At 43.3% G+C, this 121,951-nt stretch overlaps 1 protein-coding gene and 1 long non-coding RNA gene across 10 annotated transcripts; both read left to right on the top strand.

Annotated features, from left to right (window-relative positions):
- Nucleotides 1-28,853: 28,853 nt before the first annotated feature.
- Nucleotides 28,854-38,830, top strand: LOC132658388 (uncharacterized). Its single transcript, XR_009597982.1, has 5 exons — nt 28,854-29,035; nt 29,291-29,350; nt 32,633-32,769; nt 37,046-37,218; nt 38,030-38,830. It is a non-coding gene; the product is annotated as an uncharacterized LOC132658388 (long non-coding RNA).
- Nucleotides 38,831-40,779: 1,949 nt separating this feature from the next.
- Nucleotides 40,780-109,433, top strand: GPAM (glycerol-3-phosphate acyltransferase, mitochondrial). 9 transcript variants are annotated; one of them, XM_012102928.5, is made up of 21 exons: nt 40,780-40,796; nt 71,433-71,563; nt 72,774-72,896; nt 76,081-76,154; nt 78,432-78,545; nt 80,253-80,399; nt 85,747-85,843; nt 86,493-86,629; nt 89,054-89,153; nt 89,457-89,669; nt 91,370-91,483; nt 92,597-92,682; nt 96,092-96,207; nt 97,621-97,691; nt 98,665-98,929; nt 99,482-99,618; nt 100,792-100,869; nt 101,572-101,712; nt 103,011-103,200; nt 104,796-104,854; nt 105,539-109,433. In XM_012102928.5, exons 2-21 carry the CDS (start codon nt 71,462-71,464, stop codon nt 105,653-105,655), a joined length of 2,481 nt encoding a protein of 826 aa, XP_011958318.2. In that variant the 5' UTR covers nt 40,780-40,796; nt 71,433-71,461; the 3' UTR covers nt 105,656-109,433. The 9 variants fall into 9 exon arrangements, with proteins under 9 accessions (XP_011958318.2, XP_042094909.1, XP_060260451.1 ...); XM_042238975.2 differs by lacking the exon at nt 40,780-40,796 and adding an exon at nt 40,910-41,022; XM_012102926.5 differs by lacking the exon at nt 40,780-40,796 and adding an exon at nt 51,956-52,056.
- The last annotated feature ends 12,518 nt before the right edge of the window (nt 109,434-121,951 follow it).

The following is a 121,951-nucleotide window of genomic DNA, read 5'->3' as shown; positions in this document are numbered from 1 at the left end:
TCTGGATTATCTGCAGCCAAATTTCCGTTATCTGGTGTCTAGCATTCAGCTAACTAAATATGTGTTAGATGATGACATAAAATACAGTGATTGCTGTCTGAGTCTCATCCTGACTGGGAGAAAGCAGCCCAGCCTGGGTACCTGAGCATGATGTAATTGATCCAGGAGTGATGGGAGGGGCATGTTGATAGGAAGGTATGTGTGGTGGTTAGAGACAGGGCACAAAAGTGAGAGAAACCAACTGTGTGTCTTTGGATACATTTTTTAACCTCTCTTTTCTCTGACCTCCTTCATTTGGAAAATGACAGTAATCCCAACACCTGCTTCCAAAGATTGTTGTAATGACAAAATGAGAGAAGGTAGATAAAGACTTTGGCACCCAGTAAGCACTCAGTAAATGGCAGTATTGCTGAAACATTATCACTGTTTCTCCAAGTCCTTGTAGGAGGGCAGTTTTACCTGGCACCTTCTTTTATGGAGTTCTGTTCCCTTCATTTAAAGGACATCTTTCACTGCAAATAATTTGGATGGACCTAGAGTCTGTTATACTGAGTGAAATAAGTCAGAAAGAGAAAAACAAATATTGTATATTAACGCATATGTATGGAATCGAGATAAATGGTACAGATGAACCTATTTGCAGGGAGGAATAGAGACACAGGTGTAGACAGTGGACACATGGATACATAGGGGAAAGAGGAGAGTTTGACGAATTGGGAGAGGAGCATTGACATATAGCTAGTGGGAACCCTGCTACATAGTACGGAGAGCTCAGCTCAGTGCTCTGTGATAACCTTGAGGAGTGGGATGGAGAGATTGGGAGGTTCAACAGGGAGGGGATATATGTATACATATAGGAGCTTCCCAGGCAGCACTAGTAGTAAAGAATCTGCCTACCATTCAGGAGACATAAGAGACACAGGTTTGATCCCTGGGTCAGGGAAGATCCCCTGGAGGAGGGCATGGCACCCCTCTCCAGTACTCTTGCCTGGAGAATCCCATGAACAGAGGAGCCTGGCAGTGTATGTAGTCCATAGGGTGGCAAAGAGTTGGACATGAGTAAAGTCAGTCTCTCCCTTTAGGAAGCTTCCATAAGCTTCTTATCCTTCTCCATCAGAGGGCAGACAGGATGAAAACCACAATCACAGAAAACTAATCAAACTGATCACATGGACCACAGCCTTGTCTAACCCAATGAAACTATGAGCCAGGCTGTGTAGGGCCACCCAAGACAGATGGGTCATGGTGGAGAGTTCTGACAAAACACGGTCCAATGGAGAAAGGAATGGCAAATCACTTCAATATGCTTGCCTTAAGAACCCCATGAACATTATGAAAAGGCAAAAAGATAGGATACTGAAAAATGAATTCCCCAGGTCGGTAGGTGCCCAATATGCTACTTGAGATCAGTGGAGAAATAACTCCAGAAAGAATGAAGAGACGGAGCCAATGCAAAAACAACACCCAGTTGGGGATAGGACTGGTGATGGAAGTAAAGTCTGATCCTGTAAAGAAGAATATTGCATAGGAAACTGGAATGTTAGGTCCATGAATTAAGGCAAATTGGAAGTGGTCAAATAGGAGATGGAAAGAGTTGAATGTCGACATTTTAGTAATCAGTGAACTAAAATGGACTGGAATGGGTGAATTTAACTCAGATGACCATTATATCTACTACTGTGGACAAGAATCCCTTAGAAGCAATGGAGTAGCCCTCATAGTCAACAAAAGAGTCTGAAGTGCAGTAATTGTATGCAATCTCAAAAACGACAGAATGATCTCTGTTCGTTTCCAAGGGAAGTCATTCAATATCATAGTATCCAAGTCTATGCCCTGACCAGTAATGCTGAAGAAGCTGAAGTTGAATGGTTCTATGAAGACCTACAAGACTTTTTAGAACTAACACCCAAAAAAAGAAGTCCTTTTCATTGTAGGGGACTGGAATGCAAAAGTAGGAAGTAAAGAGATACCTGGAGTAACAGGTAAATTTGGCCTTGGAGGACAGAATGAAGCAGGGCAAAGGCTAATAGAGTTTTGCCAAGAGAACACAGTGGTCATAGTAAACACTCTCTTCCAATAATACTAGAGAAGACTATACATGGACATCACCAGATGGGCAATACTGAAATCAGACTAATTACATCCTTGGCAACCAAAGAAGAAGCTCTATACAGTCAGCAAAAAAAAAAAAAAAAAAAAAGACCAGGAGCTGACTGTGGCTCAGATCATGAACTCCTTATTGCCAAATTCCGACTTAAATTGAAGAAAGCAGGGAAAACAACTAGACCATTCAGGTGTGACCCAAATCAAATCCCTTACGATGATACAGTGGAAGTGATAAACAGATTCAAGGGATTAGATCTGATAGACAGAGTGCCTGAAGAACTAAGGATGGAGGTTCATGACATTGCCTCACAGGAGGCAGTGATCAAGACCATCCCCAAGAAAAAGAAATACAGAAAGGCAAAATGGTTGTCTGACAAGGCCTTACAAATAGCTGAGAAAAGAAGAGAGGCTAAAGGCAAAGGAGAAAAGGAAAGATATATCCATTTGAATGCAGAGTTCCAAAGCATAGCAAGGAGAGATAAGAAAGCCTTCCTAAGTGATCAATGCAAAGAAATAGAAGAAAACAATAGAGGGGGAAAGACTAGAAATCTTTTAAAGAAAATTAGAGATACCAAGGGAACATTTCATGCAAAGATGGGCACAATAAAGAACAGAAATGGTATGGACCTAACAGAAGCAGAAGATATTAAGAAGAGGTGGCAAGAATACATAGAAGAACTATACAAAAAGATCTTCATGACCCAGATAACCATGATGATGTGATCACTCACCTAGAGCCAGACATCCTGGAATACAAAGTCAAGTGGGCCTTAGGAAGCATCACTATGAACAAAGTTAGTGGAGGTAATGGAATTTCAGCTGAGCTATTTCAAATCCTAAAAGATGATGCTGTGAAAGTGCTCCACTCAGTATGCCAGCAAAAGTGGAAAACAGCATTTTCCCCAGGACTGGAAAAGGTCAGTTTCCATTCTAATCCCAAAGAAAGGCAATGCCAAATAATGCTCAAACTACCGCACAGTTGCACTCATCTCACAGGCTGTAAAGTAATGCTCAAAATTCTGCAAGCCAGGCTTCAGTAATACATGAACCATGAACTTCCAGATGTTCAAGCTGGATTTAGAAATGGCAGAGGAACCAGAGATCAAATTGCCAACATCTATTGGATCAGCAAAAAAGCAAGAGAGTTCCAGAAAAACATCTACTTCTGCTTTGTTGACTATGCCAAAGCCTTTGACTGTGTGGATCACAATAAGCTGTGGAAAACTCTTAAAGACATGGGAATACAGACCACCTGACCTGCCTCTTGAGAAATCTGTATGCAGGTCAAGAAGCAACAGTTAGAACTGGACCTGGAAAAACAGACTGGTTCCAAATCAGGAAAGGAATACATCAAGGCTGTATATTGTCACCCTGCTTATTTAACTTATATGCAGAGTACATCATGAGAAATGCTGGGCTGGAAGAAGCACAAGCTGGAATCAAAATTGCTGGGAGAAATACCAATAACCTCAGGTATGCAGATGACACCACCATTATGGCAGAAAGTGAAGAAGAACTAAAGAGCCTCTTGATGAACGTGAAAGAGGAGAGTGAAAAACTTGGCTTAAAACTCAACATTCAGAAAACTAAGATCATGGCATCTGGCCATCACCTCATGGCAAATAGATGGGGAAGCAATGGAAACAGTGAGAAACTTTATTTGGGGGGCTCCAAAATCACCACAGATGGTGACTCAGTTCAGTTCAGTTCAGTCACTCAGTCGTGTCCGACTCTTTGCGACCCCATGAATCGCAGCACGCCAGGCCTCGCTGTCCATCACCATCGAGTCAGTGATGCCATCCAGCCATCTCATCCTTTGTTGTCCCCTTCTCCTCCTGCCCCCAGTCCCTCCCAGCATCAAAGTCTTTTCCAATGAGTCAACTCTTCACATGACGTGGCCAAAGTACTGGAGTCTCAGCTTTAGCATCATTCCTTCCAAAGAATATCCAGGGTTGATCTCCTTTAGGATGGACTGGTTGGATCTCCTTGCAGTCCAAGGGACTCTCAAGAGTCTTCTCCAACACCACACTTCAAAAGCATCAATTCTTCTGCACTCAGCTTTCTTTATGGTCCAACTCTCACATCCTTACATGACTGCTGGAAAAACCATAGCCTTGACTAGATGGACCTTAGTTGGCAAAGTAATGTCTCTGCTTTTGAATATGCTATCTAGGTTGGTCATAACTTTTCTTCCAAGGAGTAACCGTCTTTTAATTTCATGGCTGCAATCACCATCTGCAGTGATTTTGGAGCCCAAAAATATAAAGTCTGCCACTGTTTCCACTGTTTCCCCATCTATTTCCCATGAAGTGATGGGACCGGATGCCATGATCTTTGTTTTCTGAATGTTGAGATTTAACCCAACTTTTTCACTCTCCTCTTTCACTTTCATCAAGAGGCTTTTAGTTCCTCTTCACTTTCTGCCATAAGGGTGGTGTTATCTGCATATCTGAGGTTATTGATATTTCTCCCGGCAATCTTGATTCCAGCTTGTGTTTCTTCCAGCCCAGCGTTTCTCATGATGTACTCTGCATATAAGTTAAATAAGCAGGGTGACAATATATAGCCTTGACGTACTCCTTTTCCTATTTGGAACCAGTCTGTTGTTCCATATCCAGTTCTAACTGTTGCTTCCTGACCTGTATACAGATTTCTCAAGAGGCAGATCAGGTGGTCTGGTATTCCCATCTCTTGAAGAATTTTTCACAGTTTCTTCTGATCCACACAGTCAAAGGGTTTGGCATAGTCAATAAAGCAGAAATAGATATTTTTCTGGAACTCTCTTGCTTTTTCCATGATACAGCAGATGTTGGCAATTTGATCTCTGGTTCCTCTGCCTTTTCCAAATCAAGCTTCAACATCTGGAAGTTCAAAGTTCATGTACTGTTGAAGCCTGGCTTGGAGAATTTTGAGCATTACTTTGCTAGCATGTGAGATGAGTGCAGTTGTGTGGTAGTTTGAATGTTCTTTGGCATTGCCTTTCTTTGGGGTTTGGAATGAAAACTGACCTTTTCCAGTCCTGTGGCCACTGCTGAGTTTTCCAAATTTGCTGGCATATTGAGTGCAGCACTTTCACAGCATCATCTTCCAGGATTTGAAATAACTGAACTGGAATTCCATCACCTCCACTAGCTTTGTTCATAGTGATGCTTTCTAAGGCCCACTTGACTTCACATTCCAGGATGTCTGGCTCTAGATGAGTGATCACACCATTGTGATTATCCAGGTCATGAACTGCAATTAAATTAAAAAGACGTTTGCTCCCTGGAAGAAAATCTATGACCAACCTAGACAGTGTATTAAAATGCAGAGACATTACTTTGCCAACAAAGTTCCATCTAGTCAAAGCTTTGGATTTTCCAGTAGTCACATATGGATGTGAGAGTCGCACCATAAAGAAAGCTGAGCACCGAAAAACTGATGCTTTTGAACTGTGGTGTTGGAGAAGACTCTTGAGAGTTCCTTGGACTGCAAGGAGATCAAATAAGTCCATCCTAAAGGAGATCAGTCCTGAATATTCATTGGAAGGACTGATGCTGAAGATGAAACTCCAATCCTTTGCCCAGCTCGTGCGAAGAACTGACTCCTTGGAAAAGACCCTGATGCTGGGAACAATTGAAGGCAAGAGGAGAAGGGGATGATAGAAGATGAGATGGTTGGATGACATCTCTGACTCAATGGAGATGACTCTGAGCAACCACCAGGTGTTGGTGATGAATAGCGAAGTCTGGCATGCTGCAATCCCCGAGGTCGCAGGGTCTGACATGACTGAGCAACTGAACCAAAAGTGACTTGGCACACACAGTTTATTCAGGTTGGTTCCAGCAGAATCTAACATAACATTGCAAAGCAATTATACTCCAATAAAGAAATAATAAAGGACATCTTTCTTCTGAACCCTCCGAGCTTCCACTGGGGAGGCTCAGAAGTCCCCATGTATGTGGAACTGTGAGTCTCCTTTGCACAAACTCCACACCATTGTCTTCAACACTCTGGGAGCTTCAGACGTTAAGGTACTTCTGGCCTGCAGTCCAGTCTTTCTGACATTGAGTTCACTTTTAAATCCATCCTAAGGGGCCATTTATCCACCAACCCTGTCTTGTCAGCCCACATTTCCTCATCAGTTGGGAAACTGGGTCAAAGCAAAAGAATATGCATGGTTAGAACTTACAGGATGTATTTAGTCCAAATCTCTACCACCTCTCACCTGCAAGACTGGAACACCAATGAGCTGTCTTTCTGGTTTCATTCCCATATGTTTTTATTGTCATTAGCTGTCTTTATGGAGCCAGCTGATTAAGCGATTTTTGTGGTCACTGAAAATTTCTCCAGCTGTGAGATATTTTATGGGAGTATGTAGTACAATAATACGTATTTTTTCCTTTTGAAAACAAAAGAGTAGCTCAGTAAGTTGAATCTGAGCAATTTGGAGAGTTGCATGGTCAGGCCTGCACTTGCTTCAAATATTGCAAATGCTGAATGGTTCTGTGGTTTCCTGCCCTGACCTTTGCACCCTATGGCCTTCATTAGTTACCTCATGCTATTTACACAGCTTTAGTTTTGGGTTTGCAATCAACCCTATTCTCTTACATTGGACTAAAAAACTGTGGACATCTATCCTCCCCAGTGGACTTAAAAGATGGTTAAAATTGATAGGAAATCCATTTGCTGCTCTGGGCACACTCCAAGGTAACCACAGAACATCGTGGTCTGCCCTTGGTCTTGAGAAGCCTGAGTTTCCTCCAACCCAGCCCTCATCCTCGTTTTGGTTCTGCTCTTAACTCACTGTGCATCCTTGGGCAAATGGCTCCACTTTAAAAACTATAAGCTCACATACACTAGAGAGATCACCATTTCCAACACTAAAGCTGGCCTTGTGGCTGGTGGTGTTTTTATCTTGCGGGAAGGCTAGACTGTTGCATACATTACAATTTATTGAATGTGCAAATAGAGATAAGGCTTAAGCAGTGACTCTGAGCTGGAGCTTGCACACTTGGGTTAGGTTAAAGTTAAGTTTAGTTTAGGTTAAGACATGGCTCTTAGCATCCTCTATTGTCCTCTTCTTTCAAATTTCTTACCTTCATTCTCCCTCCCCTTTAGCTTCCTTTTTACTTGTTCTTTCTATAGAAGTAATATTTTCTCATTGCAGAATATCTAAAAAGTCTATAAAATATTAAGCTGAGAAAATGCATAATTCTGTCCCGTTGAGGCAACTCCTACACTATTCTCTATTTTCTTTCTTTTGTTGTTATTATTGTTTTTAAGCTATGCATTTAAAAAACATCATTAAGAGTCTATTATTTATGAAATTTTGGTATCCTGATCTTTCTTATTTCTACTGTAGTAGAACCTTGATAATCTTTAGGGATGGATCTCAGGAACTTCTTTTTTATAAAGATATTTACTTATTTATTTATTTGGCTATGCTGGGTCTTAGTTATGGTAGGCAAACTCTTAGTTAGCATGTGGGACCTCGTTCTCAGACCAGGGATTGAACCCGTCACCTGCATTGGGAGCAGACAGTCTTAGCCACTGGCCCACCAAAGAAGTCCTCCACGCCTTTTGAATCCCCGTTTTGATAATACTTGCATAGAGTATGATTTCCCCAATAATGATAAGAGTAGTATCTGACTGTTTGCAATCCCATGGACTGTAGCCCTCCAGGTTCCTCTGTCCATGGAATTCTCTGGGCAAGAATACTGAAGTGAGTAGCCATTCCCTTCTCCAGAGATCATCCCCACCCAGGGATTAAACCCAGGTCTCCCACATTGCAGGCAAATTCTTTACCATCTGAGTCCCCAGGGAAGCCCTATTCACTTTCACTTTTGAAATAAAACTTCTCTATTTCACCAGCAATTGACTCTCTGTTCAGGGTACTTTCCACAACTTGTTATTAACTAGTACCCACATGACAATAAACTGCATTGCCCTGTGACCTGTTGATGGGGCTCCACCACTAACTATGGAATCAGATCCCATAACCTAGTCCCCCACTACTTGAGACTCAATTCACTTGACTAGAAAGAGCAAATGACTCCATGTCGTGGACTTTCAGGATCACTTGTGAATAGTTTCAACCTCAAATATTCCTCTGGGTCAAGGATGCCCCCATCCCCACACTGCTGAGTAGGAGAAGGGCAGTGCCAGATTCTGTTTCTCATCTCCCAGGTGGAGTTTGGGGAATTGGAGCCTTGGAGAATCACCTCACTTAGCCTCATAGCCATCCAGGGAGTGGGGGAGCACACACCTTTATTTTCCAGCTGGTGAAAGGGGTTGAGGTGGGGATAACAGCACTGTGACCATAAACTACATGCCCGAATCTTTCATCAGGGTCCAGGAGAGGGTCCCTATCAAATGGCCACTGGAAAAAATGCAAATATCAGTCTCTCCCCTGTGCGCCTGAGCTTATCCTGAGTGGGGATCGGAATTCTTTCCTCCCCATCACTCAAGCCCATGACTTTGCGCCAGGGCCTCCTTTTCTGAATACACTGAAACCATTATCCTGCTGGGCAATCCCTGTTTTTCTACATTTAAGGTTTCAAGGGAGCTGATCTTGTCATCCCCATTGTCCCAGGCCTTTCAAAGCCCGTATTAAGTAACTCCTAGGTGGCCCTTAGAGGCAGCTTACACATTGCAAGTGAGAGAATGACCAGAGAGTGGCTTTTGGGAAAAAGAACAAAATCAAGTCGGCAAGTTTGCACTTGGGTTTCAGCTGTGCCTGTCCTGCCAAAGGGGCTGTAGCTTCCACTGCTTTCCTTTGATTGTAGTCTACTGGTTTAATTAAGGGGAGGGAGCCAGTTTCATCCTTCAGGAAAGGAGATTCTAGGGATGGCCAGATTTTCAAAGATCTTTCTGCAGGACAATGCCAATCATTTTCTTGCTCAAACATATTTAATGGCTCCTTGTGAATTTCCAGGATCAAATCAAATCCCTGGATATCAATGTTAAGGTCCCTCAACGGCCTCTCTTAACTTATGCTTCTGGTTTTATTTCCTTCTTCTCCATCCCTCTTAGTAAATTAATCACAGTTCTTCTGTCATGTGCCATGGACTAATAACCCCCCAACTCTTGCTCAAGTGTTTCTACTCTGTTGATGGTTGTTCCCTATTTTCTTTCCAGGATCACTTCCCACTACTTACCAAATCTGTAACTATTTACAGAAGAGCATTCCCTAGATCAGAGGTCATGAGCAGGCAGGCCATTGGCCGATTTAGCCAGCAGGTGACATGACTTGTTTGGCTCTCATAGGGCTGTATGAATTTGAGCTTACATTTTAAAATAAGAATTCACGTAACAACTTAACTTTTAATTTGCAATACAGTGCCCACAGTGGTAGCTGTGGTTGCAGAGATGCCCCTGGCCCCTGTTGACAGATCACTAACTCCAGTTATCACTGCCACTCACTGAGAGTCTCTACTATGCTTCCACTTGCTTTTGCCTCTCTGACTCCTATTTTCTGTCCGACTCTGAAGGCATTTGTGTTTGCAACTCTTGCTTTAAGTGAAACAATAAAAATTTGAAAATAACTTATAACTAAGACATACTCTGTCCATGGAGTTCTCCAGGCAAGAATACTGAAGTAGGTAGCCATTCCCTTCTTCAGGGGATCTTCCCGCCCCAGGGATTGGACTTGGTCTCTTGCACTGGAGGCAAATTCTTTACCATCTGAGCCACCAAGGAAGCCCAAGACACTCAGGATATCTTCTAAAGAATTACTAAACACCTAGAACATGACTTTGCAGACTTGCAGGAGATGTCTGGGTTGAGATCTGGGGAAAGCCTGAATCTCCCCATTCTGGCTGGGGCCCATCAGTACTTATGTGGGCAGATCATGAGGAATGAGATGTGGAGTATGGAAGGCAGAGAGGACCCCAACTCTAGGGGGTTGCCCAGCGTGGACAAGATTTGTCTAGCCCAGAAAGAGACCTAGTGAAAGGTCTCGGGGTCTATAGTCTGTTGCAACATGGGAAAAGGTTGCACTTCAATGAAGGAGGCACTGGAAATTCACTGAAAATGACTGTTAAATCATGTCCTTCCCCAAAAGAAATCTAGTTGATGACTGGAGGCTTTTCTTGGTCAAAGACAAATGGAACTAAAAGGGAAGGAACTGAACAAGGTGCTCTGTTGTTTTTTCAGCCCTTTTGGCAAGAGCAGAGATGGCAGATAAGCTTTATCGTTAGCACAAACGCCAGTATTGGCTGTATAGAAAGCTGTGTTGAGAAAGAGTATCAGATTAGTAGAGTCAGCATTTGGATGAAGTGCTGAGACTGATTAGTGATGTCTGCTATGAGCACTGAAATGGAAAAAATGAAATGCAGGACACACATTTGTATCGTTGGGTGAGTGAGCGTATTTCAATTTAGTTCAGTCATTCGGTCGTGTCCGACTCTTTGCAACCCCATGAACCACAGCACGCCAGGCCTCCCTGTCCATCACCAACTCCCTGAATCAATCCAAACCCATGTCCATCGAGTTGGTGATGCCATCCAGCCATCTCATCCTCTGTCGTCCCCTTCTCCTCCTGCCCCTAGTCCCTCCCAGCATCAGGGTCTTTTCAAGTGAGTCAGTTCTTTGCATCAGGTGGCCAAAGTATTGGAGTTTCAGCTTTAACATCAGTCCTTCCAATGAATATTCAGGACTGATCTCCTTTAGGATGGACTGGTTGGATCTCCTTGCAGTCCAAGGGACTCTCAAGAGTCTTCTCCAACATCACAGTTCAAAAGCATCAATTATTCGGCGCTCAGCCTTCTTTATAATCCAACTCTCACATCCATACATGACCATGGGATAAACCATAGTCTTGACTAGATGGACCTTTGTTAACAAAGTAATGTCTCTGCTTTTTAATATGCTATCTAGGTTGGTCATAACTTTCCTTCCAAGGAGCAAGCATCTTTTAATTTCATAGCTGCAACCACCATCTGCAGTGATTTTGGAGCCGCCAAAAATAGTCAGCCACTGTGTCCACTGTTTCCCCATCTATTTGCCATAAAGTGATGGGACTGGATGCCATGATCTTAGTTTTCTGAATGTTAAGCTTTAAGCCAAGTTTTTCACTCTCCTCTTTCACTTTCATCAAGAGGATCTTTAGTTCTTCTTCACTTTCTGCCATAAAGGTGGTGTCATCTGCATATCTGAGGTTATTGATATTTCTCCCGGCAATCTTGATTCCAGCTTGTGCTTCCTCCAGCCCAGTGTTTCTCATGATGTACTCTGCATAAAAGTTAAATAAGCACAGTGACAATATACAGCCTTGACAAACTCCTTTTCCTATTTGGAACCAGTCTGTTGTTCCATGTCCAGTTCTGTTACTTCCTGACCTTCATACAGGTTTCTCAGGAGGCAGGTCAGGTGGTCTGGGATTCCCATCTCTTTCAGAATTTTCCACAGTTTATTGTTATCTACAGAGTCAAAGGCTTTGGCATAGTCAATAAAGCAGAGGTAGATGTTTTTCTGGAACTCTCTTGCTTTTTTCCATGATCCAGCGGATGTTGGCAACTTGATCTCTGGTTCCTCTGCCTTTTCTAAAACCAGCTTGAACATCTGGAAGTTCACGGTTCACATATTGCTGAAGCTTGGCTTGGAGAATGTCGAGCATTGCTTTACTAGCATGTGAGATGAGTGCAGTTGTGTGGTAGTTTGAGCATTCTTTGGCATTGCCTTTCTTTGGGATTGGAATGAAAACTGACCTTTTCCAGTCCTGTGGCCACTGTTAAGTTTTCCAAATTTGCTGGCATATTGAGTGCAGCATTTTCACAGCATCATCTTTCAGGATTTGAAATAGCTCAACTGGAATTCCATCACCTCCACTAGCTTTGTTAGTAGTGATGCTTCCTAAGGCCCGCTTGACTTCACATTCCAGGATGTCTGGCTCTAGGTGAGTGATCACACCATCGTGTTTATCTGGGTCATGAAGAGCTTTTTTGTATAGTTCTTCTGTGTATTTTTGCCACTTCTTCTTAATATCTTCTGCTTCTGTTAGGTCCATACCATTTCTGTCCTTTATTGAGCCCATCTTTGCATGAAATGTTCCCTTGGTATCTCTAATTTTCTTGAAGACATCTCTAGTCTTTCCCACTCTGTTGTTTTCCTCTATTTCTTTGCATTGATCACTGAGGAAGGCTTTCTTATCTCTTCTTTCTTATCTCTCTTTGGAACTCTGCATTCAGATGGGTATATCTTTCCTTTTCTCCTTTGCTTTCACTTCCCTTCTTTTCACAGCTATTTGTAGGGCCTCCTCAGACAGCTATTTTGCTTTTTTGCATTTCTTTTTCTTGGGGATGGTCTTGACCCCTGTCTCCTGTACAGTGTCACAAACCTTCATCCATAGTTCATCAGGCACTCTGTCTATCAGATCTAGTCCCTTAAATCTATTTCTCACTTCCACTGTATAATCATAAGGGATTTGATTTAGGTCATACCTGAATGGTCTAGTGGTTTTCTCCACTTTCTTCAATTTCAGTCTGAATTTGGCAATAAGGAGTTCATGATCTGAGCCACAGTCAGCTCCTGGTCTTGTTTTTGCTGACTGTGTAGAGCTTCTCCATCTTTGGCTGCAAAGAATATAATCAATCTGATTTTGGTGTTGACCATCTGATGATGTCCATGTGTAGAGTCTTCTCTTGTGTTGTTGGAAGAGGGTTTTTGCTTTGACCAGTGCATTTTCTTGGCAGAACTCTATTAGCCTTTGCCCTGCTTCATTCTGTCCTCCAAGGCCAAATTTGCCTGTTACTCCAGGTGTTTCTTGACTTCCTACTTTTGCATTCCAGTCCCCTACAATGAAAAAGACATCTTTTTTTGGATGTTAGTTCTAAAAGGTCTTGTAGGTCTTCAATGAACCATTCAACTTCAGCTTCTTCAGCGTTACTGGTCAGGGCATAGACTTGGATTACCGTGATATTGAATGGTTTGCCTTGGAAATGAACAGAGATCATTCTGTCATTTTTGAGAGTGCATCCAGGTACTGAGTGTATTTGATTGTCAGCAAACTGTTTCATGACCTCAATGGAGATAGAAAACTTTACTGCAGAATGTGTTGACTGTCACTCTGCAGGTTTTTTGTATTCCTTTCTTTTATGTTTTTCTTTAGTATTCCAAAGGTTTTTATTTGTTTTCTTTTTAAGTGAAAATGCCACATGTTTTGGCTGTGTTGAAAGGAACTGAAGGGAACTAAGACTTTTCTGACCACTCTAGGCCTGAGTGTTAAAAGGGTTTTCCTGGTGCTCAGATGATAAAGAATCTGCCCACAATGCAAAAGACCTGAGTTCAATCCCTGGGTTGGGAAGATCCCCCAGAGGAGAAAATGGAAACCCACTCCAGTGTTCTTGCCTGGAGAATTCCATAGGCAGAGGAGCCTGGAGGGCTACAGTGCATGGGGTCACAAAGAATCAGACACGGCCAAGTAACTTATACACACACACCTGCTAGTTCTCAGGAGGAGTCGCCTCCTTCCTGGCCACCACGTCCATATCTGACCCTGAAACAAGGTACACCTCCCGGTGTCTCCATGAGCAAAACAAAGAATTTGGAATAAAGTTTCTCTAAAAACTTGTTAGAGTCGATGTTTTATTATTTTACAAATAAATCTGGTGCTTTGGCTTGGTTTTAAAAGTCTACCCAGGGAGGAGGAATCTGCCTTAAAACAAACATATGCAAAAAACCCCAAAATGCCTGGCAGTGTTTTGTGTGAGAAGCAATCTGGTTTTCTGCAAGCCCATCCTATTGGCCCACTTTGTGGGGAGCTGAGGACCAGGAAGTGTGGTGAACAATACTACAATACTACTCTTGGGTGATTTTTTCTCTCTTGCAAGTGGATACACTTTGTGGGGCAGGGTGGAGGGGAAATGTGTGAGAATATATGGAACATTCCAGTCTGGTTTCACCTGGCTCCTGTCCCAATATTATGAGAGGGATCTGGTAACAGTTAAAGCCTTGTTCCAAAAGGCTTTCTGTTTTCTTCTGCTTTTCAAAAAGCCCCCTTTTAACTCCCAAAGTGGTGGGAGAAAGAGAGGGTCCTGAGGGAGAAGCTGACAGGTTTGGCCTGTTCCCTTGTCCCAGTGACCACCCCCTCCTCCTCTGTCCCCAGGCCCAGATAGAGAAAGGTCTGCTTTGGCTTCCAAAAGAAAAACTCTTCTCAGCGTTGGGTGGGAGGGCAGGGGAGCTTCGGGGCAAAAATGGCCATCTTCCAACTTCTGAAACAGCCTGCTGTGTTAGAAGAAAACATGAGAAACTGGAAGGAAGGAAAATGCGATTTTTATCGGATTTGTAAAAGCGCTAGAGGGTGAGGGTGGTGTAGATGCGGGGGCGGGGGGAGCACGGTGAGCATTTCCTCTTGGCTGGTTTCAGGGCCTCCTCTACACTGGCTGCTTCCGCTTTTTCAGGAAGGTTGTGAGTGACTGAAAGATGCAGGGAAATGGTGAGTTGGTTCAGCAGCCGCGGTGCCGAGCGCCATTGGAAGCTGAGTGTTACGCCTTCTCATTTCTTACAGATGCCACTTTCCTAAGGCGCCATCTCGGTAAAGTCCTGGGGCCTTGAGGAAGGTGGTCACCTCCCTGGGATAGTCAATTTTGGGGTTCAAAAATATCTAAGGAGCAGCATCTCCGACTCTTACTCAGTTCAGTTCAGTCGCTCAGTCGTGTCCGACTCTTTGCGACCCCACGAATTGTAGTACGCCAGGCCTCCCTGTCCATCACCAACTCCCAGAGTTCACTCAGACTCACGTCCATCGAGTCGGTGATGCCATCCAGCCATCTCATCCTCTGTCGTCCCCTTCTCCTCCTGCCCCCAATCCCTCCCAGCATCAGAGTCTTTTCCAATGACTCAACTCTTCACATGAGGTGGCCAAAGTACTGGAGTTTCAGCTTTAGCATCATTCCTTCCAAAGAACACCCAGGGCTGATCTCCTTCAGAACAGACTAGTTGGATCTCCTTGCAGTCCAAGGGACTCTCAAGAGTCTTCTCCAACACCACACTTCAAAAGCATCAATTCTTCAGTGCTCACCTAGTTAGAAATAAAACCAAATCTTTGTGTGTGTTTTTTTTTCCCCTGAAAGCAGATTGGATATTTCTGGAGACCTTTGAGAAGGCAGAATATTTACATGGAAAAGTGCTCATAATTTAATGCTTAGTGAAAAAATAGGTTACATTATAAAACATTAGGTATAGTATGATCCCAATTTAGATTGTACATATACATTATATATATACACATATGTATATTGTATATGTATATACTATATAAAATGCTAACAGCTGTTATCTCTGGGAGAAGAGATTGTTATCCTAAAATTCCTATGTTGAAATCCTAACCCTCCAGTGTGATGGTATTAGGAAGTGGGCCCTTTGGGAGAAGACTGGGTCATGAGGGTTCAACCCTCATGAATGGAATCAGTGCCCAGAGAACTCTTTCCCTTTCCACCACGTGGGGACACAGCAGGAAGACAGCCTTCTATGAACCAGGAAGTCACCCGTCACCTGACATCAAATCTGCTAGTGCCTTGATCTTGGACTTCCCAGCCTCTCAAACTGTTAGAAATAAGTTTCTATTGTTGTAACCTACCCGTCTCTGGTAGGACCTCCCTGGAGGTTCAGTGGTTAAGAATCAGCCTGCCAGTGCAGGAGACATGAGTTTGATCTCCGGGTCAGGAAGATCCTCTGGAGAAGGAAACAGCAACCCTCTCCAGTTTTCTTGCCTGGAAAATCCCGTGGACAGAGAAGCCTGGTGGGCTACAGTCCATGGGGTCACAAAAGAGTCAGACGCTACTTAGCAACTAAACAACAGTCTTTGGTCTGATACAGCAGCTTAGACTGACTAAAACAGGGATTATGGGTGACTTTTACTTCTGGTTTATGCTTTCCTATACTTCCCAATTGTACATAAGAAAATGAATTGCATTCAAAATGTAAGCAGTGCCTAGAAATGGTAAGACTTCTGTCATCCTTGATGCTTAGTTGACTTGTGAGCTTTCTTTCCATGGCAACATTTATAGCTTCTGGGTTTCCTTTCACACACTATAAGAAGGATGGACCCATTCCCTACCTGCCTTCAACATCATAAAGGCAGGCTGTGGGATGTCCATGAAAGCCTTTCATCCAGGGCACAGAATGGAAATATCCCTCCAGGATCCTACAGCCTGGTGCCAGCTGTCCCTGCTTTGGTTGCCTTTAGAGCTAATTCTAAAGGCATCTCCCCTCACCCCCACTCCCCACCTCCACCACCAGCTTTATGTTTTAATGAATATGTTTGCTTTTAGGAAGCTCTGATGGTCTGAGGCAGGCCTGGACCTGACACAGATACGCGGCTACAGGAGATTTGAGGGAGACTGTTCTATCCTATGTTTCTCAAATTTTCTCCCTCACAGTGGAATACGTGCATGGATTATGCCTCCTCCCTGGTCTTAAACAGCCATAAAAACTTTTGACACTGCATTATTTCTCTGTGTTTTTTAAAAAAGCAAGACTTAGGTTTTATATAGCCACTTTAGAAACTTAGCATGAAAAATTAAAGTTGAAAAATAAATTAGAATAAAACTGGTGTCTCAGGAGGATGAGTTGCTTGCCCTGTGCTTTTGTGTGTCCTCAGCTCCTGCCATATTCCTGCAAGGATACTGGTCCCTTAATTTGAGAAATGAGGGTTTGTAGCTCCTTAATTCTATCTGTAGGGTGTGGAAAGCCTTGACAGTGTGTTCCCTTTGTGGGTGCTAGAGAGGTGAAGGCAGACCTTTCCTATCCTTCAGGGAGAAATAGCTGCAACGAAGATTCACTTAAAAATATTGGCCCATTTTCAAGTAGCAAATCTTTGTTGCATCATTTTGCTGATAGGGTTTCTGTCTCTTTCCTTCATTTTAGGAAAGACTCTTCCCAAAGTAACTGGGAGCCACGCTAGAGGCAGGAGGTAAGGAAGGCCAGCACATGTCTTTGGACCTGGATCTAATTTAACTTTCTCTGCTTGATGACCATGAAACTGATGTCCAGAGAGGGCAATAGGAGGAGACAGGCACCTAAATTCATTTCCATGGGCTGAGCACAGGACTGTGTGGTCCTTTCCACACCAGTCTTGGTTATTCCTCACAATCCTATGAGTAAGGGGCCATCATTGCCATTTTTCAGGTGAAAAAAACAGAGAAGTCACTTAAGTTGCTGAAGTCACACAGCCCAACATCAAAGCTGAGCTGTGCTCTCCTAGTGACCTGACTATAAAGCCACAGTCTCTCCACCTACAGACATTGTGGTTCTTTAGCTCTGTATGCTCACAGTCTGCTGGAGAGATATCACATGAGTTTGTAACATACACTCACCAGAGCACTTGCATCTGGAAACGATTAACTTTTAAATTAAATTGGAAAGGAGTTCTGTTGCTTGCCTGTTCATATGCTTTTTTGGATAGAAACAAAAGGAAGGACAGAAGTGGGTGAGAAGCAGAGAGTCCTGGAAGGATGCAGGTGTGTGGTGTCATAAAGACTGTTCTGGAACATGGTGTTAATGCATGCAGATTGAGTGGGAATTATTGTCATATTTTACTTTCCTGTACATTAAAAAACACACACACATGCCTGTTTTCCAATGGGAAAGTCATCTGTCATTTGGTTGTGGCAGAATACAGGTTAAGAACTGCCATTAATCACCTTGCTTTCAAGGATTTACCTTTGGCTACTCTGACTGATTAAGCAACGACTTTAATCAGAATTCAGGTTTCCCGGTTTCCAGTCCAAAACTGTGTAACATTATCACTTTTAAGATTTGGCCTGTGAGTGTTGATTTACATGATACTTGGACTGAGAAAAAGAATTTGGTCACCTAGGAGAACCCCAAAGGCTTTACCTAAGACCAGTGAAATAAATAGCCTGTACTTTGCACACTTCTCTTCATTTAGCTGTTAATCCAGGTTGTCGTTGTTTAGTTACTTAGTCATGTCCAACTCTTTGTGATCCCTCCATGGACTTATAGCCGCTCCAGGATCCTCTGTCCATGGGGTCTCCCAGGCAAGGATACTGGAGTGGGTTGCCATTTCCTCCTCTAGCAGATCTTCCCAACTCAGGGATAGAATCTGCATCTCCTGCACTGGCAGACAGGTTCTTTTATCTCTGAGCCGCCTGGGAAGCCCATTAATCCAGGTAGCAAAACGTTATTAAGGAAGCGTTCATTCAGCATTGGTTAGGAGGATGACTGAGCATGTACTGTGTACTTAGGGAGGGGGGTCTTCATCCACTCTGGGAATCTGAGTAAAGCTATAAATTCTTGCTTGTGGTGGACAAATGAACATCCTCAAAAATATTTACAGACATTTTTAAAGGGTCATTAAACCTGCCAAAGTTTGTGCATTGAGGTCATGGATAAGGGCTCAACCTTGAATCAGATGGTTTCAGCTCTCAAGTCACTCTTAACCTGAGTATTTACTGCTTAACTGAATTTCACAGCCCATTTCATCTCAGGATTGACAACAACAATCTGGTAATGAAGTAAAATGTGCTTCTCATTACAGTTCCCATGGTACTGAGAGGAAAGCCATTCATTCTCAAGCTTTAAGAAAGAGGCTTTAAGCCAGGTGTCATGGAGCGGGCAAAGATGAACCCCAGACAGTCTCTGCCCCGAGGTGTCGTTTGTCTCTGAGAAAGTATGGACAGTGATACAGAAACAGAGCAATTTCAAGGCCTGGTGAGTGGGAGGCTCAGGTGAGAGAAGGGGAAGTCGAGGTCAAATCCTCACTGTTGGTTCCTATGATGAGACTCAGAGCAGGGCTCACACAGGCTAAGTGCTCAAATAATGCAGCTGTTAGACCTCACCCCTAGGACCCAGCATCCAACATTCCTGGAAATAATTACAGAGTGATAGGGAGTGTCATGGAGCCAGGGGGCCTGGGTGGGGATCCTGACTCCACCAGTCACTGTCTGGGTGTCCTCAGGCCAGTTCCTTAATTTCTCTGAACCCCTATTTCCTATAAGATCATTTGAAAAATTAGAAATAAGATGTAATACCGTAGACATGTGGCTGCCTAGCAGGTTAAGGTATGTTAGTTTTCTCCCCTTAGTAAGTCAGGGGCCAGGGTGACCTTCGACTTGGCCCCTGTCTGCCCAGCTTCCCAGGCAGCCACTCATTCCTTCCAACCTATTTCACCAGACAGTGTTGGGAAGGAGGAAGGAACAGGGCAACTAGAAGTTCATTCCCAGTCTTCATGCACTAACTTGTGAATACCTACTTAACATCCATTCCTCAGTTTCCTCATCTTTAAAATGGGGATATGATATCTGTCTCACAGAGAGCTGTTGGGAAGATTAAATGACTGCCTGTTGCAAAAAAAACAAGCCACTGTGTTGCTATTGTTCAGTTGCTCAGTCGTGTCTGACTTTGCAACCCTGTGGACTGCACTATGCCAGGCGTCCCTGTGCATCACCAACTCCCGGGGCTTGCTCAAACTCATGCCCATTGAGTAGGTGATACCATCCAACCATCTCATCCTCTACTGTCCCTTTCTCCTTCTGCCTTCAATCTTTCCCAGAATCAGGGTCTTTTACAAGGAGTCAGTTCTTTGCATCAGGTGGCCAAAGGATTGGAGTTTCAGCTTCAGCATCAGTCCTTCCAATGAATATTCAGGACTGATTTCCTTTAGGATGGACTGGTTGGATCTCCTTGCAGTCCAAGGGACTCTCAAGAGTCTTCTCCAACCCCACAGTTCAAAAGAATCAATTCTTTGGCACTCAGCTTTCTTTATAGTCCAACTCTCACATCCATACATGACTACTGGAAAAACCATAGCTTTGACTATATGGACCTTTGTCAGCAAAGTGATGTCTCTGCTTTTTAATATGCTGTCTAGGTTTGTCCAAGGAGCAAGCATCTTTTAACTTCATGGCTGCAGTCACCATCTGCACTGATTTTGGAATAAAAAAAATAAATGCCTGTCACTGTTTCCATCATTTCCCCATTAATTTGCCATGAAGTGGTGCCATTATCTTAGTTTTTTGAATGTTGAGTTTTAAGCCAGCTTTTTCACTCTCTTCTTTCACCTTCATCAAGAGGCACTTGAGTTCCTCTTCACTTTCTGCCATAAAATCTGCATATTTGAGGTTATTGATATTTCTCACAACAATCTTGATTCCATCCTGTGCTTCAACCAGCCCAGCATTTTGCATGATATACTCTGCATGTAAGTTAAATAAATATTGTGAGTGATCCACAAAAATGCCTGTTGACGTCATAATGATTTCACTGAGCTCAGGAGGAAGTGTGCAGACCAAGGCAAACTGGCTTGGCCTGTCATCTCTAAAGAGAAGATGGAAAAGAGATCAGATGGAGGCCAGAGTTAATGATCTGGTGTACTCTCTCTTTCCCTGGACTCATCCAAACCAATCTTGAGGGGCCCTGAAAGGGAGAGAATGAATGTTTGCCAAGAGCTTGCTCTGTGTCATGCACTGAGGGGGATGCTTTGTGTATATGAGTTTGTTTCATCCCAAGAGATCAGTATGCTTATTGCATTTCAGAGATGACCTACCTGAAGCTCAGGAGACCCTTTCAAGAAACTTGTAATCAAAATTGCCCTTGAATGTGACTGAAGATGGTCTGTTCAGAGGGAAGAGACAGAGAGCAGAGACAGGTCAAGTGGAAGAGGAGAGAAGATGCAATCCTGGATCTGTCTGGCATCCTCATTACAGAGACTTATATTTCACAGGAGATTAATAGTTTCAGAGCATATGGAGATGATTAAGATTAGATGCTGTTTTGTAAGTTGAAGTTCAGAGACTACAGGGGACTTGTGCAAACTCATGGCTACAAAGTATAAGAGGCTAGACTAGAATTTAACCCTCTGGACCCTGAATCCTGCCTTGCTTCCTTGCTCCATCATTCCATACTTCCTTTTTTTAAAAATATAAATTTATTTATTTTAATTGGAGGTTAATTACTTTACAATATTGTATTGGTTTTGCCATACATCAACATGAATCCGCCACAGGTATACATGTGTTCCCCATCCTGAACCCCACTCCCTCCTCCCTCCCCGTACCCATTCCATACTCCTGTGTGTGCCTGTGTGTTTGACTAGGGAAGAAGAATCTGGAGAGAAAAACCTCTTTTGAGAGCATCACTCAAGGAGAAGCTCAGAGATTACTGAAAACTTATTAGACTTTTCAGTGTTGCTGAGATGATTTTTGGCAACACTTGATGGGTTGTGTTTATGTCCAGGACTTGTCTTTCTGGGTCTGGGCAAGCAGAGTCAAGTGGGCTCTAAGACGCTTGGCATTCACAGGAGCTAAGAATGCTTTTCTACAACTACATTTTGCTGCTTGAACATAATTAGTTGTGAAAGATGCTGTCTGGTCTCAGAGCCTGAGTTAAACTTGGAACTGATAGTCAGGTCAAGGGAGTGAAATGCAGTATAGATACAGTGAGCTATGGAAGAGACACACTGATTATTCATTCAGCACATGTTTGTCAAGCACCTATATTTACTCTTGCCAAGCTCTGCTGTAGACCTTTCTAATGGAGGGAGGTGATCATAAATGAATAAGTAAAATATTTCGTAGTGATAAGGAGAAGGTGACAGGAAGTTCGGGAGACGAGGAGTTCAGAGTAGGCCTCACTGAGAAAGGGACATTTGAACAAAACCTTGTAGGAGGCTGGAGAAGGAGCCACATCAGTGACTGGGGAGGAGTTACTCCATGCAGAAGGAAGAAGAAGCACAAGTTCTAGAGACAAGAGCCTTCCTGGCAGATGGAGGACTAGCACAGAGGGCAATGTGGTTGGGTCAGAGCCTTAGGGAGAAGTCACAGGATATGAGGTCAGAGTGGTTGGTACCAGGGGCCAGATCATTGCAGGGGCTTAGGGCTCGACCAGAGTGATAGCAGCTGGGGTGGGACAGATGGTCTGATACTGAATGCATTTAGACTTATCATCCAATGCAATTGTTGTTCAGTTGCTCGGTCATGTCCGACTCTTTGTGATCCCGTGGACTGCAGCATACCAGGCTTCCCTGTCCTTCACTATCATCTCTCAGAATTTGCTCAAACTCATGTCTGTTGAGTCGATGATGCCATCCAACCATCTCATCCTCTGCCTCCCTCTTCTCCTCCTGCCTTCAATCTTTCCCAGCATCAGGGTCTTTTCTAATGTCAGTCCTTCGAGTCAGGTGGCCAAAGTATTGGAGCTTCAGCTTTAGCATCAGTCCTTCCAATGAATATTCAGGATTGATTTCCTTAATATTACCCCAATTATTAAATATGTGATGTATGCTTTTAACATTCAAGATAAATACAGCATGACTCTGAAGCACTCACCATGAAGATGAAGCGATAAGTAAAGAAACAGCTGCAGTATGAGGTTGTGTAAGTTAAGCACCAAGAGGAGCAAATCACTAGGGGGAACCACTCTTGTTCTGGCCAAGGTCAGGATCAGGGACAAGGCTTTACTGAACTATGTAAAAGTTCTAGCCCATGAGGAGCCCTGTTCTTAACAGAGGTATCTTAGTTAAATGACTTGGGGCCTGAAGGATGCTGCTTTACCTTCATCTACAGAAGGATGGTAATAATGACGATGGTTCATTGTCCTCCGAGTTTTCTCTTTTCCTTTCCTTTTTCTTCACTTCTTTCTTTTTGTCTTAAAATAACACAAATTTATTGTCTCACAGTTCTGGAGGCTAGAATTAAAAAAAAATCAGGATGTCTGCAGATGTACAGCAGACATTAACACAGCATTGCAAATCAACTATACTTCAAAAATGAAAAAAAAAAACCCTACTTGTTTGATTTTGTGTTAAAAAAAAAAAAAGATGTCAGCCAGCCATGCTCCCTCTAAAACCTGTAGGAGAATCCCTTGTATTCTGTGCCTCCACACCACCCCTCTACTCCTCACATACTACCCTCCCCATTTGTCTCCTTCCTTGACTTAGGTTTGCCCCCAGCACATATCATTACCTAACATCTGATGTTCTTAATCATATGCCTTCCCCACCATAATATCAGCTACATGAGAACAGATTTCAGTCTTTTGAGTTTGATAGTATTGCTTCAGCATCCAGAAGGCTTTATAGGATGTTGTGAAAGTATTTGTTGAATGAATGAGTGATGTAGAGGATGGGGAAAGCCTATATTGTCTGGCTTGTCAATATTCATGCTCTACTTTGTGGGCTCAACCCCAGTGGGGATTTCCCAGCCTCTGAGATGCCAGGACCCCCCCCCCCCACCACCCCTCATCTTTTCCACCTCCAGATCTTTAGATGTCTCATCATTTCCCTTCACACTATAATTCAGCTCCTTTGACTCTGCATGCCCCACACAAGGAGGTCAGTCAAAAGGGGCCTAGAGTTCAGGAGAAGGCAAACTTTACAAAATCTTTTTTTGTTTCTTCCTGTCTGCATAAAGTGCAGAGGCCTGAACAGAAGTGCAAGGGTAGCAAGTACTCAGTGCTGATGGCAGCCCCGCCCACAGAAGGTGCTCATGTGCCTGCTGGGGAAGTCTCTAGAAAAGAGGAGTCAGAGGTGTTACCTCAGCTCACAGCTCACTCTCAGAAGTGAGGTCCCATTCCAGTGCCATGTTTCAGAATCTGAACACACCCTGCTCCACCTTCTTTCAGGTTTTAAAAGTTCATCAAAGAAGGAAGGCGTAGAATCTGGAGGAACTGGGATGCACGTAGATGATGTGAATCCCTGCTCACCCATCTATCGCTCCAGGGCAAACCCTGAAGGGTGTTTATAATGTACAAGGGAGTCTAGTAGAGATGCTGACACAACGCACAGAGGGTGAGAGCGTTGTCATTTTCTCCTGCGTGTGGCACTATTGCTTAAACATGCTAAGGCAGGAAGAGGCATAATAACTTAAGATGCTGGGTTGGTTAGGGGCCTGAGCAGCAAACGGTCTAATAAATTGGGACTGGTTTGTTCTAACTCTCTACTCATCTCCAACTTGCTGTGTGACCTTGAATGACGTCTCTACCCTTTCTGAGCCTTAGGATGAGCCTCTGTGAAGATCATCCATTGGCAAATTACAATATCAAGTGGTTTGCAAAGGCTGGGCTACTGCTTGGTGCCCATACAAGGAGATGCCTGGGACATACAGGCCTTTGTGTACAGTTTGCCTGAGACCTAAAGTGGAAGTGAGAAGCAGCTGCGTGTCTGGTGTGTAAAGTTCTCAGTAGAGGTGTAGACAGCTTTTGCAAAAACTTCAGGCATTGATGCTTCCTGGGGGTGTTGCCGATCTGAATACCCAGCTCAGTTCTCCCTTGTCAGTGGGAGGACCTGTGGACTCACGTGAGGAAGCCGGACTCTGTCCTCAACCCTCTTCTCTCTGCTCAAGTCTAATCACTGTTTTTAAGCAATTCCCTGTTCTAAATTTCCTCCAAGTCACCCACTTGGCTCCATTTCCCTAGACACCGCTCTAGCCCAACCCCCCACCCCACCCCCTGGATCCTGCAACAGCCCCCTCCCTGGTTTGTAGAGCAGTTAGAATGATGGTTGGAGTTAGTCTAGGATACTGTCCATCTCCCCATGTTCCGCTGTGTAAGCCCTTCACAGACTATTCACTGCTGTCCTGTCAAGTTCCAATTCTTCCCAGGACCTTCACCGCCCTCTGTGTTCATGTCTTCAGCCTCTTCTGCCCCCTGCGCTTTATAAACTCAGCCACATGGAATCATTTGCCCCCTTTCCAACTCCTAGTCCTCACATGGGCCCTGCTTCTAGCTAGGACCACTATCTTTTCCAACTGCACTTGGAAAACTCCCATCTGATCCTTAGACCACTCTATTTGGGAGGGATTTTCTCCCCCAAGTCTCCCTGACCCACTGTCTCTGGCTTAGGCTGCGATTTCTCCTCCTGTGCTAACTCTGAGTAACTGAAGGCATCTGCCTGAATGCTGGTTTGAGAAGGCTTTGGAGACCCCAGTGAGTAGAAAAGAGAGCAGTGAAGGGGTGCAGGCATTTGCAGTGGGGGGAGGGGCATGTGTGCAGCACAGTTTTCACCGTGGGATTGACCTTCCCCTCACCTGTATCCAGCCCACTCCCCACCCTAGGCATGAAATCCGCTGACCGCTTCTGCCCACATTGATCTCCGTATCTCCAGATGCCTTTGCGTAGAACCAGAGCCACACAATTTGGCCTTGAATTCTTCTGTAGTTGTGTTAGGTGTCCTTTCTGCCTCCCAAGACTGGATGCTCCTAGAAAATAAGAAACTTTTTATCAAAAGTCTTCTGTGTTCCCAGTCAGCAGGACTGGAGAATAGTCGCTGAGAGCTGGATGGCTGCTTGCAACCCTTCGCTCTGTTCTCCATTACCCTGTTGATGGCTGCTTGTCCTCCTCCCTAAAAGACCCCGTGCTCACAGTGCTTTGATCTCACCTCCCGCTGCAACCTGTCTTGAGCTTCTCATGCTTGAGCTTCTCACGGCTCCCCCATTCCCACTGTTCAAGTCCAATTCAAATATCATCTCCTGTAAGACCCTTTCCTGACTACCCTGCTCCTTTGCGACTCTCTAGAAACTTGCCCTGCTTCATATTCTTATACAGTATGAATGTAGTTCTTTATATTTCTTATGAAAGTATGTATTGCTGTGTTTCCTGTTTTCTTATTGTCTGGCCCCCCACGCCCCTGTGCCCTGCAAATATGAAGTCCCATGTTTTGTTTGTCTTGCTGTTACTGTGTCCCCAGAACAGGCTCTGTTGTTGAATGGCTGGATGGAAGAGTGCGTACCGGAAAGAATGAATGAATGCCTGAGGAATGGGCTGTCCGTCACTGAGATGGAGCCAGTGGGGGCAGGACTGTTAATTTCCCAGGCCTTTGGGATTACAGCCTCTGCCCTTGGGCATTCAGGAGAATTGTAGATGGCCTTTTACTTTCCAGGAGAAAGCAGTAAAGAGAGAGAGAGAACCAGAGAGAGAAGGGAATGGCTGTTGGATTTGCATATGGGCTGGGCCATCTGGAGGGCAAAGGAGCCATCAGCCATCTTTGTGCTCCCCAGCTTCTCCCGCTCCTGGGAAGAAAGGAGGCTAGGAAAATTTCCCTTCCAGTGGCCGTATTTGCTAAAAAACAATCCGCCATGTTTCACAGCTAATGCACCAGAAAGGAACAGATACCCCTCTGTTGGGCTCTGAGCCTCGGACTTGAGAAGCCCCTGAAGATGTTAAGAGGGTTTAATATTTCTCAGCAGAAAGTGCTTTTAGGGAAGGGAAAAGTGGAGTGAGGGAAGCTTTTTCCTGTATCCTTTTTGGTGTCAACAAATCAGGCTTGCTCCTCTGGTGAATGCTTTTCTTTCTTTCTTTCTTTCTTTTTTTTTTTTTTGCTGTAATTTCATTCGCAAATCCTGTTGTTCAGTGATAGGCAAGGCTGTCTTTCCTTTAAGACTAGGCAGAGAACTGCTTAACCTGAGATAGCTGTTTCTAATATTTTTTACTGTGATTATTTTAGAAAATGCAAAAAAGCAGAAAGAAGAAAATTCAAACAATCCATATTCCCAGCACTCAGAGAAATCTCCAAGCTTTTACTTCTCTCATATACATATTATTTGCTTCTGTCATATATGCTTATGAAAATTGGAAACATGTCATATACTGCTTTTTCATTCGACTATGTCATAAACCATCTAAGTATTCTTATTTAAGAAATTTTGTTTTCCTATTGTAAAATAACAATAACAAGATAACTAGAAAACATAAAATGAAATAAAAACCCCAGATAGCACAAAGAAATTTTAAAAATCTATGATTTCACAATTCAAAGATAATGACTATAAAATATATACCTAACTATTCTTTAAAAACATATTCCTAAAATATAATTATGTCTAAAAGCTATTCTTAATAAAAATTCCAATAAAAATTGGGCCATGTTGTACATTTAGTAAGGCCAGGGAAATAATCTCTTATAATATGACCACTTAAAATTCAGTGTGTTTCATACATAACATGATTATTATGTGCTAGAATATGGAAGATGCTATTGGTCCAGTGAAACCTATTTAAATCACCTTTTTCCTTGCTTTTCTCCACTATGGAACCTGGAAAATGAAAGGTACCGTTTCCCTTGCTGCTGGGTGTGAAAGTGAAAGTCACTCAGTCATGTCCGACTGTTTGCAACCCCATGGAGTATACAGTCCATGGAATTCTCCAAGCCAGAATACTGGAGTTGTTAGCCTTTCCCTTCTCCAGGGGATCTTCCCAACTCAGGGATCAAACCCAGGTCTCCTGCATTGCTGGTGGATTCTTTACCATCTGAGTCACAGGGGAAGCTTGCTGGGTATGGTCATGTTATTTCTTCTGCTCAAGAGAATGAAAGCGTATATCTGAGAAAGGCTTCTCTTCCCAAATAAAAAGAAAATAAAAAGGGAAAACTTTCGCTGTTTACACTACCCTTTCTTTTTTCTTCTTTGAATGAGGGTGTGATGCCTAGAGTGCAGCAGCCATTTTTAAAATATAGGATAAATCCACAAGCAAAGTAGAAACTGTTTATAAAATATCATGATAGTGTCTCCAGCTCTGAGCTGTCTACTTTCGGAATTCTTATTAAGTGAGAACTTGTTTAAATCTTTATTGTGAGTTTTCCAGCCACTATTAATGATTGCGCTCCTGATTTGAGGTTCATATAGAATTCAGTGTTAAATAAGTCTGTCCTTTATCTCTCCATGCTCCATGCAAAATTACCAGCTCTCATTATTGGTTTCCCTGGTGGCTGAGATGGTAAAGCGTCCGCCTGCAATGCGGGAGACCGGGTTTGATCCCTGGGTTGGGAAGATCCCCTGGAGAAGGAAATGGTAGCCCACTCCAGTACCCTCGCCTGGAGAATCCCATGGACAGAGGAGCCCGGTAGGCTACAGTCCATGGGGTCGCAAGGAGTCAGACACTGAGCGACTTCACTTTCTTTCTATTATTGAACTTGGTGGGGCCATGTTCACAATAATATGCTTAATCCAGGAAGGTACCTATTCACAGGTTCATTTCAGTGGGAGTTCATAACCTCTGGCTATTTTCACTCAATGATTTTTATGTAGGTTTGTGATTTTTATGTCTTTGAACCTCCTTCAGTGACCAACTCACCATCCTCAAATCAAGAGCTAAGCTTTATATTTCTGTGTATCGGCTCATAGCACAGTGCTTTATGAAATGTAGATACTCAATAAATTAGTGGTTTGATTGTCTGATTTTAACTCTCTGATCTCTTGGTTACAGAATGTCTGAAATAGAATTTCTGAGACTGTTGATTTAGAGGTCTTCACAGAATGCATGAACACAGAACGATGTTTGTTTTTTAAAATGTTAAGCAGAGTGGTCAAAATGATACTACAGTACTCTTTCACTTAAAGGGTATTTTCAGCTGCCTGTCATCCATTGTTATTACCTCATATCTCAGTCCAGTGGTAAGATTAAACTTTTGAAAGAAAGGTTTTGTTTGAAAAGATCTGGAAATGGTTAGTGAGGAGGCTATGGTTCTGCTCATGTCTGCTAACAGGAGGTGGTCAATTAGTTGAACTATATGCTTGCTGATGTGGTCTCTTATAATTGAGAAGCTGGTGTTCTTGCCTGTCTGAGCAGATAGTGGGTCTTCAGGGAGTCTCGTGGCAAGGCAGAAAAAGAAGAGGAAAGGGTACTATGGTTGCCCAATAAGTCTTCAGATCACATTGACCTGAACTGTTTGTGGTTTCAAAAGTCACCAAGTGCTTGCTACGTGGTTCTCCTTGGCGTGTCATTGCGCAATGGTTGGGGCTGGGGGTGGGAACCTTGACCTCTGCCTGGCCACTTGCAGCAGCAGGATGAGAGCCAAGTGTTCAGTGAATGCCTTCAGTTCATGTCTCGTTCGCCTGGCTCAATCCATCTTCTTCATCCAGGGGGAACAGCACGACCAGGAAGAAATCTCTAGAGAGGATAATCTTAGCTTCCGCTTGGTGGGAGGCCAGAGGGCTAAAAGCCAAGGCCACTTGGTGACTGTAGGAACTGAAGGGGCTTTGACCTCACAGCCTATCAGGTGAGTCACTTGAGCAAGAGAAGAAAAAGGACAGGCAATGACTGGGCTCCAGGAAGGAGAGGTGCCAGAGAGGGGGATGGGGCAGGAGAGAGGGCTCAGGGATTAGTTGAAAAGAATAGACTCGAGAAATCAATTCTGTTATGCTCCTTCATCCCCGAAACTAACTTTCTTTAAGAAGTAAAAGTTCATGTTTAAAAGACTCTCCTTTCTTCAAGGACCACATTATGTTAACACCTTAAATCATTTTTCCTACAGAGGCATCCAGAAAGGGTCCACAAGAAGTAAAAGAGGAAGATGCTTTACAATACTGTATTGGTAAAGTAAAATAAAATTAAAAATAAATAAATAAAATGTCTGTACCGAAAAAAAAAAAAAAGAGGAAGATGCTGGCTGGGGTAGATAGGATCATAGATGTTGGCACTTAAATGGATTTGGAGGTCATTTAGACCACCAATTGCCCTTTCTGACATGGAGATGCTCAAGAAAGTGAGTGGTGTGCCCAGGGTCATATGGATTTAGGGTGTAACCTGGATGCCAGGCATTGTAAAACTTCCCCACATCTCTTCCAAGCCTCCTTCTATGTTTCCAACGAGAAACAGCTCCCCACTCCTCTCCAACCTCTGGGTTCTACTTCTTATGCTCTGCAAATCCCTTCTCCTTCCCCTCTCATCCTCTGCCCACTGATGGCCTTCCTTAATAAGGAAAAAGGAAAAACAACAATATAGAGCCCAGAGGTGGCTTGGTGCCTGAGGAGTGGTGAGTGGTTATACAAGTGGAACATTACAGGGAAATTAATATTACCTAAGATTCAGGTTGCTGATGTGGCATCCAGGACAGGAGTGTCTCCATCTTGAGCCTAGGCATTTATTTCAACAGAAGGAAGATCTTATTAGCCTCACTTAAATAATAATAATAATAATAATAATAATAATAATAATAATAATAATAAACTGAAGCACCGCAAGGTAAAGTGCTCTGCTCAAGGTCTCCGTGGTCACATGTAACTGAATAGGGAACCTTGATTCACTCTACTGCGGCTTGTGACTTCAGCATAGAAGAGAGCAGCTTGGTGCAGTGTGCAATTTATTTAGTTTATTTACATTGGTTCTGATGTCCCCTGGGAGGTTGATAGCATTTTTTACACATGTATGGAACTGTGAAAGTCCCTGGATGTTATCAGAGCTCAGGTTCTTTGGGTCCTTGGAGAAACAGATGCTAAAGGAGTAGATATGCCAGAGATTTATTAGGGGGATGCTTCTGGAGGATAAAGGGGAAGGAGCAGACGTAGGCAAGCCTTGGACCAGGATGCAGATCTGAGCCCTGTGGCAGGAGAGGGGGAAGGTGGTATTCAGTAGGAAGAGCCTCAGACCACAGAGCAGCTTTGGAACATCTCTGCTGAGCTGGTGAAAGAATGTCACAGCGAGCAGGAAGGGACTGGCTCTAGGGCCCCGCCATGCCCAGCCACTGGCCAGCAGCAGCCCAGCGAGAAGTGTGGCACTGGCGGGAACATGCCGTGGTCCAAAGAGGCGGCACCTAGAGGCTGTCAGTCAACCATGCTCCTGCAGCAGGTTCCCTTGACGGTGCAGCTGAGCTGTGCACGTCTGTGGCTACCATGATGTGCGGTATTTGCCTGTAGCCCCTGTGTCATGGTCCATGCTCAGCCTGGAGGTTACAGAGATCTGAGGAACATGGTTCCCATCCCTCGGAGCTCATTGTCCAGCTGGGAGGACCAAACATGCACACCTCAGCGAGGGAATGTGCATTAAATAATGGCCAAGGCAATAATAACAGGAGAGTAATGGAGTCCCGTGAGATTGTGGGGGGTGATGTGTGCTGGTGGTTCAAAGAGGGGTCCTTAGAGGAGAGCTTAGGATGTTCCCATTAGGCAATATGATAGGTGTGTGTACCAGGTGTTCTGCGTCATTTCAGCCTGCCCCACGCCCACGTGTTGCCTCCATCCATTTGACATTCACCCAATACCTATCAACTACCAGGCTCCATGCCAGGTACAGTAATTTGGATCAACAAACTTACGATATTGAAGGGCCTTGTAGACTGATGAGTCATTAAAAAAAAATCCTATAGAGGCATGTGAGACTGTGTGGGGCTCCTATGGCGGGGTGAAAACAATGGACGAAGCTATTCATTTCAGGAGCTCTGTGAAGCATGAGGTAGTAGTGGAAAGTCTTGCCTTTCCGTTTATCACACACACACACAATAGGAAAACACTACATAGAAAAAAACATGAAAAAATAGAATAACAGATCATATAATAGACCATCAATGCACTCATAACACAGCTTCGACAATTATCAGCTCACTGCAAATTCTGTTTCACCTTCAGCCTCATCCAGCTCCCCCTTCTTGTACTATTTTGGAGCAAATCCCTGCTGCTGCGGTTGCTGCTAAGTCGCTTCAGTCGTGTCCGACTCTGTGCAACCCCATAGATGGCAGCCCGTCAGGCTCCCCCGTCCCTGGGATTCTCCAGGCAAGAACACTGGAGTGGGTTGCCATTTCCTTCTCCAATGCATGAAAGTGAAAGTGAAGTTGCTCAGTCCTGTCCGACTCTTAGCGACTCCATGGACTGCAGCCCACCAGGCTCCTCCTACCCTAACCTCCTATAATTTCACTGGTGAAATCTCTGAAGAATAAGGACACTGTTCTTCTTTTAAAACATATCCACAATACTATCACACATTTAAATTTCCTGAGCCCCAGTTTTCTTATCTGTCAAGTGGGCATAATGATATCTATTCTGCAGGGCTGCTAGAGTTTTATAGAGTGCTTAGCCCAGTAGCTAGCCGCAATCATGTTCATATTATAATGTGGGAGATCTCTGCTAGGCAATGTGGAGGAAAATTAAAGAGCCCCAGAGCATGATTTCTGCCCCCGTACTTTCCAGTCTAACTAGAAAAATAAGAAATGCATTGGTTGTGCTTTCTGCTTTCACAGAATACACAGGAAATGATGTTTGGTGCATTTGGTTTTCTGCCATGAAATGCAGTGACATTTTCATATGTTCAGAATCTATTAATATCTCAAGGGAGAAATGCTTGCTTAAATAACTAGGTGATAAAAGACCAAACAGAGTACCAATTCTTGAATTGCCCGATTATTCCAGAATTAAGTTATATCATCTGATTGTTTAAACGTGTACACAATACAGTCTTTCTTTCTTGCACAATCTATACATAACATCACACAAACATAAAAAATCCGTCTTGCACACACACAGACCTTGCATCTTTTTTTTGCACTTTAAATTTGGAAATGGTGATAGCTTTTATTACTTCCAATTATGGGCCTTTTGAGTTGAATTTTGTCAGTCTTTTCAGTTTATATTATTATTAACATTCTTATGTCTCAAGATCTGTATTAATTGCCTCAGTGTATTGGCCGTTTGTATAAAATTCCCTGGATATCTATTTAATAGCAGGAAGTGTTTTTCTTTTGGTGGCAAACACTATTTCATGCTAATACCCTGATGTCTCAGAGTTTATACAAGTACAAAGAAGGAAAGGCACTGAATTCAATAACTTGGACTTTCTTTTCATTTTCTGTCAGCAATTTTAAGAAGTTGGTTTTTTTCCCTGTAAGCTATTTAGAAAACAAGCAGTTTTTGTTTTCTGAATGCTGCTGCTGCTGCTGCTGCTAAGTCGCTTCAGTCGTGTCCGAGTCTGTGCGACCCCATAGACGGCAGCCCACCAGGCTCCCCCGTCCCTGGGATTCTCCAGGTAAGAACACTGGAGTGGGTTGCCATTTCCTTCTCCAATGTATGAAAGTGAAAAGTGAAAATGAAGTTGCTCAGTCGTGTCCGTCTCTTAGTGATCCCATAGACTGCAGCCTACCAGGCTCCTCCGTCCATGGGATTTTCCAGGCAAGAGTACTGGAGTGGGGTGCCATTGCTTTCTGAATGCTACCAAACTCCAAATAATATAGATTACAGGGGTCAGTGCTTAGGAATCGCGATGAGAACTAAACAACAAATAAGCAAACAACCTTATTTAAAAATGCGTACAGGGCTTGAACAGACATTTCTCCAAAGAAGATATACAAATGGCCAATAAGTGCGTGAATGGATGCCCAGCATCACTAATCACTAGGACAATGCCAATCAAAACCACAATGAGATCCCATCTCTCACTAATTAGGATGGATACTATAAAAACAAAACAAACAAAAACTCCAGAAAATAACAAGTGTTGGGGAGAATGTAGAGAAATTGGATCCCTTGAGCACTGTTGGTTCGGAATGTAAAATGGCACAGCTACTGTGGAAAATAATATGGCAGTTCCTCAGAAATATTAAACACAGAATTGTGATATGATCCAGAAATTCCACTTCTGGGTATAAACCCAAAAGAATTGAAAGCAGGGACTCAGGGAGATATTATACATCCCTGTTCACAGTAGCATTATTCATAATAGCCAAACACGGTAGCAATTCAAGAATCCATGGATGGATGAATACATGAACACAATGTGGTCTATGCATACAATATGGTTCAGCCTTAAGATGGAAATTCTGACACATGCTACCACATAAATGAACCCTGAAGACTTAGATGCTCAGGAAAATACAGTGGCTGCAAAGGGACAAATACTGTATGATTCCACTTCTGTGAGGTCCCTAGAATAGTCAGACTCATAGAAGCAGAAAGAGTCAATAGCATGATGAATTCTAGGGCCTGGGAGGAGGGGAGGTGAGGTGCTGCTGTTTAATGGGTACAGAGTTTCAGTTTTGTAAGATGAAAAATGTTTCCATGTGGAGAGAATGTGATAATGTTTGCACAATAATGCGAATATACTTAATCCCACTGAACTCTCACTTAAAAATGATGACGATGGAGGGAAAGGGGGGCCAGGAAAGGATAGGAGATTAAGAAATTGTTGTTCAGTCAGTTGTGTCCAACTCTTTGTGAGCCCATGAACTGCAGCACGCCAGGCTTCCCAGTCCTTCACCATCTCCTGGAGCTTGCTCAAACTCATGTCCATCGAGTCGGTGATGCCATCCAACCATCTCATCCTCTGTCGCTCCCTTATCCTCTTGCCCTCAATCTTTGCCAGCATCAGGGTCTTTTCCAATGAGTCGGCTCTTCGCATCACATGGCAAAGAGGATTAAGAAGTATAAACTATTAAATTTAAAGTAAGCTATAAAGATATACAACATGGGGAATGTAGCCAATATTTTATAATAACAATAAATTGTGAATTACTATATTGTATACCTGTAACTTATATAATACTGTACATCAATGATATTTCAATAAAAATTTTAAAAATAGAAATGATGCTAACTGATATGCAATAACTATTTTACCACAATTAAAATATTTTAAATTCTACAGTAAAAATAAGAGTCATGATGATAATACTATTATAGACCTTAATATATGCTAGGAGCTGTTTTTAGAACTTTTCATAAGTTAACTCATTTGATCCTCACAGTGATACTTTAAGCACCATTATTATCCCCATTTTACAGATGAGAAAGCTGAGGCACAAAGAGGTAGAGTGGTGTGACTGTAGTAACATAAGTGGCAACACGGGATTTGAAGACTGACCATCTGTCTCCAGAGTCTGTGGTTTCAGGGACCTGATCCCAGTGCATGGACTCACTGCAGAGGCACTGAAAGTTCATATTCAAGGCAAGACTATTCCATCAATTGTTGAAATGAGAAGAGGCTAAAATCAGAGTGCAAACTTGCTCCTGTGAGCAAAAGCTTTCAGAAGGAGTTGTCTGGCCTGACTATTACCAGATGGGTTGGCTTGAGAAGTGGAGAGCCACAGCTTGAAGCTCCATGGACAGATTTGTCAGGAGTCTCCAGTGGACCTGAGAGGGGACGTTGTCAACATTTATTGTGAGCTTGGCACATGCTGTGCTCTCCTGTAAGAACTTACATATCTTAATGCAGCCAATGCTTACAGCAATCCTATGAAGCACCTCTGTTTTAAGGCAGATGAAGGAATTCCCTGGTGGTCTAGTGGTGAGCACTCTGAGTTTTCACTGCTGTGGGCCGGAGTTCGATCCCTGGTTGGGGAACTAAGATTCTGAAAGCTGCAGCATGCAACCAAAAACTAAATAAACAAATAAAGATAGTGGAAAGGTGGAGTGCTTAAGAACTTGCCCAAGATCACATAGCTTGGTACAGAAGTTAGGAGTGCTGTATCTGAGGTTAGTAGAACCATTTCTGGAGAAAGCAATGGCACCCCACTCCAGTACTCTTGCCTGGAAAATCCTATGGACGGGGGAGCCTGGTGGGCTGCAGTCCATGGGGTTGCTGAGAGTCAGACAGTACTGAGCGACTTCACTTTCACTTTTCACTTTCATGCACTGGAGAAGGAAATGGCAACCCACTCCAGTGTTCTTGCTTGGAGAATCCCAGGGACAGGGGAGCCTGGTGGGCTGCCGTCTATGGGGTCACAGAGAGTCAGACATGACTGAAGCGACTTAGCAGCAGCAGCAGCAGCAGCAGCAGCAGCAGCAGCAGCAGCAGCAGCAGCAGCAGCAGCAGCAGAACCATTTTGCTGTGGACCAGTGTTTGACTTGCTGGTTCTAGGTTTGGGCCAGGATTCTCTGATCTTTCCTTGTTTGTTGAAAATTCTGTCTTTGAGAATCTTAAGCCTGAGTGTCAGGTTCAGAAACCCTTAGGAAAACCCCATCCCAGGACCAGGTCTTCAGAAGATGCCTGCAGTAGGGAAATTGCCCTGTTCACAGGAGCCAGTTTCTCTGCTCGGTGTTGCTGTTGTTCAGTTGCTCAGTCGTGGGACTCTTTGCAGCGCCATGGACTGCAGCATGCCAGGCTTCCCTGTCCTTCACCAACTCCCAGAGCTTGCTCAAACTCATGCCCATTGAGTCAGTGATGCCATCCAGCCATCTCATCCTCTGCCATCCCCTTCTCCTGCCTTCAATCTTCCCCAGCATCAGGGTCTTTTCCAACAGCTGACATCCATTCAGGCATCTCGGGACAGACTTATCCACAGCCTCAAGGAAGTTAAAAGAAAAGGCACTTGTTCCCTTCTATGAAGGCAACAGAACACACATAGCTAAAAGCAAGGGGCATATATGTGAATATGTGTACGCAGATATATATTCTCACAGATACGTGTGAGTATGAATTTAGATGCATGTGTTATATTTCATATGCACACACATGATTTGGCGAGTGCTAGAAAAATCACTGAAGGAAGAATGGGAGTAAGTGGCAGCTTGTCAGAGACAGAAAAAAATGAATCTAAGAAAAGAGTGGAAACAAGAAATAGAAAGATTATGGGCTTTGGAGTCAGATGGCCTTAAGCTTAAGTTCCCGCTCTGCCACCCATTAAGTGTGTGACCTCAAGTGAACTAATTAATCTATCTGAGCTCTACTTTTTCATCCTGTGAAAGTGTTTGTCCCTCAGTTGTATCTGACTCTTTGTGACCACATGGACTGTCCATGGAAAATATTGGAGTGGGTCGCCATTCCATTCTCCAGCGGATCTTCCCGACTCAGGGATCGAACCCGGGTCTCCTTCATTGCAGGCAGATTCTTTACCATCTGAACCACCAGAGCAACCCTTTATTCTGTGAAATGGGTATAAATATTCCTACCTTATGCATGCGTGTAGGCTGAGTCAATAAGCTGTGTCTGACTCTTTGCGACTCCATGGACTGTAGCCTGCCAGGTTTCTCGGTGGGATTTTCCAGGCAAGAATACTGGAGGGAGTTGCCATCTCCTTCTCCAGGGGAATCTTCCTAATGCAGGGACTGCATTGCCTACTTTGGCAGGTAGATTCTTTACCACTGAGTCACCTTGGAAGCCCATTTCTACCCTATAGGTTTTTGTAAAGAGAAAATGTGACAGGGAAAGCGTCTGTTGGGACCTGGCTCGTGATGCAGACTTTCCGAAGATAGCCCATCGTTTTCCAGAAGTGGATCTTGTAGACGGCTCACAGCTTTAAGGGGCCTGGGACTAGTTTAGGTCTGCTGCACAACCTTAAAGAGATTTTCTAACCCACTTTTCCTGACAGGGGTTTGCCTGCTGTGTACTGAACTCTGCAGATAATAGGCCTAAGGAAACCCAGTACAGTTGGCATGGTCGTGGTGCAATGAGTCAAGAGCCAGAGCCGTGAGATGCCTTGTTGGTTCCAGACCGCTGGCATGTCCACACCCCTGCTGTTCACGCTGTCATCCCTACTCCCAGGTGAGAAGCACTTTGCTCTGGAATCTCCACCTCAGAGGGAGGTAAGCTGTGTCCAGCCATCACCTGTGCTCACCCAGTCTGTTTGACCTCATCTCTCCCCCATAGAGATCTTTGCCCACCTGCTTCTGGGGAAATCCCTCTTGGGTGGGGCAGGGCTGGGCTCTTTGATTGGGACTGGACAGGGGATGAGAAGATGGATGGATTCTCTAGCTCTGTCCCTGGTTGATATTTTTCCCACACTGTTGCACCCAGAACATCTGTTCATATTGTTTATCAAGCGACCGCAAGGGTTTGGATGAAACATTCCTGGCCATGAGACAAGCTGGGAACCTGGCCAGCCTTTCAACTGGGCTTGCTCCACATTCTTTCTGTTTTGCTTTTCTGCTCTTCCCTCCATAGTTGTCTTTTCTCTGCATCTTCAGACTCTCATGTTCTTTTATCCCCTTCTGCACTCCCTACTGTGTATGGCCTCTTTATCACCCAGGCCCATCCTCACCTGCAGTGCTCTTTCCAAAGTTAATCCTTCCACCTGAATAACCAAGAGCTCTACCACTCTTGGTTAGATGTTAGGAAGAAAACAAGCTAATCTAGCCTGTGTTTGGAAATCATGTAGCTGCCTTTAAATCAGCAATGGCTGGCTCACTAGTTCTGTGTCTTTAGATAAGATATTTAATCTTCCTGAGCCTTAAGTACAAGTGTTTTAAATGCAATGACAACTATTTGTTGGCCTAATTTCCACTTTCTCCATAAATAATGCCAAATCTCTTTTTCTTTCATTTCTCTTCTTCCTCTGTACCCCTACGCCCTTCAGCTATGCATCTTGGAAGCCAAGTCTGAGTAAATAAAAGAAGAATAAAGCCTGTTTTGTGTGTGAAGAGCTGGAGTAAAAGTACAGAGAACTCAATTCTGGCTCAGTTATTTACTGGGTGACTTTTGGCAAGTTACTCAATTTTCTTATTCTTTATGATCGTATCTTTAAAATGGCAATAAAAATGAAACCTCCCTCATCCCTGGGGTTGAAGAGAGGATTACACAAAAGAGAATATATGATAGTGCTTTACGTGTTGTGAAAATGTGCACAGATAGAGGCTCAGCCGCGGTTGTGCTATTCCACCTTCCAGTTAGAGAGATGTCTTTCAAAAGCGAGTTCTCGCACTTGCTTTGTTTCCTTCTTATTCCCCTGCTATGAGATTGCGAATCGGAGGACAAAAAGGGAGTGGAGATGTGAGCATGAATGTCCATAGCAGCATTATTTGTAACAGCAAAAAAAGTGGAAACAATCCAAGTGTCCATCAGTGGATGAATAGAAAGACAAATTGTCATATATTCTTACAATGGAACATTATTTAGTAATAAAAAACAATGAAGTGAACCTTGAAAACATCGAGGCAAGAGAAAGAAGCCAGTCACAAAAGCCACATAGTGTATAATTCCATTTATGTAAAACGTCCCAAATAGGCAAATCCGTGGGAGACAAAGAGGATTGGGGGTTGCCAAGAGCTGGCAGAGGTGGGAATGGAGGGCAGGAATGGGGAATGACTGCTAATTTCTTTGGTCGGGAGGGGGTGTGATGAAATGTTCTAATACTGATTCTGTACAGCTGTGTGAATATACTAGAAATTGTTGGATGATATACTTTAAATGGGAGAATAGCATCGTATGGGAATTATTCTTCATAAGACTGTACAGATATGCTGTGTTTAGTCACTTCAGTTGTGTCTGACCCTTTGTGACCCCATGGACAGTAGCCCGCCAGGCTCCTCTGTCTGTGGGGATGCTCCAGGTAGAAACACTGGAGTGGGTTGCCATGTCCTCCTCCATGGGATCGTCTCAACCCAGGGACTGAACCCAGGTCTCTTGCGTTGCAGGTGAATTCTTTCCTGTCTGAGCCACCAGGGAAGCCCAATGTATATAAAAGAGACTTTTTTTTTAAAGGAGAGAAGATACAATTTTGCTTTTCCTCTTTTCCCCCCTAGTCTGATATCTGCAGGAAGTTCCCTTGGGGAGGATTTGGCTGCACCGAGCTCTCTGACTTGAGTCCATGTCCCTTGCACCATTGCTGGTTTCTCCCTTATTGCCCTGGGACGGGAGCAGATCCTCTGTGACAAGCCCCCTTTATTGCTCTGCTGTTGGCTCCATGCACTGAGGACTCTATTAAACTCCTGCCTCCTGTGCTAGAGCATTGTTTCATGAGGGTGGAGAATGCACCCCTGGCACTCCTCCAGTGATAGATGCTGAATAAATATTGTTGAGTGAATGCCTGATGGGAGGTTGGGGGAGGGGGAATGACTGCTAGTGGAAAGGGGTTGCTATTGGGGGTGATGAAATGTCCTAAAATCGATGCTAAGTGTTCCTTACTAACAAAAGGGTTCTTGGGACTTCCCTGATGGTCCAGTGGTTAGGACTTTGCCTTCCAATGCAGGAGGTTCAATCTCTGGTGGAGGAGCTAAGATCCAACATCCCTTGAGGTCAAAAAACCAAAACATACAACAGAAACAATACTGTAACAAATTCAATAAGAACTTTTAAAAACTGGTCCACATCAAAAAATGAAAACAGAGAAAAGCCAAAGAGGGTGCTCCTTGGGTTCCTTTAGATATTAACCTCTAATATAACAGTACTACTGAAAGGTTTGTATACACCTCCTCAGGGCCAGTAAGAGCCTCACAATGACCTGGAAAAGAGCTGGAGGGCCATTAGTCACTCTAAGGCCTGTTAAGTTTCCAGAACCCACCCTCTCTCTATATATACCTCTGTGGCCTAAGGGAGCAGTGATAGCATTGGAAGCGGAGGGTGACTGGGAAGGCTGGAGGATAGAGAAGAGCTCAAAGTCACTGCTTACAAAGGACCCCTAAGAAATGCCCGTGAAGCATCTCCAACACATGAGGGTGAGTCATAGGGGTCTCCGCCACCTCTTTGGGTCACAGTTAACGAGTCAAATGTGCTCACCCCCTGCTGACCCCAGTTGCTCCCCAACTGCAGTGAGGATTCTCTCGGGTGAGGTGGGAGCACCAGCATGGGAAGCTGGGTGTCGTGTGATCACGCAGGGTCCTCAGCTGCAGGCCCTTGGCCGGGTGCCTCCACTGAGTGTGAGGTTCCTGAGTTGCGAGCTTCACTTCCTAGTCAGAAAGCCCTGCCAGGCGAAGTCAAAAAGACACCAGTGGCAGCATCATTAAATTATAACAAGCCCTGAAACTCACTCCTGGGTGAGTGAGAAGCCTGGGTCTGTTTGTCCTTGCAGTGGGAAGGAAGTATGTGATTGGCCGGCTGGGCTCGGCCTAGCAGGCCTTATCTCTGGCTGGTTATTATTTGATCAAAGAGGGCTTCCTCCTCCAGTGGTGTTTCAAAACTGTGTTGGGAGAGTTTGTTGCTGCCTGGGGATTTTTTTTTTTTTTTTTCCCAAGGTTACTACCGAGCACCCAAAGTCCTTCCATTTCTGGCCATACAAACAAGCACCCAGAGGAGATTTTCTTTCATCCCCCACTCAGACTGGGGCAGTCTTCTTCAGAGTCTCCATCGGCTTTGCTTATCAGCTGTTTGGAAATAATTCCTCAAGCAGCACAGAGTCAAGGATACAGGTATTTAAACAAAAAAAAAATTGGGAGTGGGAGGGGATTCTGATTCCTTAGGAAATGGGGCTGGGGTGGGAGGGCTGGGGCAGGGCTGGGGTGGAGAACTGCCCGGGAAAGGCAGAGGACGTGGAGGAAGGAAGTAGAAAGAAAGAGATGTCAGAGTCTTGGGATTCTATGGAAAGGCAGAGCCAAGGCCTGAGACGTTTGCTCCTGGAGAGGTGTGAGCTCGATGGTAGGTAATTCGCCATTAGGTCTGCGTGCTTCTGTCCCCATGAAATCCTTCCAGGTCTAGCTGCTCTCTTGGCCTCTTTGTCATCCTCCTCCCTGGCTCACTACTGAGAGGGTTTTGCACACTTGCTGAGAAATCCATTTGCTTCAGCTGGAAACATTGTCACATCTGATCTTCAGAAGTGTTTCTCAGTGGTACTGATCCTTGTGATGTTGGCATCAGATAAGGAAGAGTGGGCTGAGTTCCTTGTTTAGGAGAATTTGTTTCCCACTTTGTCTGGGATCTGTGTTTGGTGTGCTTTGTCCATTCTTGTCCTCATCATAGTCCCACCTCAGTGGTGTGTTTCGAGCTTGAGATAGGCAGACAGAGCTTGATGTCAAAGAACTTCCTTGCTACAGATGAAAGCAAGGCTCCTTGCGGTGTGAGCAGGGACTTAACCAACCACTCGGAGTGAAGATGAAAGAGAGGTGAAAGGATGGATTCTATCTTGTCTAATTGTTACGTTTACCTGGAGGTGGCTGAGGAGGGAGGATATGATGCAAAACAAAACAAAACAAAACAATTTTATTTTGGCATTAAGTGGAAAAGAAGCCTTTTATGGTAGGTGGCTCAGTGGTAATGAATCTGCCTGCAATGCAGGAGATATGGGTTTGATCCCGATATGGGATCAGGAAGACCTCCTGGGGAAGGAAATGGCAACCTATTCCAGTATTCTTCTTGCCTGGGAAATCCCATGAACAGAGAAGCCTGGCTGGCTACAGTCCATGGGGTCACAAAAGAGTTGGATATGTCTTAGCAACTAAATGACAAATGGTAAATGGTTACTCTTAAAACTGATTTTTCCCTATGCACTTTAGATGAAGAAATAGCCCTGCCGAGTGCATTGCCCTTCTCCTGTCTCGGTGGCTGTCTTAATCTCCAAACGTTTCCATCTGTGTTGTCTTAGTTCTCAAGCCTTGGTATCCAGGTTGTCCCTGCTCTGTTAGTTGCTGTGGGAGGGTATCAGGGCTTGGTCCCACAAGGCTGCCCCACAGGATGGGAGATTGTTCTTCCTGCTGATACTGGGGGGTTCCCAGGGAGTTTTCTCTACTGAGCCTGCTGGATTTCTTGAGACTCTTCAGAGTCATTGGTCTGAGAAGTTCATCAAAGTGAATCCTGCTTCCGCTTCATAATTTTCAGGGAAATGTGAAGAGGTAGAGGGTGAGCCCAGTGCACAGAGTTATAGTTCCTGATCCTGATCTAGCACTTGACGTGGTAAGACTAGGCACCTACCTAGGGACACTGGCTTTGAGCTGCTCTCTGTTCTCAAGAGACCCGTCTCCCTCCTCCCGCCTCCTCTTTTCCAGCCGTCTTGGGCGTCTGGTCCTACAGCATCACAGCCTGAAAATCTAAGCCAATGCCCACAGTTAAGGGTATCTCCCTTATCTGGTCATCTGGTAATTTTTGTTACAAGGGTAGTAGAGCATGGGGGAAGGGCCATTCAGATCCACAGCTGACGTTTGCCTTTTCCACTTACTATTTAAATTGTTTAAGTCTCTGTTTACTCATCTGTAAGAGGGTTCTAAGACTTCTTTCATGGGGTTCAGTTCAGTTCAGTCGCTCAGTCGTGTCCGACTCTTTGCAACACCATGAATCGCAGCTCGCCAGGCCTCCGTGTCCATCGCCAACTGTTACCTTGGTAATAAAGAATCTGCTTTCAATGAATAGCGGTGTGTGCCTGCTGTGTGAGGGGTGCTGGGATGTAGTGGAGAATGAGGCAGAGAAAGCTCCCTGCCCTCAGGGAGGTTACAGTTCAACAGGGTGGGGGATGAGAGGTGGTAAACAAAGGAACAAAACAATCACACAAATAAATAGGTCGTCCCTGTCTGTGATGAGAAAAAAGAACAAAGGACTTGATTCGGATGGGGGTGGAGAGCTAGTTGAGAAAGTCCTCTTTGATGAGCTGAGTGATTGCTAAGACTGAGTTGCTGCTGACTGGTGTTTGATGAATCCTTGACCTGCAGCAGGATTGAGGCAGACGAAACAGGGGCCTCCTGACTCCCTGTCCAGTGCTCTTCCACCTGGCTGCCTCCACTGCTGGAGAGAGGCGGGCCCAAACTCCAGGAGGACAGAGGAGGAGCTGGTCAGTCCCTGGAGTCCAGTATCCTCTCTCTCCTGGGATTGTTTCTATCAGCTGAAAATCCCTAACCCCTTCCCAGGGATGGCAGGGGTGACTGGGGGTGCAGAAAACAGGTTCTCTGTGTCTTTCTCCCCCAGGTTCCTAAACCTCCATCCTGGATGATTAACCCACCTGGGGCGGTCATCTCTGGAGGTGAAATTCCAAGCACAGACAGGCTGAGAGGAGAGTGGCGAGGGTGGGGCGAGTATTTCGGGGCAGGCACATCATCTTCTCTGGCTGCCCAGCAGTGCGCTCAAGACTGCCCCGCTTCCCCACCCACTCAGCCTCCCAGGAGCACCATGTTCCTTTCCCACTGCACACAGTGGCTTTTGTGAGCCCTCTGGCTGGGGCTTCAGTGACAGCTCTTGTAAGGAGCTGGTTAGCATTTTTTCCAGACAAAGCTAGAAGTTCCAGGAGGTGACGGGAACCCTGAGCCTGCAGAGAGTGATGAAAGGAAATGGTCAGTCTTAGGTTCCTGAAAGAACAGGGTCAACATCTTCAGTTCTTCTCCACCTTCCCACTGGGGACCTTGTGCCCATGCCCTTCAGAAACAAATCAGTTCTCCCTCCACCCCCTCTTCCTTAGCTGGGGCTTCATTCTTTTGCTTTCATGTCTGCTAGCCAACTCCCACCTGTTGCTTGCTGGTCACAACAAGGCTTCGTAGGACCTCCCAGGGCCATCAGCGTTTTAGCCAGTGATGACTGAAGCGAGCAGGCTTGGCAGTAGGTAGCAGGCAGCAGGACTGATAGCTTAAGGCACGTAACTGTCCTCACCTGGATTCAGAATTTCAGACCCTGTTTGGTGGGACAGTCACAAAGACTGGATGTTGAGAAAGGAAAAGAGATGCCATGCCGTAAATAACACAGGAGACAAGACCATTTCCAATAAGACTTTAAATAGCGAGTGGTACCCTGAGGTCAATTCTCCCCAACAGGTCAAAAGAGGAAAATGGCAGGATGTTTGCAATGGGAAACTCACCTTCACCGTTCAGTTATCAGAACCCACACCCTTGCTAATCCCATCAACGTGGAACCTAGTTCTTCAGCCTCTGAGCAATATTTCAGATGTTTAAAGGGGCTCCTGGTTGTCACACTGAGTCAGCTAATGAAAACGCCTGGTCATCACTCCTGGGCTCCTGTGTTGTCTCCCTACCCTCCCCTCCCCTTCTCTCAGCGCATTTGCTGGGTGAGCTTTGCATCTGGCTTCCATCCAGTGGCCGGCGGGGCTGGCAGGAAGTTCAGCTGAGGTTGGCTCTGTCTGTTGGGCTTCAGTGTCCTGCCAGAAATCAGGTTGACCAAAAAAAAAAAAAACCACCCAAAATGAGTCTTGAAAGAAAGCAACATCCATTTTCCTGTGGGCTGGACTTTCTGTGCAGGGAAGGGGAGCTTGTTGTGGAGCTTAACCCTGGGAGCTCCTGGTAACAGTGTCAATGATGTTTTCCTTTGAGTCAGTTCCAGAATGTGACTATGAGGAACAAGAGCCTGGGAAAAGTGTAAACCTTGGAACTGAGAACCCTTCTCAGTCTTGGCAGTAGGGCAACAACAGGAGGCTCGAGCAGCAAGTGGGCAGGAGGCTGGCTGCTCCCGCTTGTAGCCCTGCTCCAGCCCAAACAGCTTCAGGGACCAAGGGATCTGACCTGAGCCATCGCTCAGTGGGCCCCTGGCACCTGGCCCAAGCAGCAGCAATCCTGACCCCTGCCAAGCTCTTCCTGGGCACATTTTAATTATCTCGTGGGCTGATACTCAGGATGAGTCTGCCAGGTAGGATGGAGGTGGAGCCCCCTTCACTCCACCAGGCAGAAACTGCATGCATGATTAGATAATAGAAAATGTGCCCTCCACATCCTCAGATCATATGGGTCCTTGGAGCAGCACTGTGTGTCCCTTGTGCTTTGCCATTGCTCCTTCCAGTGCCCCCTTGCCACACAACCACATCTAATTAGCTCTGTGACTCGGGGCAACAAGGTGCAGACACTGCTCTCAAGGAACTCAAAGCCCAATGGAAGAGATGGGTAATTAAGCAAGCAACGTACTATGGCCTTACAGTGTACACAGTGCAGCCCTAGAGCAGAGCAGCTTATTCTCAGGGAAACTGCTGTCCCCCCGTTTTCACCCCCACTCCTGCCTATCCTTGCCTTGGAATATCTTCTCTGTTTAAGCTGAGTCTCAAGCCTAATTCTTCACACAACTCCAGTGGCTGCTCACAATACCCAGACTCCAGACTGCAAATAGGTGCTGGTCTATGAGGTTTTTTCTAGTCTATGATGACATAAGAACTGAGGACAAAGTAGCAGCTCTTTAAGATGGCCATGGATATTCAATTTGAGAAATTTCCCATTGTTCTGAGAAGCTGTCGGTCCTGCTTGTTGGGCTGTTAAAACATTCTTTTCTTTCATTACATGATGATGTTTGTAGACTGTCAATTTCTGCTGAGTTGAATTTGAATATTTTGACTGGGCTGAATAAAAAAGCAATAGTTCAAGGCTTGGGAATCATTGCCCAAAAAGCTGCTCATCACTGAAAGTAGCACCTATGTCCAAACCCAAGCAGGAGCCCCTAGGGCATCTGTCTTAGTATCTGATTTTCCAGTCTGCAGCAGAGTGGCAGAGCTGCTGTATTCAAATTCCACTTACTTCCCCAAGACACTTAGCTGCCTGTGGCAGCCCAATCCTTAAATAGACTCTACTGTTTTCTTGGCGGCCCAGGCTCCTGTATGTTTAATGCCTTGAATATCCAATTTCTGGGTCAAACTCATGAAAATCTAAAAGGGAATGATCCATCTCAGAAAGCAGTTGGAATGGAAATAAAAGCCATTAGTACTCACTGTTATCAGGATGTTTAATTTTTCATTAAAATTTCAAGATAAAAGTTGATCTTGCAGAATTGTGTTAACTGAGATCCCCATCTTCCACTGAGATGCAGCTTAGAGACTTACTGGAAAAGATGCTGGTACTCTAGCTCAAAGTTGCCTTTTGGGGGACCCTCTGTCTACACTCTTAGGTTAGAGGGCCTTGGGGTCCAAGCATCTGCTCTGGTTAGATGAAGTCTCATATTGCACTTGGTTACCCTGCCATTCCAGGTATTATCTAGGGCATTGAAAATCGCCCCCCTGAAGCTTGATGGATAGAAGAATATGTCCACCAGGCAAACCAAATCCCAGTAATATTATACAAGGTGGTAAAGTCCAAATTCTTGGGCTAAAGTTGAATGTTTGTGTTAAAAGGTGTTTAAAATGAGTGACTCATACAAGGTTTAGCTAGTTAGCTGTAAGGAGTGCTTTGTTTGACCTGTTTTGCAATGCGGGCTTTGCTCTGTGCTGGCAATCGCAAAGGAGACCCTCACATTTGGACTCAGTGCTTTTTCGGGTCAAGAATATAACTTCTGTGTGTTTCTGGTGGAGACCCTCTTCTCCTTCTGCCCATCTCTCCCCTGGGTCCCAGCATGTCTCTTGACACATAAGAGGTCAAAAAATTGTAGATTGGTGACAAAGACAATGCAAATGACTAATATGTTTTAGAGAGACTCAGTTTTTGGCAATTTCTACTTGACTTAATATGACCACTTAATCATTAATATTTTTAACTTGCCTATTTAATTATTAAAAGAAAAATAATATTTTGACTTGATGGTTGTGTTTAGTTTGCAACCCTAAGGAAAGGAAGGAGTGGAAAGACGAAGCTGGTGGGCAGTAAAGACTTCTAGGTGAACACTCTGTGTTCTGAGTTCTGGTCCCCTAGTTCCAGAACCTTCCTAGCTGCTTATTCAGGGGATGGCCCAGACTGAAGAGTTGTGGTCCTTTTGAACTGGTGTGATTATGTTTGGTTTACCTGGGTCATCATGCCAACATGACCTTTCCTTCCCACTGAACCCGTCTCTCTTACCATAGGCAGCCTTCTGGCTGGTTAGCCTTGAGGTCTGGCAAGAAACAATTGTAGAAGGTTCCAGGGGATGTCATCAACCAGCTGTTGATATAAGGCCCTGGACAAGTCTCATCATCTCTCTGGGTCGTGGTTTCCTAGTGAAACACGTTTGGTTGGATTAGAATGTCTCAACCTCGGCACTATTGACATTAAGATTAAGGGTCACAATTTTTTTTGTGGACCTGTCCTGGGCATTACAGGATGCTAGCAGCATCCTAGTCACTGGATACCAGTGGTATACCTCCACTCTTGTGTGACAACAAGAAGTGTCTCCAGATATTTCCAAATATCCCCAGTGGGGAACTATTGGATCAGATGACATCTAAGTTTGAGAAACCACATTCAGTTCAGTTCAGTTCAGTCGCTCAGTCATGTCCAACTCTTTGCAACCCCATGAACTGCAGCACACCAGGCCTCCCTGTCCATCACCAACTCCCAGAGTTCACTCAAACTCACGTCCATTGAGTCGGTGATGCCATCCAGCCATCTCATCCTCGGTCGTCTCCTTTTCCTCCTGCCCCCAATCCCTCCCAGCATCAAAGTCTTTTCCAATGGTCAACTCTTCACATGAGGTGGCCAAAGTACTGGAGTTTCAGCTTTAGGATCAGTCCTTCCAAAGAAATCCCAGGGTTGATCTCCTTTAGGATGGACTAGTTGGATCTCCTTGCAGTCCAAGGGACTCTCAAGAGTCTTCTCCAACACCACAGTTCAAAAGCATCAATTCTTTGGCACTCAGCTTTCTTCACAGTCCAACTCTCACATCCATACATGACCACTGGAAAAACCATAGCCTTGACTAGATGGACCTTTGTTGGCAAAGTAATGTCTCTGCTTTTCAATATGTTCTCTAGGTTGGTTATAACTTTTCTTCCAAGGAGTAAGCGTCTTTTAATTTCATGGCTGCAGTCACCATCTGCAGTGATTTTGGAGCCCAAAAAATAAAGTCTGAAACCATATTAGGAGTTGTTAATTCATCCTATTTTATTGAGTTCCGACTGTATGTTCTGTACTGGATTAGTTTTTACAGCCTAAATATACTGGTATTCCAGTGCCATTTGCTTCATGAAAATCTGAATTAGAGTAGGAAGGTGTCTACACAGGCACTGAGGTAAAGATTGAAAAAAAAAAAAAAAAAAAGAACCAGAAGTCCTATTTGGGTTTTTTTTTTTTTTTTTTAGTTTTTATTGAAACAATGTTCTTTTTTAAAAATGTATTTATATTTTAAATGAAAGATAATTGCTCTATAGAATTTTGTTGGTTTCTGCCAAACATCAATATGAATCAGCCATAGATATACATATGTCCCCTCCCTCTTGAACCCCCCTCCCATCTCCCTCCCCATCCCTCCCCTCTAGGTTGTTATACAGCCCCTGTTTGAGTTCCCTGAGTCATACAGCAAATTCCCGTTGTCCATCTTGCTAGCCTCATCTGTATGTGAGGACCTAATGCTTGGTGTATATAAAAGCACATAGATCATAGTAGACATTCAATAATTAAAATCATTCCTCTTCTCTCTCCCCCACCCCAAGCGCCAGCTCTGCACAAAGCAGTAACTTTGCCAGCCTTGCTCTTCTGTTTCTGGGAATCTGCTCTTATCCTACCACGTGCCTGCAACTCCTCCCTGTCAAGCCAATAGGGATATGTCATTTCAAAAAATAAATCTCTAACTGTTAGTTTCAAGGAGGGCTTGTCTCACTAGACTCAAGTTGACTTGGTCCATCCATAAAGGGACTGCCTCTCCTTAGCAAAGAGAAAAGATTCTCCAATAACCAGAGATTTGCAGATGCCATTGTTTGCTGTTGGTTTAGCACAAAAATGACTGTAAGGAATTGAGGATGACAGAACCCTCACTTTGTGGGTTATCAGGACTCCTGGGGCATGGATAAAGTCATGGGTCTTATCATTTCTCCTGGGTTTTAAGTGTCTCAAAGGGCAAAGCCCATGCACTGAACATCCCTGGCAGGTCCAGCACTATCTCCTCCAGGAAAAACACCCTGGTCTTTTGTAGACTGACCCAGTGAGAGAAATGGTGGTGTAATAATAAAAAGTTAGGTAAGAGAGTTTGAATCTGCAATTTTCCTCTCCATTTAGACCCTGACCGGGGTGCCAGGCTCATGAAGACAGTGCAGTTCTCAAAGGGAAAAGGTTCACGCTCAAATTCCAACTCTGCCACTGACTCTCCAGTTGATCTTGGGCAATTTATGTTACTTTCCTGAACCTGAGCTGTCATACTGGTGAGTCTGCAATCAGAAGGGTTCGTCCTCATAGGGATGTTGTGAGAATTAACTATAAGAACATATGGAAAGCATATGGCACAATTCTGGTAAATACCAAGTATTCGATAGAAATCAATTTTTATAATAGTAGGAAGGAAATTAAATATGACTTTAAAAACAATACATATAGTAGATGTTAAACAGACAACAAAAAGATGGATGAAGAGGTATGAAATTGACTTGCTATGTTACCGATAAGAAAATAGGCTCAGAAAAAGAAAGAGTGGGAAGAGGTACCCAGGACATCATTGCTTGTTAACACAGATCTCGCATCTCTAGATTCCCCTTCAGATGCTGGTTCTACCATGCTGGAGCTGCCTTTCTGTGTCAGAAGGAAAAAAAGTACTCAGCAACACTTGTTCAAGACGGCAAAGCAGGCTTTACTCAAGACCACTGTGATAAACATAGGGACTACTGTAATGGGATTTTGCAGAAGGGGAGAGAGAGGGGGCTTAATTCCAAGTACAGCCTGGACAAGTGGGGATTTATAGCTAAGGAGTAGGTTGGGGGTCAGTGGGTAGAAAATTGCCAAGAGGAAACATCATGGATGAGGGGGATTCTGGGTGGACTGACCTCACAGGATTCTTTGCCGAAAGTCTAAGGTGTCACCTTGGGGGGATGGCAGAGGAACCTAATCAGAGGTCAAAGGTGGGGACTCTGGTTAAACTGACTCAGCAGCATTCTTATGAGAATTGGATTTTACAAGAAATCACACATGCAGGCCTCGGAGAAGAGAAGGTTAAGGACTGTGACTAAGGTTTGAATCTTTGTCATTCTTCAAACATTTAAAGCCCATATTTAGAAAATTACATACAGACTGAGGAAAATTCACCTACTGGTCTAAGATAAGAATCATATGTTGTTTCCAGAGGGATTCTTTCTTCAGGGTAAGAGAGAAATAAGAATTTTTATCTACCGTGTTTTTAATGCCTTAGGGCTGCCCGAGAAAAAATCTATGCAGTGAGGAGGCCTTGTCCTCCACGGCTCCAGCCCACACCAGCCTTTGCTCACATACCAGCTAAGCACTACAGAAACCACCTTTGTTCCTGCTTCCCACCTTCCCAAAGTTCAGCTCTTACCTTTCAATCCAGGCTCAAGATTCTGGAGAGTTGATCTTTTGCTTTAATGCTGATATTCAGGCTCGAGAGCCACTCTGATTAAACAGCTGGGCACCCTGTATGCTCACTTCCTCAGCGAGGCTTCAGGAGATGTCTCTGGGTTGGCTCCGACCTGTGATTCACGTCTTTCACCTCTTGCCAGTGAACTCAGACATTTGCTTGGGAAGAAAAGACTGAACTTTTCAGGCTCAGTGGTGGAGAGAGGAAGAGTTTTAGCAATCAGAATGCCTTGGCTTACTTTGTCCTTCAATCTTGCCTACCTTGGGCCTGCTGGGATGAAGGTTATGTGGGTCTGTTCGCATGTTGGCAGGTGAGAAAACCTATCATTACAATGTGAATGGGACCGTGGTTCAAACAGAATACCTTGTTGTTCAGTTGCTCAGTCACGTCTGACTCTGCGACCCCACAGACTGCAGCACACCAGGCTTCCCTGTCTGCATCAAACTCTCCTGTTATCTTCAGTGATGGTTATAATTCAGTTGAAAACTTGAATTAGTAGAGTCATAACTCCCACCAGAATTTCATTGTCTATTTTGCCTTTTTAAACCTAGTTAATTCACTTGCTGTCTTTCTTATTTGATGAGCACGCATTGGGATGTTTTTCTTTTACTCCCCTCCTCCTCCTTTGTTTAATCCCCTTCTAGGAAAGCATAGCTAGAATTATGACTTAAAGGAGGGATCTGTAAATTACAGGCCAAACCCTTCCCCCGCTTGTAAACAGAGTTGTGCTGGCACGCTGCCACATCGCTTTGTTCTTGTCTTGTCATGGTTGGTTTCTACAACAGAGTCCAGTAGTTGTGACAGAGACCCTGCAAAGCCTTAAATATTTATGATCTGACCCTTTATAGAAAAAAAAAAAAGCCTACTGATTCCTAATTTAGAGTGTGTGCGTTGGAGTTAAAAACACCTTGGTTCAAATCAGGTCTTAGTTACTCACTCGCTTTGATATTGGAAAAGCCTCATCACCTCTCTGATACCTAATCTGTACCATGGGGATAAGAAAGACTCACCTTGGAGAGTAGCTGTGAGAATTCAGTGAGATCGTGTTTATAAAAAGTTGCAACTCTGTGCCTGGCACAGAGAAAGAGCTCAATAAATGTAGCTATTATGATGATCATTCATTCCTTTAGCTAACAAATACATGTCTTAGTGCTTTCTCTGCACTGAGCTTCGGGTGCTGCAGCTGTGACCGAGGCATAGATGATCCCCACTCTCATGGAGCTTACATTCTAATGGGGAAGACAGACAATATGAAGAAAACAAATCAAGAGGTTATTTCCAGCTGGTGACGAGTGCTATAAATAAAACAGGATAGTAGGAAGGAAGGTGACAAGGCAGGGGACAGAGTCAGCTCAGTTGCTACCTGAGCTGAGACTTAAACATAAGAATGAGTCAGCCATGCAAATAGCTAGAGAAGGAATGTTCCTGGCCGAGACAATAAATCAGAAGCCCTGAGCCAGAGGTGAGCTTGAGATGGTCCAAGAACAAAGTGATGGCCTTGGGGACTGGGGCACAGTAAGCAGGGGGCGATGATGGTAGAAGATGAAGGAGCAGAGGTCAGCACAGGTAAGAATATGTCATTGCTTGGAGACCCTGGGAAGACGGCTTTTAGAGGCATGGATGCAATCTAAGATTGTAATGGGGCAGAAATGTAACCGAGTCCTTGGCCTCATTTGGTGACCTTTGTTGTAAATATATTATTCTTCCTTTTTGGCTTCTGGCATTCATCACTGTTAGAAACAGGAGGAGAGTAGGGGCCCTAGTGAGCTGGAATCGGAGTGGCAAACCCATCACACCACCCTAGCTGGGCACACCCACCTTGCTTGGGCTTTTCTCCTTACAGTACCTTTGACTCACCCCAAAGGTCTTCTGGCCGATGCTTTTACCTCTTGGAAATCATTCTTTATCAGGAGACTTGAATGCTTCTCCAGGGGGAGCACTTAAGGTAAAAAAACAGTTAATGTAATTTTAAAACCCCCTAACAAATTTCCCACAACTTAAGACAACCAGATAATCATTTGGTCCCTAGGGTCACTCAAAATTCATAGCTCAGTTCCCATAATTAGCATTTCTTTTGTATGTGAGCCAAGGAACAGGGGTGAAGAACCCTAGTGATAATAGTGTACCTCTTTGAGGTTGAAAAGAAAGCTGTGATACAATCAGATAAACTGCTTTGAGTTGCCAGTAATAACAGTTATACAGTATTTGCCAGTTCAAAGCCCTGCTACATATGTGGCTCACTTACACGTAAAAATGTGCATTTAGTTATCAACCTTGATTCACTTGGGATGACTCCTCCTCGCTCTCGTGTTCTCTTCTTCATTCTCCTCCTCCTTCATCATTTTTATCCTCATCAAAACCCTTTATTTATTGACCCCCTTCTCTCCTGGCTAACAGTAATTAATACTTGCTTTATAATGTGCAAGTATGTGTTTCTGTCTCATTTTGTTTCAGACATTGTTAAAAGAGCAAGATATGAAGGTGGCTGTCTTCCAAGCCATGCTTTCAAACACTGATTCTTAAAATCTGGGGTCCATAAATGATCATGGATGGGGGTCATGAGCCCCCTGAAATGGAATAGAAACCATTTACATATACATTTTCTTAAAAGGAGAAAGTCTAGAGTTTCATTAGACTCTCAAAGTGTTCCCTGATTCCGAGAAGTTACAAACTATTGCTTTAAAGACTTTACTGACTCAATCTGCAGTGTGAGTTTCAAAGGAAAATTCTAGAACTTTTCTAAGTGGAAAAGGAAAATTTGTTGAGTTGAAGCTGGGGAAGCCGGTGATTCTCAAAATCACATTTATCAAGCATGATCTGTGAAAGCAAGTGGGGTTGATAATTGGATCAAATGCAGCCTTCCTTTTAGAGGACCTGCACATTTTCCTGGGAATTCTTATCATGACTGCAAACATTATATAGTTCTCACAGACATCGTCCTAGAGCCTTATGGATTTTAACTCTTATTCCTCAGAGTAACTTATAAAGTCTGCACAATTATTAGTCTCGTTTTACAGATGAGGGGAATGGAGCATGCACAGATTAAAACCATACATTAAGTTTTATATTCAGCATCCAAGACCCTTCGTTGTTCTGGATAATATAGTTTGTCCAGCTGTAATTAATAGTTCAGAATAATTATCATTTTGGATGTGTCCGAATAGTGGTCATGTTGTAACCATGAAGCCCAGAATTCATTAATGACAGGATGTTTAAAGGTGGCAGCTCTGGTTTCATAAATAAAAGCAGATTGCAGGTCATGTGAAGAGGAGAGCCAGCTGACTACTTAATTTGAATTTAGCTGAATCACAATGGTTTATGAAGTGTGGTGACTGACCAAGTAGATAATTTTATTATTGTAGCTATTATTATCACTAAGAAATTTCTGCTGTGTACATAAGGCATACTATCGCCCTGTAGAGCTTAAAGATAGCTAAACCTTATCTTTGGGAGGCTAAAGTTCTTTCATTCCAGGAGTTGATTAGTTGATGGGACTTTAGATATAATTCACCCTTTGCCTAGATTATATTTATTCAACAATTAATGAGCAAGTGACCTAGAAATTTAGATGGCCAGTTCACTAAGAAAATCACTTATAAATAATCTATAGGAAAACCAACATTGTGTATATTAAAGTTTATTTAATCCCACCTGTATCCTCTAGTGGCTACTAGGAATTCTACAATTCATGTATGTGGGCTAAATTTACATACAGAGGTAAAATAGGAACACAGGGCTAGAACAGAGACCCTCTGGGAAAAAAAACACTTGACATAATTTCATAAAGGGGGAAATGTATTGCCATCTTCTAAGCAAAATTGAATATGCAACAGGAACAGCTGATATATAAATTATCTTAATTGAGTGAAGGGTCAGACTTAATCCCACACCAAGCCAGCAGAATGACAAAGTGGGCCTAGGAGAGAGGATTTCAACCCATGACCCTCAATTACGGAAAGCCTGTCATTTAATACCTTACTTCATGCTGAAGGTCATCCTTGCAACAAATTTCAAATATTTTATGGAGGAATATGATGATGACCAGCAGAAAATATGTGGTTAAAGCCACAGTCCCATTCCAATGTTCTTGCCTGGAGAATCCCAGGGACGGGGGAGCCTGGTGGGCTGCTGTCTATGGGGTCACACGGAGTCGGGCACGACTGAAGCAACTTAGCAGCAGCAGCAGCAACAGTCAACTGTAATACATTTATTGGGGTTTCACTTTATATCAGGTAATTTAGATCACTGGAAACTGGGTTGATAACACTCTTTGCTTTGGACAGATTTTCTTTTGGGCAAACTGTAAGTTAAAAGAGACAGTTTTAAGGAGTGTGTTTAGAATACCCAGCAGAATAACTTTCCCAAAAGAAAATCTTAGAATGTTTATGTCCCCAAAAGTAATGAAAGTAAATGTATTGAAAAGTGTTCTAAAAATGAGCCTTAGTTGAACTGCAATTGATCTTTCCTCTAATTAGACTTAATAAGTAAGTTTCTAGCTGACTTTTAACTCATTAGAAAAAAAGAATAAATGTACAGTAGTTTTGTTTCTCCTTGTCCTCTTCATGAATTTTTTTTTTTTTTCCTTTTTGACAAAGACTGATTCTAGGAGAAGAAAAATAAAAATATGTCTGTCTCCAGCCATGTCTAGCTTTCCCTTTCAAGTGTTTTCCAATTCCTTCCTTCAAGTGTATTCGGCACTTGTGCACTTTGCCTTGCTCTTGATTGCAGCGTTCTTATCCATGGTGGACCACCTCCCACTGTGTTGCTGGTTACCACTGAGGAGCTGGGCTCCTGTTCTCCCTTGCATTATGTTGTTCCCACTACTATGGCTCAGGAAGTGGGTGTGGGAGAGGAATGGGAAATCTGCTTCCTACCTTCCTATCAGATTGGGTACATGCCTTCCCCAAGACATGTGAGTCCTGAGCTCCCAAAACTCTAGGTTCATATATTTCTCCTTGAATATTTCTGTCCCTGGAGCTATCTGTGTCCAGGACTCTTGACAGGTGTAATAGCCATTCACACCTCCTTTCAGTTCAGTTCAGTTCAGTTGCTCAGTCGTGTCTGACTCTTTGTGACCCCATGAATCGCAGCATACCAGGCCTCCCTGTCCATCACCAACTCCTGGAGTTCACTCAAACTCATGTCCATCGAGTTGGTGATGCTATCCAGCCATCTCATCCTCTGTCATCCCCTTTTCCTCCTGCCCCCAATCCCTCCCAGCATCAGAGTCTTTTCCAATGAGTCAGCTCTTCACATGAGGTGGCCAAAGTACTGGAGTTTCAGCTTTAGCATCATTCCTTCCAAAGAACACCCAGGGTTGATCTCTTTTAGAATGGACTGGTTGGATCTCTTTGCAGTCCAAAGGACTCTCAAGAGTCTTCTCCAACACCACAGTTCAAAAGCATCAATTCTTTGGTGCTCACCTTTCTTCACAGTCCGACTCTCATATCCATACATGACCACTGGAAAAACCATAGCCTTGACTAGACAGACCTTTGTTGGCAAAGTAATGTTTCTGCCTCCTTTATTAAATGTTAATTAATTGTGTCTTGTATTTAGGCATTTAACAAATAGATCTTAAGCATCTGTTTTGCACAAGGCACTATTAGGTGCTAGGGATACAAAGGAAGGGGATGGAAGATATTAAGATAGACATTTAAGAGGGAGAGATGATGGCTAATTACATATGGCTAATTCTACAATTAATTAATGTTCATTATAATTGTGATACATTCCCTGGAGAAGAAGCGTATGACAGGGGACCTGCCTTAGTCTGAGGGTCAAAAAGCTTTTCATGAGGAGTGAGATTTGAACTATGTTATGAAGCATGAGTGGGTGGAAAAAGAGGGCTGTGGGGGAGACCACTGCTGGCAGAGAGGGTAGCTTGTGCAGAGGGAGACCAGAGTCCCTTTTTCTTAGGAACTGAAAGAAAGCCGTGGTGACTGAAGTCAGAGAAAAAGAGGGCAAGTGGAAGGAGATGGGGGGTGGTGAGATTAACAAGGATGGAATGTGCCAGGCACTGGCAGTTCTAAAGGAATAACTGAAAAGATTTTTCATCAGTTGGAGTGGGGGTCAGGCAGAGAAATGGAGGTGTTTGACGTTGTCTGTGTTGTACTTTCAAATGTTCATCCTGGCTGATGTGTGCCATGTTTGGGAGGGTGATGGGTAGGAAGCAGACATGAGGCATTCTAGTTGTTAGCTGTTATGCTTCCAGGGAAGATGGTGAGGCCCTCAAATAACATAGTTCAGGTAGAGAGGACGATAAAAGGAGATGAGTTTGAAAGCTGGGGTGAAATTGTCAGACGTTAGTATTGGATCGAATATGGGAAGAAGTTAAGAACAACTAGGTTCCTAGGTTCCTGGTCTGCTAAGGACGGAGTGTGGAATGAGAATGAAGGAGGGCCTTGAGTTAGTAAAAGATGCCAAGAAAAAATATTCAGGTAGGTAGAAAGCAATCCAGCAGGACATGGGGTTGATTGTGAAAGCTGAGAAAAGTCTTACACCCAGAGCCTGAGCTTGCTCAACAAGCCATCACTATTCAATAATCTGGCAGCAGGTTATGCAACAGTAGGAAGGTCCTGGATAAGTCTGGGCAAGCACAATTTAGCCCACATTAGGATCCCTCTTTCAGAAGACGAGATGCTTTGTTTTCAGTCAGCAACTCAGCTCCACAAACTATCTTGGATCATATGTTCCAACAACCGACAGCGGTTTTCAGAGAAGTGGACTTGAGCAACATTTAGGAAGAAAAGGTTTTCATAAAAGACATAATGTCTTCAGAGGTGCAATTCTAGGCACAACAAAGACAAACTTTTAGAAAAAATAGTAGAGGTGAGCTTATTTGCAAAGCAGAAATAGAGACACAGATATAGAGAAAGAATGCATGGACACCAATACGGAAAAGAAGGGGGATAAATTGGGAGGCTGGGATAAACATGTACACATGGCTATGCATAAAATAGATTTCTAATGAGAACCTACTGTGTGGCAGAGGGGGGGAACTGTAGGGCATACATTAAGTCAACCTAAAAACTGCATTCTAATACACAGTAGGTACAGACAAACATTGTTTGATTCCACTTATATGAGGTACCTAGAATAGTCAAATTCATGAAGTCAGAAAGTACATTGGTAGATGCCAGGGACTGGCGTGGGGGAGTGGGGATGGGAAGGGGGAAAGGGGACTTTGTGTTTAATGCGGACAGAGTTTCAGTTTAGGAGGGTGAAAAATTTGGGAGATGGATGATGGTGGGAGTTGTACAACATTGTGAATGTACTCAGTGCCCCTGAAATGTAGTGTTAAATATGGTTAAAATAGTTTTATGTTGTGTGACTTTTACCACAATAAAAACATTTCTCAAAAAAGATAAAATTTTATAATGTCATATAGGGTAGTTCTGGCCTGTTAGAGGCTCCTGAATCTTTTCATTCCAGACTGGGGCCTTTGTTTTATCCAGCCCAATCGAAAGATTCACTGAGGTGGTTCTGATAGTCACTAGGGTTTGTCATAAATGTTTAGTTAACTTGTCTTGGGCACATGGTGGGATTACACTTCTTCACTGTCTTGCTTACATATGATGCTTTGTCTGATGAAATGGGAACAGAAGTGATGTGAATTAAGACCTAGTGCATGGTTCTCTACACTCTCTGGTCCCAGCCTCAGCAACTGAGGAAGCGCATGTCAAGTTGGAGCCTCCCTCAATGACCTTATAAGCCCCTGTAATAACCCACAGTTTCCATGTAGCATAGGCAGATAATCTTTGTTGCAAGACTCTGAGACATTTGTTACTGAATTGCAACCTAGCCCATCCTGACCAATACCATGACATTCTCCCCAGAACAAAGTAATCTTAATGGCTCAAATGAGTTTGGAAGGTTTCAGGACAAATACTTTGCCAGGATTTCAGCTCAAAGGAATAGGATATCTCTTTTGTCTCTGGAGTCTATGCAAGAGGAGAATCATAATAATAGTTACTATCTATCTAGTAAATCTCACCACTTGGCAGGCAATATGCTAATTATCTGTATACATTATTTCATTTTACCTCAAAGTAACCGAGTGAGTAAGGGAATGTTAGCAAATCCAATGTTAGTTAGCAAATCTAATGTTAGTTAATTTTTTTTTAAATTTTATTTTGAATTGAAGGATAATTGCTTTACAATATTGGTTTCATTTCTGCCATGCATCAACATGAATTAGCCATAGGTGTACATATGTAGTAAATCCCCTTTTTAAATGAGAGAATAGGGACTCAGAGAGGTTAAATAACTTTCCCAGGGTCACACGGCTGGTAAATGGCAGAATTCTGACTGGAACCTAGTAGCTCAGTTGGTAAAGAATCCACCTGCAATGCAGGAGACCCCGGGTTGATTCCTGGGTCGGGAAGATCCGCTGAAGAAGGGATAGGCTACCCATTCCAGTATTCTTGGGCTTCCCTTGTGGCTTAGCTGGTAAAGAATCAGCCTGCAGTGTGGGAGACCTTTTCGATCCCTGGGTTGGGAAGATCCCCTGGAGAAGGGAAAGGCTACCCACTCCAGTATTCTGGCCTGGAGAATTCCAGGGACTGTATAGTCCATGGGGTCACAAACAGTTGGACAGGACTGAGTGACTTTCACTTCACTTTCATGACTGGAACCTAGGTGGTCTGTCTTCAAAGTCCTGGCATGACTCTCAGACATTCTGCTGGAAGGACTCGGGGTTAGCCCACTGATAGCCCGACTGGCAGCAGCTCAGTTTTTAAGCCAACCATCTCTGAGTATCACTATCCTCAGCTCCTTCATGGAGTGGGGTTTAACATGAAGATATGCTTTTCAGACCTGGGATCTGGTGGCCCAGTCCTAACTCTCAAGCTCTCATCCACACTGACTAAATAACATATCAGTCATACATTTGAGCTCTAGAATTGGAGGCATCTGATTTCAAATTGGGGTTCTTCCAAGTACCAGATTTATCTCTCCCCATGCCTCAGTTCTCCCATATGGAAAATGGGGATTTATTCATTTTTTAAATTAAAAAAATTTAAATTTACTTAATTGGAGGCTAATTACTTTACAATATTGTATTGGTTTTGCCATACATCAACATGAATCTGCCACGGGTGTACACGTGTTCCCCATCCTGAACCCCACTCCCTCCTCCCTCCTCATACCATCCCTCTGGGTCATCCCAGTGCACCAGCCCCAAGAATCCTGTATCCTGCATCGAACCTGGACTGGCGATTCATTTCATATATGATATTATACATGTTTCAATGCCATTCTCCCAAATCATCCCACCCTCACCCTCTCCCACAGAGTCCAAAAGACTGTTCTATACATCTGTGTCTCTTTTGCTGTCTCACATACAGGGTTATTGTTACCATCTTTCTAAATTCCATGTATATGCATTAGTATACTGTATTGGTGTTTTTCTTTCTGGCTTACTTCACTCTGTATAATCGGCTCCAGTTTCATCCACCTCATTAGAGCTGATTCAAATGTATTCTTTTTAATGGCCATTGTGTATATGTATCACAGCTTTCTTATCCATTCATCTGCTGATGGACATCTAGGTTGCTTCCATGTCCTGGCTATTATAAACAGTGCTGTGATGAACATTGGGGTACATGTGTCTCTTTGAATTCTGGTTTCCTTGGTGTGTATGCCCAGCAGTGGGATTGCTGGGTCATAAGGCAGTTCTATTTCCAGTTTCTTAAGGAATCTCCACACTGTTCTCCATAGTGGCTGTACTAGTTTGCATTCCCACCAACAGTGTAAGAGCGTTTCCTTTTCTCCACACCCTCTGCAGCATTTATTACTTATAGATTGTTGGATAGCAGCCATTCTGACTGGTGTGAAATGGTACCTCATTGTGGTTTTGATTTGCATTTCTCTGATAATGAGTGATGTTGAGCATCTTTTTATGTGTTTGTTAGCCATCTGTGTGCCTTCTTTGGAGAAATATCTGTTTAGTTCTTTGGCCCCAAAGTGGGGATTTATAGTACCTAGCTCACGGGGCTGCCTGGAGGACAGGCACCTTATTTGCCTGTTTGCTTTCAGATCTAGTCGCCACCCTTCTCGACTCGACTCCTTGTCTGGGGAGGGGCTGGGGAGTGAGTGGGGGAGGTGGCCCCTGCACCTCCATTCCTTGGACTCCCTTGCAGTTTACTTAAGCCAGTAGGAGGACTGGCAGGTGATGGGAGGCCAGAAAGGGGTAAAAGCCAGGGAGGGCGGCCCCCTCTTTCTCTAGGGACATCTCTAGTGTGATTTCGGCTCCTCTTAGGTGGCCTGTCTCTCCTTGGTCCCAGCTGTTGCCTAGTTGGTTCTGGTTCCTGGCTCTGTTAGCACCTGACTTTGTGACTCCAGCCCCAGGGCAGGTAGTGATCTTCTATTGCTAAGGGCTGCCTCACTGTCCCCTTTGGTCCTTTCAGTTCTAAGAACTTTCTGAGTAGAACTCTATTCAAGTTAGCTAGAGACTTCCCTGGTGGCTTAGATGGTAAAGCGTCTGTCTACAATGCAGGAGACCTGGGTTCGATCCCTGGGTCAGGAAGACCCTCTGGAGAAGGAAATGGTAATCCACTCCAGTACTATTGCCTGGAAAACCCCATGGACAGAGGAGCTTGGTAGGCTACAGTCCATGGCGTCGCAAAGAGTCGGACACGACTGAGTGACTTCATTTTCACTTTCAGTGGCTGTCTGGCACGGGCTCTTTTCCAATCTGCACTGTGACTAATACAAAGAATTGCTTGTGATCATGCCTATGAAGTACTAAGAACTGTGCTTGGCCTGTAATAATTGCCTAGTGAGTGGCAGCTTACAAAATGTACTGACTTACCTCTTACCTAGATGTTCTGAGGCCAATTTGCACCAGGCAGGCCTCTGCTTACCCCAAAGTTCCTGAATCAAGGCTCATTTCTCTCTCCAGGCTGTCTGAGTCCAGAGACCTGGGTTTGTTTCGATGCATTCTTCTCTAATCTTTATAGGGTAAAGGGCATGTGGATTCCTCCTCAACATTTGTGACACGTCATCACTTTCTTTCTAATTTTCCAAACTTCTTACTGCAGCTTAAAAAGCCCTGCTCTATCTGGCCCCTTCTGTCTTCCCAACCCCTCCTTCCACCACCTTCCCCCTCACTCCCTCCAACCCGCACTGGCCTTTGTCCAGTTCCCTCTGCCAAGCTCTGTCTTCCTTCGGGGCTTTGGCAAGTATAGTCCCCTCTTCTTGGAAAGATATTTTCTGGTCTTCTTTCTCATCCTTCTCACATCCTCACCTCAGCGTAGCTGCTCCTCACTTGGAGAGGCCCTTCCCATTACTTTATCTAATATTAGTCACAGGTGACCAGGTGCTGTTGGAGTTTCATTGCAGTGTCCCTGCCTCGTGGACTCTCCCCACCCCACCCCTTCTACTCAAGATAACCTCTCCCTCTCACCCAATCTAGCTTGATTGCACAGGGAAAGCAAAGGTCCCTTCAGATTTTGTCTTCTTTTAGGAACAAAAAGACTGCTAATGGCACTGACTTAGGCTTCTTCAACAGAACCTTGGGACTTAAACCACAGAGCCTGGCTATACCCCTAGAAGAAGGAGAAATAATTTTCCTTTCTTAAGAAAGAGCTAACAGTTATAAACTGGGGAAAAAAAACCCCAACAACTCACTGGGGAGCTAATTCCTTAATTACCCAGCTCTAGCAGTTACTGATCCAGTGTCCCACCTCCAACTCTCGAGCCGGTGTCCTACCCTGAGGCATGTCCTGTCACTTAGTCATGTCTGACTCTTTGCAACCCTTTGGACTGTAGCCCACTGGTCTCCTCTGTCCATAGGATTTTTCAGGCAAGAATACTGGAGTGGAGTGGGTAGCCATTTCCTACTCCAGGAGATCTTCCCAACCCAGGGATCCCACTCGCATCTCCTGTGTTTCCTGCACTGCAGATCTTCTCAACCCAAAGATCCAACCTGTATCTCCTGTGTCTCCTGCACTGCAGGAAGATTCTTTACCTGCTGAGCCATCAGGGCCTGAGGCCTTGCTAGTGACCAAAAGCCTGCTGCCCACCTTCCTTCCTGGGGTCGGGGTGGGCTATCAGCTCTGTCAAGTTCTGCCAAGCTTGAAGGAAGATGCCAAGGCAACTCTCCCAGAAGCTAGACTGCCTCCTGCCTGGCTTATTTGAAGTTTTTAGATTAGTCTATTGTGAAGCCATTTTCAGTGAAATTGAAGTACCGGTTCTGTCATAAATGTGGTAAATGTGAATCAGGGAAGCTGGGGGAGGTCCCATTCTCTCCTGGCCTAAGTTACTTTCTAAATGGCAGGCTCCAAGGTCACATCCATTGCCATTCCCCAGGGTGATACACTAGCAGGGACTATTTCTCAACACTCTTTCCCCTCCATACACCTGAGTTATTCTAGCAGCCAGGACTGTGCTTAAAAATTAAAGATGAGTCAGGAATGCAATTTGTTGGGAAGATACCCTGGAGTGGGAAATGGCAACCCACTCTGGTATTCTTGCCTGGAAAATCCCAGGGACAGAGGAGCCTGGTGGGTGACAGTCCATGGGGTCACAAAGAGTTAAGACATGACCGAGTGACAGGACATGCAAGAAACAGAAAACAAGATTTAAGTGGCTTAAAAACCAGTCTTGTGTGATTGGTAGTATGGGGTTTGGATAATAAGTTGCAGAGCACATAGGGAAAAGATTGAAAAAGAAACATGCCAAATGTATCGGTTACCTTTTACCAGGAAAGAAAAGCTTTTCCAGAAATCCTCAAGTTTGATTTTCTCTTAGGTGTCATTGCCCAGAACTGGATCATAAGACCATCTTAGCTGCAGGAACAGTTAGAATAGTAAAAAGCAAGATTATCATCATTAACTCAGATACTTTGATTCACTATTTTCTCAGGGCTGGACAAAAGATCACCCTGAATAAAATCAGGCTTCTGATAGCCAGGAACCTGCAAGGAATGGATAGCAGACAGAGAGGTCTCAGTGTTTGTTCCAAATCAACAGAGTTCTAGAGGCCACAGTCTACTGAACTTGATGCTGATTTTTGAATCTTTTGGGACACAGTGATCAAACAGGAGTTTGTCTTCTAGAGGGTCTCATTCTATGCCGCCTGGCAGGCAGTAGGAGTTCTATACATATCTATAAAAAAAGAAAATGAATCTAGAGGAAAGCAGATGATGAGAACAGCATGGATTCAGTAAGAGTAAGACAGGACAAACTTTATTTCCTATAAAAGTTTCTGATAGAGTAATTGTTATATCTGAGATCATGGAGTGTCATAGATATTTTATCACTGAATTTTGGCAAGTCAGTTGACATTGTTGCTCATAATACTCTTGCAGAGGAAAAAAAAGCACGTCTCATAATTCGACAGATGTAACTGAAGCCATACTTAGTGAGACGTTTATAGCAGTAGAATATCTGTATTAGAAGAAAAGACAGTTCTCAACTCCAATCACTGATTTCAAGGTGGTATTTCAAGGTGTTAAGAGTCCCAGCCTTTATAAGGGGTGTTCTCACCACCATTCAGTTCAGACTAGTTTCTAATTTTCATTCTTATTTGTTCAAACCATAGGGTGTTTTTTGGTCTTTTTTTTTTTTTTTTAACATGTTAGTTTCCAAACATTTGGGAATTTTCCAGGTATGTCTAAATTAATGATTTCTAATTTCCATTGTGGTTAGAGTATGTTTCATGTGATTCGAAACCTTAAATCTATTGAGTCTTGTTTTATGACAAGTTTTACTAAAACACGTTCTGTATTCACTTAAAAAAATGATATTCTGTTGATGGGTGTAGTGTTCTATAAAAGTCAACTAGGCCAAGTTGGTCGATGGTATTGTACAAGGTTTGAACATCTTTACTGATTTTCTGCCTACTTGCTCGGTCATGGAGAGAGAGATTGAACTGCTGTTTATAGTCATGGATTTTTCTATTTCTCCTTGCAAGACTATCAGTTTTTGATTCATATATTTGGAAGCTCTGTATTAGATGCATAAATATTTAAAATCATTTTCTCCCTTGTTGGATTGATTCCTTTATCATTATGAAATGATCCTCTTTATTTCTGGTAATATTCTTTGTATTGAAATGTATTTTTTATGATAGTTAACTCCCTGATGTTCAAGCTGGTTTTAGAAAAGGCAGAGGAACCAGAGATCAAATTGCCAACATCCACTGGATCATGGAAAAACCAAGAGAGTTCCAGAAAAACATCTATTTCTGCTTTATTGACTATGCCAAAACCTTTGACTGTGTGGATCACAATAAACTGTGGAAAATTCTGAAAGAGATGGGAATACCAGACCATCTAGCCTGCCTCTTGAGAAATCTGTATGCAGGTCAGGAAGCAACAGTTAGAACTGGACATGGAACAACAGACTGGTTCCAAATAGGAAAAGGAGTACGTCAAGGCTGTATATTGTCACTTTGCGTATTTAACTTATATGCAGAGTACATCATGAGAAACGCTGGACTGAAAGAAACACAAACTGGAATCAAGATTGCCGGGAGAAATATCAATAACCTCAGATATGCAGGTGACACCACCCTTATGGCAGAAAGTGAAGAGGAGCTAAAAAGCCTCTTGATGAAAGTGAAGGAGGATAGTGAAAAAGTTAGCTTAAAGCTCAACATTCAGAAAACGAAGATTATGGCATCTGGTCCCATCACTTCATGGGAAATAGATGGGGACACAGTAGAAACAGTGTCAGACTTTATTTTTTGGGGCTCCAAAATCAGTGCAGATGGTGACTGCAGCCATGAAATTAAATGACACTTACTCCTTGGAAGAAAAGTTATGACCAACCTAGATAGCATATTCAAAAGCAGAGACATTACTTTGCCGACTAAGGTCCATCTAGTCAAGGCTATGGTTTTTCCTGTGGTCATGTATGGATGTGAGAGTTGGACTGTGAAGAAGGCTGAGTGCTGAAGAATTGATGCTTTTGAACTGTGGTGTTGGAGAAGACTCTTGAGAGTCCTTTGGACTGCAAGGAGATCCAACCAATCCATTCTGAAGGAGATCAACCTTGGGATTTCTTTGGAAGGAATGATGCTAAAGCTGAAGCTCCAGTACTTTGGACACCTCATGCGAAGAGTTGACTCATTGGAAAAGACTCTGATGCTGGGAGGGATTGGGGGCAGGAGGAGAAGGGGACGACTGAGGATGATATGGCTGGATGGCAACACGGACTCAATGGATGTCAGTCTGAGTGAACTCTGGGAGTTGGTGATGGACAGGGAGGCCTGGCGTGCTGCGATTCATGGGGTTGCAAAGAGTCAGACATGACTGAGCAACTGAACTGAACTGAATATAGCTACCCATATTTCTTTTGATTAGCATTAGCATGGTCATTATTTTTCTTTTTGAATATAATTTTATTTATTTTAATTGGAGGCTTATTTTTCAATTGTTTAACCAATTTTTCTTTACATCTAAAGTGATTTTAACAGATGACATATAGCTGGTTCTTTCTTCTCCAGTCTGACAATCTTTGCCTTTTGACTGAGGTGATTACTTAAACATGCATGAATTTAAATCTGCCATCTTGCTATGTGTTTTCTCTTTATCAATCCATTTTCCCCCCTTTCTACTCACTTACTGCCTTCTTTTGGATTCATTGAGTGACTTGTTAAAAATGACTCTGCTTTGTTTTCTTCATTGATATACTAGCTACAACTCTTTATTTTGCTTTTATGGCAGTTGTAGTATACATCTTTAACTTACCACAGTTTACCTTCAAGAGTTGGGTTGGCCACAAAGTTCGCTTGGGTCTTTTTAGGTTTTCCAGATCTACTTAATATGCTTAATATTTCCTCTACTTTTTTGGACTTACAGAATATAGTTATAAGTATTTTTTTATATATGCCACAGTGACCCTGGAGGCTTTGTGTTCTAAACGGAGTAGCTACAAGGTGGAGATAGGCTGCCTATTTAAGTTGGTGTTGGAAAAAACTCTCTTGGTGACCAAAAGTGTCTTAAGTGGGGTGTATTTACCAACTCTATCACCTCTGTCATTTCTGGGATTCTTTCAATTAATTAACTTTTCTGCTTACTGTGGTTCATTGCTTCCTGCTTCATTTTGCTTGCCTGATGACTTTTGATTGGAAGGACAACATTGTGAATTTTACCTTGTTGGATGCTAAATATTTCTGACTTCCTATAAGTATTCTTGTGCTTTGTTTTGGGACATCCTGTCTTTGGAAAGTTTGATCCTCTGGGGACTGCCTTTTATTTGTTAGGTAGGACCACAGCAGTGATATTCTAGGATTAATTTTACCCCACTACTGAGGCAAGGGGTTTCCCAGGTGGCTCAGTGGTAGAGAATCCGCCTGCCAATGTAGGAGATGCAGGAGACACGGGTTTGATCCCTGGGTCAGGAAGATCCCCTGGAGGAGGGCATGGCAACCCACTCTAGTATTCTTGCCTGGAAAATTCCATGGACAGAGGAGCCTGGTGGGCTACAGTCCATGGGGTCATAAAGAGTCAGATGCAACTGAGCACTGAGGGACTTTCTGAGTTGCAAATTATGAGATTTTCCAGTCTAGGGGCCAGGATCAAGCCCTATATTCCTGGTCCTGTAGGTTCACTGGGCATCTTTTCCCTCGGCGTTATGGGAACAAGAACACCTCTCTGGTACTCTTCTCCCAACTCCAGCTGTTTTGGTCTTCCTGGTCTCCTGGTTCTAACTCCTCAGCTCAGAAAGTCTGCCTAGCTCTTCCTGGATTACTCTGTTTGCACTATAGCCTGGCAACTCTTTCTAGGCAGGTAGCTGAGGCAATAATAGCGCTCAGCCTTGCTCATTTCCCTTCCCTTATGGAGCACCGTCCTGCACAGCTGCCTTTTAAATATATTTTGCTAGTTTCGCTTCTGCTGTTGTGTTAGCAGGAGAGCGGATTTAGTTCTTGTTGCTCTGCCATGGCTGGCTAGACTGGATCTGGATTACTATGAATTATTGCTGTTCTGTTGATGAGAGACTGCCAAGGTTGTCACTTGTTTCCAAAACAATCCTCATTAATCTGTGCTTCACAATCCACATCTCCTTTGGGTGCAGTAAACTCTTGTGTAACGGGTGTTACAGAAGAGTTGCATACAAATAAAGTCTATGTAAGACAACTAATTTTCCCCTCTAGCTTACATTTTCATTCCTGTGATGCTCTACTTCATTTCTCATTACTTTCTCTTTAACAGTGACTTCAAATCCTGTGACTTTCCTCTATTTTCTTCCTTCCTTTTCTTTCTTTCATGTCAGGGGCCAATAATCTGTACACAAATTTCACAGTATTTGGGGATGAGAATTCATCTTATTCTAGTCAACATTGGCCTTGAATACCTAGGTGTGTACTCGCTTGGGGCGAAGGTGTGTGTGTATGTGTGTGTGTGTGTTTGTGTGGAGAGGGGTTGAATAAAAACAGGGTCCTTGACTTCAAGAAGCTCAAAATCTTTTAAAAAATGAATAAGCACTCCCGCTGTTTTGAATTGTTTAGGGATGGATTTATAAACAGTAGAAAGTGCAAGGTAAGTAATGCTTCTTTCACTTCTTGTTCCTCAGCTTCAACAAGTATTTACTGAGTGTTTCCTCTAAGAATACACTGTATGTTACCCGAGAAACAGGCACTGATGATGAGTTCATAATCTAGTGGAGGAATGACACAAACTGATAAAGACCCAAGGTGTGGTACCACAGCAAATCTGTGAGATTTCACTTGACAGTGTGAGTATAGAGGGTGGACAAGATGAGGGAAGGCTTGGAGACCTAGTTTAGCAAAGAGCTGTCAAATTCAGGGGAGAGTGGCGTGAGCACAGTTAGGAGTACCAGTGCCCAGGGCTTGATGAGGGAAAATCAGAGAGGCTAAAGGAAGGGGCTCCTGATGGAGAATGGTGGGGAAAAAAGAGGCTTCTCTGTGAAAGTCTTAGATGCTAGGCTTAGGCATTTGGACTGTGGGGAGCTCTGGATGGTTTTCGATGGGTGGAGAGAGACAGAGATTGCCTGGCAGACAGGTTCATGTGTGCAGAAGAGGTAAGGACTGGTGGCAGAGGCGCCAGGACAGGGATTATGCCTTAGTCATCTTTGTATCTCCATCTGCTGTCTATGCGGGTACTCAGTTCAGTCCCACTCTTTTGCTACATCGCTCACCAGGCTCCTCTGTTCATGAGATTTTTCCAGGCAAGAATACCGGAGTGGGTTTCTATTCCCTACTCCAGGGGATCTTCCTGACCCAGGGATTGAACCCATGTGTCCTGCATTGTAGGCGGATTCTTTACGTGTGAGCCACCAGGGAAGCCCATTACCCCTCCCCATCTGCTAGTTCATACTTCATGCCTGTTGCTGAAGTGCAGGTAAAAGGTTATCTTTTACCTTCTATCAATAAATTATTAATCTCTTTATAACCACTGGCCTTGTCAATGGCAAGACAAATATTGTGAAAAAAAAAAACAAAAAAAACTCTTCATGCTCCTTGCTATTTTGTTTCAAGGACTCAAGGCCGGGAAATTTGGACTCAGGTTCTTCCAAGCCTTATTTGTTTCTATTTGAATTCCTCATTTTCTTTCTTCAGGGAAAAGGCACTAAGTCCCTGTTAGGAAAATTACACAACAGGGCCATTCCAGTCCCCACCTCTCTCATGCCCAGTAAGTTCTGCAGTCTTACACATCTCACAAAATAGACGTCCCACACCTATACAAGTAAACTCAGACGGCCCACGTGCGTGCTCTCGGGAGAGCCGGGCGGAGATGCAAACTTTCAGAAGGGCAGCGTTCACACGACACAGACAGGAGCACACACACTCACGTGACTCCGCGCCCAGGCAGAATCGCCGCGCGACTAGGCAGCACACGCCTGGCCACACACCACACCGACACACTTGAGAGCACACCTGCTACCCTCAGATTCCACCCCCTGCGGTGCACGACGCCCGAGTCACCCGCAGCGTGGGTCCCCAGCCCTTGCCCGCCCGGAACTGGCCGGCTGTGGGCTGAGCCCGTCACTCTCGTCCCCCCCACGTTGCGTCATCAGGGCGCGACGCCGCCGCAGCGCCGGCTGAGGCTTGAAATGCTGGCAGCTGCAGAGCTATAGCCGGCGGAGCTGCGGGTGCGAGCGGCCAGGGCGGGAGCGGGCTGCGGGAGGCTGCTGGGGCCGGGAGCGCCGGGACAGGTGCGTGGTCGCCCGCTCGCCGGACCCAGCGCAGCTCCCGCCAGCTGCCCGGCGGTTCGCTCGCCTCGGCGCTCGCTCTCTCTCTCGAGCTCCCTCCGGGTTTCCCCCTGAGCTGTGGGCCCGGCTCGTGCCGGCGTGGGGATCGAGCTCATTCTCTCCCAGGGACTCCGGGTTGCGGCAGGGCTTCCCCCGGGCGGGAGTGAAGTCCCTCTGGGCTCAGTCCCCGCGCACACCCGAAGGGGACGTGGAGGCATTGACTTTGGCTTTGAGGCTGCAGGGGTACGCTGAAAGCAGCTGGTGCAGGGGACAGTCCCATGACAGATGACCACTGATTGAGCTGAGCACTCACTGGGCGTCAGACACAGTGCCAGGCGCCCTAGGGGTATTGTGCAGAACTCCTGCAACCCAGGAGGTAAGATTTATCATATCATGCCCATTTGCCAGATGGGGAAACCAAGGCATGGGAATTAACCAGCTTGTCTAAGTTGTTGTTAACCCATCTTGGTTGCTGACCGCAGATGGTAAACAGAGGGGGATTCGAACTTGGATGTATTTGGCTTCAGAGTCGGCCCTCATGCCACTCTCTCTTTCAAAACCCACGGTTGGCTCCCCTCAGCGCATAGGCTGGCTTTTCTTTTTGGGTAGGGTAGGTTCGAGGCACTTTTCAACCTTGGACAAACGTGTGGAGGGAGGAGCGAAGCGTGGGCTTCTTATTGGCACAGGACTGTTTCGCCCTCTCGTCCTCCCCTCATCACTGGGGCCAGCCAAGTCTTCATTTTCCCAGGCAGCCACCGGCTCCCCCTGTCGTAGCTACATTCTGCACCTGAAACTGATAGCTGAGTTTTATTTTATAATACAGAAGAGCGTTCATGCCAAGTGCATTGGTTTACTCTTCCTTCCCCTAGCCTATTTGTTAGATTGTTACTTAGGTAAAATTGTTAAGAATGTGTATAGTTATCCTGAGAATTACAGTTACCGCTATAAATCCATATGGGCATTGTAAAGAAATGGGAATCTGCCCTCCAAGGAACTCTGTTAACCTGAACATGAGTTTTTAAGGTTTTAAAGGAGTGATTTAAGGCCAGAAGAGAAATAATCAAAAGCTGAAATAATTTGAGGATTAGGTTAGAAAATTCTTATATTTTAATTTTTTTTTTTTTAGCAGTTCACTGTTAGTGAACGTTTTTTTCTGAGGGTGGGAAAAGGCTTATTGCAAAGATATGAAAACTTATAAATCGGTATTTTAGAAGAGTGTTTTCTTGTTTTAGAGCTTTGTAGATGTATTAAAAGTGCAAATACCATTTCATTTAAGGCAGCACAAGAAAATCAGAAGCTTAATTCAGTTTAAGTGGGAAACGTTAGAGGTGCACTCATTACCTCTGTCCATTTTACTTTGCATGGTATGTATGACCAAAAATTCCCAGCACATACTTTTTCAAAAATTATCTACTTGTGTGCATACATGTAACTTTAAGTTAATAAAAGCATATTTCCATCCTTCCAGGAACTATTCACTTAACACAAATAAAATAATTATCTGTCACATACCTGAAATAGGGTAGTAATTACTCTCGTGAATTCATAGCTGTTTTGTTCATGAAGTCTAAAGATACAAATGTTTTTTTAAATCCGGATGACCTAACTGAGTTCATATATATACATCAAAGTCCAGTTTTATACAATGACTAAGAAGTCCTCCTTAGTTCATTTGACATCCTACCCTGAAGCAAAATAACATAGAAATCAGATTTTTTTTTTGAGTTCTGCTATTTACTCTCTGGATCCCTCATTAACTTTAACAGTATACATTTTTTACAGCTCATGATTCGGGAGTTACGCTGTGTGACATGGATGAATCTGCATTGACCCTTGGCACGATAGATGTATCTTATTTGCCAAATTCTTCCGAATACAGCATTGGTCGGTGTAAGCATGCCACCGAGGAATGGGTAAGTTTAAGATACGGGTTAAAAGCATTCAGCCTAAAGATGTTCTTCTCAGTGTTAATGAAGGTGGATGTACTGGAAGCATAAATTCAAATAGACATTAATAGCTACAGAAACTGCCTCCAGCTGTTTGAAGGTTAGTTTATGAAGTCTAATATTTAAAAATTCTTATGGTATTATGTTATTGGGAAGAAAAAGAATGGATAAGAAGTGTAAGGATGGTGATTATGTTGAAAAGCAAAATACTTTTGCAGAGGGGGAAAAAAAGCCTGTTTGTTCTTTTGGGTGGTGTAATTTAACCAGAATTTTTTTTTTTTTTTAAATTCTGTATCTGTTTTCCGTAATTACATTTCAGAAGTGTGAATTTTGTAGTGGAAATAAAGTTTATTTAAATAATTGAAAATAGGAAATTTTAGTATGAATGCCAATCCAAAAGGCATCTTTTTGGCGGTTTTTGTTGTTGTTGTTCTTGTATTGTTTTTTCTATGTCAGCATAACATGGCATGTTTTCAATATTTCTTCAGTCTGCTTTAGATTAGAAACCAAACAAAACTCTTTTGGGAGGGGTTGGAGTTTTGGGTGGTCTTTGGGTTTCTTTTTGAGAATGTTATATCACTGGGATTTGAGCAACTGATGAATTCAAAGTTAAGAGAAAATTATTTAGACAGAAAGGCATAATTTGACCCTAATTGGATAGTATGGCTATAATTTCAATTCTAGACTTTAAACTCACTTGTTAGGATAAAGGAATGTTATATAAGTTGACCTTGTTTTTCATTTAAAGTGAATTATTTTAAGCTATAGTATAACAACTTGCTTACTCTTAAGTAAGGGCTTTGTAGTTCTTTTGTAGGAGTGCGTGATTTAAGAGGGAGGGAGATGAACTGTTAGCATAGGGCTCCAGGGGTCTGACATTATTCCTCTTGCTACTGTCAAAAGGCTGTCTGACCTTTCACAACTTAATGTTTAAGCCTTTGAATGCTGCTTTGAGCCAGCTATTGCTATTCTTAGGTGCTCAGCCTTTGCTTACGGTCCAAGCTCTGTCCCAGGTGCCGGTCATGGACGGAAACGTGGGCTCCCAAAAGGAAATGTGTCAGAAATTTCTCTTCTGTCTCAAACAGCTTAATTTTAAGAGATTTTAGAGTTTTGAGATCAAGTAGACAAGTAGAATTTTCTTGCCATTCATACACTATTTTTCCTTAATATTTATTAGGGTGAGTGTGGTTTCAGGCCTACTGTCTTCAGATCTGCAACCTTGAAGTGGAAAGAAAGCCTAATGAGCCGGAAGAGGCCCTTTGTGGGAAGATGTTGTTATTCCTGCACTCCTCAGAGCTGGGTAAGAATGTTACCTTTAATACCTTTGTTGACCTTTAATAAACAGAGTCTGTCCATGGAATTCTCTAGGCGAGAATACTGAAGTGGGTTGCCGTTCCCTTCTCCAAGGTATCTTCCCAACCCAGGGATGCACTGGAGGCAGATTCTTTACCATCTGAGCCACCAGGGAAGCCCCCAAAAACAGAGTGAAATATGTGACATGGATTTCCAACTTTGTGTAAACTTTATTTTTGCTTAGTCTTAATGGACTTAATGCATTTTTAGAACTTAGGTCCACGTTTATGAACCAAATATCCCAAGTAAAAATGTTGATTTAATTTTTCTTTCCATTCATTTATTCAGTGAATATTGGTCTAATAGTTGGTGCCAGGCAATATTTTGTTTTGTTTTGTTTTTGTCTTAGTATGACTTTAGTGGGAGAGTAGGTCTTACTTTCAGATAACTCTTCCAAAGAGTTAGTGGGATCCTTCATGTAACTTCAAGACATTGAAATTTAGCACTGAACTTTAAAATGCTAGCAAGATGAACGAGAAAGAGAGAAAGAAAGAGAGCGTGCATACACATATGCACATACACACTCATGTGAGTGTGAGTGGGACAGAAAAAGTAAAACTGTGGCCTTACCCTTTTGACAAGAGTCTGTTCCCACTGTGGAGGGGAGTGCGAGGAGGTTTCTTTTGACTCTGGGATAGTGAAGGATGGTCACTAAAATGTTAGCATGAAGATTTAAGAAAGGATGTGATGGGTTTGTTGTTTGTATTTCGGTGGAAAAAAGTCATGCAAAATCTTCCACATTACAGTATAGTATCTGAGTTGATTGGATAAGTATGCATCTGAGGGCATTTTGCCAAGAAGTATGAGCTAGTATAGGAATGTAGACTCTAATATGGCTGTGATCTCAGGCAGTAGTCACCTGGATGGTAAACTCTCTCTGGGATGGGCTAGTTATTAGAATGTTTAAGTGCTGTTTATTAACCCTGCCATTTATTGAGGTTGCTTATAACCTGTGTGAATAACTACTGGTGCTGTGTGAGTTTTCCACTCAGGGTTGGCTGGGCAGGAAGTAGAATTTCTAGCCTAGCATAAGGAGTTTATTAATCTGGGAGAGATTTATTTAACAAGCAGTTTATGTTAAATATTCAGGTCTGCTCAAGAACATCACGATAGAAATAGTGTTCCTCTTAAATCACACATATCTTGTTGAAATAGTTTGGTGGACGTGAAGGATCATGGAAATTTCTAGTCTAGGAGTAATGCCAGTTGTGATTAATAGGCCAGTAGAAATAAAGATTTAAGTAGATGGTCATGTGGCTTTTCTTTTTAGGTCGGGCATCTCATCTAATTCTAATTTTGAATGGTTAAAAGATCAAAACAATACTTTTAATGTGTTCTTTAGTCAGAAGTTATTTGGTGGTGGTAATGGTTTGGGGTGGGGAGAGATGAGTAGCATAATAGATAAATGATTTTTGCTTAAATGTAGTACCTGATGGTACTGAATTTGATCTTAAGTTTTTCCATGGCCTGTTTATATAAAATAATTTTTAACAGTATTTTTACAGTGATTTTCTGCTACCTTTTCTCTGAAGTCCTATTTCTCTAAAGAGATAGCACTTAAGTATTTTGATATTTTCTTTTGTGGGTACATTATGCTTTCTCAGCATTTGTTTGTGGAAGGTTTACCTTTTTTGCCTACATTGTTAAAGTTATGGACTTTATCTTTTTAGCAGAACTATTTCTGGATTATCTTCCAAGATTACTCACAAAAAGGGTGACCTTTAGTCGCACATTTTCTCATTAAGTAGACAATCATTTTAGGGGACTAGAAAGACCCCGTACTTTGAAGCAAGATCTGGGGTTGACTACTAAGCTTCTGCCAGCCTCAATTTTCCTCCTATAAAATGGGGATATGGGTTACCCTGAGGATGAATGAGATAATGTATGTTATAGTCCTCAAGAATTACTACTATTAGAGTGAATGATTTGTCCTTGCCAAGTCATTTAATATATAAAAGAAATATATGTGAGTGCATGCTGAGTTGCTTCACTCCTGTCCAACTGTTTGCGACCTCATGGACTGTAGCCTGCCAGGCTCCCCTGTGCATGAGATTCTCTCAGCAAGAATACTGGAGTGGGCTGCCATGCCTGCTCCAGGGGATCTTCCTGACCCAGAGATTGAGCCTGCATCTCTTACATCTCCTGTGTTGACAGGTGGACTTTTTACCACTAGAACCACCTGGAAGCCCAAAGAAACATATATATAAAAACAGACAAGTAACATTAAAAATAAAACCTGTTCTTATATTCACAAAAGTCCTCTTATTATAATTCTCCTTATTCAGATGAGAGAATTGAGGAAAAGCTTGCTCAAAGTCATATAGCTGATCAGTGGCATAGTTGGGATTTGTCTCCCTTCTCTACTGCTAGTCTGATTATGATGGAATGTGAAGAAATTTACTTAGGATTTTTCCATTCTTCCAACTGTACTTTTTCATGTACTTCACAAAGCCATTTACTACATTAAGAAAAGTTTCAAAATCATGCTCCTCTTAATCTCCAAATAAACTTAAGAATATGTTAGCAATTATGAGCAGAAGTCATTTCTCTGACGGCCACAGATAAGATGTTGATTTAGAATACATTATTATCCACTCAGCTCTTAAAGTGAGTGAAGTAAAACCAAAATTGGCTGCAAAGAGAGTTCCTAAAAAGAGACTTCTAATGTCTCTTAATATTAAAATACTATTAAACTGAGAAAGGCAAAAAAATAAAAAATAAAATGAGGATAATAATTCTTATGTGTGAGGATTATTGGAAGATTTAGTAATCTCAAAATAATACATGGTACTTAGCATAGACTGAGCGACTTTCACTACTACTACTTTGCATAGTATTTTTGTATTTTGAAAACAATGAAATTTCCAGTATTCCTTTCAGTGACAAGCCATCATGACTTTAACTCTTTCTGATTGAGGGTGGGGGGCTCAGCCAAGGGGGAGGTGATACTTCCTTTGCAAGGTGCTGAGGAGTAGTTTTGAGTTTGTGACCTTTGAAAGCTAAAAATTACTTTTCAATAAAACATTTTTCTTCATCTCAGATTTTTGAAAGTCCTCAAGAACTAGTAATTTGAGTCCTTCGTCAACAATCCAGTTGTATATTTATGTCTATATTTATTTTGTTTTATATAGGATAAATTTTTCAACCCCAGTATCCCGTCTTTGGGTTTGCGGAATGTTATTTATATCAATGAAACACACACAAGGTAAAAATAAATTTCTTATATTTCTAATGCATGTCAAGAGAAAGACTACATAATAACCAACCAATGCACTTTAAGATGCATCTCTTTATGGTTTTTTTGAAGAGTTAATAGGGTATTAACTTCTAACATATACTTTATCTAAAAATTGGAACCTAGAGACCTATTACTATTCTACTGCTGTATTATATAATATTTTCATGAGACTGTAGATATTACTTATAGGTTTCTTTAACTTATTCATATATTGATGTTGCTGCTGAAATGTGCCAAAATGTGACAGAAATTTTTCGGAGGAGAGGTGTAGGTTTGAATGCCTTATGATATATTATTATTTTATACTTAAAAAAGTATAACTTTCTGAAATCTGCCTGATCTATAGAGTGAATATTCTTTGATTTATTACTGGCTTAAGTCTTTTCTTAGAATTCTTACTTCCAAATTCCAGGCATCAGAGTGAGAGAAAAAGAGGCTTTCTTCTCAGTGGATTTAGGCTGGGGGATGAGGAAGGAGGGTGAATGTCTGTAACACAAGAGCAGAACGGGAGCCAAAACCACTACCAGTCCTTGTAGTTCCAAGAGTAAATGCCTGGAGGCCCAGGAGATGAGAAATACATGAAATCTCATGAAAAAACTGGTACAAGAAGTCAGATACTTAAATTTTAAGGGTTTCTGATGTTACTGCTCATATTTTAATGATTTTTTAAATAAATGAGCATATACTTGCATATATGTTAGCTAAATTTTTTGTTTTTGTTGTTTTTTTTTTTTTTAAATAGAACTAAAATCAAGAGATGTGGTTTTGCTAATTTCTATGCTACCCTTCCTTTCCTCTCTCTCTTGTTTTCTTAAGTTAAAAGAAAAGAGCAATTTTTTCCCCCCTCTGGTTGACATGATTAAAATCCTAAGCAAAAGAATCCCATTCATTCTCTTCCTTATGTAAGTAAGATATTTTACATACAAAACTAAGGAGTTCATTTGTTGTCTTCACTTGGAGGCAGTTAAGAAAAAAAAAAAAAAACATGTGAGATAAACACACACTTTTTAGCATGTTATATTGACTAGGCAATGAAACTATTCAGTGTGATTAGCTTCCTATACAGGTGACTTGGCTATTTAGCCCTTCTCTGTGTTGCAGGGAGCAAAGCCTGAACAGTTTTATGCACACACACACACACACACACACACACACACACTGCTTTCAGTCTGTGGCAAAGGGATTTCCTCAAGAGTGTGGACTTTGTACATTCCAGTAATAACTGTTCACTGAAAGATTTTAGAATTAAACACTTAACATATTGGGCCAAGTTGTTCAGAGAACTGAGAGAAAGGAAAGGAGGAAGAAAAAGAATGCCAGGAAGGAGAGTTGGAGGAACATGTGATTCATAAACAGTTCTCCCCCAAATTACTTTTTCTTGATCAAAGACTTTTTGTATATTTTCAGAATTAATTTGTAATTGAAATCTTCTCCTGTCTCTCTGGATATCTTTATGGAGGAAATGATAATGAGGCATTATGTAATCATTACAAATAGTTTCAAATCATTGCATAATGAAATCTTATAGCATTCTTGTTCTGAGATCCATGTCTTTAACCCCCATTCAGATAAACACATAGTCATTGTCACTGCTGGAAGTTTGTCCTGTTTCTTATGTATGTTGAATGTGTTTTATAAAAAAGCCAAAACCAAAAACATAGCAAGAAAACTCGGTAAGAGCTTCCGGCTTCATAAATCCAGAGTACAAGTATTCAGACTGTTGTCTAGTTAGCCTTGAATTCTGTCAGCTGATCAGCCTTATCAATTCAATTTGAGAGTCAGTGGTCACCTTAGAAGAATTACTGTAATGACAACTAAAAGAAAATTAGCCCTTTGTGGTAGGAAAAGATTCCTGGATTACTTTCTATAGCCTTTAGCTGTAGCTATAAGCTATATAAGCTTGTATATAAAGCATTCAACATATTTGTTTTTTTTAAGTGGTATTAATAAAGTAAGATGCTTACATTTCTTTTGTTTTTATATTTGGATTATTAGTTTGCAGAGCAATGCTATTCAAGCATTGATACACAAATTCCAAGTTTAAATTTTAGCTGAGAGTACATGAAAGAAAAGAAATAAAACTGTCTTCATAGCATCCTGAACTACTTACTAAGGAGAATTTGCTACAGGAAAACCCTAAATCTCTGGAACAGGTGAAATGAGGATTTGTTTTTACAAGAGGGAAGCCTCTGAATAATAGGTATTCCTAGAGTGCTTCTCTGCTAAATCGTTTTCGTGTTGCAGGCACCGAGGGTGGCTGGCAAGACGTCTTTCTTACATGCTTTTCATTCAAGAGCGAGATGTCCATAAAGGCATGTTTGCCACCAACGTAACTGAAAACGTGCTGAAGAGCAGTCGGTAAGGGTGGGATACTATTGTAAAGGGGAAAGGCAGGGATGGGTGGTGGGAGTGGGGAAGTAATTTCATTTATTAGCCTTTAGTTTCTCTGGGACTCTGTCCCAAGAGGAGTTTGTGTTTCCAACCATTAAATGTTCAAGCTCCAGAAGAAAGCAAGGAAAGGGAAGAGAACAGATGGTTTCGGTGCCATGTGGGAAGAGCAGCCTTATTTTATGCATGAATAATGGAATGGGGTTCTAATATGAAAGGTGAGCTGGAGTTCAGATAGGCAAATATTTCCAGAATTCTCTGTTAAGTGTTTTGTAATGTGAATATTGGGGACGATGCATTTCCTACTTTACAGCCAGAAGAGAAGCTCATTTCATATTTCTGTCAAATAATTGTTAAGCACCTAGGCACAAATTCTTTTATTAGAAAGTCATTATTAGAAATTTTAAGAGAATAAAGTAATTGTCCTTGCCCTCAGAGGCTCATGATTAAAAGTTGGAGAGACCTACTTGAACTCTGATGGAGTGGGGAAATCATTACAAAGTTAAGCCATTAAACTGTGGGAGTTTGGGTGAAGGTTGATCTCTATTCCACCGCATTGTTGTGGCCCATGTTAGATACCTATCTGGATTTGGGGAGCTGGAGACCGGAGTGGATTGAAAAATGCTTAGAAATGCAAGCCCAGTGGTACAGTTGTTAAGGGCTGAGCAGTAGTGGCATGTACATATTTACTGGATGCGTAAGTGAATAGTTGATCATGGTGGTGTAATAACTACGTGAATTACTTGTGAAATTCTGATATAAATGCCGTACTGATATAAATGCTGTTCAAGGATGGGCGTAGGGATGGTGTTTCAGCGTCCTGTGGAATTGGTCTTTTTGTAGTAATGAATGATGGGGAGTTTTGCTGTATATTATTCGAAAATCAGCAGCAGTGAGAGGAAAAAAAAACAATTGTTTGAGAAACTCCTTTGGATATTTCTATATTCTGTTTTCTAGGTAATGCCCATCAAGTGTGTTTCATTTCATCCAGATAGTTTGACTTGTAACTAGGATGTTAGAAGTTATTTTTAGGAGGTTTAAACCTCATGCATTTTTCCCTAAGTTATGTGGGAGATTTACAAGACTGGGTTAAATCTTCCCTTTTACCTTATAGCTTACTGGTCTGTGCTGTTTAAATCTAAAGCTGTGCCTTTTAAAATTACTGACGTGATTTGGAAAATGCTTGTGACTATTTATGTCCACCTTCAATCCCTCCTAGAGAGTTTTACAGATATCCCACTCATAGTCACAATGTAAATGAATAATAAGTAAAAGAAAAAAATCATATTACTTTGGCAGTGGGTTTGGGGTACCTCTGAATTACATATCTAGAAGGATAATCTTTCTTTTCTTCCCTTCTGCCAGAGTGTAACTTTGCGTCCCTTACAACATAACTGGAACATTCAAATTCACATAGTTGTTACCCAGTGAATTTGAATTAAAATTTTAAATCTGCCTTACAGCTTCCTCAGGGAGTCATTGATTTAGGAATATAATATACATAATGTTTAATAAACAGCCGAAGAAAGCACTTCTAACTTGAGTTTATTCTTCTGTGTTATCACATTTAAAAGAGAAAGTGTATTTTGCTTTGTGATTTGTATCTGTAGTTTAGAAAATAATACGGACTATAGCATAGAGCCAGTTACGTTGTCTGTCTTTCCATTTTGAAATCAGAGTACAAGAGGCAATTGCAGAAGTGGCTGGTGAGTTAAACCCTGATGGTTCTGCTCAGCAGCAATCAAAAGCTGTGAATAAAGTGAAAAAGAAAGCCAGAAAGATCCTTCAAGAAATGGTTGCCACCGTTTCACCGGCAATGATCAGGTATTAAAAGGCAAAGCAAAAACCTTTAATCAGGGGTCATCTGGTTTTGAGCAGACAGGACTGAACCACTGGACCTTCCTAATATAATGCTCTTGGTCCAAAAGAGGTTTTTAACATATTCTGATGTTAAAAACTGACTCCTCCTTATATTCTTATTTAACTCTCAGGAGAAGTAGCGCTTGGGATTCTTCAAGGTACCTCCGTCTCTGTCAGTTGATAGCAGCCATTGTATTACTGCTGCTGCCTTCTATACGAGTTGTGAGTTAGGTTTCTACATTTCAGTCTTTAATCCATTTTGAATTTATTTTTGAGCATGGTGTGAGAGAGTAGTCCAGTTTGATTTTTTGCACGTAGTTGTCCAGTTTTCCCAGCACCATTCACTATAGAGACTCTTCCCCATTGTACATACTTGCCTCCATTGTCACAGATTGGTTGCCCATATAAGTGTGAGTCTGTTTCTGGGTTCTCTGTTCCATTGATCTGTGCATCTGTTTTTGTGCCAGAACATGCTGTCTGTCTTGATTACCGTAACTTTGGGGGATGGTTTGAAATCAGGGAGTGTGATGCCTCCACTTTCGTTTTTCCTAAGATTGTTTTGGCTATTTCAGATGTGTTTCCATACAAATTTTAGAATTATTTATTCTAGTTGTGTGAAAAATGCCTTTGGCATTTTGATAAGGATTGCATTGAATCTCTAGAGTGCCTTGGATATAGGGTCATGTTAACAATATCGTTCTTTCAATCCATGAACACAGTTTATCTTTCCATCTACTTGTCTCATATTCAGTTTTTCTCATGAGTGTCTTACATATTTCCAAGTATGGTAGTTTACTTGTTTAGTTAGATTTATTTCTAGGTATTTTATTCTTTCTGATGCATTTGTGAATGAAATTGTTTTCTTAATTTCCATTCAGATAGTCTGTTGTTAGTGTACAGAAATGCACCTGATTTCTGTATATTAATTTTGTATTCTGCAGCTTTACCAAATTCATCGAAGAGTCTGGTAGTTTTTGGATGGCTTTAGGATTTCCTTAGTGTCTTGTCATCTGCATACAGTGATGGTTTCACTTCTCCCTTTTCACTTTTTGTTGTTACTCACTTGCTCAGTCTTATTTGACTTTTCGTGACCCCGTGGACTAGAGCATGCAGGCTTCCCTGTCCTTCACTATCTCCCAGAGTTTGTTCAAACTGTCTGTTGAGCCCATGATGCCATGCAACCATCTCATCCTCTCTCACCCCTTCTGGTCCTGCACTCGATCTTTCCCAGCATCAGGGCTTTTACCATAGAGTTGGCTCTTCACATCAGGTGGCCAAAGTATTGGAGCTTCAGCTTCAGCATCAGTCCTTCCAATGAATATTCAGGGTTGATTTCCTTTAGGGTTGACAGGTTTGATCTCCTTGCAGTCCAAGGGACTCTCAAAAATCTTCTCCAGCATCACAGTTTGAAAGCATCAGTTGTTTACCGCTCAGCCTTCTTTATGGTGCAACTCTCACATCCATACATGACTACTGGAAAAACCATATCTTTGACTATATGGATATTTGTCGGCAAAGTAATGTCTCTGCTTTTTAATATGATGTCTAGGTTGGTCATAGCCTTTCTTCCAAGCAGCAAGCATCTTTTAATTTCATGGCTGTAGTCACCATCTGCAGTGATTTTGGAGCCCAAGAAAATTAAGTCTGTCACTGTTTCCATTGTTTCCCCGTTTATTTGCCATGAAGTGTTGGGACCAGATACCATGAGCTTTGTTTTTTGATTGTTGAGTTTTAATCCAGCCTTTTCACTTTCTTTCACTATCATCAAGAGGCTCTTTAATTCCTCTTCCCTTTCTGCCATAAGGATGGTATCATCTGCATATCTTGAGGTTATTGATATTTCTCCTGGCAATCTTGATTCCAGCTTGTGCTTCATCCAGCCTGACATTTCACATGATGTACTCTGCATATAAATTAAATAAGCAAGGTGACAGTATACAGCCTTGATGTAATCCTTTCCCAATTTGGAATCAGTCAGTTGTTCATGTCCGTTCTAACTGTTGCTTCTTCACCTGCATACAGATTTCTCAGGAGGTAGGTAAGGTGGTCTGGTATTCCCATCTCTTTAAGAATTTTCCACAGTTTGTTGTGATCCACACAGTCAGAGGATTAATGTAGTCAATGAAGCAGAAGTAGATATTTTTCTGGAATTCTCTTACTTTTTCTGTGATACAGTGGATGTTGGCAATTTGATCTCTGTTTCCTCTGCCTCTGGGCTTCCCTGGTAGCTCAGATGGTAAAGAATCCACCTGCAGTGCAGGAGACTGAGGTACAATCCCTGGGTCAGGAAGATCACCGGGAGAAGGGAATGGCCATCCACTCCAGTATTCCTGCCTGGAGAATTCCATGGACAGAGGTCCTTGTCGGGCTATAGTCCATGGGGTCACAAAGAGTCAGACATGACTGAGTGACTTTCACTTTCCTCTGCCTTTTCTACATCCAGCTTGAACATCTGAAAGTTCTCGGTTCACATACTGTTGAAGCCTGGCTTGGAGGATTTTGAGCATTACTTTACTAGCGTGTGAGATGAGTGCAATTGTGTGGTAGTTTGAGCATTCTTTGGCATTGCCTTTCTTTGGGATTGGAATGAAAACTGACCTTTTCCAGTCCTGGGGCCACGGCTGAGTTTTCCAAATTTGCTGGCATATTGGATTCAGCAATTTCACAGCATCATCTTTCAGGATTTGAAATAGCTCAGCTGGAATTCCATCACCTCCAGTAGCTTTGTTCATAGTGGTGCTTCCTAAGGCCCACTTGACTTTGCATTCCAGGATGTCTGGCTCTAGGTGAGAGATCACACCATTGTGGTTATCTGGGTCATGAAGATCATTTTTGTATAGTTCTTCTATGTATTCTTGCCACCACTTCTTAATATCTTATGCTTCCGTTAGGTCCATACCATTTCTGTCCTTTATTGAGCCCATCTTTGCATGAAATGTTCCCTTGGTATCTCTAATTTTCTTGAAGAGGTCTGTAGTCTTTCCCATTCTGTTGTTTTCCTCTATTTCTTTCTTTGCATTGATCACTTAGGAAGGCTTTCTCATCTCTCCTTGCTATTTTGAACTCTGCATTCAGATGAGTATATCTTTCCTTTTCTCCTTTGCCTTTAGCTTCTCTTCTTTTCACAGCTATTTGTAAGGGCTCATCAGACAACCATTTTGCCTTTTTGCATTTCTTTTTCTTGAGGATGGTCTTGATCACTAATTCCTGCACGATGTCATGAGCCTCCACCCTTAGTTCTTCAGACAGTCTTGTCTATCAGATTTAATCCCTTAAATCTATATCTCACTTCCACTGTATCATCGTAAGGGATTTGATACCTGAATGGTCTAGTGGTTTTCCTGCTTTCTTCAATTTAAGTCTGAATTTAGCAATAAGGAGTTCATGATCTGAGCCACAGTCAGCTCCTGGTCTAGTTAACTGATTACTAAAACGTCGATGTTCACTCTTGCCATCTCCTGTTTGACCTCTTCCTATTTACCTCGACTCATGGACCTAACATTCCAGGTTCCTATGGAGTGTTTTCTTTACAGCATCAGACTTTACTTCCACCACCAGTCACACTCACAGGTGGGTGTTGTTTTTGCCTTGGCTCAACCTCTTCATTCTTTCTGCAGCTATTTCTCCACTCTTCTCCTGTAGCATATTGGGCACCTACTTAGCTGGGGAATTCATCTTTCAGTGTCATATCTTTTTGCCTTTTGATACTGTTCACTGGCTAGATGGACCTTTGTCAGCAAAGTGATGTTTCTTCTTTTTAATATGCTGTCTATGCTGGTCATAGCTTTTCTTCCAAGGAGCAAGCATCTTTTAATTTCATGGCTGCAGTCAACATCTGCAGTGATTTTGGAGCCCAAGAAAATTAAGTCTGTCACTGTTTTGATTGTTTTCCCATCTATTTGCCATGAAGTGATGGGACCCGATGCTGTGATCTTTGTTTTTTGATTGTTGAGTTTTAAGCCAGCTTTTTCACTCTCTTTTTCCGCCTTCATCAAGAGTCTCTCATCACTTTGGATTTCTTTCAGACCTTTCTCTTTTCTGGTTGCTATGGCCAGGACTTTCAATACTGTGTTGAATTAAAGTGGCGGGAAAGTGCATTCTTGTTATGTTCCTGACCTTATAGAAAATGCTTTCAGCTTTTCACCACTGAGTCTGATGTAAGCCGTGGGCTTGTCATTCATGGTCTTTCTTATGTTTAGGTATGTTCCCTCTGTATTCACTTTGTTGAAAGTTTTTAATTATAAATGCATGTTGGATTTTGTCAGGAGCTTTTTTTGCATCTGTTTAGATGATCATATATTTTTTTTTAATTTTCAATTTGTTAATGTGATGTATCACATTAATTTTACAGATGTTGAATCATTCTTGCATCTGGGGATAAATTCTGTTCTTCATGGTATATGATGCTTTTAATGTACTGTATTGTTGAATTGGTTTGCTAATATTTTGTGGTGGATTTTTGCATCTAGTTCATCAGTGATACTGGCCTGTGATTTTCTTTTTCTGTGATGTCTTTGGTGTTGCTATCAGGGTGATGCTGTCCTCTTAGGATGGGTAGAATCAGAAGTGCTCCTTCCTCTGCACGTTTTTGGCATGGTTTGAGAAAGATTTGTGTTAACTCGTCTACAAATGTTTGGCAGAATTCACCTGTGAAGCCACCGGGTCCTGGACTTTGGTTTGCTGGAATTTTTTTTTTATTACTGACTATGTTTCATTACTGGTAGTTGGTCTGTTCATATTTTCTATTCTGCCTGGTTCAGTCTTGGGAGATTGTACATTTCTAGGAGTTTGTCCATTTCTTCTAGGTTGTCCATTTTATCAGTATTTGGATATAATTGTAGTGATCTCATATGACCTTTGTATTTCTGTAGTGTTGATTGTAACTTCTCCTTTTTCATTTCTAATTTTATTTATTTGAGCCCATGCTCTTTTTTTCTTGATGAATCTGCACATGCTTATGTCTTAAAGGGAGTGATTTGTATTCAGTAATGGGATCACTCTGCTCACTTAACTGTTTGCTTGACTATAGCTTCTGAAGTATAAAGTATGCAAGTAGAGTAAAATATAAGATTGTAGTACAGGATAAATGGATGCTTCTATGAGTAGTACATATGTAAAATCAGTTCTTTAAGTCCATAATTCAGATGTACACTTTCACAAGTATACACACACATGTGCTCATAACATGAAGTCAGTTACAATCACTCTTAGGTTTTAGGTTCAGAAGTTTAGGTAGATAGCTGTCAAACTATGTCTGTGTATATATATAAATATGCGTATACATTTAAAAACTTTTCAAACTTCCTTTCAGACTGACTGGATGGGTGCTGCTGAAACTGTTCAACAGCTTCTTTTGGAATATTCAGATTCACAAGGGTCAACTTGAAATGGTTAAAGCTGCAACTGAGGCAAGAATTATGTGAATCTATCATTCTTTTTTCTCCACGTTTTGCAGAGTGATTTTGGAATTTTGGGGGGAATGTGTTTTTGTATACCCTTGTGCGGTCCCACACATTTGCAGGTTTTCCCCCATGTGAGATAACTACAGCAGCTTTGTATTTGGGGGGAAAAGTGGTGTAAAGAAGGACCTATCAGCAATATGCAGGATTCCTTCTGTAGGTTACCTTGCAATAATTCTGAAAATCAGATAGAATGATCCTTATTTTATGAATGAGGAAATAAAGGCACATACAGATTAAGAAACTGTCCCAAGTTATGGCCAATAAGTCATTTCTCTAGAATTTCAAACCAAACCAACCTTGTGTCCAAAACCTACATTCTTTTTATATAATTAGGGCTTCCTCTCAGAAGATATATGATGGAGTCACCTTGAATTCTTGATTGCTTTCTTCCTTCCCTGATTATTTTTCACTGCTGCAGTTGTTTTTAGCTAGATAATATATAATTGAGATATTAATTGCCATTCTTATTTACTGAAAAATGTTTTTACAGAATGAGTCACTATTTAGCTAGTATTTGAATGATTCTAACCAAGTGTTTGAACTGTAATTCAACTTTCCATTTGAATTTTAAATTTGGCATTTTTCCTTTTGCTAGATGAATTTGCCGCTTATATTTCTGCCAGTTCATAGATCACACATTGACTATCTCCTGCTCACTTTCATTCTCTTCTGCCATAACATCAAAGCGCCGTACATTGCTTCAGGCAATAATCTCAACATCCCCATCTTCAGGTAAGATCACCTTATTTTGAAAGTTAAGATATGAAGATTGTGTTTTGAGTTTTTATTTTTCTATTATAACTTTAGATACATTTTATTGTAATGAGGACATTAGGATTTTTAGCTTTGTTTTAAAAGAATGCATGTTTATTGTGGAAAATTTGGAATGTACGAAAAAGACTGAGCAACTCACAGATCAATTCTGACTGTGTTAGTTCAGACAAAAGATGATGAAGGCTTAAAGAAAGGTATAATAGTTCTCTCAGAGAAGTGGTCATAGATTTGAGAACTGTTTAGTCTCAAACTTCGGAGCACAAATCATCGCTCAGGTCAGCTGTGTGAGGAATAGAGAGCGAGAGGAGGATAAGTGTGGATAGTGACCCGAGGGGAGCAGGCTGGCGGGTCGTGCAGGCAGGGCCTCATAAGGGGGTGGTCACTGCTTTGCATGCCAGGGAGTCTGATCCTCAGCGTCAGTCCAAGGAGTTCCTTCCTGATCCCTTGGTTCAGAGTTCTGTAGCTGATCTGGCTCACGTGAGTGAAGAGAAGCCTTTCATACATGCAGTCAGCCGATACTTGCCCACATGTGCTCCAGGCAAGGGTGAACAAGACACATAGTCCTTGCTTTCAAATAGTTGATATAAAACAGTGGGGGATATAGACAAACAGCTAACTCTAATCCACTATGATATGATGCTACAGACTTTTCCAAGTATCATGCTTTTTCAAGGATCAGAATGTCTATGCTTTTTCTCATGGGTACCTCTTCCCAGTATTAAGGAACCTGGAAAGTTGAATTAGAAACTCATCAAAAAAAAAAATGTTTCTCTTTTGAAAGGGAGCTTCCCTGATAACTCAGTTGGTAAAGAATCCGCTTGCAATGCAGGAGACCCCAGTTCGATTCCTGGGTTGGGAAAATCCGCTGGAGAGTGGATGGACTACCAACTCTGGTATTCTTGGGCTTCCCTTGTGGCTCAGCTGGTCAAGAATCCACCTGCAATGCAGGAGACCTGGGTTCGATCCCTGGGTTGGGAAGATCTCCTGGAGAAAGGAAAGGCTACCCACTCCAGTATTCTGGCCTAGAAAGTTCCATGGACTGTATAGTCCATGGGGTTACAAAGAGCTGGATATGATTGAGCGACTTTCACTTTTTCGAAACAGTGTTTAGGCATAGACTGAGCATGAAGAGGGCTGTTTCACCTGGGCTCTAGAGAAGCCTTGCCCGTAACAGCTTGCCTCCTCTATAGTCAGAACAATTTATGTACTCATTCCCTCTATGTTGGATTGGTTCTCGAGGTGAATCTCTGGAAATTGCCTAATAGACACTGATAATTTCTTCCCTTTTCATGACCTCTATGCCAGGTAGCTTATCATTCCTTCAGCTATGACAGATTCTAAATAATCTGACCTATTTATTTGCAGTGTTCTTTTGTTACATGTCAGTCTGTACAAGTCACAAACCACTTTTCAAGATGGGTTATTTTGGTGGATGTTTAAATGGCAACCCACTCCAGTGTTCTTGCCTGGAGAATCCCAGGGACGGGGGAGCCTGGTGGGCTGCCGTCTCTGGGGTCACACAAAGTCGGACGCGACTGAAGCGACTTAGCAGCAGCAGCAGCAGCAGCAGCAGCCGCATCTCCTTAAGAATTTGTTCTGCAAAGTTTAACTTTCAGAGAGTTAAGTTAACTTTCAAAGACATTAAGTTCCAGGGATATCTTACTGTCCTCCTTATGCTGACTATAGAAGGTGCCAAAACTGTGTATTAATATTTATATTAATATTACACTGTTTGAACAGAGGAGGAGGTGCCGAGATTGGAAAGGTTGATAAGTATTGGAAAATTTCTGCCTCCTATCAAAATAATTCATCAGTTTTGTAGGCAGAGACATGGGGTTGTGAGAATTGTTTGTTCTATGTGTGCATAAATGAAGCAAATTTTTATTTCATGCTTTGGGAGGATGGCTATGCTTGATTCCAGTTTGATAAACTTATCCTTATCTCACTGGAATACTCTCTAAGAAATAACTTATTTGAGAAAATTTCCCCAAAGGAGCTTTTTAAATATCACATTTATCTTGAAGTAAATGTGCCATAGGAAAATTTGGGGATGTCTAAAGATCAGTGTCTTGAGACCCTGGACAGGGTTTTAAAATTGAGCACTGTTTTATAATCTTCTTAAAATCTGTACCAGCACCTTTGCAGGGTAATGTATCATGGAAACTCCTTTTGGCGTATAACAGATGTAACAGAGCTTCATTATACACAGTGACATTCTGAAAGCTAATGCATAATGTAAATGATAGAAATGTGTCAGCTGTATGGGTAATGTCCAGATTTTCATAATCAGCGGCTCAAACAACACCTGTGGCTTATGTCCACACTGGAATTTGAGTCTTCTTTTTACATTTTTAAAAAATTAATGCATTCTTAAATTTATAGTACTTTGATCCATAAGCTTGGAGGCTTTTTCATACGACGGAGGCTAGATGAGACGCCAGATGGACGGAAAGATATTCTCTACAGAGCTTTACTCCATGGGGTATGTGTGATCTCTAATTACCCTTAAAGTTGTTATGGTAGCGATTAGAGTAGAAGAAAGAGAACCTTGATTGAGATTTTTTAAAAAGCAATTGTCTGAGTAGTTATTTCAGTGATTATTGCTTGGGTATGAGTTTGCTGATTACTTTTTGTTATCATAAAAATATAACATTGGAGATGCTCCTTTGCTATTATTTGTGTAAAATATTTTGTCTGTAGTGAAGTTTTAAGGGTTTTTGTTTTTAAGATTTAACTTTGCTGAGCTTGTTCTGAGTTCATCTTTTCCTTTCTTCTTATATGCCAGCATATAGTTGAACTACTTCGACAGCAGCAGTTCTTAGAGATTTTTCTGGAAGGCACACGCTCAAGAAGTGGAAAAATCTCCTGTGCTCGGGCAGGACTTTTGTCAGTTGTGGTAGATACTCTGTCTACCAATACCATCCCAGACATCTTGATAATACCTGTCGGGATCTCCTACGATCGTATTATTGAGGGTCATTACAATGGCGAACAGCTGGTAAGAAGACCGCCTGCACAAAAGTCATCTTTGCTTCTTTAGCCTTTTGCTTTTAGATAAGTGCTTTTAGAATTAGTTGAGAATATTCTTGGTACTGTCTAATTTTATAACACATGGTAGGCTGGGCTTTCATCTCCTATCACAGCCTGATTGGTAGTGCTAACATGTCTTTTCTGCATTTGGAGGAATTGCCATGATTAGATTAATCAACACCAGCCTTAGTCATAGAGTTGGGAAATGAAAGAATACTTGATACTGAGTTACCATCTTTGCCCTGGGAAGGGTATGTGTGGCTTGGTTTAGTCAGAGCTTATTGCTATGTGTTAATTTTAAGTTAAACCTGAAGAGTTGGTGGGATCATGTTGGCAAAGCAGCTACAAGTTAATTTGAAAAGTGGCAGCAATTTTTTCATGAACTTTCTATTGAACAGTTATGAAAGAATGCATCCGTCATATGCGTGTAGCTTGAATTAGCACAACGTGAACACACCTACGTAATTGCACTGAGGTTGAGGACTCTAGAAACAACCCCCCTTATCCCTTCTCTCATTGCTGTCCCCTCATGGGTAGCCGGTTATCTTTACTTCTTACAGAATAGATTGACTTGCCTGTTTTTGATCATTATATAAATGGAATTATATAGTGTGTGGACTTTATGTTTCTGGTTTCTTTTGCTTAAGCAACAACTTATTACAGTGTATGGATATACAGTTTGTCTATTCTACTGTTGAAAAACAAGTTTGGCTTCCTGGTTTGGGCTGTGATCATTCTGAAACCTTTCTCTTGATGACCATATGTATGCATTTTGTGGAGTATGTACCTAGGAGTGGAACGGATAGCTCATAAAGCATAGGTACATTCAGTTTTGTAGATGCTGCCAAACAGTTTTCCAGAATGGTTTTACCAACTTACTGTTCCTCCCAGCAGTTTGCAAGTTCCAGAGGGATTTAGTTTTGTTCTTATTTAGTGTGAAAGTCCTGGTCATGATACTTATGTCAAGCTTATTGCTCAAAACATACTAAAAACTCAAGGACTCCTAATAAAGAATAAAGTGATAGACCTGGATGGTTATCTGTCTCTCTCTTGTGAGACCCGCTTCTTGTGTGCAGCCTGAACGTCTGCTCCCTCACCCTGATGGGGTCTCATGATGTCATATCTGAGTCCTGTGTCCTTTCTACAGCTGTCACTGTGCCTTATGCTTGTTAAATATTCAGGAAACACTCACTGGATGAACAGTTGGCTTACAGGCCACTCTGGGGCTGAATTTGATGGTTGGTTGCTTAATGTTGTGAATTTGGACCATCATGATCATCAGCTCACAATAAGGTGGTCTCTTTGATTTTATCTGAGAACCACAGAACAGATTTTCAGGCCAGTGTGTCATCTTTATCCTTCAGCAGTTTGCAGTTGTATTTTTGTGAATGATGTAAACAATGCATTAAAAGAAGTTGTGTTAAATGTTTCCTTTTTCATTGGTCAAATTGCCTTTCCAATGATATCATTACATCTTTTAGCATCTTTGAGTGCTCAACATTTCCTGACCGGTCTCAGCAAATGGATAGGTATTTTCCTCCTTGATTCATTATTTTTCCAGATAAACCTTCAGGTTCCATAAAAAAAATTCATAAACTTTATCTTTGGATAATAATATATAATAAGCTTTGTTGCTTACCATACTATTCTTTCAAAATTGCAAACTAGGGAAAACCCAAGAAGAATGAGAGCCTCTGGAGCATAGCAAGAGGCGTTATCAGAATGTTACGAAAAAACTACGGATGTGTCAGAGTGGATTTTGCACAACCATTTTCCTTAAAGGTAAGTGTCTGTTGAGCTGAAGCTGTGTGGAAGCATCGGTCTAGCTCAGTGTCGGAAGATCTGGGCACCAGACCAGCCTCTGATGCCTTTTCTCCATGTGAGTTAGGGCCTCAGTTTCTTCTCTTGTAGAACAAGACTCTGACAAGAGTAGTTATTTCCTGAATTTTTCCATCGATATGCCTGTTGACAAAGGAGACTAAATGTCTGTCTTTGGGAAACAACAGTTTGATAGTTTTTTGCTGTCTTTTATAATTCATGAGAATTATGCATATTGCTTTACATAAATCAATATTTTATATGTTATGTTTTAAAATTGCCTTTAGGAGACATTTTTAAAAACAGGTCTCACAGCTGGGTAACAAGGATGGTCCAGGGTGATGCTCTGTTCTACTCAGTGGAGTCTAGTACCCACATATTCAGAGGAAGAGTGCCATCCTCATGGAGAAGCCTGGGGCTGGTGAATCTCTGAGGTCCTGCAGTTTTAAATTCTTAAGATTTTCAAATTGGTAAAGGAGAAAGAAGGATGGGGAGTTGGGAACCCAAAGATAAGGCACAGAGGTCCTGCCTCTCCTCCTGTTCCACTTCTTGGTTTTATTTTAAGGAAGTCTAACTGCTGTGCAATATGCTTTTTGGTTAAGGACCTTGTCATTTCTTACCACTTTTTTTTTTTTTTTAATGCTGCAGAGCTTCTCTTGTTTTTGCTTTTGAATTGAGATTCTTTTGAATATAATATGACCTTCAGATTGTCAGATTTCCTTTAAAAGGGTATGGTTGGTCAATTATCACTGTTAATAATATTGGGAATGCCAACTAATTTCATGAAGATGTGAGAAAAGTTAAATTTTGCCCTTAATTTTTAAATGATTTTGCTTAAGCATCACCCTGTCTTTGGAGCTTCAGTTCTTTGATTTCATGCTAAACAACATTCTATGAGTCATTCTGCACTTCTGAAGATAGTTTAGGCTAATAGAAAGTATTTCTCATGTTATATATCAATAGTATGGCTCATTTTATTAACAACTCACTTTTAACTTTTTGAGGATGAAATTATATTTTATATATGTTTATGGAAGTCAGACAGTGGGAGTAAATGATTGTGTTTTATTTTTCCAGGAATATTTAGAAAGCCAAAGTCAGAAACCTGTTTCTGCTCCACTTTCTTTGGAGCAAGCATTGTTGCCAGCTATACTTCCCTCAAGGTAAGATTTATCACCAGATGGTCAATACCAAAATCAGATTGATTATATTCTTTGCAGCTAAAGATGGAGAAGCTCTATACAGTCAGCAAAAACAAGACTGGGAACTGACTGTGGCTCAGATCATGAATTCCTTATTGCCAAATTCAGACTTAAAGAAAGTAGGGAAAACCACTAGACCATTCAGGTATGACCTAAATCAAATCCCTTACGATGATAAAGTGGAAGTGAGAAATAGATTCAAGGGATTAGATCTGATAGACAGAGTGCCTGATAAACTATGGACGGAGGTTCATGAAATTGTAGAGGACACAAGGATCAAGACCATTCCCAAGAAAGAGAAGTGCAAAAAAGCAAAATGGCTGTCTGAGGAGGGCTTACAAATAGCTGTGCAAAGGAGAGAAGTGAAAAGCAAAGGAGAAAAGGAAAGATATACCCATTTGAATGCAGAGTTCCAAAGAATAGCAAGGAGAGATAAGAAAGCCTTCCTCAGTGATCAATGCAAAGAAATAGAGGAAAACAACAGAATGGGAAAGACTAGAGATCTCTTCAAGAAAATTAGAGATACCAAGGGAACATTTCATGCAAAGATTGGCACAGTAAAGGACAGAAATGGTAGGGACCTAACAGAAGCAGAAGATATTAAGAAGAAGTGGCAAAAATACACAGAAGAACTATACAAAAAAGATCTTCATGACCCAGATAATCATGATGGTGTGATCACTCACCTAGAGCCAGATATTCTGGAATGTGAAGTCAAATGGGCCTTAGGAAGCATCACTATGAACAAAGCTACTGGAGGTGATGGAATTCCAGTTGAGCTATTTCAAATCCTAAAAGATGATGCTGTGAAAGTGCTGCACCCAATATGCCAGCAAATTTGGAAAACTCAGCAGTGGCCACAGGACTGGAAAAGGTCAGTTTTCATTCCAATCCCCAAGAAAGGCAATGTCAAAGAATGCTCAAACTGCCGCACAATTGCACTCATCTCACACGCTAGTAAAGTAATGCTCAAAATTCTCCAAGCCAGGCTTCAACAGTACATAAACTGTGAACTTCCACATGTACAAGCTGGATTTAGAAAAGGCAGAGGAACCAGAGATCAAATTGCCAACAACCGCTGGATCATCGAAAAAGCAAGAGAGTTCCAGAAAAACATCTATTTCTGCTTTATTGACTATGCCAAAGCCTTTGACTCTGTAGATCACCCCAAACTGTGGAAAATTCTGAAAGAGATGGGAATACCAGACCACCTGACCTGCCTCTTGAGAAATCTGTATGCAGGTCAGGATGCAACAGTTAGAACTGGACATGGAACAACAGACTGGTTCCAAATAGGGAAAGGAGTATGTCAAGGCTTTGTATTGTCCCCCTGCTTATTTAACTTATATGCAGAGTACATCATGAGAAATACTGGACTGGAAGAAACACAAGCTGGAATCAAGATTGCAGTGAGAAATATCAATAAGCTCAAATATGCAGATGACACCACCCTTATGGCAGAAAGTGAAGAAGAACTAAAGAGCCTCTTGATGAAAGTGAAAGAGGAGAGTGAAAAAGTTGGCTTAAACTCAGCATTCAGAATACTAAGATCATGGCATTTGGTCTCCATCACTTCATGGCAAATAGATGGGGAAACAGTGGAAACAGTGGCAGATTTTATTTTTGGGGGGCTCCAAAATCACTGCAGATGGTGATTGCAGCCATGAAATGAAAAGACGCTTACTCCTTGAAAGAAAAGTTATGACCAACCTAGATAGCATATTCAAAAGCAGAGACATTACTTTGCCAGGAAAGGTCCATCTAGTCAAGACTATGCTTTTTCCAGTGGATGTGAGAGTTGGACTATAAAGAAAGTTGAATGCCGAAGAATTGATGCTTTTGAACTGTGGTGTTGGAGAAGACTCTTGAGAGTCCCTTGGACTGCAAAGAGATCCAACCAATCCATCCTAAAGGAGATCAGTCATTGGAAGGACTGATGTTGAAGCTGAAACTCCATTGCTTTGGTCACCTGATGCGAAGAACTGACTCATTTGAAAAGACCCTGATGCTGGGAAAGATTGAAGGTGGGAGGAGAAGGGGACGACAGAGGATGAGATGGTTGGATGGCATCACTGACCCAATGGACATGAGTTTGAGTAAACTCCCTGAGTTGGTGATGGACAGGGAGGCCTGGCACACTGCAGTCCATGGGGTCTCAAAGAATCAGATGTGACTTACTGACTGAATTGAACTGAACTGAAGATTTATGGAAGTTCTTTATACTGAATATCTGTTATTTCTTATATTGGACTTCTCAGGTGGTGCCAGTAGTAAGGACTGCCTGCCAGTGCAGGAGACATAAGAGATACTGGTTCGATCCCTGGGTCAGGAAAATCCCCTGGAAAAGGGCACGGCGACCCACTCCTGTATTCTTGCCTGGAGAATCCCATGGATGGAGGAGCCTGGCAGGCTACAAAGTCCATAGGGTTGCAAAGAGGTCGGACATGACTGGAGTGACTCAGCACACACAGATTTCTTACATTGCATGGAAAAAATTGGTTACCTTTGTTAAGGATGTTTATATTCTCGTTTTTACTTCCTCACTTGAGTAATTTTTCTAGTAATTTGGTCTAGTAAAGGATCTTGAAGTAATGTTTTTGTGTATTAGTTGGAAGGTTTTTGATTATTTGGATCTTAAAATCCTTTTGATTTTGTGACTCATATATGAGTTCTTATTTGATTTCTGTTTTTGAATACTTGAAATGTTCTTTTTGGTAGTAGTTTAGCTTATGCATATTGCACATTCATGTAACATGTAAAAGAGTTTCTTATGTGAATTTTCCAGAATTCAAATCAAATGGTCACTGAGAGAAATATTAAGCCTTTTAAAAAATATGTTTAAATATAGAACTTTTGAAACTATTTTAAAATGGAGCATCTTGTTTTATGCATTATTTTCTGCCAGTGAGTTCTGAAAGTGATGTACCAACAGATTACTTAGTCATAAATAAATAACATGTTGTGTTCAGGAGAGTGTCTTAAATATAATGAGGTAGGTATGTGTTAGTTACTCAGTTGTGTCCAACTCTTTGCGACCCCATGGGCTGTAGCCCACCAGGCTTCTCTGTCCATGAAATTCTCCAGGCAAGAATACTGGAGTGGGTAGCCATTCCCTTCTCCAGGGGATCTTCCTGACCCAGGGATCGAACCCACATCTCCTGCATTGCAGGCAGAATCTTTACCATCTGAGCCACCAGGGAAATATAATGAAGTATATTTTGGAGGAAAACAACTCATAGAAATAATCTATTTGTGGTTTAAATTTAGAATATGTAGTGAAGTATCTAATACATTTGTATCTCATGTCATTTGCTTTGGGAAAGATTGGGGTTATAGAGGTCTAATTAAAAAAAACCAAAAAACCTTTTAGACCCAGTGATGCTGCTGATGAAGGTACAGACATGTCCATTAACGAGTCCAGAAATGCAACAGATGAATCCCACCGAAGAAGACTGATTGCACATCTGGCTGAGCACATTCTCTTCAGTAAGTAGAATTCCACTCTTTCATTCCATAATTCAGATTCAGTGTGATGCAGTGTGAACCATACAGGTTTTGGAATCTGCCAAAGTTAGATTCTACTTCTGGCTCTAGAACTAACATGCAGGGGATACTAAGTAAGTTATTAGAAGGAATATCATGCTGAGAGGATTTGAGATAACCCATTTGTGGTACAGCTTCTAGGTTTATGGTTGCACGTCCCTTTCCCCTGTGACCTCGTGATCCTTTTTATTTGGTAAATATTGTGTGTCTTTTATATGTAAAGCTTTATTCTCGCTGTGGGGACTACACATTGAGTCATTGGCTCTGTACCTAAAGAGGTTCTGCTCTTCTCAGTGGGATGGTTGTACACTAATAATGCTGTGGGAGTGAATCAGAGTGGAGCGAGTTATGTGCAGAATTAGCCATCCTTAAGTTGCAAATGGCAGCATTGTATTATGTTGTAGAGGCTGCTTTAAGGTCGGAAGCAGCCATAGCTTGGGATTTCTTCGCCCTTCCCTGTGCCTCCTCCCCATCAGGTTAGGCCCTCCATGCTTGCTGTCCGTGTGGAGGCATCCTCACCTCATCTTGCTCCTTTCTGTCTAGCCGCTGCTGCTATTGCTTTATGCTGGACCAAGATCCTCTTTTCTGAGGATGTCTGTTGGAGTCTCTGCTTAAATCCTGGATGCTGAAAATAATACATCCTTAAATGTTGAAAAACTGGAAAGTAAAGATAAAACCCACTACCCAGATGACCAGATGGGTTGCTGTCTAGTCTATAAAAAAAAATTTTTTTTTTGCAGTTTTGTGCTGTTTTCCATTTATAAAACAAGTATTATGAAAGCTTTTTAAATATACTTTTTAAAGGCCAAATATATGTGGTACTGGGAACTTTTTTGTTTCTTAAATACTCGAGGTAACATTAATTATGAATGAAGTATTCGTGAATTCATTATCATCTCAGAAAACTCACAAATGGTGTCATTATCTTAGATTATTCCATAGATGTTCTCATACTTGATTTATGTGATTATAAATTTCTACAAATTTGGAATATTGAGTTATGGACTATAGTCATTCTCAGATGTCTGTCTGTCCCCTTCCTTCCTACCTCTGACCTGCCTCTGGTCCAGGTTGAAAAGAGGAAGTTAAAATCGATTTCTGGGTTGAGGGTAGACCTATCTTAGACTGAATTCTATTATATGAGCAATGATCTCTAATGAGCTTCCACTGGTCCAGAGCAAATTGTGGTTTCCCTTTGGTGAATCAGGTATAATAAATACAGTAGAAGACTTTTATAGTTTTCAATGTTCCTAATTAAGATACTATTTTTTTTTTTTTTTAAGATTTAGGTACTTTGTAAAAAGTTTCAGCTATATTAAAAAAAGCACAACTAAAAGGTGTGTGTTTGCCTTCCAGCTGCTAGCAAGTCCTGCGCTATTATGTCGACACACATCGTGGCCTGTCTGCTCCTCTACAGACACCGGCAGGTACGTCTGCAGTCTCGCTGGAGTTCAGCAGAAAGCAGGGAAATGCTTTGTCAGCTTTTCAGATGCTTGTCCACTGATAGATTTGGCTCCCTTCCAGCTAGTCCTGTGAGTGAAAGTCACTTAGTCGTGTCTGACTCTTTGCGACCCCATGGACTGCCAGGCTTCTCTGTCCATGGAATTCTCCAGGCAAGAATACTGGAGTGGGTAGCCGTTCCTTTTTCCAGGGGAATCTTCCCAACCCAGGGATCGAACCCAGGTCTCCCGCATTGCAAGCAGATTCTTTACCATCTGAGCCACCAGGGAAGCACAGTCCTGTGAGGTGAACAGTAAAACAATCTGAGGACTCTGCCCACAGGGGCTTACAACCCAATGGAGGAAGACATCTATATGAAAAAAGCCTCAGGGACTGTTTTATCTGACAGTAAGGCATTCTTGGAAGAATACAGTTAATGGAAATTAGGCATGTCTTTTGACAGATAGAAAGTCTTCTGATTGTAATGGTTTCCAAGCTGTTTGACTTGTATTTAGGACTTGCACTCTGCTTTCCTACAATACACTTGCCTAAGCCCTGTAATGGGAAAGACTGTCTGTCTCGGTCGCAGTCATGTTCTGAACATCAAATGTAGTGCCAATATATAAATACCAGCCCAGAAATTTGAGAAATTCTTGCTAAAATATAAGCACTGCTTCTTTCCAGAAGGTGGCATTTTCCCTTTGAGACCTTACATGCTACATCATGTTTTGTGGCTAGAATATGCTCTGGACATGAAATCTCTTGACATTCCTGCTGGACAGCTTTTTAACCAGTTTTCTAACTTTCTTTACACTGGTGTTCTGGCTTTTTTTTTTTTCCTGACAGCAAACTTCAGGAAAGCCAAGGCAAGGGGGAAAAAAAAATCCTTGGGGCAGTCTCTCCATCTTTTGAGAAGTGGGTTTTGTGTTCTCATGAGACCACTTCTGTCTGTTTTTATAGGGAATTGACCTCTCCACATTGGTGGAAGACTTCTTTGTGATGAAGGAGGAGGTCCTGGCTCGTGATTTTGACTTGGGTTTCTCAGGAAATTCAGAAGATGTGGTCATGCATGCCATACAGCTGCTGGGAAATTGTATCACAATCACCCACACCAGCAAGAACGATGAGTTTTTTATTACTCCTAGCACAACTATCCCATCAGTCTTTGAACTCAACTTCTACAGCAATGGGGTGCTCCACGTCTTTATCATGGAGGCCATCATAGGTATGTCAGGCCCTGAAGGATTTTCACGGCAAATCAAGTGGCCAAAAGCACGTGATGGTATCTACTTCAGTTTGGATGACAGTCCCTGGTTTCAGGGAATGTGTTGCTATAGTTTTAGTTTTGAAAGAAAAGTGTCATCTGCTGTTTCACTGATTATAGCTTATTTTTATATTTGCTATTCAATGAGGAGTAACTGAACTGCTGTATACATAGTATCACATGATTTACCAAGTAGGAGAGGTCAGATGTCTTGCTGCCCAGGATCTGGAAATCTAGTTGAGATGAGACATACTTGTGGCAGTGGAGTGAGTCGGGGGAACAGAGGAGACGGAGGGCAGAGGGGATGGAAGCCTCTGAAGGAGGTCTGACAGGGTTGGAAGCACATGGAATCAGAAGTAAATTCTGAAGGGATTTACTTGAATTTCCATGAACGCAGACAATTATTTTGGATGTATCAACGATCTTTTGTGGTAGTCCAGCCAGTCTGAGCCTCTCCAAGGTTTTTCTTGGAGGTATAAGGCTGCAGCTTCGCTGATGCTTTTGCTTTCTCAGCCTGCAGCCTTTACGCAGTTCTGAAGAAGAGGGGCCCAGGAGGGCCCGCGTCTCCCAACTTGGTCAGCCAGGAGCAGCTGGTGCGCAAGGCCGCCAGCCTGTGCTATCTGCTCTCCAACGAAGGCACCATCTCTCTCGTAAGTGAAGGCTCTTTAGTGTCTCCTCTTCTCTTATTCTTGAGCATCTTAACGAAAACATAAAATGCTTTCCTCTTAGAGAATTTTTGGTCTATTACTGAAGCTTTACATCCTCCGCCTGGGTCTCAGTGACCGCCAGACCATTGCGTTGTTACTGTCTCGGTTTGCCCTCGGGGTCGCTGCTCCAGAGAACCCGTCCTGTGCTCTGATGGCTGCAAGGGCTCAGCGTTCTCCATCACTCAGATCCAGAGGCACAGAACCTCTTATCATGCATAAGCCACTGGGTCAGGGGTTTGTAAATGATTAACATGCCCGCCCATGGATGAGAGAAACCTAGACGAGAAGAGTCAGAAACAGTCTTAAAACTCATCTGCTCAGCCCCTCCTCCAAGTGGGGGAACTAAGGCCCAGCAGAACTAACGAGCATTTATGTTATATTTGAACACTTCTAGACATTTATAATGAGGCATACATATTAAGCAGTAGAGTTTTTTTTTCCCCTCAAAGTCATCAATGAATAAAATTCTTATTTTAAAGTCTGTTGTTTTCCACTTATGGGAATGTGTCCTGGGACATTTCTGAGTACAGGTGTTGGGAATACAGCCCTCCTCCACAGCATTGTCTGTGTATGTTATATTTGTGTCCTGTTGTGGAATCTGTTTCGCATGAATCTGGGGGGCAGGATGGGAGAGAAAAGGGTAGATAAGGCTCTCAAGGTTGACGTTGTCTTTCACTTGGGTTTTTTTTTAATTACTTGAATGCATATTGCATTTCCTCATCCACCACCTTGTGTACAGCATTTACTTTAAGATAGATTTTGCAGGGAAATTGTCTTATAAAGGAAAAAAATAGGTGTAGGGGCCGGTCACGTAGCCCTTCTGAGGCCGCACTCTACTGGAGGGGTGGGGCCGGGGGAACTCAGCTCAGGAGCTCCGTCTGCAGATGGTGCCTCACTGGGCGCTCTACCAGTCAGGTGACAAGGCCTCTTCTCGGACTTTGTCCACAGTGTGAGCTTGTCAAGAGGGTGGCGTCAGAAAGCTTAGTGCTTGACTAGTGGAGTGAGGCAGGTGATACCATGGAAGTATTTGGCAGCCACTTTGTACACTGTCTTCTGTCTTTAAAAAAAATAAGTGGAAGACCATGAGATTTACACTGAAATGCCTTTTCTTTGCAGCCCTGCCAGACCTTTTACCAAACTTGCCACGAAACAGTGGGCAGGTTTATCCAGTATGGCATTCTTATAGTGGCAGAGGTAAGAAGGCTAGCTTGCTTTTGTCTGCCTTTAGTTTCTTGTTCTTTATTATCTTTTCTACCACCTGCTTTACCAATGATTCCATTTGATGTGTGTGTGTGTGTGTGTGTGTGTGTATGTATATATATATATAATATATATATATAGAGAGAGAGAGAGAGAGAGAGTGAGAGAGAGAGTCATGTCCAAGATGAGATGAGAAAAATAGGAATGGAGAGAGTAAATGTCTTTCGGAATGGTTTAATATTATTTTGGTTCCTTTTATGTAACTGGTGTTGCATAAAGCATATCTTGACTTGGTTCCATGGCATCCAGAAGCCTGTGTTCCAAGACCAGATCTTCTGTATATCCATGTGCTTGTAGCTTTCATGTGTACATTTTTCTTTTTTGAGGTTTTGTTTTAATTTTGGCAGCTTCTGTATAAAGGGTGTGGCCTGGGAAAGTAGATGCCAGTTTAGCAGAGCTGATGGTACTTTAATTGACGTGGCTGGTAGCTTTTATCCTCACTCTTTCTTTTCTTCTTTCCTCCCCTGCTGTCTCCTGAGTGATTTTGGGTTTGGAGAGGGTGGTGGACTGATCTCATGCCTGGCTGGACAGAAAGAGGAGGGGAGGGCATGAGAGAGGGCGACTTTGGGGTCCAGCCGGGCAGGCGTTTGTGTGCCTGAGCACATTTATCAACTGTTGGTCATCTCCCTGGCATAGCAAGATGATCAGGAAGATATCAGTCCTGGTCTTGCCGAGCAGCAGTGGGACAAGAAGCTTCCGGAACCTTTGTCTTGGAGAAGTGATGAAGAAGATGAAGACAGCGATTTTGGTGAGGAGCAACGAGATTGCTACCTGAAGGTACTTGGGTGAAGAGTCTGGGTGGACACCACAGTGTTGAGTTGAGGCTCATGTTGCCACAGATTGACAGGGTGCTTAAAAACTGGGACTCCGGCTATGTACTCAAAGCACTCACAAACTGGCCGTGGCACTTTCTGCCCAGTTAAGACACTGAAACTGAATTGAATTAATCACTGAAACGATTCAGTCTGGGGTATAGATAAATGGAAGAAGAGACAAGAGTCTCAGCTCTCAGGAAGTGAATGTCATAGATGATACCTTTCGTGACCCTCTCTCCAGAATGCACAGGTGCAGACCGGTAGCCCTCCCTGCACTCACTGCTGAAGAGGCAGAGGTTCTGTTCAGGCATCACTGAACAAGGCGGCGCTGTGCCAGCTGAGGGAGAGGAGGAGTTCACGTTCCGCTGCCGCTGGCCCAGTTGCTCTGCTTGAGTCGTGTTCCGTCTTGCCATCGCTCCCAGAATTTCATGCATCAGGCTCTTTGCCTTCATTTAAACAAATCCTGTCAGAAGATTTGATTTTTAAAAGATTGATGGTCTTTGCTTTAGAAAAAGCGATCTTGTCTAATTTGTAATTTTAGCAATCAGTAAGAATGACCCTACTTTTCTGAATACCCTAAGTGGATTGCTTTCTTTGCAGTGGGGTAACACACACACACACACATACACACACACGCATGTGTGTGTGCGCAGGCATACACAGACATACACAGGCATACAGACTCAGAGTCCAAGTGACTTTTGGGGTTTTTTCCTTTTAGGTATTACTAGTTTCAAAATGGGGCAGTAATCTTGCCCCAGGGAGGCTTATCTGAACGTGCATGTTTCTGGGGGGCCACTGCGAGCCCCCACTGTGCAGAGCACCCCATCACCACCACCACCTTTTCCTGTGGTACTGGGCTGGGCCAGAGACCACGTGGGCGTGTTGGCCATGAGGGCCGGGAGGGACCTAGATGACATCAGGGGTCGAGGCATGTGGCCTTCTGTGCACTTGAGGGACTGCTGAGCCAGGCTTCAAAGCCTGGAGAGGTCCAGCCTGGGTACCAGCCATTTTCAGTGATGACAGTATGTCATAATTACGTCATTCAAGTACAACCGTTTTTTCTAGGCAGCTGTTCAGTGAACATAAACCTCAAATACCATGAAAGTCACTGATGACAATAAAGGACACATTTCACAACCCGTGGTCATCTCCAGGGGCGATTCTGAGCCCACGGAGTGGTAGGCTGCTTCTGTGTGGGGCAGCGAGGGACCGCCTTCTGTCCCCGCCACGACTGGGTCTCCACTCTCGCCCTCCCAGGTGAGCCAGTCCAAGGAGCACCAGCAGTTCATCACCTTCCTACAGAGGCTCCTCGGGCCTCTGCTGGAGGCCTACAGCTCTGCCGCTATCTTCATTCACAACTTCGGCGGTCCCGTTCCCGAGCCTGAATTCCTGCAGAAGCTGCACAAATACCTGATCACGAGAACGGAGAGGAGGGTTGCCGTGTACGGTATGTGTGCCCCTCTCTTGGCTTCTTTTGAAAGCTATGTTGTTTTTGATTACAGGAATCTGCACATTGCAGATAGTTGGAAAAAAAAGAATGCAAAATTATCCTGACCTCTCACTCCATGGATTGCTCCTACTGCTTCTTTGCGTGTGTTGTATAAATTGAACTACACAGATGATACACTCATGTCTGGCAGTTTTCTGCTAACATTGTAAGCGAGATTCATGCATGCTGTTGCATGTAGTTTATTCTTGTGTTGTAGTATTCCACTGTGTAAATATTTACCACATTTCATTGATTCCTATCCATCACTGATGGATATTTGGGCTTTGCATTTCAGCGCTCCTCTGAATAGTGCTGCCGTGAACATGTTTGAGTGTGTCCTTGGGTAAACAAATGGACTTATTTATGTAGGCCTGTACAGGAGAATTGCATGTTCGCAGGGTGTGGTGTGTTTGGAGTTAGTAGGTGTGGTCCAACAGTTCCTGAGTGCTAAATCCAGGAACTCCCAGCAGCAGTGTGCACTGCTGTTGCCCCCCGCCCCCGCCCGGCACCTGGTTCTGTCTCTTGTGGAAAAGGTGTGATTGGGGTGGGAGCAGCATTCTCTACAGTTATGCTTTAGGACTGCAGCTGCTTTGACTCAATAATTTTTAAAGCCATGACGGATCTAGAGATAATCAATCACTAGATATTTATCTAGAGATAGCTGCTGCTGCTGCTGCTGCTAAGTTGAGTCAGTCGTGTCTGACTCTGTGCAACCCCATAGATGGCAGCCCACCAGGCTCTGCCATCCCTGAGATTCTCCAGGCAAGAACACTGGAGTGGGTTGCCATTTCCTTCTCCATTGCGTGAAAGCGAAAAGTGAAAGTGAAGCCACTCAGTCGCGTCGGACTCATAGCGACCCCATGGACTGCAGCCTACCAGGCTCCTCCATCCATGGGATTTTCCAGGCAAGAGTACTGGAGTGGGGTGCCATTGCCTTCTCCAGAGAAAGCTAGAACTCTACAGAGTGGCGTATAGAGAGATGTATAGCTACGTCTATAGCTGTATCTCTAGATTGAGATCAAGACCTAGAATCACCTCACTTTAGAGATGAAGACACTATTCCAGATCGTGCAGCTAGTTAAAGGGCAACCTGGGATTAGAATTCCTTTTTTCTGACCTCTGGGCTTGCGCTTTTTCTGGTTCCACTGCAGTAGGAGTCATCTATGCATTCCTGCACAGTTTAAAAGAACTACATTCTGGCTCATTTGAGTCTCACAAAAACCCTTCAAGATGGATATTTTGGGTATTTCTCTTTCCCTTCCTCTTCTCTCTGTCCTTTCCTGCCTCCTCCCCTTCCTCCCTCCGTTTTTCTCTTTCTCTCCCTACCCCTGTCTCCATCTCCCCCACGCATCCCCAAAAGATGACAGAGTAAATTTGAAGAAAGAGCAGACCCTTCGCGGCCTCACAAGTGACTGGTAGAAAAGGGAGCTTGGCGCGGTCCCCGGCCTTGCTCTGAGCTCCTCCCAGCCTTCTACCCTCTCTTCCCGTGGATACTGGGGTTTTCATTGTCCCTGGGCCTAAACATTTGACAGGGCCTGATTCTTTCTCCACAGCTGAGAGTGCCACTTACTGTCTTGTGAAGAATGCTGTGAAAATGTTTAAGGATATCGGGGTGAGTGTCCACCACTTATGGTACAAGAGCATGTGTTCACGTCTGTCCTTTTTGTTTAGATCTAATCTGTCTGAGTCACCTTTATGTTGGGCTGGACCCTGAGAGAAAGCAGTTTCTGCAGGATTAATCATGCAGGCATTTCTGGGGATTGGGAGGAGGAGGGGCATGTTGAAGGTGAGGCCCCTCCGTACAGATTTATTTGCATGTTCCAAAATTGTCCTGGTTTTCCTCTTCATCCTAAATGAAGGTGTCCATGTGTTTTAAGATTCTACTGCAGTTTTGGTGGGGATGTTAATTATGCCATATGATTTTCAGTTATTTTCTTGTGTTTTTACCAGTATTGCTAAAAGTATCCTAAGCTATCCTTTATCTTCACAAATTACTTGGGGCATGAGTTCCATGGAGGTACTAGTGGTCTTTGTGAGGAACTCTTCTGTGACTTTATTCTAACATAAAATTTAAAATCTAGTACACTAGTAAACCCCACACCTGCCCCCATAATCTCCCATCCCCGTAACCTTCCTACCCCGTGCTCACACACACCCTACACGTACATTTTCTTAAAGCCTGGATATGGCTTTATGTACCTTACTGCCCATCAAGTAAGGGTTGGTGACAGAAATGTCTCCCCGCCCCCTTACCCTTTTTCGTTTGTCTTTAATTTAATCTAAACTTTCTCTCTAGGTTTTCAAAGAGACCAAACAAAAGAGAGTGTCTGTTTTAGAACTCAGCAGCACTTTTCTACCTCAATGCAACCGGCAAAAACTCCTGGAATATATTCTGCATTTTGTGGTGCTGTAGGTAACTTCGGGCACCTCTGGCAAGTGACAGGCGTGGGACCAGTTCCTCGTAGGCTCTGCCTGTGGCACGAGAGTGGACGGTGCCGTCGTGTGGTCGGGCCTGACCCGTCCTGACGAGACCTCCTGGAAGACAAGTGCCTTCTCTCCTCCGTGATCTGTGATCACTGGACACTGGCGTGACACAGCCGCCTACAGATCATACCATGGGGGCCCCGGCCTCCATTTGCAGTTCATGATCAGTAGATTGCAAAATGAAATTTTGGAGTTTATTAAAGATTTACATTTTAAATATAACAGTTAGGGGCTTATTACTGTGATGGACACACAAATGTAGTTAATTCTGAAACTGAATCTTGTTTAGTACACTTAATGCCGTCAGGTAATTTGTTGGTATATGTTCTGATTAATGCTTCCTTGAAAAATAACTGAGTCATCCATTCACTGTCTCCCCACCCCCCCCCACTCTGGTGTTATCTATGTCCATTGTATCTAACTGTTAAATGGGAACATTTTTTTCCTCACAAGTGCTTTACAAATGAATGGGCTGTTCACACATAGGTGTCACTGTGCTGTCTGTTGTAGTCAGGTATAGAAAGTGTTTTAAGAGCTAAATGAAAACACAATCTTAATTTAGGTCAGGAATAGAGATAATCTGATCAGTCAGCTCGTACCAGGAAATAAATTTGGCTGGTGAAATTCAAGATAAACTAGGCCGGAAAATTGACTTTGAAAATGTTTGCTCATGTGAAAAAGTGCCATTGAGTTTTAAATGACGGGCAAGTATTTAGGAGCAACTCCTGTTTTATGTCTGTGTCCCTTCCCTGCCACCCCTCCCCCGACCTGCTGCCTCAGGCAGCACCTGCCTCTCAGGTACGGTTGTGTCTTGGAGGTAGCAACTGTCCTAACCTATTAGCTTGGCCTGATCGCCTGTGTTAGTGTGAAGCGCCCTGGCTGCAGCCTCATGGCCCATAAATCCTGTAAGACTGGTTGTACGCTTTTGAGTGGCTGGTACCCTCTCAAGTTGGGCAGAGTGGGTTGTACATCACATATGTGATGGCCCTGCAGACTGGCATTTGTAGATTTTTTTTAGCTTTGAGAAAAAGAAAACCATGGTTCTTTAAAAATATACGTGGGTTATTTTCCTAAACCCTGATGCCATATAGTGGCAAATAATTATGAAAAATTGTTGATAACAGGTAGGTGCCTTTTTTGTGAGCAGGGATCATAATTGTTCGCTAATTGTGGTAATGATGGTGATTTCTTAAAGATCATGTGCTAGAAAACGTTTTCTAACAGCTGTTTCTTCTTCTCTCTGTGGTTTTATGGAATTAGGAATTTTTCCTGACAAATACTGCAGGTAACCTTTGAATTTAATAGAAAGGTACTGAGAATTAAAGTTTGTACTTTTATCAGCTTGGATTTTAAACACTAATAATGTCTTGTGAGTATTCTGTGTGTGTTGGGAGAGGGAAAAATACTGATTGGTATTCACATTGTATGAAATTTTTGAAACTCGGAGCAATAATGCCATGCTGTTGTGATTTTCTTCCATTCTTCTCAAATTCCGCATTTAAAACACGTTTTCTTTATAGGAGCTCACATCCCATTAAGCCGTTGTCAGTGTTGCAGCGGCTCTGATGTGGAGTGGCACCTTCACTGTGTTAACATTCCATTTTATGTCCTAAGTAGGACTGAGCGCTGTCTGTGTTTTGGGGAACAGCCAGGGAAGCTTATTTATCCCCTTGTGTGTTCCTTGTCTAGGTAAGCAAACGTTTCACTAGTCTTTTCTACTCGTCCGTGAAATTATAGACCAAGGGTTACTCAGACTGTCTAAGTCAAGGTTGGGACTGACCTCTCTGTGGACTCTGCTGCCCCGCCTGTGACTTCCGCTAAGAGCTGCTGCTTCGCCAGCCTGAGCAGGGAGCAGTGGCTTCTCTGGCTCTATTTGCCCTTTCAGTTGGTTTGTTTTCTAGAAATCTACTCAGATGCTTTGGGGAATGCAATGTATGATTTGCTAGCTCTCTCACCACTTAACTCACTGTGAGAATAAATATGCATGCTTTCTGTAATTAACTGGTGCTTTGAAAACCTTTTTTAAGGAAGACAAATCTCAACCAAAGTTCTGCTCATCCAGACAAGCTCACCCTCACGTTAATTTTAGCACAGCTCATTCTTTCGTGCCTCGTTACTGAACAAATATCCATCATCCCGATAAGGCTTCCAGATACCACTGTTTTGCTAAAAGATTTATTCTCCTTGTTTTCCAAAAGTGAATGGCTTTCACATAAGATTAAACGAACTAGGTGCTTGTAAATAATTTATTACCGTTTCCTGCATTTCTATAATACTGAAATGCATGCCCTCCAGGGGAAGACAGACTGTGAGTTGAGTTTAAAAGCAAACCAAAAGCCCCAATAATAAGCAATATGGAGCTACACTCTTTCAAAATGAGAAAGTCCTAAGAAATTCAAAAGAGAAGAAGGCACTTTTGCTCCTAAGAGAAAAGGAAGGAAGTAGCGTGAGGTGTGTAGAACTCGTGACAGAGAAAGGGCTACGAGTCTGCGCAGCCTCATGAAGTCACAGGGCGAGTGGGGAAAACGCATCAGGGACCGCAGTGAATGTAAACTCCGATTGTGGAATTTCCAGTCTGAGGAGCAAACCATTTCCCAGAGTTCTGCGTGTGTATGAGTGCTCTGTGAGATGTTCTTAGGTGTTTTATAGAAAAAGTGTTGCTGGTAAAATTAATTTGCACATGAAGCCTCATTCCTAGAAACTCACAGTGCGCTTTAGCACAGTAAGGGCTCAGGGCCTGCCGGTACCAAGCCTGTATTAACCCAGCATTTCCCAATCTGTGCGACCCCAGAGCCTTTTTCCCCTTTGGAACACCCCTATGGACCTCTCCGGAGGTTCACAGAAAACATTTTGGGAAACACTATGTTATGTATTTCTGTAAGAGGACAAGGCAGTAACTGCCTGGTGGCACAGAGGCATGTCTGCATGGATTTCGTATGCTCAAACATTGTGTTTAATGGATGTATACGTCCTCCCCTGGAGACAATAAGCACAGAAAACTATCGTATAGGTGGTCAGAGCTCTTTGATGAAAGATCAGCCCTCAATGTGTCTGGGTTTTTAACTGAAAGGAGCAAAATTAACACTAGGATTAATTAGGGTAAAAAAATTAAGATTTTAAGTCAGACCTAAGCAGAAGATTTTGCACAATCAAATGCAGCTTTTTATCCACAAATAGTTCTAGTGTTTAGAAATGATAGGACCCACCACTGAGGTTTATAAGACTTAATTTGGATGTAAATGTTTTTTAAACCACTCTTTTTAGGAACTTGAGACTTGGCATCCGGCATTTCAGTTTAATACAAAAATGATGGCATTTGAAAGAAACTTTTGACTTTATTTCTAAACATCTAAAGTTCTGAGATGCCTTGATGGAAGGTGTTAAACTGTTTGCCTGTTGTACAAAGAAATGTTAGATTGTTGTAAAAAGGTTGATTATGAAGTACCATAAAATAGCATGGTGTGATGCTGTGAATGAACTGATTTGGAAATGTGGATTGAATTTTACGCCTGTTAATATACTGTAAGAAGCACAGAGGTGTAGCTTTGTTTTAATAAACCAAAAAGTGAATATATTCTTCATGTTTTGTATCTGTCGTTAAAAGTTCCCTACATAATTCGTTATACAAACACTTCTTGTTTCACTTCACATAGACCATGATTAAAATGCTTATAGGAAACAATCTTAAATAAATTTGTGAACCTGCAGTGCATGAGTTTATTATTGAGCCAGAGCTCTTCGAATTTGATCAAGCATTTGGGTTTGTAAATATCTACAGCTTAGCTACTGCCCTTCTCAGTAAATATTCACATCACAGAAATATTCTTTGGGTTTCTGTGACTATTCCTTTAAACATGGTGCTTCTGTCCTTCTAATATGTTTAAGTTTATAAAAGTATGAAGTTTTTCCCACTAGTTCATAATAGTTGCTCAAAATAGTTTACTTTTTTGACAAATAGGACAAGTTCTTTATTGGAGCGCTGTTTTCAGTGGATGCTTTGGATTGCTCAGATGCAGCCTTCTGTCAACAGTGTGCCCCCTGGAAAGGGTGTTCAGTGGGTGCCTGGCGACACCATCCATGCCCTTGGGGTGCATGACAGCACATGATGGAGCTGTGAACCCGAGCAACACCCAGGGCCATCCCATCTGTTCTGTGCCAGCCCCTCTGTCTGAACTTTGTACTTTGGCCCCTTTGGTCTCCTCTGGGGTGTTGTTGCCATGACTTTGCCCTCACCCTTGGGTGTACTTGTTCTTTCCTTTGCATTAGCAACTTTCTTTTTGCTGCCAAATATGGCCTTCACTTGATCAAAGCAAAATGCCTCCTTTTACAGCCACTTGTTGTTTTTAACTGGATATTAATTTTGAAGCCTGGTCTTTTCATGTTTAGTCCAGTATTCACTGATTTTAGTCCTGTTTATTCCCTTTTTAAACACCTTACCGTCTGTCTGGTACACACACAGCTAGTAAAATTCTAACCTCCAAATACAAAGCATTGTGTTGTCCACAGCACCTGGGATGTCCACAGGATGGCCATTATTAGCCATCTCTGTAGATGCCAGCAGAGCTCCTGCACTTTGTGACTTGTACCAGAAAGCTTGGCATCTGGATGGTTCTCAGCCCTCAATCTAGGAAAAGGAAGACTTGTCAAAGTTGTGTTCTGTGTGTGGGTTTTATATGGCCTTTCAGATCAGTTTTTATTCTTTTTAAAGAAAAGGAATATAGCAGAAAGAGCATGGGGCCTGGGGAACAGAATTTAAAGGATTGACTGGCTCTCTTGGCGCATGCTGGAAGCCTCTGAGCTAGTCACCTCACCCCAGTGAATTTGGGTGTCCTCTGTGTTGTATGGGGACACCTGGATTTTGATGAAGTGAGGTGGAATGAATGCAGAAGTGTTTTGTAAACTTAAAAGTGTTGCAACTGTGTGGTATTTGTTTTCTCCCGTTCGTATTTAGGGTTTCCCTGGTGGGTCAGATGGTGAAGAATTGATCTGCAAAGCAGGAGACCTGGATTCAATCCCTGGGTGGGGAACATCCCCTGGAGGAGAGCATGGCAACCCACTCCAGTGTTCCTACCTGGAGAATCCCATGGACAAAGGAGCCTGGCAGGCTACATTCCATGGGGTCGCAAAGAGTCAGCCAAGACTAAGTGACTAACACTTTCACCTTCATTTTCATTTCATATTTAGGAAAGAAAATTTAGCTCTGAAAGGGAACTTGGAAGTCACCTAGTATTCGGCACTCATGTTTTACAGAAGAGAATACCACTGGTGCTCACGTAGTAAGTGACGACAGAATCTAGAACAGAAGCAGCATTGTTTGACACTTCAGTCCTATAACCACCAACCAAATGAAAAAGCACAAGAAAATAAAATGATCAAGTCCCATCCAGTGAAGCAGGACAATCCTTGTGTTTGGTGTGGAACTTGGCAAATTACATAAGGATGTGAAAATGGAAGGAAGTTAATTGGCTCCCGCAAAACAATGTGTTGGGCATGCTGGTACCTGGGACTTACTTGTGGGTACAGAGTTGGGCCTGATGCTCAGCACTTTCTATGTATCATCTTGATCCTCTAGGGTTGGTACCATTAATTAGCTCCATCTTACCACAGATGAAACTGAGGCTCAGGGTGAGGCAGTTTGCTGAAGGCTCTGACAAGGCAGAGTTCAGATTTGTTCCCCATCATAGTGACACAGGTTTTCCTGGGTTTGTAAATTCTGCCCTTGTCCTGGAACAAATGACAGGCTCAGAGGAATAAGGCAGAAAGCAGAATGTCCATCCGGGTTGGGGGGAAAGAATGTAAGGATTCTCTTCCTTCATCCCACCTAATTTCATCTTTAAAAGTCCATCGTGAGGGTGTCCCTGTACAGTTCAGAGAGCAACCACATCACTCGGGTGATGTGTCCAGCTCAAAGGATTTCTCAGAAGCTCTCATTTGCCCAGAGTTAAGCAGGAGGAGAGTTTCTGAGGTTGAAAAGATGGCTAGAATTTGTGACCATTTGCTGTGAATTTGTCACAATGCAGAGCCAAAATTCAGCAATGGTTCCGAGGGGATCACGGAGAGGAGATCATTGGTTGGTTGCAGAGCTATATCTCAGCAATAGGAGGTTCCTCACCACCCCCCCCCCCTTCCTTGGAATGTCCATGCTGCTTACTATTCCCATGCTGGCAGCTGTGACAAGGATGTGACCTCCAGAGAGTAAGATGCTGTCAAGACCAACTGAACTGAGTGAATACGTGACTGAACCCAGTTAAAGCCTCTAATGTAACTTAAGATTCTGGCCCATGGGGGTGGAGATCCACTCATCTTGTGCTGCCCGTGACAATCTTCATAGATAAGTTCTCTTGCTTGCTGAGCCTGCCACCTACCGATTGGCGGTCTGCTCCTTCCCCTGTTCTCTCCTTGCTCTCTGTGTACGGGGCCCAGTTTGCAAACCAACAGTGTGATAGTATTTTTATGATCATGTGGGCCTGGTACCATGCTGATCATGTAGGAGGGATCCTAGAGACCCTAAGAGGAAAGTGAATGTAAGCAGTTTCTCGAGGTCGTGTTGCTGGCAGGCTGTGGGGCTGGTTTCCAAGCATGATCTTCAAAACTGTGTTGTACAAGTGTAGAGGCACTCAGGCTTCTCTGAGGGTCCATGTCCAGAAAAGAGAATAAATAATATTGGAACAGGATCTGGAGATGGCGTTTCTTTGATGGGTTTCGAACACAGAACAGACTGGCTGGGCTTGCTCTGAAGTCTTCAACTATGTTCGCTGAGTTGGAAAATCTCTGCCTGTTGTGCAGAAAGAGGAAGAGGCAGTTCCAGCCTGGCCTCGCTCATTGCAGACTCAGTCCTGGCCCCTCCACCTGGAGTCAGGAGCTGTCCCCTCCCTCCAGGACACTGCATGAATCACTGCTAAATCTGCAATCCTGAGACAGTAATGGTGGTGGCAGGCCCACACGTTTGTAATGTTGTAAGGCTCTAAACTGCAAGTCAGGTTTTACATAAAGTTTGCTTCCATCTCTGAACTGGGAATTTTTACAAAATCTCTTTCGTTGGAGCCTTGCAGCCTCATTCACTTTCCCCCATGGAAAACTTTTCCTCCTAATAGTCGACTGAAATGACAACACACAGTGTGAGAGCGGTGAATTTCAGTTTATTTGGGGACTTCCTAATGATGATATCTTGGGAGACGGTCTCTTGCGTAGCTCTGAGGAACTGCCCCAAAGAAGCAGGGAGGAGGTTGGCCTGAGTGTGATTTTGGAGAAGGGGTACGTGCAACCAGGCACAAATCACCGTAGAAGGTTGCTGCTAGTTGTAAGAAAACGGGCATCTCACTTAATGATTTTAGCGCTTGTCTAAGTATGAGAAGGTGCAAGAAATTACGTTCATAAAATTTTCCCCTGGAAATATCTAACTCTCTGAAGACCTGTTCTGTCTGTTTTCCCAGAGTGCCTCATTTCTGATCTTTGGCCTGATCACCTTTCAGAATGTGTTAAAGGTCAGCAGTGGCAGTGGCTAGTGAATTAATCCTTATAAAGCCAGATGGTAACATTCTTTTGTTGGCTCAATGCAGGCATAAAGCAATCAAATTAATTTGAGAAGCGTGCTAAAATGGATGATGAAACACAGTCATTGTCTCTGATCAGGATCAAACTTCATTTTCATTGCCAGCCACCTGCATTTAGCTCCTTCTTGATGAACATTGTTTCTCTAATCTGTTGAACCAAGAGGGTAGGTTTATATGGTATATCCCTGGTTCCTGTTTTAAGTCAATTTTATCAACAATAAAATCTTGTCAGGGCCCAGAAAATAATTTTACATAAATAAAGGTAAAGTACAGAGGTTGGAAAAGTAATTGTCAGAGATGGCATTTGGGTCTTAGGATCCCGTGAGGGGCCAGAAAGTGGCAGATCCTCTACGTGGGTGTCACCGCAGCAAAGCCCACCACACGAGCACACCAAGACAGACGATGCCAAGAACCAGATGAATTTCCAACAAGCTGTTAGGAAATCAGTTTTAAAAATTGCAGCATAATTTTGAAGTCTTACATGCTTTGCTATTTAAAGTAACACCCTGTGCTATGCTTAGTCATTCAGTTGTGTCTGACTCTTTGCCCACCAGGCTCCTTGGTCCATGGGGATTCTCCAGGCAAGAATACTAGAGTGGGTTGCCATGCCCTCCTCCAGGGGATCATCCCAGCCCAGGGACTGGACTTAGGTCTTCTGCATTGCAGGCGGATTCTTTACCATCTGAGCCACCAGGGAAGCCCAAGAATACTGGAGTGTGGGTAGCCTAGCCCTTCTCCAGGGGATCTTCCCGACCCAGGAATCGAACCCGAGTCTCATGCTTGTGGATTTTCAGGCGGATTCTTTAGCAGTTGAGCTACCAGGGAAGCTCAGTGTTTCTCTAACCCCTGTCTAAGCTTTAGTGCATCCCACAAATATTTATTGCTCTAAATATAGAAAATATCACTCACTGAAAGCAAAAAAACATTTCTGCTTAAAATATTCTTTTTCCAATCATAACGGTAAACTGAACATACAATTTAAAGATCTTTAGTTATATGAAGTTCATCAGGTCTGCAAATTAGAGTTATAACTGGTTATGTGACTTTCTCCCAGCTGTAAATTAGGGCAAAGATTAACATCCCACTGTACCACGTCTATCACAGGAGAGTTGAAAAGCCACCTGAGCCAGTGGATGGTGCTTGGAAAGTGTCTTTATTCTCTAAATGTAAAGACAGGCTTCTGTGAGGTGCTGGGTTTTCCTGAGGTGGAGTTCTGGCAGAGGCTTCTGTAGGAAACTGCCTGTATTCCTGTGGCCACCTAGAGGCCACCTGCACATTCCTGCACCTTGTCTGCCTGGATCTCCCTGCTGAGGGCAGCCCCTGATTTGGGGGCATGGGGAGCACACAGAGCCTACTGTAGTTGCTGGTGGGGGTCAACACCCTGGGAGTGACCCTACCAGATAGGGTTTGGAACTACAAGATAAAAAGCCCCCCACTGGAACAATTCAGAGGGTCCCCAGTGGGGTTAAAGTCCAGTTGGCCACAGCGGTGATCCATTCATTATTTCCTTTTCTTCGGGTATAATAATCTTTCTTCCCCTCCCATGTCTAACCTTGCCTGTCCCTTACCTGTGCTCCGCGACCTCAGCTCACACATCAAGGTCTCAGGAGCTCTTCTGGGGGGAATTCAGACTGAGACAGTCCTCATGACTTTTCACTGGATGCTGAGCACAAAGAGATATCGAGAGCTAGTGCTTCCAAAGACTGTTCAAAGACTGTTAAGCTGGACTCACCAATGCATTGTCGACACAGAATAAGTAGAGACAGAGAGAACACGACACCTCTGATTCCCAAGGTGACATCTGTGTTTGGAGATGGTGATGAGGACTGGATCTGTAAACACCGTCCTGCCCCCTTTGCTGATTGCCAGTGAGAAAGATCCACATGGTGGTTAGAGGGATTAGAACTCAGGGTGGTAAAGATTCGGGGAGTGTGACTGTTATCAGTAACCAGGAATAACAGAGTCTAGAGGTAGGCAGGGGGCTTCCCAGGTGGCTCAGTGGTAAAGAATCCACCTGCCAATGCAGGAGATGCAAGTTCGATCCCTGGGTCAGGAAGACCCATTGGAAAAGGAAATGGCAACCCACTCCAGTATTCTTGCCTGGGGAATCCCATGGACAGGGAGCCTGGTGGGCTACGGCTCATGGGATGGCAGAGAGTCGGACAAGACTGTGCAATGAGCATGCACCAGCATGAGAGGTAGGCAGCGGACAGGATGCCAACTGTAAAGCACGTGCTCAGCTGGGAGCAGTGCCTGTCTCCTAGGGGACCAGGATGTTACCCAAGAAAGGTTACTTAATAATATTGTAGTTGGTCCAGGAAAATACAGAACCTGCTGAGGGTGGTGACTGAGGGGGCACTTGGCAGAGTCAGTCTTTAATTGGGCCTGGAAGGAAGGGAAAGACCCAGACAGTGTGAAGAAGAATTCTTTCAAAATCTCACCTAATAAAACTAAGGCTCATGTGCAAGACTGGTGTACATGGGTGTAATTCAGCCTGCAGACTTACCTCATTTTGTAATTCAGAAATAAATGAATGGAGTCAAAGTTCAAGACAGCTGATTTTTCTGAAGCTTAGAATTGTAGCTAAATTGAAGCTTTCGTTAAAACTCGGATCTGGAAGCTCTGGGTCTGCCCTCAACTTGGAACAATGGATTAACAATGGGGCAAGGTTATTTACAAGGGGCATGCGCATTGAGTCAATGGGTTTACACAGTTTTATTTTTCCAACGCAAACAACAATGTCTCTAAATGTACATGTTTATTTTAAGTGGAGAAAGAAAGACCTTTGAGCATGCAGTTGAGGAGAAAAAAGTAATACCTATTGAGCATGAAACCATCTGCCAGTCTCTGCGTCAACAGCTTTGCAGGTATGACTAGCTTCTCCCCATTTTACTGACTGGGAGGTGGAGCCTTGAGAAGTCTTGGGAAGCGCTTCAGGTTTCTTAAGGGAACATTGGCCAGCCTGCTGCACAAACCCCTGTTCTTTCTATGGCACCTGGAGTTTCCTTGATCTTGAACTTCTTACTGTTTGGATTTCTAGATCTGGGTGTGGTTAGGTCCCCTCTGTGACCACATGTAGGGGTGGGATAGGCATGAGGGTGGGAAGGAAAAGAGTGATGATGTGGGGCTTTATGATTTCCCCCCATAGTTTAAAGCCTGCCTCCTAGGACAAACACATCTTCCTCATATTCCTCCAGCATTAAACCCGCCCAATCAAGGACAAAGAGGCCACAGGTGTTCTAGGAGGGGAGGGGAGGGCTGGCATTGAGCGTGATGGGGGGGCCAGTCCCAGGTGTGGACTATCTGGGTGATGAACAGAAGTCACAGGGAGTCCATCTTTCAGCTTTCTTGGGGGTACAGAGCCCCCATCTACCACCAAACTAGTATTGAACAGGTAACGTCCCGTGTGGTAGTCTGGGGGCTTCTGGGTTATCTTTGTGATGTGACTGTAGCCAAAGCGTTTATCGCTTTGTGATTCTGTGTCCAGGATCTGGCTAAAGCCCGGTGGCTTCGAATCCCAGTTAGGCGCCATGCTCACCAGCCCCATGCTGGTGCCTCTCTCCTTTCTTCTGAATTTCTTGGCTCGGCTATGTCCTCACTGCTGCACAGGATTTTCTCCAGCTGGAGGCTACTCTCCAGCTGTGGTGCGCGGACTTCTCACTTGCAGCGGCTTTTCTTGTTGCGGAGCTCCGGCTCTGTAGTGTAGGGGCTTCAGGAGTTGCCAGATCCCCGGCTCTAGAGCACTGGCTTAGAACTTGTGGCTAGAGCCTGTTTCCTGATAAATTGCCTCCGCTTAATCGAGTGTACACGGAAGTACTGAATGTTCACGAATCGTTTAATACCAAGCCAGGCACATACGTAGTAAATGCTTCATAACTGTTAGCTCTGTTAAAGGTCTTCTCTTTTTTGATGACTCAGAAAATTTTCCTTGGGACCCTCTGCTTTTTCTCCTTCCACCTACCCTCTCGCTCTCTCAGCCAGCAGTTCCCAGAATATTCCGGCAAGTCGCTGGGCACGTCACCGCGTGGTCCTAACCCTAGAGCTTTGTGCTTCCCCCACCTCCTCAGCCTTCCTGAGGCCGTGGAGTTTCAGGGGCAACTTTGCTTGTATCTGCTCCCCTTGTGGCTCATCTGGTAAAGAATCTGCCTGCAATGCGGGAGACCTGGGTTCAGTCCCTGAGTTGGGTTCGGAAGATCCCCTGGCGAAGGGAAAGGCTACCCACTCCAGTGTTCTTGCCTGGAGAAACCCATGCGTCCATGGGGTCGCAAAGTCGGACACGACGGAGCGACTTGCGCTTTGCTTGAATCTGGCCCCACCGGGAGGCAGGATGTGGCCGCGGTTCCAGCTTGGTCCACGCGGTGGCGCTGGAACTTCATCTCGGGCATCTAATGTGGGACTGAAAGGAGGGCGCAGCCACGCGGACTCTGGGCCTGGAGTTTGTGCTTCCTGGTGGGCGTTTGGGTGCGCCTCAGCAATAGAGCGTCTCACCGATTGTCACAGATGAGGCTCCGGGTTGAATCCCCTAAGTGGAGGAAAGGGAAAGAAAGGTATTGGGGGCTGCAGCGGGAGTGGTTCCTGCAGCCCCGGGTTGGATTGTCTGTGGGCTCGTTCCTGCAGCTTGCGCTGTGCTAGTCCAGGCTCTGGTCACTTTGTCACTCTCTCCGGTCCCCTGCCCACCTCTGCCTTGCGGTGCATCTTCCGTTCGCCTTTCTGCTCCTCTGTGAAGACCTTCAGAGCCCGTCAGGTCCACCTCTCCTTTGCCCTCACGCTTCCGTGCAGTCAAACCCCACCACTGCTTTCCCTCCTCCACGCCTTTGCTTCTGAGTTTCTTTGTCATCCCTTCTGCATATTTAAATATTATTTTCTTCCCCTTGGGCCACCTGGAGCTGATTGTTCCTTCTTCTGAACCCTGATTGCATCTCTCCTATGGCACTGGACCCTTTCACTCAGCCATTCCAGTATTCATGGAGCACCTACTGTACACAGCAAGATGCTGGGGGTGCAGAGGCGAACAGTGCTGAGATCCCTGTCCTCTGGAGCTTACATTCTAGTTGCTGAGATAGCTCTAAAAGGAGTAAGTCAATCAGTGTTAGTCACTCAGTCGTGTCTGACTCTTTGCAACCCCATGGACTGTAGCCCACTAGACTCCTCTGTCTATGGAAGTCTCCAGGCAAGAATACTGAAGTGGGTTGCCAGTATTGCCAAGATTCCTTCTCCAGGGGATCTTCCCAACCCAGGGATCAAACCCAGGCCTCCTGTGTTGCAGGCCAATTCTTTACCATCTGAGCCACCAGGGAAGCCCTGAAAAGGGGTAAACAGATTGTAGTGAGTGCAGTAAATAAAACTATTGGGCGCTGTGGGAGAGGGTAATTGTGAGGTGTGTGTTCAGGGAGTCTCCTCTGAGCAAGTCGACATCGAAGCTGAAAGTCTTGAGGCTGAGAAAGAGCCAGTTTTGCAAAAAAGGCTTAGGGCTGGAAGAGGCTGGGCAGCCCCTGAGTCCGGAGGCTGCCAGAGCATGAGGCAGGGAAGCCGCTGAAGTGGAGCATCAGGATTGGTGCTCTTTAGAGAGTATAGTTGCTTCTCTGTGCATGTGGCCTGGGGGAAGGGGAGGAAATGAAACTGGTATGCAGAGAGAGGATGGCAGCTGGGACTGGGTGGGGGTGGGGATGTTCTAGATCTGCCCTGTGACGAAGACCTGGGACTGAGTGTCAAGTTGAATACCGACTCCGGGGGCTGGGGCTGTGGAGAGGTCACTGCCTTCAGGGCTCTGTGAGGGAGGGGCAGAATCACGTGATCGAGCACCCCCCATCTAGGGAGGTACAAGGGGCGCTGTAGCATGGGTGATGGATCTGACATTTGATTGATGGACTCAAAGCTCCCTGAGGGCAGGAAGCGCACTGGATGCATTGTGACTGTAGAAAGCATCTCCTAGGTGGCCTCCCTTTGGCAGAATAAATGTAAAGATTTGATACTGTTGGAGATATGGGTGCCCTGGGGACCAAAGCAGGGCCCCTTTTACTGCCTGCCACTGGCGATTGTCTTGGGGGCACTGAGGATGCTGGTGGTGGCTGCAGAGGTCAGGCCATCACTTTTCTCCTTGCCTCTGTGCCCAGGACTCGAAGTCTTCTTGGTCCTTTTGGTGGCTGCTAAGCAGTGAACCCCAGTTCAGCTTCCTCCCCTTTAATGGTCCACCTGTGTACTTCTTTACTTCTGGAAGGTGGGGTGGTGATGGTTTCAGGAGCCCTAGAATTCAGCTTGCCATGCAAAAGAGGAGAATGGGGCCTCCCATGTCTCCCAGAAATGCCTCCTGGATGCCTGAGTCATACCGGGACTTCACTCTTAGCAAAGACTTTGCCAGCTCTAAACTGTCTTCCTTCTGACAAGGCTGTCACAGTCAGTCTTACAGCGTCAAGCCTGTACCTTAGGAACACTGAGATCCACAGAGCAAGCTGGGAAGGGCTGTAGGGGGAATGGGAACCGCATCTGGGACTGGTGGGAAGATGGGGAGATGCTGAGGAAGGGCCAGGGCAGTGATGCTGAGGCTGGAAGGCTGGTCGCAGTTTTGCCCTGGGCTGGCACCTCTCTGGGAATGTTAAGGGAAGAAGGTCCAGGTGAATCCTGGCCCCTCCATCCACTAGAGGGCGCCAGCACCCTGCAGTTGCTGGTGTAGCTTCAAAGGCCACTGATAGGTTTGGGTGTCTCAGGGCCCTCAGAAATTCCATTCTGCCTGAAACTCCTGCCTTGTATCCCCTTCGCCCCCTCTTTCTCTTTGCTGCTCACATGTGGCTGCTGTTTCCTTGGGCATCTCATAGACCAGCTCTGGCCCCACCATTGCCAGTATGAGCCCTGGGGAATGGGGACCCCTGGCCAGGTACAGGTACAGGTGGGAGATTTGGGCTGCTGTGATGATCATCAGAGGGGCTCCCTGCACTGGCCCCAGTGTGCATAGTTGGGTCTTTCTGCCCAGGAGCCCGCAAGTGCCTATGGGCTCCTCCCTGAGGGGTGAGTTTCCTGGGAAAGAGAACCTGTCTTGGAATATTTGTTTCCTGTTCCTCTGCCCTTCAGGGCCTGGCTGGATCCTGCAATCAGTAGGAGCTCATCAAATCCACAGGGGGCCCAGTGCCTCCTGGGCTTGGCTTCTAGCAGGCAGCTGGCTAGGGTGGTGGCAGCACCTTGGAAGCCAGTGAGAAGGCTTTGGTTGTGCGGGATGGGGTTCAGAAGCAGCCGAAAGGCTGGGGATGCCCAGTGGTGGGGGGGGGGGCAGGAAGAAGAGGAAGGGGAAGAGGAAGAAAAGGAGGAGGAGGAGGCAGGGGAGGGCAGTGAGCTGCTCCTAGAAGTGTGGTGAGGTTTCAGACAGCCTGGGGTGGGTAGGAGGGGGAACCTACATCCAGAGAGGGTTTGGACCACTGGGCACCTTGGCTGCTGCTGTTTGAGACCCAGGAAACTAACTCATGAAACTGGCTCTTCCCTCAGCTTCTAGAGCTTCTAACCTCCAGGCTGCTCTGTGCTAGGCAACCAAGGAGGAATGTCTTCCTTATTTTTCCCTGGCCTTCAACCATAGGGGCCGAGCTCTCTGGAGGATCTCCATGGGGTCCACAGAGGCCCTGAGAGCTGCAGATGCAGGGGTCACGTCTGCAGGGGTGTCAGTTGGTGTGGTTCTTGCCACCAGCATCTCTGAGCATCACAGGACCTGGGGATCAAGATGCTCCATTATGATTTTGAGAGGGTTTCTTGCCTTTGGTAACGTGGGTTGTAGGCATGTTGGTCAGGCTGCACTTTCTCCTTCGAGCTTCTGCTCTGCAGCCGCAGGTCCCTGCTTATTTGCTGGTCTCCAGCACTGGCACCCCACTCCAGTACTCTTGCCTGGAAAATCCCATGGACAGAGGAGCCTGGTAGGCTGCAGTCCATGGGGTCACTAAGGGTCGGACATGACTGAGCGAATTCATTTTCACTTTTCACTTTCACACTTTGGAGAAGGAAATGGCAACCCACTCCAGTGTTCTTGCCTGGAGAATCCCAAGGATGGGGGAGCCTGGTGGGCTGCCATCTATGGGGTCGCACAGAGTTGGACACGACTGAAGCGACTTAGCAGCAGCAGCAGCAGCAATACCCTTTTCTCTAGGCTGAAAATAATCCCTCATTGGGTTAGTTGTGTAATGGGCTTGTCTGAAATGTTAATTTAAAAAGTCATTGGCAGACGATTTCCACCATGAGAGTCTTCGTGAGGGCAACTGTCCAGAGCCTGAGGAGTCCTGCAGAGCCCACGTGGAACATGAAGGGGTCCAGTGAAGGAGAGGGCAGGTAGGTTGGAGATGGTGATGCCTCTGAAGGTGAGGATGACAGAGGGGTCATGTTATGAATGCAGCTTCCAGGAGGAAACCAGAAGCAGTGGGTGGTGGCCAGCTTTCCATCCTCTCTGTGCGGCAGTGTGACTGCAAGTGTGACTATAGAGGCAGAGAGGCTCAGAGAGGTTGAGATTCTTGCCCAGGGTCACACAGTAAAGTGGAGACACAGCAAGGCTGGGGAGGCAGATTTCTGCATCCCGATCTTCAAAGTTCTTTCTACAAAATAGGCCACAGAAGGGTGGGCAGCCCAGAGTTCATTTTATTCAGTCGATTAGATTATCTTTACAGAGTGCTCACTGTATGTGAGTTGGCCAGGACAGCTAACAG

This window comes from Ovis aries, chromosome 22 (genome assembly GCF_016772045.2).
Source record: "Ovis aries strain OAR_USU_Benz2616 breed Rambouillet chromosome 22, ARS-UI_Ramb_v3.0, whole genome shotgun sequence".
Taxonomy (NCBI): Eukaryota; Metazoa; Chordata; class Mammalia; order Artiodactyla; family Bovidae; genus Ovis; species Ovis aries.
Note: the sequence above shows the minus strand (reverse complement) of the source record. Positions and strands in the feature narration are given on the sequence as shown.

What these genes read in the sequence shown, in the direction of transcription:
- GPAM (XM_042238975.2), top strand. Translation starts at nt 40,944, where the DNA reads ATGTCAGAGTCTTGGGATTCTATGGAAAGGCAGAGCCAAGGCCTGAGA. An exon ending in AGCATGCCACCGAGGAATGG is followed by an intron (nt 71,564 to 72,773) that starts GTAAGTTTAAGA and finishes AATATTTATTAG; the next exon opens with GGTGAGTGTGGTTTCAGGCC. An exon ending in GAGGAGGGTTGCCGTGTACG is followed by an intron (nt 103,201 to 104,795) that starts GTATGTGTGCCC and finishes CTTTCTCCACAG; the next exon opens with CTGAGAGTGCCACTTACTGT.